We start from the raw sequence: 126,396 nt of genomic DNA, 5'->3' as shown, positions 1-126,396 counted from the left end.
ACCTGAACTATTGGCTTCTGATTTCCGCTGTCTGCCCGCTCCGTGGAGAGGGTGGATACAGCCTTGAGGACGCCTGGAAAACTGGGATATAGCCATAGCCATAGGCTGTATCCCAGTTTTCTAGGCAGTCCTCAGGCTGTATTCACCCTCTCCAAGGAGCGGGCAGACAGCGGGAATCAGAAGCCAATAGTTCAGGTTCATACGAACCCGAACCTCAGCCGGTTCGCTCATCCCTACTAATAACATAACATAATACAGCCAGTAGCAGTGTTCTCAGACATATAAATACCACTTGAAAAAGGCTACACTTTATGCCGAAATGTCGTACTGGTGTGTAATAAACTCTGAGGATTGCTTTGGAAGTGCTGTCTCTATTTGCTTATTTGGATATTCTAATACCAGCCTGGTCCAGTGTGGTGAGTCGTGCACTCACATTCTACTATATACTATTGTGCTGCTGAGAGACTTGGTTGTGGCTGTTTCCACGTTACTGATACCCCCCGAAAATCAATTTTAAAAACTTCCCACACTGTGAGTAAATTACCGTTATTCAGTCATGTGGGCGGTCCTCTGGCACCAAGTAGTCACAGATGGCGCAAATATAGGTGTGATTCTCTGTGTCAGAGCCCAGAGTGTCACAGAGGGGCCATGCCCTGTGCACTGACGTCATCACTGGACCCCTCCGTGACGCTGAGGGCTTAAGGCTCTCTTGATTTAATACACCATGGTGTATTTTTACATGGTCTGAATGGAAGCTCCTATAATTCCATTGTGAGTTGGTGGCAGTGGGTTTTCTGGAACCCTCAGTAGACAGATTTCCACCTTCCACAATTACTTTTACATCTAAGATCATCCACCCATTACATTACATGTAAATAACATTCATTGTGTTATCCTCATTTAAATAATAGACAAATTCAATTTCAGACCCCGACCATACGATAGAAACATGATTAACGTATCTACGGTAGGCCCTAATACATCTGACATACAGGTTGTTAACAGTGTAGATGTCGTTTTTCTCAAAATACGACAATAAATACACTTGCATAAACGCAGGAGACTTTACTAAATGAAGTGAAAGGTTCATCTTCCCTATCTCCAAAAAATTATTTTTTTACAATGTTTTCCTTTGCACATTTTTTTTCCTTGATTTTTGCATTGCTTGATAGTTCTTTATAATTTTGGTTGGATAGGTCAACCCCCCCCCCCGCGCTTTACACACTCCGTACCACCACGTTGTTGCCCCTAGCAACCAATCAGATTCCACCTTTCATTCCTCAGACTCGTTGGAAAATGAAAAAGGTGAAATCTGATTGGTTGCTAGGGGCAACTGAGCCAGTTTCACTTTACACCTTGTTTGATAGATCTCCCCCAATATAAATAAATATTATTATTATTATACTGTGTCCACCCCTTGTATCACGTTTTCTGTTCACACCATCTATAGGACAGGTTTCATGTAGTATTCTATTTTTCTCAACATACGTAATGGAACAGACAGAGGTTTTACCCGAACAAAGTGTAAAGCTCTTTAGGCTGCAATAAAGCATCTACAGATTCACAGCCCTACATTACCTTTTAGAGTTTGTTCCATCCCGAGTCTTTCCATTGTGTTTCTTTGTGATATAAATGTAATCATGTCATAAAAATCCCACGCAGCCCTCTCAGCACAATGATGTGTTTATACTAAATGGTAAGAAATGTACGGCGGCTTCTTTATCAATCTGAAAAAGGAGCTGTAAGGTTGAGTTCATGCATTATATTTGCGTCATGGTTTATATTCACTTTATTTTTCTTTTTTAGTGGATCACAGTGAGAAGTTTACAGCTTTCTTTAATCTTTCCTCTTATGTTTGAGAATTTTTCTGTATACAATTTAGCCAAAAGTTTGCCCTGACCATTGATGTAGCTAAAAACCTCTAGATTTCACGCCATGAGTTTTATGCAGGGGAGGGTGTGTGTATGTGTGTGTGTGTATGTGTGTGTGGGGGGGTTACTGCATATTGACTGTGGGCAATACCACGATACCATTCTCGCATAGTTGCACAATATGGTTATGTTCACACAACATTTTTTCAGTTCTGTTTAAAATGACGTCCGTCATTTTGAGTGTAAAATAACGGACGTCATTTAGCAGCCTGGCCTCCCCTTAGTGCAATGACTGGTGGCTGTACATTATTTTAGTTTGGGTTATTAATTTGCCTTTGGGTGCGGCTTAATTGAAAAGTCCATTGAATTTAATAGTAAAAATGGAGAAAGAACGGTGAGAAAAGAAAAACTGAACAACTAATAAAAAACGTCCGCTGTTTGCAAAAGACGTCTGAAAATAATGATCATGTTCATTATTTTGACGTCCGCGGTAAAAACGTCCATTGTTCAATACATTGTAAGCATTGGACTTTCCATTGACTTCAATGCACTGCCATTGCAGTAAGTTAAATTGCGTCAAAAACAGAAGTTTTTTAAATAGCAAAATCGTCCGCCTTTTCAATATTTTTGACGTTGTGTAAAAATAGCCTAGTGCTGATATTATAGCAACAGAGACAAACAATGGCCGATACCTGCAATATACTTATTGCCCCCCCTTGTCTTTCTAGTAAATGTCATGGCTGTCATACATTAACATCAGCATTTTGGCAGAAAATTTATCCGAGTTTTCTAATCTGGCAAAGTCACCCTCATGCAACTTTTGTTAAATGATCGATTAATGCGCTCAAGTTGTTTCTGTGTCTCAGATTCCATAATAAGAGGATAGAAAAAAGCATACCTATGGCCTTTCCCGATGGGACCCAGACAACAGTCGCCCCTCCTCGGCTTTCATTACACAGCGAAGGACATGAAATAGCTCCATTTTATAAGTGTCACGGCCGCGGCGGCGTCCCGTGCTCCGGGCCGCCGCCGCGACTCCCCACTGCCCCATGCAGCAGCCGGTGTCCGTAGGCAGGGACCCGGCGCTGCTGTCACTTCGGCCCCGGGGGGCGCCTTACCTCTCCACGCTCCTGTCCGTCACTGTGTCGGCCGGCGCGCGCGTCCCCGCCTCCTAGGGCGCGCGCGCGCCGGCTGTCTCAGATTTAAAGGGGCAGTGCTCTCCTAATTGGTCCATGTGCACAATCACTCCCTATAAATTCCAGCCCTGCCCCACTACAGGTGTTGGAGCCTCTACATGCTTCCCATAGCGTTTGGCCCAGCTCCCTGTTGTTCCTGATTCCTGTCCGCTACCTGGTCCCTAGTCCTTGTTCCTGGTTCCTGCTTCCCCGTTACTCTATTGCTCCTGTCTTCAGCCTGTCTCCTGCGGTCACGACTACAGACCTCTGCCACTACCATCTCCTGCCTACTGCTCCTGCCACGCCTCGCCTGCCATCACCAGCAACCAAGCCAGGGGTAGCGACCTGGGGGTCGCCTGCCGCAGCAAGTCCAACCCGCCTTGCGGCGGGCTCTGGTGAAAACCAGCGGCCCCTTAGACTCCGCTCCCTGGTGAGGTTAGTGCCATCGCTGGTGACGGTCCAGTGGATCCACTACTCCAGGCGTTACAGTAGGCTCCAACCATGGATCCCGGCGAGGTGCCTGATCTCCGTGACGTCGCCAGAGTGGTCGCGCAACAGGCTCAACAAATCCAGCAGCAGTCGCAGCAAATCCAGCAATTGACTGCCGCCCTACAGCAGCATGCTACAGCCCAGCGCTCACCACCACCAGCAGCCACCTCGAGACTTCGACTGGCCCTCCCGACTAAATATGGAGGCGATCCCAAGTTGTGCAGGGGATTCCTGGCTCAGTGCACCATGCATATTGAACTTTTAAGTAGTCAGTTTCCCACCGAGCGCTCTAAAGTGGCTTTCATCATCAGCCTATTGGAGGGTAGAGCTCTGGCCTGGGCTACGCCGCTGTGGGACCGAGATGACCCTGTTGCTGCCAATCTCCGAACCTTCCTGGCCGAGTTTCGCTCCGTCTTTGAGGAACCTGCCCGTGCTACTTCAGCTGAGACAGCTCTCCTCAACCTCTCTCAAGGGAGCTCCTCTGTTGGTGACTATGCCATCCAGTTCCGCACCCTGGCAGCTGAATTGGACTGGAACGAGGCCGCCCTATTAGCCACCTTCAAGAAGGGCCTTTCCACTCGAGTGAAAGATGTGCTCGCTGCCCGAGACCTTCCTACCTCCTTGAACGAACTCATTCTACTGGCTACCAGAGTCGACACCAGGTTTTCCGAGAGAGAGGAGGAGGTCCGACAAGAACGGCGTCTGAGTCTGCCCCGTCGCCATCCTCGGTTGGCACCGGTATTCCAAAATCCCGTTGCTCCTATGCCCCAGTCGTCTCCAGAAGTTCCTATGCAGGTGGATCGAGCTCGCTTGACGACTGAAGAAAGGGCCCGTCGACTAGAGCTGAATCTCTGCCTATACTGCGGTGGCGCTGATCACTTCCGGCAGAGATGTCCCCAACGTCCTCAGCGTCCGGGAAACGCTCGCACCTAGGTCCAGTGGGAGAGGTCTCCCTAGGTGTGAATGCCACCTCTCCAAGATTGACTATGCCAGTCTCCATCCAGACACCCTCAGGGCAAGTTCTCCAGACTACGGCCCTCATCGACTCTGGCGCTGCTGGCAGTTTCATTTCCGCTTCGTTGGTCCAAAGATGGCGGCTACCCGTGATACAGCTAGCCCAACCCCGGTCTATCTCTTCGATCACGGGCGAGATTCTTACCGAAGCTGTGCACTGCCAGACTGAACCCCTAGTCCTCCAGGTGGGCGCCTTACATCAGGAGAGGATTTCCTTCTACGTCTTGCGCCATTCCTCCTCCGCCATCTTGCTTGGTCTTCCTTGGCTGCAATTACATACCCCTAAGCTGGACTGGAGAACTGGGGAGGTTCTCAGCTGGGGCCAGGACTGTCCTAATAGGTGTCTGAGACCTCCTCAACCCAAGTGCTCCACGAGGTCACCTGCTAATGCCAAGCCTTTGTCTGGTCTACCGCACGAATACCAAGACTTTACTGATGTCTTCTCGGCCAAGGAGGCAGACTCCCTACCACCTCATCGGTCCTATGATTGCCCTATAGACCTTCTTCCTGGAACTTCTCCCCCACGTGGTCGAGTATACCCTCTCTCTGTGCCTGAGACGGAAGCCATGTCCTCCTACATCCGGGAGAACTTACAGAAGGGCTTCATCCGTAAATCCACGTCTCCCGCTGGCGCTGGATTTTTCTTTGTGCAGAAGAAGGACGGTTCCCTCCGCCCATGCATAGACTACCGGGGCTTAAATAAGGTGACTGTCAAGAACCGCTATCCTCTTCCGCTAATCCCAGAACTGTTCGACCGTCTCCGTGGAGCTAGGATCTTCTCCAAGTTGGATCTCAGGGGAGCGTATAACCTGATCCGTATTCGTGAAGGAGACGAATGGAAGACCGCGTTCAACACCAGAGATGGGCACTACGAATATCTGGTCATGCCATTCGGCCTATGCAACGCCCCAGCGGTCTTCCAGGAATTCGTGAATGATTTATTCCGCGATCTCCTCTACGTCTGCGTCATTGTCTATCTTGACGACATCCTGGTCTTCTCCCACGACCAGCAGACCCACGTGTCCCATGTACGACAGGTTCTACGCAGACTACGGGCCAACCGTTTGTATGCCAAGCTGGAGAAGTGCGTTTTCCATCAGCGCAGCCTGCCGTTTCTTGGATACATTGTCTCCGACCGGGGCCTACAGATGGATCCTGCCAAGCTCTCAGCTGTTCTCCAGTGGCCTCGTCCTGAGGGACTTAGAGCTATCCAACGATTCCTTGGATTTGCCAACTACTATCGGCAATTCATCCCTCACTTCTCTACCCTGGTTGCACCCATAGTGGCTCTCACAAAGAAGAGGGCGGATCCTAGACGCTGGCCTCCCGAGGCCGAACATGCCTTCAATAGCCTAAAGTCTGCCTTTGCCTCCGCTCCTGCTCTAGTCCGCCCGGATGTCTCCAAGCCGTTTTCTCTTGAAGTTGATGCTTCCTCTGTGGGCGCCGGAGCAGTCCTCTCGCAAAGGGACACATCAGGCAAGACCAGAACCTGCGGGTTCTTTTCTAAGACTTTTTCCCCTGCCGAGAGGAACTATACTATAGGAGATCGGGAACTCCTGGCTATTAAGCTGGCACTGGAGGAGTGGCGTCATCTCCTAGAGGGGGCTAAACATCCCGTTAACATCTACACGGACCACAAGAACCTCCTCTACCTCCAATCGGCTCAACGCCTCAATCCCCGGCAGGCCAGGTGGTCCCTCTTCTTCTCTCGGTTCAACTTCACCATTCATTTCCGTCCAGCCGAGAAGAATATCAAGGCCGATGCGTTATCCCGAGCATCCGATGTTATGGGGCAAGAGGAATCTCCTCGACACATAATACCTCCCGATCGCCTAGTACCAGTTGCCACTTCTACTCTGCAGCAGTTGCCTCCCGGTAAGACTTATGTGCGCCCCGCACTCCGTAAACGCATCTTGAAATGGGGTCATTCCTCTATGGTGGCCGGGCATCCGGGAGTTCTAAAGACCGGGCAACTGATCTCCCGCCACTACTGGTGGCCTAGCCTACTCCAGGATGTCAAAGACTTTGTGGCGTCCTGTACCATCTGTGCCAGAAACAAGTCCTCTCATCAAAGACCTGCCGGCCTACTTCAGCCCTTGCCAGTTCCAGACCGCCCCTGGTGTCATATAGGCATGGACTTTGTCACAGACTTACCTCCATCTGCGGGTAACACAGTCATCTGGGTTGTCACGGACCGCTTCTCCAAGATGTCCCACTTCGTGGCTCTTCCTGGATTACCATCATCCCCTCGCCTGGCCCAGCTGTTCTTTCAGCATATCTTCCGCCTCCATGGTCTTCCTCTTCATATAGTCTCTGACAGAGGCTCACAATTTGTCTCCAGATTCTGGCGTGCTCTCTGCTCTCTACTCCAAGTGAAGCTGGACTTCTCTTCGGCCTATCATCCCCAGACCAATGGGCAAGTGGAGAGGGTCAATCAGGTCCTTGGCAATTATCTTCGACATTTCGTCTCCGCTCGCCAGGACAACTGGTCCAGTCTGCTTCCTTGGGCAGAGTTTTCCTACAATCATCTGGACTCGAGCTCCACAGGCAAGTCACCCTTCTATGTGGTCTATGGACGTAACCCTCGTCCTCCTCTGCCTCTCTCTCCATCCTCTGAGGTCCCAGCCGTGGAGGAGTTGTTATCTGACCTGCAGTCAATCTGGGAACAGACTCGACAATCTCTGCTCAAGGCATCTGTCCGCATGAAGGACCAGGCGGATAAGAGAAGAAGACCCGCCATGAATTTTCTCCCTGGTGACAAAGTCTGGCTCTCGGCCAAATATGTCCGACTCAAGATTCCCAGCTACAAGTTGGGTCCTCGATTCCTCGGTCCTTTCTCGGTGCTAAAACGCCTCAACCCTGTCACCTACAAACTCCGCCTACCCCCTACGATGCGGATTCCAAACGCCTTCCATGTCTCCCTCTTAAAGCCAGTGGTCCTCAACCGGTTCTCCGATAAGGCTTCGCTCTCTGCTCCACAAGCCGTCTCTGATGACGTTTACATTGTCAAAGACATTCTGGCTATGAAAACTGTCAGAGGGAGACGATCCTTCCTAGTGGACTGGAAAGGATTTGGTCCTGAGGAGAGGTCCTGGGAACCCGAGGCTAACATCCTGGACCAAGACCTCATCAAGAGGTTCCTACAGGCCAGAAAGAGGGGGAGGCCAAAGGGGGGGGGTACTGTCACGGCCGCGGCGGCGTCCCGTGCTCCGGGCCGCCGCCGCGACTCCCCACTGCCCCATGCAGCAGCCGGTGTCCGTAGGCAGGGACCCGGCGCTGCTGTCACTTCGGCCCCGGGGGGCGCCTTACCTCTCCACGCTCCTGTCCGTCGCTGTGTCGGCCGGCGCGCGCGTCCCCGCCTCCTAGGGCGCGCGCGCGCCGGCTGTCTCAGATTTAAAGGGGCAGTGCTCTCCTAATTGGTCCATGTGCACAATCACTCCCTATAAATTCCAGCCCTGCCCCACTACAGGTGTTGGAGCCTCTACATGCTTCCCATAGCGTTTGGCCCAGCTCCCTGATGTTCCTGATTCCTGTCCGCTACCTGGTCCCTAGTCCTTGTTCCTGGTTCCTGCTTCCCCGTTACTCTATTGCTCCTGTCTTCAGCCTGTCTCCTGCGGTCACGACTACAGACCTCTGCCACTACCATCTCCTGCCTACTGCTCCTGCCACGCCTCGCCTGCCATCACCAGCAACCAAGCCAGGGGTAGCGACCTGGGGGTCGCCTGCCGCAGCAAGTCCAACCCGCCTTGCGGCGGGCTCTGGTGAAAACCAGCGGCCCCTTAGACTCCGCTCCCTGGTGAGGTTAGTGCCATCGCTGGTGACGGTCCAGTGGATCCACTACTCCAGGCGTTACAATAAGAAGATCATAATTTATTGTGAAAGAAAAGCATTCTGCGGCATGTAATGCACTCATTTACTTACAAAAACATTTCCTATCCTGTTCCTGTATTCTGTGTCATTATATATGCCGCAATGTTCTTCCACTAGGGTCAGTTCACTGCTGATCGAGCCAATGGGAAGAAGCCACTATGAGGGCACACTGTGCAATGTGCTCTCTAGGAGACCAAGCATGTCCACAGCAAATTATCAGCCAATTAAGGCGGCAATTAACCTCTAACCTATGGGACCCCCTGCTGGAGCCATTATTTATTCATCATGGAGAAGAAAGAATAGAGGTCAATGGATAGTTGCAATTACTGAAGTCTAAGTAGTAACTATTATTATTATAGTTTTTTTTAGGGCAGCATAGTTATAGAAGGACGTGTAAAACACAAGTATAACTATTAGTTTATTAGGAAACCTTTACCCATAGATTAGTCAACCCTGTCCCCAAATGATTCTTTCGGAGGAACGCGGAATACGCCGGCCCACAGAATGGTGTCTATGGAGCCGTGGGAAAGGCGTGCGGACATACTGCGGAATTCCGCGGAGTTTATCCGCGAGAATTCCTCAGTATGAACCCACCCTTATATAGCAGATCTGCAAGCTGTATAGGTGATTACAGTTACATCCAGTGATTTCAGGTGTCCTCTTCCGTTTTCTTCTCCATCTCACTTATGCTGCGTTTACACGGAGCAATAATTCGCCCAATCGAACCATTAACGATTTCAAAGTAACAATGTGTTTTTTTTATAACGATCAGCGTTTAGATGGAACAATGTATCGTTTGGAAAATTAGTTATTGCGATCGTTTTAAGATTTTCTTTCAAATCGTCTGCTTCCAGAAAGTGCCAGAGATTTGTAATTTACTTCTATTAAAATTATTGTCTTCCAGTACTTATCAGCTGCTGTATGTCCTGAAGGAAGTGGGGTATTCTAACACAGTGCTCTCTGCTGCCACCTCTGTCTGTGAAAGGAACTGTCCAGAGCAGTGGCGAATCCCTATACAAAACCTCTTGTGTAATGCATCCACTGTACCCTCATATAAAAATAATGCCCCTTTTGCTCTCATCTGTAATAAATCCCCCTCAGTCATGAAGTAATGGTTCCCCATACTGACATGAGGCCTCTTGTGCTTCCATACATTAATAATGCCCCCCTCTTTACCTTTATATAGTAATAATACTTCCCCTTGTCTCCATAGAGCAATCATACCCCACCTGCCTCCATATAATAATAATAATAATAATAATAATAATAATAATGATGATGCCCCAGTGTCTCATATAGTAATAATGCCCTCCTCTTCTCCAATACACAAACACTCCTGTGCCCTATTATACTATTAAAGCCCCATGTGTCACCATATGGTGATAATACCGCCTTGCCTTTGAATAGTAATAATGTCCCCTGCATCACCATATAGTAATAATGCCCCCTGTGTCACCATATAGTAATAATGCCCCCTGCGTCACCATATAGTAATAATGCCCCCCGCATCACCATATAGTAATAATGCCCCCTGTGTCACCATATGGTGATAATACCTCCTTGCCTTTGTGTAGTAATAATGCCCCCTGCATCACCATATAGTAATAATGCCCCCGTGTGGCTCTATACAATAACACTGCCATCTAAGCCCCCCATATAGTAATAATGGCCCCTGCGTCACCATATAGTAATAATGCCCCCTGCGTCACCATATAGTAATAATGCCCCCTGCATCACCATATAGTAATAATGCCCCTGTGTGGCTTTATACAATAACACTGCCATCTAAGCCCCCCATATAGTAATAATGCCCCCTGCATCACCATATAATAATAATGCCCCCTGCATCACCATATAGTAATAATGCCCCCTGCGTCACCATATAGTAATTATGCCCTCTGTGTCACCATATAGTAATAATGCTCCCCGCATCACTATATAGTAATAATTCCCCCTACATCACCATATAGTAATAATGCCCCCGTGCGGCTTTATACAATAACACTGCCCTCTAAGCCCCCATATAGTAATAATGCCCCCTGCATCACCATATAGTAATAATGCCCCCTGTGTCACCATATGGTGATAATACCTCCTTGCCTTTGTGTAGTAATAATGCCCCTTGCATCACCATATAGTAATAATGCCCCCATGTGTCTCTTTACAATTACACTGCCCTCTAAGCCCCCCATATAGTAATAATGGCCCCTGCATCACCATATAGTAATAATGCCCCCTGCGTAATCATATAGTAATAATGCCCCTGTGTGGCTCTATACAATAACACTGCCATCTAAGCCCCCCATATAGTAATAATGGCCCCTGCAACACCATATAGTAATAATGGCCCCCGCGTCACCATATAGTAATAATGCCCCCTGCATCACCATATAGTAATAATGCCCCTGTGTGGCTTTATACAATAACACTGCCATCTAAGCCCCCCATATAGTAATAATGCCCCCTGCATCACCATATAATAATAATGCCCCTGCATCACCATATAGTAATAATGCCCCCTGCGTCACCATATAGTAATAATGCCCTCTGTGTCACCATATAGTAATAATGCTCCCCGCATCACTATATAGTAATAATTCCCCCTGCATCACCATATAGTAATAATGCCCCCGTGCGGCTTTATACAATAACACTGCCCTCTAAGCCCCCATATAGTAATAATGCCCCCTGCATCACCATATAGTAATAATGCCCCCTGTGTCACCATATGGTGATAATACCTCCTTGCCTTTGTGTAGTAATAATGCCCCCTGCATCACCATATAGTAATAATGCCCCCGTGTGTCTCTTTACAATTACACTGCCCTCTAAGCCCCCCATATAGTAATAATGGCCCCTGCATCACCATATAGTAATAATGCCCCCTGCGTAATCATATAGTAATAATGCCCCCGTGTGGCTCTATACAATAACACTGCCCTCTAAGCCCCCCATATAATAATAATGCCCCCTGTGTCACCATATAGTAATAATGGCCCCATGTGCCTCTATACAATAACACTGCCCTCTAAGCCCCCCAAATAGTAATAATGCCCCCTGCGTCACCATATAGTAATAATAATGCCCCCTGCGTCACCATATAATAATAATAATGCCCCCGTGTGCCTCTATACAATAACACTGCCCTCTAAGCCCCCCATTTAGTAATAATGGCCCCATGTGCCTCAATACAATAATATTGCCCCCATATTGTGGTCCCCAGGATATGCAGCCTGTGACGGATCTGCAGAGCAGGGAACTTACAGTTCCCCTCTCTTTCAGTCTTCTTGACTCAATCTGCTTTCACTGGGCACTACTGAAGGTATATAAATCTCTAGTCCTAAATGTCTTGGATTCAGTGGTACTGTTCCCTACACCCGCCACTGAATCCCAAATGTACCTGTAAAGCTGATGAACCATTAGAACCTGGAAACCTGAAAAGATCAAGTCTCCCAGAGACCTCCTCAGTGCTTCCAGCAGGTGGCAGCATCTTTCAGTACCCACAAAGAGACACATTTCTGATCACAACGATCCCTGTATTTTCCAGCAGTTTTGTTCTTCTGTAGGCTTCTTCAGGATTCACCATAATGATCAACCCTCCACAGGATAGGTTCCTGATTGGTGGGGGTCTGACTGCCTGGGTTCCCACTGATCATAAGAATTGGGGGTGTCAGATATTCCCTTTTAAATACGCTTTACTGCTGGTGCACTGATAAGCCCTGACCTCTGCACGGAGCTCTGCACATTTTCCTTTCCTACTTGATTGCAGCTGGAGAACAGAGGTTATCAGTGCAGTGAAGCATAGATCTTTGTCTTCTGCTTGTTAACCCTTTTTTGTGTTGCAGCATGTAAGTAAACATTGGGTCACTTACACACTGCAGTACATAAGGGGTTAAGCAGAAGGACACACACTCTTACCTTCTCCCCCAGGCCCCCCCTTTTGCATGGGCCCCATAGCAACTGCCTACCCTGCCTCTATGGTAGCTACACCACTGGGCAAGACATAAAACCTGCCCTGGCCCATGGTGCAGGATGCTAGCCCACTTCGCTTATACAACACGTATTATTTTAAATGAGCGGCAATATTGTATAATCCGCTCTCTACCATAACACAGACTGTAAGTCAGGATCAGTGCAACAGAAAGAGAGGAAAAAGAAGTTATGTTCTATATCTTCTGTATATACTATGGGTATATATGTAGTGTATATACTATATGTACTGTATGTTCTATCTGTAGTGTATATACTTTATGTTCTATATAAACTATATGTAGTGTATATATTATATGTTCTATATAAACTATATGTAGTGTATATACTATATGTACTGTATGTTCTATCTGTAGTGTATATACTTTATGTTCTATATAAACTATATGTTGTGTATACACTATATGTACTGTATGTTCTATCTGTAGTGTATATACTATATGTACTGTATGTTCCATCTGTAGTGTATATACTATATGTTCTATATAAACGATATGTAGTGTATATACTATATGTACTGTATGTTCTATATGTAGTGTATATACTATATGTACTGTATGTTCTATATGTAGTGTATATACTTTATGTTCTATATAAACTATATATAGTGTATACACTATATGTACTGTATGTTCTATCTGTAGTGTATATACTATATGTTCTATATAAACGATATGTAGTGTATATACTATATGTACTGTATGTTCTATATGTAGTGTATATACTATATGTACTGTATGTTCTATATGTAGTGTATATACTTTATGTTCTATATAAACTATATATAGTGTATACACTATATGTACTGTATGTTCTATCTGTAGTGTATATACTATATGTTCTATATAAACGATATGTAGTGTATATACTATATGTACTGTATGTTCTATATGTAGTGTATATACTATATGTACTGTATGTTCTATATGTAGTGTATTACTTTATGTACTGTATGTTCTATATGTAGTGTATATACTATATGTACTGTATGTTCTATATGTAGTGTATATATTATATGTTCTATGTAAACTATATGTAGTGTATACACTATATACTATATACTATACTGTATACACTATGGGGGGAGATTTATCAAACATGATATAAAGTGAAACTGGCTCAGTTGCCCCTAGCAACCAATCAGATTCCACCTTTCATTTTCCAAAGAATCTGTGAGGAATGAAAGGTGGAATCTGATTGGTTGCCGGGGGCAACTGAGCCAGTTTCACTTTATATCATGTTTGATAAATCTCCCCCCATATGTTCTATATAAACTATATTTAGTCTATATATTAGTCAGCAGCAGCAGATTAGTCAGCAGCAGAGAGCAGGGAAGAAAGGATTACACAGCGGGAACTGTGGGAAAGCCGGTATTCAGAGGTCAGAGAGGTCAGTGCTGACCTCAGAGGAGATAGCCAGGTGATGTAGCTGTAAATTAACTCTTTGTTGTCCTGTTTTGGTGCCTATTGATTGGTCCTATTGATTTCTGCAAAAAAACCAAAACAAATTAAACAACAGTGACACTTTTAATATTGCAGCGGTAAAATCTAGAGCTTGGTCCATAGACAGCTGACCTGGGGGCAGGTCAGCTGTCTATGCACCATGTTGGTATCATGTTGCTATGGAGTGTACCCGACAGGTTTTTGGCTTCTCCTTTCTCCCCTCTGTCTATACTTCATTCCTGTTCAGGGCGCAGAATCGTCCTGAGGGAGTACTAGAGGCTATGGGTATATGGGTTATCCTTTGGCATTGTGCTAGGGGCTACTCTTATCTATGGTAAAAAGGACGTTTTATATATATATATATATATATATATATATATATATATATATATATATAATCTTCCCTGGGACGTTTCCCTGATGAACCTGTATTAATCTGACAGTGGAAACCCGTCGGATCCTCATTTTTGTGTGACTTTGCACCACTTTGAAATTCTAGCAATATACTGACATTGGTTCATTGTGATCTGGTGCAACTTGTTTTATGTCACAGTTGTTTCCTGTTATGCATCTATCTCTTTTACCCTCCCCCATCTTGTTGTTTTATCCCTCACGTTATAATAGGGAGGGGCCGTCTCTGAGGTTGGTGAACACCCCAAAATCCAGAAGAGGCAGGGGGTTAGGGTGGCATTTAACCTTCAATAATTTGGCATCAATTCATAGATCTGCCCAGTAATTGTAGGTGTGACTATAAAAATAGCTGTCAATCAATAGTAGGACCGCCCACTTGACCACTTAGCCAGGCTATGCAGATATTTGCATAAAAAAATTACAAGTTATCCTTGAACTTTCCCACCAAACTATCGATGAGTGTGTCCAGCTCTATAACATGCTGTCCACAGATTAGATTGCATTTACCATCTCACAGGTTGCCTCTAGATGTGTGACCTACTAACAATAGCGCCCCCACCAGGCTCCACTGAGGGTTCTAAGGTCACAGGGCAGGCGGATTACTGTATAAGCAGCGGTATACAGTATATATGAGGTTCGGTACCCTCCAGTATTGTATACCGAGAATATGACGTCATCGCGCCAAGCGGGCGTGGCCTAATCGAAGAGGGGGCGTGGCGATGTGGCGGGCCGCGCGTTCAGCGCCGTGCACGCGCTCTCCTTGTCAGCCAATAGGGGCGTGGTTTCGGGCCACAGCGTGGTCCAATGAGGGGGGCGAGGATGGTTGCGCGCGTGTCCGGCAGGCGCGCGGCCGCTGAGGAGGAGGCGGCAGGGGGAGCAGTACCGTACGTCAATACGGCCCGAGGAGCTCGCTGTGTGCGGTGTAGTCATAGCGGAATAGAGGATGACGGAGCTGAGGCACAGGGGGACCGGGGAGCACGAGCTGGAGGAGAAGGTAAATGGACGGGGGAGGCTGACGTGCAGCACTGTCACAGCATCCCTGTACGATGCGTTTTCTGTCACATGATGCGACTTTAAGAGACAAGACACTTTGTTTACCTCCCTGCAGCACTGTCTGGGCTCTGCTGCATCACTGTACCATAGCAGTGTATGGGGTCCTGCTGTGTGTCACTGCCTGACACCGGCCATTGCTGCTCCATAGAGGGCTATAGCTATAGGGTGAGGGGCTGGCCTGCAACCCACCTCCATGTCAGCTGGGGGGCCACCTTGCATGGGGAGTAATGGTATATCCCAGGGATGGGGAACCTTCAGCCCTACAGCTGTTGCAAAACTACAATTCCCATCATGCCTGGACAGCCAAAGCTTCGCTTTGGCTGTCCAGGCATGATGGGAATTGTAGTTTTGCAACAGCTGAAGATTCCCCATCATTGGTATATCCCAGTGGTCCCAAATCTGTGTCTCTGTACCCGTTCTCTAACCACAGCTCCCATTATGGCCGTCAGCTCGTATAAATAATGAAATATCCCATTGTTCCCTAGTGTTTGGCTCTCTAGCTGTTGCAGAAACTACAACTCCCAGAATGCCCTGACAGCTGATGCGATCAGGAGGGGATGGGATTTGTAGTTTCGCCATAGGTTGGGGGAACAATGTTATGAATACAGATAGGCAATCAAAGATAAATTACCTTAAAGTGTCACTGTCATATTTATTTATTTATTTTTTGCAGACATCAATAGCACAGGCGATTTTAAGAAACATTGTAATTGGGCTTATTAGGCAAATATGCCATTATCTGCATTCAATAAGACTTTCCCCAGCCCCCCCCCCTCTCTCATTCACTGCTCATTATCAGGAAATCTTGACTCTTTTACATCAGTCGAGCCCTGTGTAACCTATGGAGAGGGGAGGGGGAGGAGGGAGATTAGTTGTCAGCAGAGAACAAAGGATTACACAGTGGGAGCTGTATGAAAGACGATATTCAGAGGTCAGTGCTGACTTCAGAGGAGATAGCCCGGTGATGTAGCTGTAAATTAACTCTTTGTTGTCCTGTTTTGGTGCCTCATCTCCCTCAACCCTTCCCCTCTCCATAGAGAACAATAGAGTCGGGGGGGGGGGGGGGGGGGGGGGGAAACTGCTTTTTCATGATAAAAATCCATTTTTCGGCTTATAAACCCAATTACAAAGTTTCTCAAAATCACCTGTACTTTTGATTTCTGCAAAAAAAAACGACAGTGACACTTTAAAAAAATATTCTTTGTAATTGCTTTTTCTTGCTTTGTAGTTTTTATCGTTCATAAAATATGTGCAGACTCCTGCGTCCTGTGAAATCCATCAGAAGCTGCCTGATGGCTCAGTCTCCAGCCTTTATCTCTCCTCTCCTTAACAATCTTCTAACTTTACTTATGAATAGAGATGAGCGAACTGGGTTCGGGTTCGAGTCCATCCGAACCCGAACGTTTGGTATTTGATTAGCGGTGGCTGCTGAACTTGGATAAAGCTCTAAGGTTGTCTGGAAAACATGGATACAGCCAATGACTATATCCATGTTTTCCACATAGCCTTAGAGCTTTATCCAACTTAAGCAGCCCCCGCTAATCAAATGCTGAACGATAGAGTTCGGATGGACTCGAGCATGCTCCAGGTTCGCTTATCTCAAATTATGAACAAATAACTTTGCTCTGGCCTTGCAGAGTGACAGTCACTTTTTGGATGGATCATGGCCCTGTAACATGTATGAATAGGGCCATTCAAACTAATGGATCCGTAGCAGAACTAGGGACATGTGAATAAGGTCTTACTATTTGGTTTACTTTTTAGGTCTTTCACTGAGTATCATTGTGATGGTGTGTTTACACAGACAGATTTATTTATGTGACAGATATTTGAAGCCAAAGCCAGGAATGGATCTCAGGCTTTCCTTTATGACCTGTTTTCTGTTTATAGTCTTCCTGGCTTTGGCTTCAAAAATCTGTCAGATAAATCTCTGTATAAAGGTACCCTAAGACATAAGTGGCTTGATATTGCAATACGTTGCACATTTGTGTGCCAGAACCATTGTCCCTGTTTATAGTCTGTTCCTATAAAAACCTTTTTAGAATCAGGACACCAGCCCATCAGATTGCTTTTGCTGACAGACATCACCCTGAACCCCCATTTGTCTCTCCTCTGCTGAATGACTTTCTGAGCTGATTTATGACCAGAGCAAAGTTGGCCTTTATCTAATCAGAAATTAGCTTAGAAGATGGTTCAGGAAAGGAGGGGTAAAGGCTGGAGACTGAGCTGTTCGGCTGCTTCTGATAGATTTCACTGTGAACAGTACACACCAACATGGAGGCTACAGAAGGAAAGCTGTAGAGAGTTTTTAATTTCTACGGAGGAAATGACTCTGATCTTGAGAAAGAAGGCACTGCGATGCAAATTAAGTTCCGTGGCCTCGTCACAGACTGTTCCTGCACCTACTATGCTGGGGATCTGCAGCACAGGTCACTTCAAGTGTTTGAGGCTGGCTTCAGTTCCCTGCACAGTTGTGTCTCCCTATTCCACAGAACGAATAACGTCTGTCGGCTGATCGTTGCGTCATTTGTCTTTCAAACATGTTCAAAGACAAGGACTCATACAATTTATACATGTAGCTCTGTGGAATAGGAACAGCGGCAGCAGACCACTGCTGTATGCCTGGGCTGCCCGGAGGATCTAGTGATCACCCGTGCGGTCCCCCTGCCTGCTCACTGCCCCCCCCCCCCCGACTCACCGCTTGTAGAATGGTGGCGGCAGTGAGCGAGAAACGAGGAGCAAATGAGCGCTGATAGCACTCGTTTGCTCCTCTCAGTCGGCCCGTGGAATAGGGCCTTTAGGGGGTCCTGGTCACCCAGCAGTCCTCATTCTAAGGATCAGTGCAGGTCCCAGATGTCAGACCTCTACTGATCATAAAGTGGTACGCCATCACTGTGAGATCTGATTTCCCCTTTTGAGGGAATTTGTCAACTCTTTGTTATGTTCAGAGCTGCTAATAAAACAAACGATACCTGCCTTTTAGCTGACAGCTGTTTTGAAAAGTTATAAATTTGCGTTTTACTTCCATGTTCAAGTGCTGAAGAGATGGGGCTAAGCTGCAGCATGCATGCCTCCTCCCTCCCTCCCTTATCTGTATAATTAATGTATACGGCTCGGTGCTGAAAGCCAAGCCCTGTATATCAGTTATACAGAGCAGAGAGGGGTAGGGGAGGGAGGAGGCATGCATGCTGCTGCTCAGCACCACCTATATGACTCCTGAGCATAGCAGGAAACATGATTGTATAATTTTGACAACAGTCATCAGCTAAGAGACAGTTTTCATTAGTTTTATCCAATGTCAGCCATCGGCCCATGCCTGCAGCTCTGAGCATGTTATGGAGTTGACATATTCCCTGTAATTACTCTGATATATAGTTACAGAATACACTTCACTCACCAGGAGCCATGCCGCATTGTGTTGCTGAAGTAGTAGGCTCTAGTGTAGACTTTCATAGGAATTTAATGTCTGTCATTTCCCAATGACACACAGGTTATGCAACACTTCAAGCATTGTGCATGGCTCCTGTTATATACCCTTCTATAGGTAAACTCCTACAAAAGACGCCAAGAAGCGTTGTACTTATTCACTAGAGCCTTTTATGTTGAAGTGGTGCTTGTTTGGATAGCTGATTACCACGCCGGATGTTCATCGGCACAAAGGTCAAGGGGTCGTATCATTGTACCCCAAAGGTCGGGGCTCTCTGTTATACCATATAGACTCTGTGCACATGACGAGCCCCCGAGCCGTTTCCACATCTGCAGAAATCGGTCAGCCGAAAGATGCAATTCAGTGATTTTGTACAAGAGCCGGTCTACGTGATGGAGAGATCCAGAAGGAGCTGTAGCTGTCACAGCCCACACACCGCCTTCTGCCTTCAGATGTGGCTCTTACATCCTGTACTACAAGTCCCCGTGCCCTTTGGGGATATTATTTACACCATCATCATCTGCAAACATTGGGTGCTGCTGCTGGAGAAGCTGGCGGGATTTGTTGGTGTTCTTTTCTAGACAGCATTACTTGTTGATCCAGTTCCGTAATTTAGGCTAAATCTTAAAGGGATTTTCCGACTTGATGCATATGAAGCTCCATCACTGCATGGATATAAAGTTCCAGAACATTCTAGTATACTCATCACAGCAATATTAGTTTGTTCTCAGTAAATGAGACCTAAGGGTTATGTGGTCACAGGCTGCAACACTCACTAGCCATGACTTATGATTTGAAGCGTATCCACCTTAGGCAATGCTCTGTGAGCTAAGTAGATCAGTGAGATCTGTGCCTGGTAGGAGAGGATTCTGGCTGTGATGTGCATCACCTCCACATTCCTGCATGTTAAAGCCCTATAGCATCTCAACCAAGAATGGGAGCTGAAGGACCTGTAGGACCTTCTATGATGTCCCATGACCGTGAGAAGTGCTCACTGTAAGTAGGGATAATCTGCATTAAAATGTGTGTGTTTGTGTATGGTGATAGGTGGTGTATGTCTGTATATATTGATTTAGTAGCACTGTGAGTATGTTTATGTAACAGCTGTGTGTGTGTGTGTGTGTAGCAGAGCTATGTGTGTATGGTAATGTAGCTGAGATGTGTGTGTCTGTATATTGATGTAGTTGCCCTCTGTATCTGTGTGTTTTTTTTCCATGTAGCAGAGCTGTTTGTGTATGGTGATGTAGCAGAGATGTGAGTGTGTCTGTATATTGAAGTAGTTGCACTATATGTGTTTGGAGGTATGTTTATGACCTGTGTGAGGGTGTATTCTGAGGTAGTAGAGTTGGGTGTGGATTCTGAATGCTGCAGAGCTGTGTATGTAACAGTATAATGTACTATCATGGAGAGTGGCCCTGTCATTTCTGTGACCCATTCACTGCTTAAGACCATTAAGGAAGTTTAATTATGATTTTAATATATTATTTCCTGTTTTGAATTGTCTAAAATTGTGGTGTGTCTTATAATCGGGTCCGTCTTATAAAGCGAAAAGTACAGTACTTATCAGCAGAGATCAGGGCTGGTTAGAGTTGTAACTACTGAGTGTTCCCATTCACTTACAGCAAACAGTAGAATTGAAAGACATAGCTTTAGGGCAGAGGTCTCAAACTCGCGGCCCTCCAGCTGTTGCCAAACTACAATTCCCATCATGCCTGGACAGCCAAAGCTAAAGCTTTGGCTGTCCAGGCATGATGGGAATTGTAGTTTGGCAACAGCTGGAGGGCCGCGAGTTTGAGACCCATGCTTTAGAGTGTCTTCACACACACCGGATCCACAGCAGATTTGATGGTGCAGATTTGATGCTGTGTTCAGTTATTTAGTTCAAATCTGCTGCAAATCCGCTGCGATACGGGGTGTGTGAAGCTACCCTTATGACTATTTAGCTTTATGTTGATGAGCAAGGTTCTGCAGTATGTTTTCATTGTCTCTCTGTTACATAATGGTCGACAGTATAAAAACCAGGTGGTAAGTTACCACCTTCATTTTGGATGTTTTGTTGGATTATTCTAAAACAGTGATTCCCAACATGCTGGTGGTTGCAGCTTTGCTGCAGCTGAAGAGCCACAGGTTGGGAATCACCAATGTAAGGGGCCTATTCCACGCGAGCTATAATCGGCCCCATTCAGCCGATTATCGCTCGGTGGAATAGAGAGAACGATCAGCCGATGATCGTGTCATCGGCTGATTGTTCATTTAGGCTTACGGTGAAATAGCGGTGTGTGGGGGCGACCGACGATTCAAGCAGAGCAGCATACATTACCTGCAGGTCTTCTCCTCCGCTCCGTCTTCCTCCCCGGGTCCCGCTCGCAGCATCAGCTCCGGAGCGGCCTGACTAAGCTGTCAGATGCTCAGCCAATCACTGTCCGGGAACGCAGAGGAGAAGACCTGCAGGTAATGTATGCTGCAAGGACATCGCTAACTATGTCCCTGCAGCCCTCGCTCAACGATCATCGGGGCCGTGGAATAGGCCCAGTAAACGAGCGCCGATCTAGCAGATCGGCGCTTGTTTACATCGTTGCTCAGGCCCTGCTCCCCCATGGAATAGGGCCCTAAGGGTATGTTCATGAGTGACAGGTTTGTTGTAGAAAGTTCTCACTGTTATTCTTTCTTTCAAGGTTCTTGATCTCTTACTATTCACTTTGCCAGTGGAGCGTGTCCTTATACACTCGCACTCCTTGTCACTGTGCTTACACAGCGTGGAAAACACTCCCTACTGACAAAGGAATCGTAACACCCAGCTATGTACTGTCCTGTTCTATTCTGTCCTTTAAAGGGATTATCCAGTGCTACAAAAACATGGCCACTTTCTTTCAGAGACAACACGACTCTTGTCTCTAGTTCAGGTGCGGTTTTCAATTAAGCTCCATTCACTTCAATGGAACTGAGCAGCAAAACCTGCACCCAAACTGGAGACAAGAGTGGGTCTTTCTTTGGAAGAAAGTGGCCATGTTTTTTTAGTGCTGGATAACCCCTTTAAGTTCCCCTATTTCTCCCACCTCCATATAAACATACAAGTTTTTTGACATTGAGTTATTACTGTGTGTCTGCGGTCAGCCTATAGTGGAACCGTGCTCCGTCCTTGAAGCTGTATGGATGGAATTGGCTATTTACAACGCCGTTGCTTCCTCCTTATTGTGGTCACATAACCATGGTCAGCGGTGTGGGTATTACATGTGCTCCACACTATTAAAAGACATGTAATCTTTGTTTACAACCTTGAAAAACTAAGCAGGAAATTGCCTCTAAACTTCACCTTTAAGATCGTGTTTACTTTAGTGGTGTATGGACTATATAGTGTGATGTGTTTCGTGTGCCATAGTGCATGAGGCACCAAAGAATTGAAATATATCAGGATATTAATGTGGTTATCCCACGATTACAGCTTATCGGCTATCCACAGAATAGGTGTAAAATGGCAGATTGGTGGGAGTCTGACCCCTGGGACCCCCACTGGTCACAACACTCATCCATTAAAACACTGTAGGACTGCTGAGCATAACCTAAAGCTGTCTTCAGCAGGCATATACCCGACTTCTGTTCTGTTCAAGCAAGGGTATCAGGACCCTTATTCTCTTGATGTGGACTGTGTTTCCCCCTCCCCCCCCCCCCCACGCTAGACCCAGAAGTGTGGTGCATTCTACTCACTGCATCTTGTGTCGACCCCCGTACGCCATCTTGGGTCAATGACGTAGTCTTCGGGAGGCCGGCCGAACCGCTCCATCCATCCCTCATGCCGGCCCCCCTCTGCTGCGTCATCAGCAGCTCAGCCGCGATTGGTGAGCACAGGTGTCAAACTCAGGCCCTCCATCTGTTGCAAAACTACAATTCACATCATGCCTGGACAACCAAAGCTTTGGCTGTCCAGGCATGATGGCAATTGTTGCTTTGGAGCAGCTTTCACACCCCTGACATAGGGGATAAGTTGTGATCTTGAGATAACTCCTGTTGAGCAGTCAGATCCGTAAGCAATAAAAAGGGAAACTGATGTAAAACCTGTGCAGTATAGCTACTGAAATGGGCATAGAGAAGAATCCCTGAAGTGAGACGTATGCTGAGAAAAGAGAAGGCAGCGGCAGGTAAGGTGACATCTTGTAAGGATGGAAACTACTATTAGAAGACAGTATATCACAACACTGCAGGTATATTAGCACCTGTCCGCACAGTACTGGCTTTGTGTGATTGGGTAGCTAGAAGCCGCCTCTATAGTATGAGGTGACTTGTTGCTGGCAGATATAAAATACCTCGGCAAACCCTTCTAGCTACTCGAATGCGTTCTGCATCAGTCATGCTGTATAGAACTACCATATTGGATAAGACCACTAATGTGGTAGCCTTAACCCAAGTACAGTGGTATCATCTGGGCTGAGTTTCTGCACATTGTAGAGGTCAGTAAAGCGACCTCTGATTGCTGGCAGCATTGTATGTGTTGTTGTGTATGTGCAATCTATCAGGGTTTGTTAGCACTGTTGGAAGCTCTCTTAGGGTGGGTTCACACTACGGAATTCTCGCAGATAAACTCCGCGGAATTCCGTCGGCTGTCCGTGCGCCTTTCCGCCGGCTCCATAGACACTATTCTATGGGCCGGCGTATTCCGCGGCAGAAAGGCGTGCGGCTGTGCGCGCGAACAGCTGACGGAGTTCCGCGGATATTATCCGCGAGAATTCCGTAGTGTGAACCCACCCTTACTGTGGGTTCTGGATCATTGTGATATCATACTGACAAAATAGCTTTTATAATGCACTGCACTGTAACCTTTTCTGTCCACCTGTTGCAGAACCCCAACTTGTAGTAATTCTATGCCCATTTCAGGGCTACGTTAGAGTTGCAGTTTTGCACTTTGTTTTGCACTTACTAAAAAGGGTTGTCTGGTGAAAATGGATGATTTATCATGCTGTCAGGACTATGAGGAACATAACAGAGGTGTATACTTACCTGTCCCACTCCTCTGACAATTTCAAGGTTGCCTGCTGTCCTCTTCTTAAAGTGACTGTACCACCAGGCCCAGGCTGAAGCACTGGAGGCGGCTGACCCACCCTTAGTGGGAAGAAACTCCAGCCCCTCCATGACGTGACTCCATTAGAATCAATGGAACCCTATCATAGAGGGGCGGGGGTTTCCTCCCACTAAGGGTGGGTCGCCCGCCTCCAGTGCTTCAGCCTGGGCCTGGTGGTACAGTCACTTTAAGGAACTTGAACTTCCCCATGGTTCGATTCTGATTAGACAACCACAGTAACATTGTATATGTTGGCGCCTTTACCCAGGACTATGAGTAATCACTTTAGATAGTAGTCTGTGTCTCCTAATGCCTGGTTCTTATTCTACTACTGGTCTGTCTGGTGAATTGTCCCAGGATTAGGTATTAAATGTGTCTTAGATTGGGCAAGGTGTATAACATTTTGTGCCCTTGTCCTAGTGCCCCTTGGTGTTCTTTTCATTTTTGTTTTTCAGAACATCCGGTGAGAAGTGCCGGTGAGAAGAAGCCACTTCTAGTGCTTTGATTCATATTGTCTGGCTTATAAAATAGCAGAAATGATTGTTGTCCCAAACAAGAGGATCCAGAGCCACTGAGCATGTGTGACCACCAGCACTGACCCCATTAAGTGGACATTCTTAGAAGGAATGAAAAGAACACCAGGGGTGGTGCAGTTGGGTTTATTTTTATCATGTAAAAGAAGTTTGAAGCTCGCTCCCCCCCCCCCCCCATCTTACAGCTTTTCAGCTACATCACCAGGCTATCTCCTCTGACATCAGCACTGACCTCTCTGACCTCTGAATTTGAGCTTCCAGTGCTCCCTGTGGTGTAATCCTTTGTTCTCTGCTGCCGACTAATCTCCCTCCTCCCCCCTCCCCTATACATAGCACAGACAGGATCCGACTGATGTAGTAAAAGAGTCGAGATTTCCTGATTCTGAGCAGTGGATGACAGAAAGGAGAGGAGGGGGGACCTGGGAAAAGGCTTTTTAAATGCAGAGAATGGCAGATTTGCCTAATAAACCTAATTACAAAGTTTCTTAATTTTTTTTAACAGTGACACAGTGACAGCAATATCAGCTCATATTTTAAGTGATTTAAAATTGAAATTTCAAATCGTTTGAATGGTAAACAAACAAAATTGGAACAACTTTTAAGACTTGGCTTTGGGATGGGTATGGTTTTAGCATATTATTTAATTGTCGTCATGTGCCTCCCCCCTCCCCCTTTCGTTCTTCATTTTGTGCGGTTTCTTTGTTGATCTGGACTGACTTTATCATTGATTTTCTACAGAAACATTACATTCCTGTGATTGTATTATGATGCTGCGGGAAGTAACAGATTATAGCAATGCCGAGCGCATGAATTATTAGTTTACAGGCAACGCTTGCAACAGCTTTTCTTTTCCTTCCCTTATTGTCTCCTCACAGCAGTGATAGAACAATGGTGAATGATAAGAAACCACCTACTGCTACTAATAGCTCAGAAAACCTACGCTGCCTGTCCAGAGGGGCCATATGTACAAATCCATTAGGCGTTATGTATGTGACCAGATCAGATAGGTCTCCCTTATTACTTTCATTATATTGGGCTTACTGCTCCGGTCTCTGATATGTTGTTACTCATTACAATATACTATTGGGTAGATATAGGCCACATTTTACCTGACACTCCGATTGTAGAAGTCATCTATATTGTGTCTTAGGGGTATACTGGAAGCAGGGAATGGAAAGGGTACAGTGGGTGTATATCTGTCTAGCTTATGTAAACGGGATCTGTATACAAATATATGTACACTTTGTCTATAGTTACAAAATGTTAGAGGTACACTGACTGTTTTAAAGGGAACCTATCATGTTCATGCTGCTTGGATCAGGAGTCATCAGGGAGGTCCCTAGTGGCCTCTGTTTGGTATTGACCAAGAGCTCTCTTCCTGTACCCAGTCACAGCCGGTGGGGCTGAAAGAAGCTACCAGGGTCCACTCCAAAGACTCATGATTACATGAAAGCGAAGACTCGTTTCTTTTAAAGGGGTTATCCAGTGTTAGGAAAACATGGCCACTCACTTCAATGGAACAGAGTTGCAAAACCCCACTCAAACTGGAGACGAGTGGTGCTGTCCCTGGAAGAAAGTGGCCATGTTTTTCTAAAGCTGCTACAGCCGTGGCATCACTAAAGGAGCAAAGTTTAAGTAAATAGAGTATACTAAAGAACTATACAAATCTTTATGGCTATGGACACATTTGTACTTTTTCTTTTTCTTTTTTTTTTATGTTTTTATTTTAATGGTTGGTTTCCTAAATGCAAAATTAGGCAACATTCTCTATAACAGTCATCAAAAATGTCCTACCACTTTTCTTATGTAGAGTCTGTGCAACTTCCTTTACATAGCTGGCTGTTCAGCAGAATCGACCGTGCATGAGACAGCATGATTGTAGTAAATTTTTTTTTAATGTTTTCTTACCCCCTAAGGGTGTGTTCACATGTACAGGATCTGCAGCAGCTTTGAAGCTGCAGATTCAAAGCAAATCAGTTGTAGGCCATCAAATCTGCTGCAGATCCTGTATGTGTGAACGCACCCTCAGGGTACAAACACACACGGCATATACGCTGCGTATTTACTGCTGCAATACGCAGCAGATTAGATCTAAATAACTGAACACAGCATCAAATCTGCTGCGTATCTGCTGTGTGTGTTTGTACCCTAAGAATATATCTTGGGCACCCTTGAAGCAGGCAAAAAACAGGACAAATTGCAAAGAAAGCGATTTCTTTTTAGATTACAATTTGCTGCTTAAAACTTGATTCCCTTAGGGTGCGTTCACACCGAATTCGCAGCGAGAAATCCACTGCGGATCTTTTACGTGTGAATGCACCCTAAACGTACCACTGAGGTCTTATCCCCACATTCCGTGTGTGTGTGTATATATATATATATATATATATATATATATATATATATATATATATATAATTGTGTGTGTGTGTGTGTGTGTATGTATATATATATATATATATATATATATATATATATATATATATATATATATATATATATATATATACATATATATATATACATATACAGCTATGTCTGGCAAAGTTTTAAACTGTTTCAGAGCTCCCAGCATCATAATGATACACGATGCCTGAAGTTCTGGTAATCCTTTCCGTTGCACACCGTCCTTATTTACGGATTGTGCTTGGAACGTGGAAATAAGGCTTAACAGATTTAAAAAATATATTTTTTTACATTGGATTAAGGCGTTTCCCTATAATCTGCATTGGTCAGTGAGTTTTATCATCCTGCCTTCTTGCCTTGTAGGCTGCGGATACGTCATTCCCCGTGGATAGATCCTCCGGCTGTACCCTCGTGTTAGTTTCCATGGCAGAAGGGCAGATTAAGTCCTGTTCCTGCTATGTCTGTATGGGTGATGGCTGCAGGATGTCGGCCTTGTGTACATGACTAATAGACATCATTTGCTTCCCTATGTGCAGAGATTCATGAACTCTCTTCATGCTGTTTGCAAATCCATTTTCCACCGCGTAGTAAACACGTCCTAGACCGGTATTGTTTTGCATTTTCTCTTTGCCTACGACACGGATGGAAATATTAGGTCAGGGTTGTCGGAGGCGGCATATGTCAGTAACCTTTGCTTTAGCAGATTTGTACAGGAGCCTGTATGATCAGTGTTAAGTAACCTGTGACATTCCAGCTGTCATTGAGCGGAGCCTCATATGTTACATGCAGCCTGTTCTCCTCCATGCCCATAGTCACACGCAGCTCACAGAGCGGCACAAACACTTCTGATGCCTTTTTCCATTGTGAGGGTCTGACAGGACGAAGCTTCTGGCATTGGGTTGGCAGTATTTCTGCAAGCTATGTGATGTGCCTTCCTGACACAGCGGTCACCGGCCTGCTCACTTATTGTCTCATCGCTCCCGGGGTGAGCGTGCAGGGTCTGTTCTCTAGCTGATTCCATTTATTTTTAACCATTTTCCCTAAATGGTTCCTTGTGATTTTATGTAACGTTGTGGGAGGAGGCGGCAGCAGCGCACGGATGACACTGAGCAGGAGACCCAGGCAGTCTGCAGTGGGGAGGGGAAGAAGCGGGCTCTACGTTGGGGTGGAAATCAATATAACATGTTCTGTTTGCAAACAAGCCTGGAGCATGGGATATACAATGTCCCTAGTCAGTGACTGTAAATGTCTATATTACACTGGGTCCTGCTATCTCCTTGCGGTAATTGCATAACATGCAGTGGTAACCACAATTCTCTGATATTAAAGTCCTCGTCCAATCCTCAATAAAGTTGTATTGTCAGATTTTTTTGCATCCCTTTTTTTATTTTTATCTCTAAATTTTGGTTTTCATTTTCCGCACCGCAGCCGCAAATTTACATTTATTATGCATGTGAGAGCAAATCACTGAATCTATCAGCTGTAAATCAGGTTCCAAACTGCTGACACTGATATATATGAAATATTTTCTCTGGTGTCAAACTGGTTTTCCCAAGGTCCTTCTACAAGTTCTGAGGACCATAATGCCTTCCTCCTTCCTCCCCCTCCCATCCCTATGCCTGTTTGTTTGACTAACAGTCAGTGAATTTTTTGCGAACGATCAACGGCGATTTGAGAACTTGTTGAAAGATTAAAATGAACGATTTATCGCTCGCCGCTTGATCGTTCGCAGCGTTTACACGTACGATTATCGTTCAAATTCGATCGTTATGGTGCAAATTCGCACGATCGTTCCATGTAAACGCAGCATTATATAATTCAACTACTATTACCGCCTTTTAGTTCTTTTATATCTGAAAAATCCTCAAATCCATTCCTTCAGTCGAGTCATGTGATCTCATGGTGACCCCCTGGAAATTGCATTTGTCTGTGCTCTCAATGGGAATCACCTGAGGGAAGACGGAACTTTCCATTTGAGTTACTAATAGTGTTGAGCCGATCTGGCAAACTGTTTGGCAACATTGTCTGAACCCAAAAGCTCGGCATTTGATTCCCCACTTCTACAGAAGTTGGATGCTGCCCTAGGGAGTCTTAAAAAAAAATAAACATGGATACAGCCATAGGCTACTGTAGACGTGTTCAAACAACTAACTCTTATTATGAAATAAAGACATTGAATCTTCATCTAAAATTTGTGTAGATTTTCTATCATTTTATCAAAATGAGATGCAGATTTTTAAGCTAATGTTTAATAAGAAAAAGCCACGTCCCAACAATCCCAAAAGTGTAATATTCCTATGTGTTGTCTCTCAAGCATGGATCTCAGTGACCATGATGGTAAAGGCATACAACTGTGAAGCTGAGAGCGTATAGGTAGCCATATTTACCTACTACATATGGGTACATGTTGGGTGTTTAAGCAGGTGCTCTACTTCTCTATTAACAGCGAGACCTTACTTGTAATCTGCAATGTGGTGACAGCAGATGCTCCCTCCATTACCAGAATATTGATTTACCATGGAGACAGATAAGACAATGATTGCAGCCATTAGACATCCTTACGTTCTGTGCATACAAGGACAACTGCATCTGGTGGTCCTGGATTTCTTGAAGGGATTGGCAGCTCCTACACGCTTGCTGTTTGATGCCATAGAGTTGTGCTTCTGCTTCTATGAGTCCCGTTCATGCATTACTTGGTTGTTCGTTCATCGGAATGGCACATATATAATTCTACATGTGGAAAGTGTGCGGGCAGCTGCAGACATAATGCTGCGATGGTGATGAGCCATAATGGGTGTAACATAAGATTGCTGTGTATGTAGTATAAGGCTGGGATAAGAGGACTAGACAAGAGCAGAGTACTGATCACAGGAGCTGGGGTTGTGGGATTGTTTATGGGGTGGTATGTAGCTATTATATCGAGGGTAATAGTGATTTATGCTGCTATCTTTAGCTTCTGATCACTATTGTGCACGCCCCCACTTTCCGCTTCCCTGCTGCCGGCCATGACATATGATAACCAAGACACGGGAGGTTGTATAGGGAATTCTGCAAGCTGCCCCACTTGTCAGGTGGTTTGTTTCCTATTCTGAGTCCTACACAGCATTCACATTGCAGGAATAACCATCACTTCTACCATGCCCTGGCTGCTGGACGTGGACGCCTCTGCGGGAAGAAAGCGTCAGTGACATCCAGATACAAGACTCTGGTCATGATCTTCGGCAGGTGATGTTCCTGGTTGTGACTATATGTTTATACTTAGGACGGTAGCCGATACATCATCTCTAAGGACCGAATTACAACTTAGCACTTTGTACGTGACCTCTATAGTCTTATTATGGTTTGGCAGCTGGAGGAGCCATTAGGGCCGATCGCTGAGCCGTAATAAGTGGTTTCTTATTCCTGAGATGTGATCACCTGCTCTGCTTCCTGTAGACACAGTGTAATCTGCAGTAATTGCTGAAGAAAGCGCTCCTCCATCTCCTGGTACCCATCATAGGGCTTGTTAGGGAGCAGCGGTGCGGATTCAGAGGAGCACGTCCTGTATGGACATCTAGTGCACAAAGTTAACACTGTGCAGAGACCTCTGCTCTTTGGTGATGATCCCCTGTAATTGAGAGCTGTCAACTCGTCTGACATCTTTGGTATTTTAAAAAAAAGGGAAATGTATTAATAAATTGACAGTGGGCGTTTGTATTACCTTGTCAATGGGGTGTGTCCATGCCGACAGAACCCAGAGTGTCAGACTGTGGAGGATCACCATATGGTTATTGCTTGCTGTCACTTTATTCATACATTTACAGGAAGAATAACAGAGGAACAGCGCAGACTAAAGACCGAGTACTATATTTACTGAAGCAGAGATGTCAGGAGTGGTGGCAGGTCCTCTAAGTACCTCCATAGTGACCTTGATACTGCTCCATTGTTGCCTGATCAATTGTATTAAACCTGGCCATGCACATTATATAGCGGTTAGCTTGGTTTGCTGGCGGCTTTCTTACCCTGGCACACTGGGCTCAGCTGAAAATGCATGTGGTGTAGATGGGGAGAGGGGAGTAAGCTGCTGCCAGACACCTGGTTATCTCCCCTAAGGACAAACATATTGTACACAGTAAATTCCAACACGCTGATCCTTCTCTTCCCAATATCTGCCAACAGAAGAGACTCAGGAGGCCCCTATACACATCGAATGGATGGCCAGTCCTCTTAACATAGAGTTTTACACTTTTTCTCCCCCCCCTTTAGTTGTATACAGACATCTATTACTGTAATGCTGACCCATGAATCTATAGAGAAGCACCAAATGCATTTTATGTCAGGTTGATGTTCATAGATCTAGAAAACGGCAGCGTCAGTAAAGATCTATTCTGTGCGGCCCAATAGATTACAGGTAATGGTGCAGCATTGCTTACTGATGATAACATTATGTTTTATTTATCACCGTCTTCTTCTTGTCTACTTCCATTATTCCAGGCCCTGCAGCACTTCCCTATGAGGAAGCTGTAGCACTGTTCATCATGAACTTCATGGTCTATGAATAAGAGATCCTGACTCAGTTATTGTGGGTACACACCTTGGGCTGCCATCTGTCTGATGTTCCTCCTGACAGTGGACAGTAGTCTTGGCCAATAGATGTCTCACCTCTCTGCAGTCTGTTACCCACTGTCCATCATGGGAATCCTGTCTGTAGCAACAGGGAGTTTTAGGACAGAACATAGTAATTTAGGTGGGGGTTACTATGAATAGGAGCGAATGTAAGTGTCTGTGCTGTGTACCTGCAAACTGGGCCAATCTGGCAGCTGAAGATAATCCACACTGGTCCTGAAAGGTAAATCAAGGCTTTCCTCTAGTCCCTCACCAACCTTTAAGCTCAGGGCAGCTGGGCAGCTGTCTCTTGTGTAAGTAGTCTGCAGTTTGAGAAGCAGTTCATTGCGTATCTTAATCCCTTCCTTGCTGTGCTGCAGCTGTTTCTTTTATTTCTGCTCACACAGCACCTCACAAACCCAGTGCATCAGAAACCTCTTCTCCCTCACATGCTATCTAGTACTGTACTGTGTAAATCATTGTGCAGCTTATTGCAACATGTTCAGTTTAGTGCATTTTCACCAGCACAAGTCATAGCATAGCAGAGAGGAGTATGTGCTGTGATTGGCCAGAGAAGTAAGGGGAAGGAAGTCTTCTGTAAGTACTGCTTGGAAACTCTCTGCTCTGGCTCTGTTTCCTGAAATGAAGAGACTGAGATATAGCGGTGCACCATGAAAGAAATCCAACCGGATGGCAATCTGCCTCCATTGCAAGTCATTGGGGTTTCTGCAGCCTCAAGTGTCCCTGTCATTTCATTTTTTTTTTTATTTATTTATATTTTGCAGAAATCAATAGTCCAGGCGATTTTAAGAAACTTTGTAATTGGGTTTATAAGGCAAATATGCCATTATCTGCATTCACAAAGCCTTTTCCCAGGTCCTCCCCCCACCCTCCTCCCTCTCATTCACTGCTCTTTATCAGTAAATTGTGTCTTGTTGCATCAGACGTGCCCCTGTCTGTTCTATGGAGAGGGGAGGGGGAGGAGGAAGATTAGTCTGCAGCAGAGAACAAAGGATTACACAGCAGGACCTGTATGAAAGCCCGTATTCAGAGGTCAGTGCTGACTTCAGAGGCGATAGCCCGGTAATGTAGCTGTAAATTAACTCTTTGTTGTCCTGTTTTCGTGCCTCATCTCCCTCCGTCCCTCCCCTCTCCATAGAAAATCATAAAGACAGGGGGAGAGCTTCAAACTGCTTTTTCATGATAAAAATGCTTTTTTCGGCTAATAAACCCAATAACAAAGTTTCTTAAAATCGCCTGATTTCTGTAAAAAAAAAAATAATAATGTAAACGACAGTGACACTTTAAACCATATCTTTGGTCAGGTCCTACTTCGCCAAGTATCTCACCAATGTGGATGCTGAAATGTCATCTGCGGCTTGTAGGAAGCTGCGGAGATGTGACATAGAGGAGAACATCAGATCAAGAGGATTAATGCAGAGAGCGCAGGAGGGGGCTGACATCCGGGAGAGGTTGTCACAGTAACCTGGCAGGACTGGGGGACTTCCCCTGGAAACCAACACTGCAGGCTCTCATATAAACAAGGATAAAGCCAGTGCTGCTCCTGATGCCTGCATTGTATACCTGCTATAAGTGACACCTCTGTGCACCCCACAGCATATTCAGGAGGCAGGGACAGCTGGTAAACCTCTGGGAAAATTGTTCGAAAAGTGATTTTAATGTTTATTCCAAATATTCTATGATTTACAAGGCTCATCTGCCCACTATAGTAGTGCCAGAGAGGTGTATAAAGGCATTATACTGTCATCCCAATTCGCTCATTTTCCTTCCTCCATTCGTTCTTGTAATTTATTTATCTTGGGTTTCACTTGTCAAGGAAAATGTCAATATTTGAGATTCAGATTTTTGGGGGACTTAAGGCTTTAGGTTTCATGTTAATGCAAGAACGTAGAGCAGGGATAGGGAACCTTGGCTCTCCAGCTGTTTCAAAACTACAACTCCCATCATGCCTGGACAACCAAAGCTAAAGCTTTGGCTGTCCAGACATGATGGGAGTTGTAGTTTTGCAACAGCTGGAGAGCCAACGCTCCCTACCCCTGACCTAGAGATTCCCCATGTTGTAAGAAGATGAAGATTAATGTTTTGCAGCCCTAGTGCTCTATAGGACGGGATCGGGCAGAGCTCCGGACCTGTCAGTCTTTTTTTTTTTTTTTTTTTGGTGCTCTGGAACAACCTCACCAAAGGAAAACTATGCCAGATCACTGGACATATAGGATTGCAGCCTTGTATTGGCTCGTAAAGTGTCGGTGTTGTGTTTGATTGTTTCCATACCCATTGACTTACTACATTAGTCTGTATCCCCAGACTGTTGGGATATAAAATGCAGCTATAATACTGGCTTTGTCCTGTAAGAACTGAGATACATTGGATTGTTATTAGACGGTGAGTAGAGCACAATGCTGGTGTTGTGTCGCTCTGATCAGTCGCCTCCAGCCATCATCTGCCTCTTGTAATGACCATGTGACCTACATTTTGACCCTTCGGCCTCTTGAATGTTTTGGGTTCATTATCGCTTCCTTTGCTATTCATTGCTAAATCTCAGCAGAAAACAATTCATTGGTATCTAAGAAAAAACATAGGAGCTCCCTATTGATCTTGGCCGAAAAACATTCTTATAAACCAATTTTTCAGCTTTTTTTATTGTAGTTTAAGGGTCCATGTACAGTCTGTCTGTTTGTGACTTTGCAGCAATATCTGCTTGTTTTACCTACAGTTTTGCTGTGAATTCATTTGGGATTTAACCCTACGACATTACAAGGAGTGAAAATTATCACCACAAAGTAATCCTGTGTACTCTGGTATTCTGATCCTGCTGCCATTCTCTTTTATCTGTTCCTTGTGCCTTGCTAAGGGCCTTATTAAACAATAATTACACAATTATTACACAATAATCGTCCAAATCAGGCCAATTATTGCTCTGTGTAATGGTGGTTTTACACGGAACGATTATCGTTCGAATTTGCACGATGACGATCACATTTGAGTGATAATCCTTCCGTGTAAACGCAGCGAACGATCAAGCGACGAGCGAGAAATCATTCATTTTGATCTTTCAACATGTTCTCAAATCGTCGTTGGTCGTTCGCAAAAAAATCGCAGATCGTTCCTTGTAAACAGTCTTTCACCGATTTTAACCTATGTGTGAGATAGACTTAAGCAATCGCAAAACGATTTTTCTTTACGATATATCGTTCCGTCTAAACGCTGATCGTTATGAAAAACACATCGTTAATTTGAAATCGTTAATCGTGCGATCGTGCGAATTATCGCTCCGTGTAAAAGTACCATAACAGAGACAACAATCAGCTGATGGAATGATCATTGGCTGATCATTTCTTTAAGTCCAGACCTAAAATCATCAGGGGTCATTTATTTTTTACACCGTCACCAGCCATCAGCCGTGCATCACTATTACACGTGACGGTGTAAAAAAATAAATAAAGGAATAAATTCCAACATACCTCTCCGTGCTCTCTGGCGTCCTGCTAGCTTCGGCCCGCTGCTGGCACTGTGTGAAGTGACAGGCCATTTATCCAATCACCGCGGCAGTATAGTGGCACTGTCCTGGTGATTGGCTGAGCGGCCTGTGACTTCACACAGTGCCTGCAGCGGGCCAAAGCTAGCAGGACATCGGGGAGCATGGAAAAGTATATAGGAGGTGTTTTTTTTTTTTTTTTTATTTTATTACAGGGGCTTCACAGACATATCTAATGTTTGTGCAGCCATTGCTGCCCGATTATCGCATAGTTTATGGGCTCAGTAAGAGAGCCCCAATCTAGGAGATCGGTGCTCGCTTACAGAAAGTCATTGGGCCATGTAATAGGGCCCTAAGCCACCAAAGGTACAGTAGTATAAAGTATGTAAAAAAATGGGGGAAAAAATATTTATATTGTAGTATCAAGACTACGCAAGGTTAATTTGTTGTCTGTCACCATGGAGATACATTGTTAGGATACAAAACTATAGAAAGTTAAAATTATGATCTATTGCAAAGTTGCTTATTCCTTATTTCAGAAATGAGTATAGTAAATGTTCCTTTTTTTCTTATAGGAGAATGAACCTGAAGTCAAACTTGACGGGGAGACCGCGTCAGACAGCGACAGCAAAACAGACACTGGAGGAACCCAGACAGGAACCCCAACTGATGACACCCCAGAAGTCCTCAACCGGGCCCTGTCCAGTCTGTCCTCCAGGTGACATCTCTCTCTTGTAATGATCTATAGGCTGTATACTGCTCCTGGCTTTCCTAGCGTTGTCTGGTCTGCAGGAGTTAATGCACATTGTGATGAGCCCATCGGAGCTGTTGACTTGTGCTCATTGACTGACTGCACTGTAAGCAGATTACTCTGTAAACCTCAGCTGGCAGCACCACTAATGAATTGCTGCAATGCTGGAAATAGAGGATACTGTGCTCACTACAAATCTCCAATCCCCTCAGGTGGCTGCACAAAGGCAAATGGTTCAGTTCACTTGAAACTGTCAAACCCAGCTTTCCCAGTCTATTAACTATAGACACAATACCATGCTCTGTACTGTGGGTGTCCATGTTTATGTGGCAGCTAGAGTGACTGCAGCTTTGGTACTGAGCTCTTCCTGTTCATCAGGTTGAGATCAGTATCTTGTTGGGATCAGTGAAGCCCAAACAGCAAAACATTTTTTGTGGACCCTTCCATTACAGAGCTGTAACTACTAGAGATGAGCGAACCTGGAGCATGCTCGAGACCATCCGAACCTGAGCATTCGCCATTTAATTAGCGGTGGCTGCTGAAGTTGGATAAAGCCCTAAGGGTAAAACATGGATATAGTCATTGACTATATCCATGTTTTCCAGACAACCTTAGAGCTTTATCCAAGTTCAGCAGCCACCGCTAATTAAATGGCGAATGCTCAGGTTCGGATGGACTCGAGCATGCTCCAGGTTCGCTCATCTCTAGTAACTACAGTTTAGCGTGTAGCCTTGCTGAACAGCATCTAAGGGCACTTGTGCCAGTCCCTACCTTGTTTTTGTACATAGACATTGATATGCTAGTTAAAGGGTTTTTTCCAGGATTGCAGCCTAGCACATATCCATATGCTGGGGGATAAGCACCTGGTGGGAGTCTTAATGCTTGAGCCCCACCAGCAAGAGAATGGGGATGCTACATCTACCTGTGTGAATGGAGTGGTGTTTGCACATGCGTCAGTCACTCTATGGGACTGATGGAGACAGACGATTACAGCACATGGCTTCCCTTGGAGCAAGTTAATGTATCCGTGGCCAAACATGGGATCTGCCACTCCATTTCCTCGGGAGGGGTAGGACATCCACAGATCAGACATTTATTACGTAGTCTGTTTATTGCTTTAGAAAAATAACATTGGCACCGAATGGCGCACATTGTGTCAGTCTGTCAGCATCAGTGTATATAAAGAATGAGGGTGATTGTGCTGCTCACCTGAATTGGTTGCGCCACGAGCACGGCACCGCTGAATGCTTTGAATTAGCTGTCTGCTGTCCCCAGATCCAGAATGGTATGCAGAGTGTATTGATATGCTAGAGGTGCTAATGATGATGGGAGTAGTTGTACAAACAAGACAACTTTTATTAAGACTGGGATTACACGTTTCTCAGATCCATTCATCACCTAGTCTGTTTATAGGTGATATGTTTTAATCTTGGGATAAAGTTCCTAAGCAGATTGGAAATACTGAACCTGGTAGCAAGTGTCAAAAGACATTTCAGAAGTTTTGCTCAGTCAGGTTCTGGATGTTTAGGCCCCCACCAATCTCTAGAATGACCTGGGAGAATCGCTTGGGCGAGTACTTCTCTCCCTAGCTTGCAGCAGAAGACAGATTCTATAGTAAGTCTATAGAAACTGGTATCAAGTGTTAAACCATTACTGACACTTACAGCGTACCTGCTACAGACGTTTCTGCCACTGACTGGCTGAGTGGACTTCAAACATCACGTCTCAAGCCAGAGACCAGGAAGAGGCTGGGCAGCACGGACCGGAGCTCCCCCCCCCCCAAGCCCGGAGTACCCCCTTAAAAGAAATTTCGCAACTCTGCCTCTTTAACTTGTGGCATGTAAAAAATGTTATACCTTTCTCATTGTTAGTAATGGGCTGTCTGCTATACATGGACGTGTTGGGACTCTTTAGAGTTCCTCTCCACTTTGGCTTATGTGGCGTTACTTTCCCCAGTAGGGTATGTAAACCAGACCCCACCGCTCCAGACCAGTCCAGTATTCTAATATCACTAAGCATTTCCTGTAGCAGACGCTGCCATCTAACTCATTTACAGACATTATTGGGCTAATCTGAACAATTGTGGCGCTGAAATGTGAGAGATTGCCTACTTTGTCATAAGGCGCCATGTTTAATGCGATCGTATAACAGAGTGACCCAGGGGCAGTTACCCAATACAGCTTTATCAGTACTACGGGCCGAGCTGCCATCAGGTACCATAGTGCATCCAGCCCGTCTCCTCATAACTATTCATGTCTGGTAACAGAAGAGCAGGCCGGGTGAGGACCCTGCAGGCCCAAGTCTTCATTTCCTTAGCAACACAGCGGCAGACGCTTGCCAAGGAGATGGGCTTTTCCTCTCTGTAACAATAAGTAAATTAGATTCTTCCCTTTCAGGGTAAAGGCTTTAGGTCAGGAAATGGAAATGGCTTTAAATAGATTGTAAGAAGGGGGGGGGGGGGCTGGGATAGCTGGACGTGTCGGCTGCCGCAGTTTATGTAGCTGTATAATCCTCATCAAACAGGGATTTCCTGAGGGAGTCCTGCAAGAAGAAATAATAAAACAGCAAGTTTATTAAACTGCGGCGTCATAAATCTGTCATACGTCTGCAATGCGGATCCCTTTTTATATACAGCCGCTGCTTTTGTGTGGTATATGTATGTATATAATGTGTGTATAGAGAGGGAAACACCTGCAGAAGATCTATGGGGGAGCTGGAAGTGAGCAAATACAGCTCTGCTACAACGCCTTGTTACTAGTGCCACTAACCCCCAATGATCATAACTTCTGACGTCTAACTATGACTAAACTTTAGGTAACCTTAAATTCCTAAAATGCAGAGTACTTGAACACAATGTGTGTCTTATTGTCTTCCATGGGAAAATGCGTTGTACATCATATTTTATATTATTATATTAACTCCAAATTAACTGGTGTCAGAAAGTTAAACAATTTTGCAATTTACTTCTATTTAAAAATTACAAGTCTTCCAATACTTAGCAGCTGCCGTGTGTCCTGCAGGAAGTGGTGTATTCTTCCCAGTCTGACACAGTGCTCTCTGCTGCCACCCCTGTCCATGTCAGGAACTGTCCTAAACAGTAGCAAATCCCCATAGAAAACCTCTACTGCTCTAGACAGTTCCTGACATGGACAGAGGTGGCAGACTGATAATAATACACCACTTCATGCAGGACATACAGCAGCTGATAAGTACTGGAAGGCTTGATATTTTTACATAGTAGGAAATAACAAATCTATATAACTTTCTGACACCAGTTGATTTTAAAGATTATTTTTATTTATTGACTTTTTTGCTCAATTACCCCTTTAAGTGGTTGACTGGGTGTTTACAGTGATGTCTTCTGTCTTTCATGTAGGTGGAAGAACTGGTGGGTCCGAGGCATCCTCACCCTGGCTATGATTGCTTTCTTCTTCTTCATCATCTACCTGGGACCTATAGTGCTCATGATGATTGTAAGTGTCTCCTGGGGACTTCTGGTTATGTGTGAGAATAAAGTGATTTATAACCTGTGTATTGTTCTTCCTACAGGTGATGTGTGTGCAGATTAAGTGTTTCCAAGAGATCATCATGATCGGCTACAATGTCTACCATTCCTATGATCTGCCTTGGTTTCGGACTCTTAGCTGGTAAGCGACTATTTTGCCTCTTTGAGTAGCCTCATTATATGGAGGTTATCCACACCTGAACCTGTGACCAAAACGACGTCACGTCATGTAAAATCCACATCAGAAATGTGAAGGTTTCTGATATAGATTCAGAGGCTAAATAGTCTTTCCTTGATGACCTGTTCCCTGTTTATAGTCTGTTCCTGGCTTTGGCTTAAAAAATCTGTCAGATAAATCTCTCAGGGTAAACGCGCCATTAGAGGAGTGATCAGCTGTTAGAGACGTCATTGGCTTCTGATTTCCAAGGACAAAAAGACAATCAAAAGGGGTATTCCTCTGATATCCCGTATCCTCCAAAAATTCTAGAATGAGACCCCTGTCTCTTGTTAGGATGGAGCAGCAGGTCGCATGGCTACATCATAGAACAAGTAAAGACATTATGGTATTGTGTCTTGTTTTATGGTATTGTGTCTTGTTTTATGGTATTGTGTCTTGTTTTATGGTATTGTGTCTTGTTTTATGGTATTGTGTCTTCTTATTTGCAGGTATTTCTTGTTATGTGTCAACTACTTCTTTTACGGAGAGACGGTCACTGACTACTTCTTCACACTGGTCCAAAGAGAGGAGCCGCTAAGAATCCTCAGCAAATATCATCGCTTCATTTCATTTGCTCTTTATCTCATTGGTAGGAAGTTTTCTTTTATATTTTGTAATTTACGTATCTATCTTGTTTACATAGAACAGTTGTCTCCAAACTGCGGCTCTATGTTTTTTGCTAAACTACAAGCCAGCTCTCCAGGCATGCTGGGAGTTGTAGTTTTGCAGCAGCTGAAGCACACTGATCTAGAACATATCCGTTACGTGTATGCACAGGCATTGTGACATAATGGTTCTCTATAGTATTTTACCATGGTCTGGCGAGGGTGGGGCTTTGGTCAGATAGGGTGAAGTTATGGAGGTTGTTGGCGTTTAGTGCATACTGTATCAGTTAATAATAATAATGTTTATTATGTAAATGCAGGCAAAGTATTGTGCCCCTCTGCGAACCCCCCCCCCCCATACCCCTAGTATTGTAGTAAACTCCTCATGATGCCATTAGCAGTGCAGTTAACCCCCCCCCCATGATTCCCTTAGCAGTGTAGTTAACTCCCGCTCCAATTATGACCCCCCCCCTCATGACATCATTGCCTCCAGCAGGCAGGAGGGGATTTGCGCCACTCAAGCGTACAGGAGCAAGAAGTCCCTGCTTCTGTATGTACATTCCATAATTACCTTTGGACTCTGTTCCTGTACAATAGACAATGGTGATGCATACATTGTACACATCAACAAACACTTTACATTCTTCGCACCCCTAAGAATTATGCAGTGGTTCTGCGGACCGACACCAAAGTGCCCATTGCCCAGTCCGCGGACCGGTGGTTGGGGACCACTACTCTAGAGTCCATTTGCCTTACATTAAAGTTGTAACTAGCATGATAAAGCTGATTTTATAATGATCCCAACTTTAATAAGCAGCATCTTAGTTTTCTTGTATGCACCTTACCAGCTGCATATTGTTCAGGAATCTGTAAAAGTAACCATGTATTTCCTTATCTGCAGGTTTCTGTATGTTTGTGCTGAGCCTGGTGAAGAAGCATTACCGTCTGCAATTTTACATGGTAAATCATGACAATATTTCACGGTTTTATGCAACAGTAACCAAAGTTGTGATCCAGATAGACATCAAAAAGAGGCGTTTGTAAGTTGTACACATCCAGAGTGAGGGAAGAATCTGTTATAACGATGCTATTTATACAGACCCCTCAGAGGGTGCAGGATTGCTGTCTGCTCAGTGATCAGAAGTAATATGAGATTAAGAGCATAAATGTGACTGTCACACTACAACCACTGCCGGTGATTAGAGATGCCTCTGCTCTTCAGTCATTGCTGACCGTGGTCTGATGAAGAGGATGTATATCAGTATATTCTATCTGACTCTTAGATCTGCCTTCTTTTCTTGTTTTCCTAGTTTGGCTGGACCCATGTCACCCTCCTGATCGTTGTCACACAGTCTCACTTAATAATTCACAACTTGTTTGAAGGCATGATCTGGTGAGTTCTCCTTCCTCTGCTCTGTCTCGCTGACCTCTTCGTGGACCACAATAATGTACACATTAGAGTTGAGCAAAGCTGACCCGAATCTAATGACTCATTTAGACTTTTAAAAAATAGATTTGCTTTCCAAGGATTCAGATTCCCCAGAGAAGTCTAGAATGTGACTCTGGATGCTCATTCCAGCGACATTCACAAGACTAACTGATGGACGATTTATTAGTTTTAGGTTCGATAGAGTTGATTTAATCTACAGTTCTATCAGGAATCTTGCTTATTCATTGGTAAGAAACCGTATTAGTATGACTCCCCAAAGGACAATTCTAATGGGGAACTGCAGCGTCTTAATGGAATATTTTCGAGGTCTATATATCAGTTAGGACAACGCTGCAGTTTCTTGCACGGCTGCTACTAAAAGTACATTGATTGTATTGAAGAGGCTGCAGCACAGCCAGAAGGGCTGCTCGGTGCTCGACCCCCACCAATCTGATTGTAAGAGGCCAGATAACCACTCTAATGTCCATTGCAGTTGTCTGTGAAAGTACAAGTTTTGCATGCATAGTGTTTTACATAGGCAAAGTAGCTGAGCAGCCACTATACAGATTTATATTGCTCACTTTAACCATCTTCTTGCCATAAAATAGAGGGTTGCCTCCTGCTTCCTACCCTTTATAAAAGGGAAGCTATCAGCAGGTTAGACACATAGTCAAAGTAAGAAATGTACCTCCATTCTCAGTGCTCCGTGCACTATAGAGACATATCAGCAGGTTAGAGTTAGATGCTCTTTAACCAAAAGTGAGAACGACTGCTCTAGGGGACACGGTGTAACCATGTATTACATATGATCCCATTCATGTAATAGGGAATCTGCACTATATCCAGAGTCATCCAGGGATTCCAGGACATTCCTACCTAATCCCTGCAGGCTCATGCAATTCTCTGATGCAATACTTCTGCCCAATATGGTGATACGATTTTGTAATATTTTGGAAAACCTTCAGTTTGAGCTCTTGGGATTTATCCATCTCTATTTTTAGAGTTCATATTCTTATTATAATCTATGCAGTGAGAAAAAAACCCTCCAGGACTGGCATATAGGGAGTAATAGTAGTAACTAGGCACATAAGCGGACCCTATCATTACTGACCTCCCCCCTCATCCGGATCATGTTATCTCCCGGCTGTCTCTTGTTCGTGCACCTCATTTCTTTTGGATGATAAGCCTAGTTGAGCCTGGCTTACGGTTTTATTGTCCTCCCTTTATACTGACATGTTTGGCACTGTAGAAATAAAGCTCTGCAGTATCTGGATACGACGCAGTTATTTGCTGTGATATTTCTAATTCTGACACCGTTTAGCATATAGTTCAGCATTGTTTGTTTTCTATAGTAACTTCTTAAAATAAAACAGTAAGTAGACTCACATAATCCTATGTAAAATCTCAGATACCATGATCACAATTGTGAAGATAACAAGGTGTAGATTTGTTCAGCAATTCCCGTGCTTCATAGTAAATCCGTCCGGAGAAAAGGGGACAGAGCTTTATTTAAGACTGGTTTATGAGTACGCCACTTTTGATAAATGTCTTCCAGTATCTGTAAAGTTAGGTTTGGTTTGTAATAGAACCACTATGCTGCGCTGGATCTGTCGCACAATAGACACCAGCAGAACCCGGGAGACGACTTTCACAGGTAATGGGCTCCATTGGGTTCTGGTAAGGTTTTTGTTGTTTTCAAGAAAAAGTAGAATTAGCAATGGAGAAGCCTCCTTCTTGGTAGATGCGATAGGACATAAAGCTAGTGTTTGTTGCTGAGATTATTTTCACAGTATTAAGCTAATAGATGGGGGTATGGCCTCCAGTGGATAGGAGAGAACTGCAAGCTTGTTATACCCCTGTAACGGTAATGTTCTATCTCCTTTATATCTCCAGCTGCCTTATCTATAACATGTTCTTTCTTTTCCTTCAGGTTCATAGTACCCATCTCCTGTGTGATCTGTAATGACATCATGGCATACATGTTTGGATTCTTTTTTGGTCGAACTCCACTCATTAAGGTGAGTTAAAGGGGTTTTCCAACGAAAAACACTCATCCTGTTTCCAGGATAGATGAGGGGAGTCTGATTGGTGGTCCGCTTGTTGGGACCCTTAATGATTATGAGAATGGGGACTCAGGCTCCCCCATTGAAATAGAGCTACAGTCATACATATGTGATGCTACATCTTCAACTCTATGGGCTAAATAAGGGTAGTGGGGTGCTGTACACCTCTCATCTTTCTTTGTTAAGCCCATAAAGTCAAATAAAGCAGCATTGAACTTTCCTTTCTTCATTCAAATGTGAAGTGGGATCGGAAGCTTCTCCTATGATTGGTAGTGGTCCCAGCAGATGACCCCCCTGCCAATCAAACTTATCACCTATTCTGTAAACAGGTGACCCTGATTTCTGAGTTAAAAAGGTGGGGGGGGGGGAGAATCTTGATACACAGAACAGTCGCTGGTAACTGTGATCTACACTGATGTCACTGCAGAGCCACATGATAATGGAAGGCTTACACATCTCTGATACAGTGGTGCTTTTCACGTTACTCCAGGACCAGACCATCTCCCTTTGCTAGCTATTTATGATGTAACTCATGTATAGAAAAAATATTACTGCCATTTGAAGCACCGGGGCCAGCTTTTTTATCCTGACTTTGGTTCTGTCTGTGTTCTCACCAGCTGTCACCCAAGAAGACGTGGGAAGGATTTATTGGAGGATTCTTCTCTACGGTAGTGTTTGGGATATTGGTAAGTATTTGGCTTTTGCCACATTCTGCTGTACTTAACCCCTGTCCAGGTGTGTGTGTGTGTGTGTATATATGTATAATATAAATTTTCATGAATGGAATCCAGTATCCTCATTGTTATAACCAGTTTTTATTCCCTGTAGCTGTCTTACGTCATGGCCGGCTACAGTTACTTTGTGTGCCCGGTGGAGTTCAACAATGACACCAACAGGTTTATGGTGGACTGTGAACCATCCGATCTCTTCCAGTTACAAGAATATCACATCCCCGCAGTGCTGCAATCTATCATTGGCTGGGTAAGGACTGTAGATCCCAAGGATAGTATTACACCCAATATATAGATACACGTAGCTATATTTATATAGATGAATGACTAGATGAAAGATTAGTAATATATGTAGTTTACTTTTACCAATCAGTAATGATGTATTCATCAGGAATATGTTGTGAGAAATATTATTATGAATGAAAGTAGTCAGCAGTACTAGTAATACAGGCAACACGGCTTCATATTCTGCATTGCTTTGTATATTTTTAGTCTTGGCCGTCACGGTTGTAGTACAGGGGCCATCTAGTGGTCATTTTGCAGATTACATGTACAGCTTTTACAGGCTCTGCCAAGTCCACCTGAAGGTCTCAGGTGTTTTTAGGTCTGGTACATACATTCTGTGTTACACAACAAGCATTTTTGTCAACTTTTTCTCTTAATATTTTTGTAGCATTACTGTTATACCTTTCACTATGGTTCTAGATTATGTTCATATGAGTGACATTTTACCTGCAGCTTTGTATGGATTCTGCAGTTAAATCCAACAATCCATGTCCTATGCACATCAGTAGGGTTTCTGCTGGCCTGTTCATATCCAGCAAGCAATTTCCAAGAAGGATCTTTGTGATGGGAATATTAAAGGTTATTCCCATTAAATCACCTATAGCACAGCCTTGGATATCTGGTGTGGAAATATGACTTGAATTTTAAGTCTGACATACCAATATATTAGTTTACCTAAGTCGCATTCTTAGTCCTATACTAAAATGTTCTTCGTAAAGGCTATAGAACATGATATCTTTGCTAGAACTGAATGTGAAGTACACCCTCTTACCTAGTTAGGCAGGACAGATGTAGCTTTAAAACATCATATTTTCTACTGCTGTAACTCGGCATGACTATAGTGTTCTCATTCTATAACAAATGGCTTGTTCCTTTCTGACATTACCAGTACTACTCAATGTATCTGGTGGATGAAATGTTCTGGCATTGTACAGGAGATCTGGTCAGTCATATAGGACTGCTTACTTTCCTAAGAAACAGCAGCTAAGTTTCACTGACCTCATAGTAAGTGATGGCAAAGACAAGGTTTGGATAGAAAAGAAGGTTCTGATTCCCAGGGAAGGTGGTAGACCCTGATGTCTTGGGTTATTTTCACACTGGTATTATCGACAGTCCATCTGGATTATTGTTATATGGCTAAAATACAAATGGCCTAGCTGTCACTGCTGTTATATGTGTGATCAATGTAAATACTTGTGGATAAACCTTAGAGTGATTCATCTTTTATTAGCTAAAAAATCCATCAACTATGATCACCTAACGTCTCGTGATGTTATTGTGTCTTGGTGCAGAAGACCGTCTGGATGTATCCCTTCCAAATACACAGCATTGCTCTGTCCACCTTTGCATCCCTCATCGGTCCATTTGGAGGATTCTTTGCCAGCGGGTTTAAGAGAGCGTTTAAGATCAAAGTAGGTATTGTGGTTTTGATAGACGGACATCTTATGAGGGTGTATGCTGGAAGCAGTACACGGCTGTGATCCTGTGTCCTGTTTTATATTCTGTTTTTCTTCAATTATTAAATTTCACTTGTTCAAACTTTTTATCCTGTAACGTCTCACTGAAGCTTTTTTCCTTCTGCTTTTCCATGTTCATGCTGCCACAATTTCTAATATTCTTCTCTTTCTGCAGGATTTTGCCGACACAATCCCAGGTCACGGAGGCATCATGGATAGGTTTGACTGTCAATATTTGATGGCCACATTTGTGAACGTGTATATAGCCAGCTTTATCAGGTTAGTTAGCAGTGGTTACCTTCAGCCTGTACCTATTGGAAACTTCAACTCCTGTTTGTAGTAAAACCAACTTTACAATTCATCTTTGGTAAAGATTAATGTTTTGTTTTTTTTTGTAATGCAGAACTTTACGTCTCTATGGTTACAGACTACAAACAAACACTGTGTAGTCTGATTCTCTAGTCACACTCCTTTCTATTTATCCCTTAATTCTTCTTCACACACAAATGGAACAGGGAGGCTCAGAGTAGTATACATTTGTATTCCTGTTGTCTCCATCAATGACAACAGTAAAAAAGAAATAATAGATTTACATCTGTCATAGTTACTCAGAATTTCCTCTGCTGCAGGTGTTGCTGTGTCATAGTCAACGATGTGACAGATTCCCAAATGTAGAAGCAGCTGCTTCTGAACTTTAGAGACACATTGCTCAGTATGAGAACCACGCTTACAGAATTATAATGATAGTGGTTCTGTTACCTGACATACTATAGGGTCGTACTGTTACATGACAGTCTGACCCAATATGATCGCATTATGTATAAATGATGAAAAGCTGTAACAGATTAGGCAGGAAATAAGACTAGGGCTTCACAACAGATTGCAATATCACTCTGCTAAATCGGAACTAATGATAGACAATGTGGTGATTTTGCAATCTGCAAGTTTACATGACCCAACACAACAGTCAGCAGGAATCCAAACCTGCTCCATTTCATTGAGCCCCAAAATACAGGATCGCAATCTTAGTCTTGTTGTGAAAGTTTCCAAGTAAGCCCAGCCTTAAAGGATTATTTGGGTTAGGTAACATCCCCGTTGATTCATGCCCTTTCCCGGAGACTAATAATTAATTCCACACTCATTATTACCTTTTCAGTCTCCTTCCCCCAGTTCTGAGCTGCTGCTTTCTGCTGAAGACACAGAAAACTGTATGTTATCTGCCCCCCCCCCCCCCCCCCCCCCAACACTTCTAATGTAAACTGCATCCCAGGACGGCTCTCACTGCACTCTGTAATGCTGAGAGGGTTAATCACAGTGAGGTCACCAGTAACTTGACAAACGGCCAGGGATGCTGTTTACATGAGAAATCTTGGAAGGGAGGGGGGAGGAGGGAGTTCAGAGCAGAAACAGTGTGAACAGATCACACACAGTTTTCTGTGTTTTCCACAAAAAGCAGCAGCAGCAGCTCGGAACTGGGTTATGGAGACTGAAAAGATAATAACAAGTATGGAATGAATTGTTAGTCTTCAGGAGGGAAGGCTGATTCGCCATGCATTTAACATAACCGGAATATCCATTTAAAGGGGCTGTCCCAAGATTGAAAGTTGGTCCTTATCCAAAAAATTAATCTTTAGCAGCAGCACACGTGCACGACCACCACTCTATATACTTTCTAAAGGTTAGTAGTGATTGTTTGAGTTCTAATGGAGACCCCCAGTTAGCTAGTTATCCCTTTAACTGTACATAAAATTTTGAAATCACAGCTGGACACCCATAGGTAACTTGTGTTACTAATCTTTCTTTTTCCTTTACAGGGGACCCAACCCAAGTAAACTAATCCAGCAATTTTTAACTTTACGTCCTGACCAACAAATTCACATCTTCAACACACTGAAATCACACCTAACGGAGAGGGGGATGCTGGGGAACGGAGAGGGTGTGTAAAATAGCACTACGTCCAGTCAGGGCACAACACCTCCACCTGGCGCTTGTGGGTTCACTGTCCAACAATGCTGTTCCAGCCCTTCCCAGAGAGGACTCATTAACCCCTATGCTGCTGGAGAAAGTTCCAGATCCCCCCCTCCCTCCTCCTTTTGTAAACATTTTGTGCAATGTCATATTTTGGCTGTATAATTTTTTTGTTCTTTGTTCACATCTTTATGTTTACATATAATTTCTAAAGACAAAGCCTGTTACCCACCCAGCCGGGTCCTCAGAAAGGGGGGGCGTCTGCAGAACGTGGCGTCTCCCGAAAGGCAGGCGGGATATCGAAGGTTTGGAAAGTGGAGTAAAGAAAAACACAAATAGCTCTTGGAATCTATATAGAACACAGTAAAATGTTACATCGTCTGATGACTTCAAAGGGGTTTTCCTATACAAGACTCTTTTTTTTTTTTTTTTTTTTTTTTTTTCTTCTTCCCCCTCTCCTATCGGCAAGAAGGCATGCATGGGCGTCTTACCTATGGTACCACGCAAATGGGGGGTCTGGCATGTTATTGGACATGTGCCTTGCCATTTCATTCATCTCTATGAGCTGAATGAAGCTTTATGGTTAGGTGATTTGTGTCTTTATAGGAAGGCCATAACATCACTTCTGTTGTATTCAGCTTTTACCAAGTACAATGGAACTTGTTGCTTTACTTACCCGGCATTCACATTTTTCTCTTTAATCTGTTGCCATCCCCTTATGTTGTAAATGAGTCGGCAACATATATGTAAGAATCCCCTCCATGCATGCGTTGTTGATCATACGCCTTTGCAGCCAGTTTACAATATTACCTAGCTGTCATGAAAATCACTTTCTTCATATTGTCCCACCACCACCTTACACCAGTCTATAGTCCCAATCTTCCATTTGTGGCCTATAGACTGCCATATAGAGGTGCGTATGTGTGCAACATAACCTAACTTGCAGATTTTCAGCAACATAGGGATTTGCTTTTTATGCATTTCCCAAATACGATCTGGCAGGAATCTGTAATCCATAAGTGCTGTGTGCAGATCTGCTGAAAGCTCGCTCTATAATAACCCGGTGAATTGCACAGCTGGGAGTCGCTATGATGGGGAGCGGCATTTGGTAAAAGCAGCAGGGGATTCAGATAGAAATCAATAAGATGAAGTCATCCCGGGGTCGAACTCAATTTTTTCTTTGCTCCACTTTCTTTAATGCCACTAAAGCCGGAACGGTCATATTGTGTTTTTAGTATTCTCGGCACAAACACTATGTCGTGATGGTCACTGCTTACACTGTTTTAACCTTTATGTATATTAGCATTTTATACGTGTTACATCTGGTTTAGGTTGTGTTTTAAAATTTTATGTTTCGTGATGAAGGAATGGTATTTAGAATAAGTACTCTGAGATGTTAAAGCGTCACACCCGGTCTGCTTGTTTACGAGGCTCTGGTTGTGCATTGTATACATGCTATGACCTATGCGCCTTGTGCACCAAGTGAGCTACCATCTGGTTTGCAAGGACTTCTGTATACATACACAACGGTTATCACTTTTTTTTTTTTGTTAAGCAATCTAGTTCCCTAAACATTTTTATTGCACAATTTCCCTAATGTCTTATGTATACAAGTTTTTAAAGGGGGATTATAAAATAAGCTTGATATATATATTTATTATATATAATTTTTTTTTTTAAAGGGGGTGTATAAGATGAGAAACCCTTTCTGATTTTTCATGACCATGGTTTGGTATTGCCTCCCTATGACCTACTTTTTTTTTGTACTTTATTATGGGGGGGTGCCATCTTGCCTGATCAGTTTTTAACAAGGTTTATGCCATACAGCAAGCCTCATGGACATAGACAACAATGGGGAGGACCTGTGTCATTGACATTAATGGGAAACATTACTGGACATACTCTGTGACCTTTTAAAGTGGTCATTCTACTGGGAGGGGGGAGGCTAAGCAAAGAGCATCATCTATTGAAATCCCTACTGGTGTCACTTTATACTGTATAATGCTTTACAGCAGCCTCCTGCTTAGAACAGGAAGTCTCAGCTAGTAGTAAAAATTAAAACTGCAAGATTTCAGGATTATTTTGAAATAGAGTTTATTGGAATAGTTCAATGGAATTGGGGTGGTGAAGGAGGCTTTTTTTAAGGTTGGGTGAAAAGGGCTCAACTGCAAAACCAGACATAGCCAATGGCCAAGGTTAGTGCTGTTTATATGAGAAAGCAGAAAAGGTTTTCTGATATCATACATCATATATCCCATAGCTTATGTTGCACCAGTCACCTGCAAACAATGGTTTTGCAATCAGCATAGCACAATCTAGTCTTGGATTATTCTCCTTTAAAGTGTAACTATAGTTTTCTTTTTTTAAAGCCATAAATAGAAGTTCTGATTAAAATCTTTATAAAATCTTATTACCGACAGGTATCAGACACCTCCTCTTCTTCTCCTACCTGCCTTCTGTACTGATTAATTACTCTCTAAGAACAGATCAATTTTTCTGTAAGCACTGATATGTTCTGTCTTTAGAGAGGCAGAGATGAATTATAGATTTGGTGGGAAATCAGGTTACAGCCCATACAGGTGTAAGGAGAGAAAAGGAGCAGTACCCTACCCAGCACCCTGCTGATACTTCTAGTATCTCACCACAGTCCTGAATTCACAGCTTACTCTGCTTAGTACTGCTCTATAATGTCCTTTATGCTGCTATCCATGCATTCTTTCAGAGAGATATAGGGCAGCTGTTTCCTCCTTTTTCTAGTTTACGCCTACTCTGGAGCTGAGCTCAGGGAAAACTGACCAGATTTGGAGCTTGTGTAGGGGAAAACTGGTGAAAAATACCAATACATATACAAATTATATAATGGCCAGAAGTAGTGATCCTCCCCCTTATGCAGCTTGTACCCGATACAATGGTTATACTTTTTTTGGTGTCTCTCGGCTTCATGGACCCCAGTGTGAAAGAAAATTTGATGCTTTTATATATGTTTATGCATAAAGTTGTCCTATAGACATTGTAATGCACAATATAACTTACATTGCCTCTTCTATAGTTTGTTCCCTCTGTGCTGATGACCAAACCTGGTTGGGAATATGGGGACAGCACATTTTCTGTATGTATATACGTCCCTAAGGATCTTCCCTACCTCCCTGGTTGATGTGTACAGTACACGCGTCTGAACCATGTTGGAGTATTAGGGTAAGAGCGGAGATACGTAATATTATGTCACCTGCTTATATTATAAATAGAATTATAAACAAAATGTGTGAATTTTAACCAATGAGACCTGCGATAGTTCTCACATATGGAGAACTTGCCAAAAATCAAGATCAGGAGTTTTTAACTGCGTTTGTCTTTCTTCACATTGATACTGTGTTATGTTTTATATTACTCTGTACTGTGGAATATATCTGGTTGGATTGTTTACGCTTTATTATAAGGCTAGTGGTTTTCCTACTAAGGGTATGTTCATACTGAGGAATAGGTGAGGAATTTCCCATGAAATCCACGCTTAATATAATGCATATTCCACTTGAAATTCCGCCTGTAAAAAATGTACTGAGCAATGTCCTACTGTGTTCAGTGGCAGTGGTAAACACGGCAGAATTTAAGCACGTAATGTTCTAGCGAGGTCCGCTTTCTGCCCAAAGAATTGGCATGTCAATTCTTTGGATGGATACCCATATCCATCCAAAGAAGTCAATGGGGGTTTGAATTTCCGCTTTCCGCCTGTATGCCACCGAATATGTGTTGCAGACATCTTTTGCGACATTGACCAGGTCTCCTCCCACATTCCGCTGACAGTTCTGTGTGGAATTCCACGACAACTCGAGGAAAATTTTCCTCTTCAATTCCTCACCTATTCTTTGCCTATTGCTCAGTGTGAACATACCCTCATAGTGTAGAGTAGGTGTCCGATCTGACTGATCATAAGAGTAGGTTCCTTGTGCCCTCTAATTGAAGGGAGAAGTAATTGGGTACCGTGCACTGCTACATTAAGTCTATGGGACTGATAAACATGGCCTACACTGGTTAGTCCCACGGGGACCCCCTTCTGATGATTAGCGGAGCCCTCAGTGATCAGACCCCTATCTTGTGATAGCTGATATGTTTCAAGGTAAAGCAATTTAGTTTTTTTTTGCCTTAATATAATTTTGCCGGGCCCTTCTAAAAGCCTTTTATTTACAGTGGACCTAGTTATTGTTAAGGTCCCCACACGTCTGACCGATGTGTGTGAGGGCATCCCAACATGATCGTCATGGGACACAATGGATTTCAATTGCTCAACTCTTTTGCTTTCCAAGAGATAAGCCGCCACCTGAGGTGGCTGGCAGCATCTTGCCTCTCTTTTTTTCTATTCACCACACATGGACAGTTGGCTAAATGAATGTGTATGGGCCCTAACTCTGCTGCTGGGTGGTGACAGCCCCTCTGTTCTCTCTTTAAGTTATTATGACACATTCAGGTGTCCAGCAAGGCTTGGCAGTGCCCAATAGAAATGAATCCTGGAATCTGTGTTACTCTCTAATAAATCCATTGGGTAGCTTCAGTTTTCAGTGGAGTTCTCTTTAAATTGTTATATACCAAACACATCCTCCTGAACATACAGGTGTGTACTTTATCTGCCCTCATTGTCAGATTTCAGTACAGTGATCTTTATGGCATTGAACAGAAAATCTTACAAATTTAGTTTTGTCAGAAATATGTTAAGAAGACCTGATAAACTCCCGAAACTCTGCCCCCCCCAGCGCACTTTAGGCTCAGGGTTCCTTCATTTGTCAGTATTCTTGATCAGTGTTTTTTTTTTTCCATAAAGTTTTGCCAAAGATGGAAACGGATATAAACATAGAAAACTAGGAACAATCTTTCTCTCCTTGCCCTATGACGACACCCCTGGAGAGGTCCACCTCAAACTCCCATTGGACAGGAAACGGGATCCCTGGATCTTCAAAAGGAAGCGAACACCCCTCCACACCAGTTTCTGTTTCCTGTCCCGATGGGAGGGGGGTTATCCCACCTCCCTGGATTTGCAAGAAGGTGGACTGGGGCAACCGGCTGTAGCCTAGTGCTTGCCGGAAAAATCTTTTATTGGGAAAGGTTTTTTGTGGGCATAGATTGCTTAAAAAAAAATAAACATAGGCCACTGAGCACTAGAAATGAGCAAGCCTCACATGCTCGGGTTCATCCAAACCTGAGGGTGCATTATTTGAGCACTGGTGGATGCAGCCCTAGGGAGTTTCGGAAAATGGCATCCAACTTCTGCCAAAGGTTATCAAATGCTGAGAGTTTGGGTTCGGATTGAACTTGAACATACTGCTCATCTCTACTGGTTACCAGGAATGCTGATCCAGCCTGGTAATGGTTCTGTACACAAGTGTCAATCACCGAGATCAGTGGTCGTTTACAGAGACAGCCTGAATCCCTTTTCCCTGGGAAAGGTCTCATCACAGCATAGATTTCTTTTCCTAGGGGAAAAGACCTGCACAATCCTATATGAACTACTGTGCAGACTTTCTGCAAAATACCGTCATGTCATGGGAAGAGAAGAAGTGCCATCTCTTCCTGATGCAGAATATATGTGGATTCTGCTTGGGGAAGTCGGGACTTATTAGATTATCTCCACTGGATGGCACTAACCCGCATCCAAAATGAGGAATTTCTTACAATTTGTATTCTCATCAGGGGCAGCTATACTCATCCTTATTGGACCCCATCTACATTGGAGTCATTTCCTAACAAAAAATGACAATAAATACATCTTAAAAGGGGTTATCCAGTGCTTCAAAAACATGGCCACTTTCTTTCAGAGACAGCACCGCTCTTGTCTCTAGTTCAGGTGCGGTTTGCAATAAAGCTCCATTCTCTTCAATGGAACTGAGCAGCAAAACCCCGCCCAAGCTTGAGACAAGAGTGGGGCTGTCTCTGGAAGAAAGTAGTCATGTTTTTGTAGCGCTGGATTACCCCTTTAAGTGATAATTGGCTATATATAAAATGTGTGCTTATTGCACATGCTGCACATGTAATCATAATTTTACATTCCAGCTGTTGCCAAAATTTTTTTTTTTTTTTTTAAATTTGAGAATAAGGAGGATAATGAGTTTAGGAAGACTGGGTGCACCCCCTACAGTCTGACACAGTTATTACATATAATTCTGCCATACACATTAGAGTTGAGCAAACCTCAGTCATGGACGAACCAGTGGCGTTTGAATAGCTGTGGTGCTGAGGTTGGATGCAGCCCTAGGGAGTCTGGGAAAACATGGATAAAGCCTATGGCAGTATCCATGTTTTTTAGCCACATACTCTGATTCGCTCACCTCCTAATACATGAAAGTGTTGCTGTGAATATGTTGTGCCTCTGGCTGGAGTACTTTGTACTCCTTGTAATTTGACATCTATTTTGTGAAAACTGACCTTTTAACTGTCTGGTTAGCTTTTTTGTTACTACTGTGAATACAGTTAATATATCAGTATTTCCTATGATAACCAGGCCCGAGGGTTTTGCTGCTATGATGCTGTCTTCTTTCTGAGCGTTATCCTGGCAGGGAACGCTTCCTTTCCTGAAATGTGACTGTCTCCAGAGTGTTTTATGTTTGACCACTTGATTTATAGGGACAGATTATATATTATATAGTTGTTTGCTTTTGTTGTACAGATCCATGTGCATAAGCTATATGCAGAATTACTCTACAAGGCCTCGTTCACGAAAGTTGGTTTTGTTGTTGCAGTTTCATGGCATTACCTTCATCCTCTGTGCCGTTTCCATGCAGTTTTAATGTGGTGCTCTGTCCGGTAAGGCCATTAGGATTATTAGGACATATCTTCATCCTCAGCACCCTGTGCACTATAGGGCGCTATCATCAGGTTAGATTTACCTAACCTGCTGATAGTTCCCCTTGAAGTCTTCAAGGGGTAATTCTGCTTTTAAAAGAGAAACTTATTGTATAATGTATAATAAAGAGTTCTTGAAAGTTTACTTGATATTTCAAAATCTCTGCTTATTGTCTTTGAATTGAATTTCAGAAGATCTGCCCTGGTCATGTGATGGCCGCATGGCTCTGATAACTATAATGTGACGGATCTTGCGGCACTGAGATCATCATGTGACCAGGAAAGTAAACCGTGAAAGGGTTTTATTCAGTGGAGAGATCTTAAAGTGGTTATCCAGGTTCCGTGGCCACTCTTGTCCTCAGTTCGAATGTGGGGTTTGCAGCTCATTTCTATTGAAGTGAATAAAGGTGTACTGTAATACCACACACAACCTGAGGACAGGGGTGGCGCTGTGTTTTATTTTTATTTTTTAGAAAGTAGCTGTACTTTTTCCTGGATAACCCCTGTAACTTCTAGGAATTAGGAAGTTGTACCAGAAATTTGTATAGCTCTATATTATATGAAGAAAACCATTTTATTAGCTAAAAACTCCTTTATTATGACTTTTTTTTTAAAAGTTATTTTGCGATTAATGCTTCTATGGGATCTCCGATAACTTGGTGGATCTTTGCATAGACTGGCACGCTGCTTTTTAATAAAGTTAATATTTTGGGATTTCCCAGGAGCTGACGACTCTGCTTCTATTGAATTGCCCTTGGCCAAGGGTATATAACAAGAAATATTAGTATTATTTCTTACAGCCTATGGCCATGTTCACACGCTGTAAGAACTTCGGCCATTGTGTGACACAGCCGCTGTTTGCAGTGTTAAACAATGGCCGATGTCTCAGATGTTCACCCGGCGGATACTGCAGTATCGCCCGGGTGAACATCATTTCATTTTAATTTGAATGCGGGCACATTCAGGTGTGCCTGCACTCCAATTAGCCATAGAGCACAATGTAAAGTACGGGCGAGAACCATACTTTACATTTTGTGCACAGGCTATGTTGTTCACTGAATAGCCGCTGCACAAAATAGACATGTCAGTTTTTCTGTGGCAGCAGAGAACAACGGCCGCAGTGTATAGAGAGTGAATACACTGCCGGCGCTGTTCGATACACACCAATTCAAACAGCTGTCAATAAACAACGGCCGTTTATTGCAAAAATACGCCGTGTGAACATGTCCTATGGCTGTTTCCTATTTTCCAGGCAGTCCTCTGGCTGCATCCACCTTCTTCAGTCAGCAGGATTCAAAGGCCATCGTTTGTGTTTGTGCGAACCCGAACTTTCGGCAAGTTCTCTCATCATGATGTAATATGGTCTCTACCTTCTGTATTGGAATCAATGAGGATATTGTGACTTAAAGCAGATTTAGTTGTTTTTTTTTTTAATTGGCTATGCCTGCATTTTATGATGGAAATGGCAAAAATATCCATTGAAGCATCAGATCAGTCAATGTCATAGTGTATTTTGTATTCAGTTTTGTTTCTTTGATCAGGTATATGTGCATTTATAAATTGGGTGAATGAGCTTCTATATAGTCTTTCACCCAATGTATAAAAATAACATGAAATACATATGTGGAATATATTTGTTTTAAGTTTTGTATACATTGTATTTGGTTTTGGTCAATTTTCTTTATACAAGTTGTCTGTTTATTTTTTCACTTTCTTTAAATGATTACCTTTTTTTGGCTTTTTTTTCCCTGTAATTTTGCTAAAAAATGGAACAAGTACCTACAGGTGAATTGTAGACCTACGCACATCCATTTAACCATGCCGCCTATTGAAAAAAAAATAAAAAATTCTCTAAAGAAGGAAATGTGAAATAATGCAGATCAGTCATTTGAAGTGTGAATGAGGCCCTAGTGGTTTTATAGCGGGCTGGTTAGTGACTTTCACAGGAGGGAGCCACGTGCTGCATTATAGCAGGAAGTATTCCCTGTTCATTGTAAGGCCAGGTTAACAGCCTATAGTTTTGGTGCAATTATTTTTTTTTTTATTCAAACCCAGGAACTAAATATAAAAAAGAGAAGTGTAATTAAAATTGCTTTGGATTTATTTCCAGTTTTGACTGAAATGTGAGAAATATTTGACCTCAACATGCTCCTGCCATAGTTCTCCTTCTGGGCAAAGACATCCACAGGTTCTCTTGTCACCTGGGGGGAACTATGCTTGTATTTACATGCCTTATTTGTGTGCGTTTGTTGCAAACTTTTTCGCTTGCACGCCACTATTTTATCAAGACTCCTTAAAGGGGTACTTCAGAGGAAAATGTTTTTCAGTACTTATCAGCTGCTGTATGTCCTGCAGGAAGTGATGTATTCTTTCCAGTCTGATACAGTGCTCTCTGCTGCCAGCTGTTGCCTGTATCAGGAATTGACTAGAGCAGTAGCAAATCACCATTTAAAACCTTGGGATAATTCCTGCCACGGACAAAGGTGGCAGCAGAGAGCATCACATCAGACTGAAAGGAATTCACCACTTCCTGCAGGACATACAGCAGCTGATAAGTACTGGAAGAATTGAGATTTTCAATAAGACATCATTTACATATCCTTAAAACGTTCTGACACCAGTTGATTTGAAACCTTTTTTTCCCTTTAGAGTACCACTTTAATTTTGTTTTGACTTTTGCTGTTGTAGCTAATTTATTAAAGGCAACAATTTAAAATTCTTGCAGTTTTTTTTTTTTTTGCCAGCCTGGACCACACTTTAAAACTTACTTACATCTAAGCTACTTATAACTGTGTGCCATTGTGACTACTTTAGCACAGATACACCTGGCTATGACCAGAAAAACAGGGTGAACATTTTGTTCAAATACACAATGATAAATACCCCCCTCTGATTTTAAATTCTGATGACTACATATAAGAGACCCTAAAAGGTTGAGAAGAACAAGTCTATAGGGTACTACTTGCACTGAGAGGTTTATTTGCATTTGACTTACCTTTTGTTTCTGCCGCTGCTCAGCACCTATTAAATGTGTGGTAGTCACAAATTCCCTTTAAAGAGATTGTCAGTAGCTTTTTGCTGTCCTCTCCAAGAGTAGAATAAACTAGTGACCACTGAACAGAATGATTTATCACTTACATTGTTCTGTGCAGCTGATTCGGAGATATCCTCCTGAATAACGTGAACAATAAGTATCTATCCATTATGTGTGTGAGCACAGTAGTCCTGAATATTCATGAGACGCAGAAAACTCCGCCCACCAGCTGCTGATTGGCATTTATCTATCCATGCGGCATATAGTCAGTCCTGTGTCAATCAGCAGCTGGAGGGCGTGGGAAGGGGTGTGGCAAGAATCCTATTCTCCTGCATATTAGGAGAACAGCTGAACAGAATTATGTAAGTAATACACTGATCTGTTCAGCATTTCTGTCACTAGTTTTTGCTGCCTTCATTTAAGGCAACATAAACCTAGTGACAGATTACTGTAAAATTTGTTTTTAATAATGGTTATATATTTCAAGTGAGTTTTAGTTCTTTTATTTTTTATTTTTATCGACTGCTGCCCCGTGCAGCACTACATTGTATGTCTATTTCTGTCTATGTATTTTCTTTAGCTTCTGTTTAATACCCAACCGATCCTGAAATGTGGCGAACCCATATACTGATTTATCTTCTAACTTGAAGCTTTTTATAATGTTTATTAGTGTGGGAGCACAAATAATCATGTACTGTATGTGGTATTACAATGTGTCCCCTTTCCCCGGCAGATCTCTGTATTACAATCACTATTGGCCAAAGTGGTTTTGTAGTTGCTGTATACACCTGCTCCATGCAGCAGCTTTAGCCGGTAATTTATTAGCACTCATATAGTTTTACCATATTATGTGATAGGACATTAAAATGCCAATGAAAGAACCCATTGGTGGTCCCCTCATAGTGATTGGGTTCAAGAAATGGACTTTTCCATGTATCGGGTGGTACGGTATGCTGTAAGTCACATTATGAGGAAATCTTATAGAACAGTAGAGTCTGGGAATCTATAAGAAGTGCGGAGCTGACCGTGTGTTGGAATTGGCACACTTAGAAATATATTCTAGATTTGTATTCTCTTGCAGTGCCGGCCTCTCTCCGTGCAGCCTCCTAGTGTTTAGCAATACGAGGTGTTTCTTCTTTGAACAGAATGTTCCTATGTGAATATAATGTATGTTTATTCTATTTATATACTTATGCAACTGAGAAATAAATGTCTACAACAAAAGACCCTAGTTGTCGGAGTCTTTCTTTCATAGTGGGATTCCAGCCTGATGTGGAATAACGTGGTTAAACTTGCAGCCTTCACAAAGATTCTTTCATTAAGATCTTTGAACGCTGCCTCTATGGATGTGTTCTTAAAGGGACTCTTGTCAGTAGGTTTATGCTTCTGTATGTAAGGGGAGTGTAAAGTAGTGACTGAGAAGCTGAGCCGAATGATGTATCACTTACATTCTGTGCTGTATATCCTCCTGAATATTAAAGTGATGCTGTCACCCCCATTTTGTACTATGACTTATCTACACAGATGTAAAGGGTAAAACTAGCAGTTTTCATACCTTATTTTATATCATGCGTCATGGTGCTTGTTCCAGCAAAAAGTGATCTTTTATCAACTGCGCATTGTGCTATTTGGGCGGGTCTTCATGGACGAAGCGCCACTTAGCACCGCCCACTGTGCCACCACACTTTTTGCTGCAACAAGCACCATGACGTATGATATAAACTAAGGTATGAAAACTGCTAAATTTACCTTTTTACACCTGTGTACAGAAGTCATACTACAAAAAGTGACAGTGTCACTTTAAGGACTCTTAAGCACCGCACACTAGTCCTTCTCCATTTATGTACATGTGCTCAGTAGTTCTCCATATTCATGAGCACCAGCTCCCTCTGCCTACCAGCCACTGATTGGTATTTTTCTATACTGTGTATAGGCAGACAGCTGTCAATCAGCAGCCGGAAGGTGGAGGGAGTGGTGTGGCATGAAACAAATTCCCCTACATATCAGTAATGCATTGTTCCGTTAAGCATTTCTGTCACTAGTCTATGCTACCCTCATTTAAGGTAGCATAGTGACACATTCCCTTTAATGTGATGATGGAAATTGCAGTTTTGCAACAGCTAGAGGGCTGCAAGTTTGACACCTGTGCTATAGACTCTCATAGAGACCTGTCAACCATGTATGTTTCAATGACTTTTCTTATGGGCCTAAAATATGATAACTTCCTGAAAATGTCAACTTATTCAATTTACATCAATAAATTGATAAGAGTTAAAGGCACTTAACATCCCTGCAGTCACCATCTGCCTCAGGAGTTTTATTAGACATCTGACTCATTCCAATAATTGCTTCTTGCCAAAATATCCCGGGTGTGAGCCAGCGGGAAGCTCCGCGCACATCGGGTGTAATTACTGCATTTCTATTATCCTCCTTTTTTTCCCTTTTGACATTCAGCCCACACGTTTGGATCTATTTTAGGAGACACAAAATATGAAGCTATCGGCATAAGCCCATGAATGCAATGACGCTGTTATCTTGTTATCCCGATTAGACTGTAGGAAGATGAAAAAGGTCGCAAATTAAATTTCTGATACCATAGACAGTGTCTGTAAAAGGGTCCACAACTCCCATGGGTTATTTATATGGTGACAGCCGGTCCTGGGTACAAATGCTACCACAACAACCTGGCTATACCATCCGGTAGAGTTGATTATTTTAAAGTGATATATGTATATATTTTCTTAACATTTTTGATTCCCAGAATGGTAGTGTTCTTAAAGCCATGATTTTATACACCTTAGTGAATGTTAAAGGGGTCATCCAGGCTTTATAAAAACATGGTTGTTTCTTTGACAAACGGCACCACCCCTGTCCTCAGTTTGGGTTTTGCAGATAGTTCCAAATAAATGGAGGTGAATTGTAATAATCAGGGGTGGTGCTGCTAATGCAAGAAAGAAGCTCCTAATCATCACCTGTCTGAACACTGCACATGTGCTGGATCGTTAAGGCACCTGTGCAGTGTTCAGAGAAGTGATGAATAGGAGAAATCCTGCCTGGGGCATTCCTAATGGTGACGAGGGTGGGGAGGAGGGACAGAGGGGAATCGCAGGCCTAGGGCATGGGTACCCTAGGCCACTACAATTTGACACAGGACTGCAGGTTTAAAAGTTGTTTTTTTAGGACAATAACTGCATCACCTGCTGAACAGACCCCAGGACAGATCTTGGATTAAAAGCAGTCAGATTGTGGGTACAGAGTGGCTTTATTAGAATGACTAGCTCTATAAACAACTGTACTCATTGACTGACAGCAAGCATATATCTTGCAAATTATGCAAAATTGCAACATAAAGAATGTAAAAAAAAATAAAAAAAAGTTCTATGCATTGTTATAAGGATTAAGCTATTTATGTAAGCATGTGACTAGGTGTTATGAGTTTGCCTTTACTATAAGTCACAATTGTCAAACTTCCGGCCCTCCAGCTGTGGCAAAAATACAATTCCTATAATGCCTGGACAGACAATGCTTGATGGGAATTGTAACTACATTGCCACTTCATTAGCACAGCGATTTTATTTTATTTTTTTTTTTTTTGTGGCACAGATCGTGGCCCTATACACACATATGGACATGAGAACAGAGCCATTGAATAATATTGGTCCTATGTTTTATCCGCAATTGCAGACAGAACAAAAGATGTGTGAATAAGACCTTCCAGGGCTTCAGGATGAGCCTAGAGACTGCACAGCCCTGCTCCCTGCAGTGGGTAATACTGTTATTTCTGGGAGCACAGAGAGTATCTGGGATCCCACACTCCACAACCGTTACAAACTACTACACCCAGCCCCCCCTCAGGTTCTTCCCTCTGCTGTACTTTTTCTGAGTTGCTGCATCCCTGTATCAGCAAACTGTCTGTGATTTTAATGGTATACCTGAATCATGGGGAGCGGCTGTATCCCCGAGCATAGGTCTCTTTATTTTATTGATGAACATTTGCAGAGATATGAACAGTGTCCAGGGATTGTATCTTTAAGCTTAAGATAAAAATGTGTTTGCTTTAATAAGTCTTCCCTTTCCTTTATGCGGTTATTTTTAGTTACTTCCTCCCTGACTTACAGCAATACTGAAATACACTTCCCAAAAGTCATTGTTTTTCTTTAAAAAAAAATAATTTTCTTTTCCATTGTTGAATGTAAATAATAAATGCATGATTGTGGTATTCAGACATTACAATGGGCTTATCATACATACATAGACATACATGTACTTTTTGTTTGTGTGTGTGTATGTATGTATATATATATATAAATATATATATAGCCTGTGTGACACCCGGCACCCCCCTTCTGATTAGAGATGAGCGAACCTGAACTCTCGGCTTCTGATTCCCACTGTCTGCCCGCTCCGTGGAGAGGGTGGATACAGCCGGAGGACCGCCTGGAAAACTGGGACACAGCCTATGGCTATGGCTGTATCCCAGTTTTCCAGGCGGTCCTTAAGGTTGTATCCACCCTCTCCACGGAGCGGGCAGACAGCGGGAATCAGAAGCCGAGAGTTCAGGTTCATACGAACCTCGGCCGGTTCGCTCATCTCTCCTTCTGATAAGCTTTTCCAGTGCTTGTAGTACTCTGAGAACTAGGAAGCAGTCTGCTCCACACTCTGTGTAGTGGCGGCACCAGGTTACTGCAGCTTCAGCTTCTGTTTACTGCAATAGGAGCTGAGGCTGCAGTAACCCGGTGTCAGCACCTTGCTGATCTACTGTTGATAGCCTCTTCTGTGGATAGGCTATAATTCACAGAAAACCTCTTTAGTTCATAAGCCTAAATGTAATATGTGTTAATCCTACTGTTCTCAGACTAAACTTAGTACATATAGAATAGCAGCATATAAGTATAAAGATACAGTGCAAGAACATTACATGATTTAAAAGCATCATTTAAAATTGTAAACAGTTAGATAAGATACATGCTGAATCACAACTCTGCACAAAAAGTTGTTCTATCCTTGTTATTACCTTCCCCCAGTTCTGAGCTGCTGCTTTCAGCTGAAGACGCAGAAAACTATGTGTACGCTTTCCTCTCCTTTTTCCCGATTCGCCCCCTTTCCTTCTGAGACTGCTAATGTGAACAGTGTCCCTAGCCAGCTGATTCTGCATTCTGTAATGACTGGAGGATTAATCTGAGGTCATGTTGCTGGTGGCCTCACATGTTTAGCTGTCTCAGAAGTAATGACATGTATAGAACGAGTTGTTAGTCAATGGGGGGGGGGGGGGGGGGGGGGGGGGGATTCGCACATCCGAACTTTTAGTTTGCCCATCTCTAGTGTGGAAAGGATGAGTATTGGTAACTGGCTACATTCACTGCACTGGACATTGCAGCATTTTCTTTCTGCAGCTAGGGGGCAGTACAATATAATACAAGCCACAGCTTCTGCTGCACATCTTTTTTCACTTGTTCCTCTACCAATATGCAGCTTGTATGGCACTCTTGTTCCCCACAATGCTGCATCTAGTTTTTGGTGCTCTTTGAAACATCAGATTATAACTGCAGGTTCTATCATTTCAGGGATTCTTTTCACTGCCTCTCACATCTGAGTATCATGTAACCTATCAGACAGGATTCCACAAGCTTTAGTTGCCTTTTTGAGAAGTGCTTATAAAATGCCCACAACTTCCTCAAGTGCTGCACTGTGCTCCGACAGACCGGAGAGTCTGCTTTTCTTTTATTCTTCTCCGAAACAATGATGAAAAAGAGATCAGGGGACGTTTATATGAGATCTCCGACCTCCTACCCGTGACCACCCAGGAAACAACCTACTGTCATTTCACAGGGTTATACCTGCTAAGTGGAGCAGCGGAAAGAGGAAGACAGTTCAGTTACATATAACACATGGGTTTACATGGTGGATACGGGTCCTGAGAAGAAAATAACTGGACGTATTTGCACAAGGAGCGCCCTCCATCATTCTTTACCATGTCGCTGAAACTACCAAAGAACTGGGAATTCAGCCTGAAATCTGATTTTGGACGAATGGGTAAAGAACAATTATTATTTTACCATATGCTTGTATGTGTATTGATATCATATGTTGTATGTGTATATACATAAATGTAGCAGAGCTGAACTTGTAATTTCATGTTGAGTTGTCGCCTTTGGATAACCCTTGTTTATATGGATCAGTAGAGAGGGCATCCCAATTGATCAGTGCAGAGGATGGCTGGCATCGGCATCACAATCTGCTTGTCCTTGAGGGATGTTGCTGAGTAAAGAGGGCTGGTGGTCAAGTTGGACAACACCTTTAGTGGAGTATTTTTAGCACACTGGTAAGTTGAGAGGGTTACCACACTAAAGACCCCCATAGTGACCCCATTAGGGCACTAAAAGGAAGTGGAAGTAGAACCCACTGCTGGTCACTGAACAAAAACTATTTTTGCTGAATTGGCTCAGTGATTGATTAGCAAAGTCACAATCCTTAGAAGCCGACTGAACGGACTGATGGCATCAATGTAATAACTAAGATAACTGCTTGGAAGGGGCATTCCTATATTGTAATCCGTCCTTCCTGGCTCTATCAGGTAGTGTTGACCTGTCAAACTGTTTGGGTTCAGCAACGTTCTCCAAACCTGAACTTTTGGCGTTTGATTCCCCGCGGCTGCAGAAGTAGGTACAGACTATGGCTGTATCCATGTTTTCCAGGACTCCCTAGAGCTGCAACCACCTTCTGCCACCTTGGTTTGCAATTGTTTATCGTTAGTCGTCCGTGTACTAGGACCCTTAGACAGATCACCTCAACACTACTTTCAGGCCAGTTAGCGGTTGTCTAAAGTGGTTGCCAATTTTCATAACTCCCAGTGAGTTTAATGGGAGCTGCACAAATGGCATAGCCCCGCGAGCTATTTTGTTTAGAGTTATGTAAACAATGGAGCTCATGGGGCTATGCACAACTTCCATCAAAATCCATAGAAGTTACGCAAATAGAATAACTTTACTGCTTCGGCTGCAAACAGGCTGTAGGGGGCCGGGAGGAAAAGATTGCGAGATGGGGGATCTCATTTTAAGTTAAAGGGGTTATCCAGCAATACAAAAACATGACCACTTTCTTCCAGAGACAGCATTGCTGTTGTCTCCAGTTTGGGTGTAGGTTTTGCAACTCGGTTCCATTGAAGTAAATGGAGCTTAATTGCAAACCACATCTGAACTGGGGACAAGAGTGGGGCTGTCTCTGGAAGAAAGTGGCCATGTTTTTGTAGCGCTGGATAACCCCTTTAAAGTAGGAACATTTTTTTCAGTCCTATGTTGTTTAGCCAACAGTTATCCCTAACCTCCTCCCCATGCTAATGAATGTTCGGCACAGCTGAATTTTCCAGTGTTCCCTATGGGGAGGGGTAAGCTGCTGCAAGACTATTCTGGCGATGTCCTATAACACTGAGAACAAAGGGCTCACGCAGTGAAAATCCATTACACCTAACCCCCATCTCCACCAACATCATCTGTTGGCGGAGGCTCGGGAGGCCTCATATATGTAAAACTGACAGCTGAACCCTCTGCCAGCAGTGGGTTAGGCTGACTTTAGCATAAAATGTATGTTATTTAACATACTTTGGTGTCTGTCATTGCAATGATGTCCTTTAGTACATTATTTAAGTTTATGTTGAATAATGGCTGCGTTCAACAACCTTTTGGGTGTCGCTATTTATAAAGGGGAGCTATCACCGGACAGTAGTGCGGACAGGGTGCTGAGGATGAAGGTATGTATGTTACCTTCATCCTCTGTGCCATTACAGTGCTGTTCATTTTAAAGGTCCATTAAATTTTGGTGAAAGGACTGAGTGAACAATTTAACATAATGTCCGTTTGCTAAATTAATTTGACGGCCGCTGCGAACAACGGTTCCATGTCAATGAAAATGTCAATGAAAATCACACAACCGTTATTTTACTAAAAAAAGAGGCTGCGTTCCTCTTCTCCAGGCTGCGGGATTCAAATGCCGAGAGGTTGGGATTGTGTGAACCTTAGCTTACTGCAAGTTTGCCCATCTCTAATAGCAATAGATGATTAAGTAGTTACCCTTGTAATAGTGTCTCTTGGGCAGTCCTGGCAGGGCTAATAGTTGATGCACGTTTCTCATGGGCAGGGGTAAAGACATGGGCCTTTAGGAATGATGGAAGATTGAAAGGGATATACTATTAAAGGAAGAAGTTTCTTGGTGTATGATCCCAAAACCTATACATTTATGATCTCTTTATAGTGATTTATTTTCTGTGATGTTAAAGTGACAATGGCTGTTTGACCCCAATTTGTGCTTAAAGTGTCACTGTCATTTAAATTTTTTTGAAGAAATAAATAGTACAGTCAATTTTAAGAAACTTTGTAGTTGGGTTTTGTAGGCAAATATGGCACTATCTAGCTGACTTTCCCCAGGTCCCCCCCCCCTCTCATTCACTGCTCATTATCAGGAAATCTCGACTCTTTTACATAAGTCGAGCCCTGTGTAACCTATGGAGGGGGGAGGAGGGAGATTAGTCTCCAGCAGAGAGCAAACGATTACACAACAGGATCTGCATGAAAGCCAGTATTCAGAAGTCAGAGAGGTCAGTGTTGACTGTTAGAGGAGATAGCCTAGTGATGTAGTTGTAAATTAACTCTTTGTTGTTTTGGTGCCTCATTTCCCTCCACCCCTCAACTCTCTATAGAGAACAATGAAGATGGGGGGAGAGCTTTAAACTGCTTTTTCATGATAAAAATGCATTTTTCGGCTAATAAACCCAATTTCAAAGTTTCTTAAAATCCCCTGTACTATTGATTTCTGCAAAAAAAAAAAAAAAAAAGTGACACTTTAAAACTATCCATTCCAAAGGCAGAAGGTAACATCCATACAAAGTTTCTTCATCCTAGGACAGCAGGATCACTGTGCATGTTCCAAATTGTGTGGAGAGGGTAATGCACATGTAGTGGTCCATCAGGGATAAGAAAAAGGATTGGGGCTAAGCCATGATGGCACCCACCTTTTGTCTGGCCCAAATGCTTGTGTGTTGTAAGTATATATTGCTGTGTAGTTTTTACAACACTTTTTAGCAGCATTACATCCATTAAGCAGTATAGCTATGATGCAATTGTTGTGGTCAGTTTCAGGTCACTGTTGTCACACCTATGTCACCCTTAAAGGGTGTTTCTGGAGAATTTTTTTGGTTTAACTGTTCTTAGGCCCCCTCACTCCTCCACCACTGTGATCTCTGTGTCGGTTCTCCTCTGTGCTGCAACCCTCTCAGCCAATCAAATGGGAGCCTGATCATTGCTGCAGCCCTTTAAATCAACATACTACTGAAAAATTCTATTTTAAAATCCCTAAAAAACACACTGCATAATATATATATATATATATATATATATATATATATATATATATATATATATATATATGCCCGTTTAAAGCTAAATTAAGCGATGGGTCCAGATGGCGTCCATCCCAGGGTTCTTAAGGAACTCAGATCTGTGATTGCTGCCCCCCTGACAGATCTGTATACCAATCCCTGCTAAAAGGAGATGTCCCCGGTGATTGGAGAACAGCCAATGTTATACCAATCCACAAGAAGGGGAATAGAGAAGAGCCCAGTAACTACAGGCCAGTGAGCTTAACATCTGTAGTAGTGAAAGTGATGGAAACTCTTCTAAAAAGGAAGATAATGGATTACCTAAGAATCAACAATTTGATGGATCCAAACCAGCATGGCTTTACTGAGGGCCGATCATGTCAGACTAATCTCATTGATTTCTTTGATTATGCCACAAAAGTGCTGGATGAAGGTGGTGCTGTGGATATCGCCTATCTGGACTTCAGCAAAGCTTTTGACACAGTTCCCCATAAAGAGCTGATAGAGAAGTTGGAGAAAACTGGACTTAATCCCTGGATAGTTCAGTGGATTTGGGGTTGGCTGAAGCATAGATATCAGAGGGTTGTTGGTAATGGTGGATATTCCAAGTAGAGACTGGTTACAAGTGGTGTGCCACAAGGGTCTGTTCTGGGTCCTATTCTTTTTATTATGTTTGTAAGTGACATAGGAGAAGGGTTGGTTGGTAAAGTTTGTCTGTTTGCTGACGACACAAAAGTGTGCAATATGGTGTGTTCACACCTACAGGATCTGCAGCTAATTTTCTGCAGCAGATTTCATTTAAATAACTGAACACAGCATCAAATCTCCTGCAGATCTGCTGCAGGTCCTGTAGGTGTGAACGCACCCATAGGGTTGATATTCCTGGAGGTGTCAGTAATATGGGAAATAATTTAGCTGTGCTAGATACAGTACAGTAAGTGGTCCAAACAGTGGAAATTGAAGTTCAACGTTTCCAAATGTAAAATAATGCACTTTGGGAGGAGGAATCCTCTATCCGAGTATCACATCGGCAGTACTGTGTTGGAAAAGACTTCAGAAGAGAAGGATTTAGGGGTGATTTCTGCCAGCCTTAAAATGAGCCACCAGTGCAACCAGGCGGTGGGGAAAGCAAATCGTATGCTGGGGTGTATAGCTAGAGGTATAACCAGTAGGAAGAAGGAGATTGTGATCCCGCTGTATAGAGCTCTGGTGAGGCCACATCTGGAATACTGTGTCCAGTTCTGGAGACCTCAGCTAAAAAAGGACATTGATAAAATAAAACGGGTTCAAAGACGGGCTTCAAAATGGTGGAGGGTGTGAGGCATAAACCATATCAGGAAAGACTTAAGGATTTGGATCTGTATAGTCTGGAGGAAAGAAGGGAAAGGGGACATGATTGAAACCTTTAAGTATGTTAAAGGACTAAATAAGGTTCAGGAGGGAAGTGTTTTTAATAAAAAAAAAAAACAGCTCAAAAACAAGAGGACACAGTGAGAAGTTAGTTGGGGGAGAGATCAGAAGCAATGTGAGAAAATATTATTTTACTAAAAGAGTAGTAGATACTTGGAACAAACTTCCAGCAGAGGTGGTTGGTAAATCTACAATAACAGAATTTAAACACGCCTGGGATAAACATACATCTATCCTAAGATAATAAAAATACTAAAAGAGCAGACTAGATGGACCCAGTGGTCTTTTTCTGCCGACAATATTCTATGTTTCTATGTTTATATATATATATGTATATATATAAAAATTTTTACAATTTTTTTTTTTTACAATGAAGCATTTGGTGCCAGTAAATATGCCATCATGTGATACTTTTATCATATACCCTGACTTTAGGCTTATGATATATGAGGCGTCATGTTCAGCAGCGGTTGCTTTGCACACGCCTGTTCCTTCTTGAGTTTGTACATTAACCTCAGACAGAACAGGATGTGGATTGATAACGTAATGCATGAGAAGCCAAACCTACAATACATGAGAAACAAGACCTCGGCAGCAAATTAGTCAAATATACTAAATTTCTCGAAATAACATTTATAGCGAATAAAGGAGTTTATAAGAAACTAAAGTAGAAAGAATGTATATGCTTACAGTGGGCTGCAACATTGTAGTATGAGAACAACATTGCACGAAATAAAGCGACATGATTTCCTGGGTGGTTGGTGTCCTAGATTTAATGACATGTAAAATCTGCTGCGGCATCTGGTTAGAGGAGCCGCTGAATCAGAAAGTCATTCTACAGAAAATTCAGAAATGAAACCGAATATGTATACCTATATGGCCGCAAAAAAAGTACAGTGTGTACCCCTGTTACTGCAGGGGTGTCTCACCATTACTCAGGGTTTAATATTAGACAGGGGGGAAGCTGGGAAGACACAGAGGACAGGCTTACAGAATCACAGGATATATTTAGGGAACCAAAAATATCAAATAGTGACTATGGTTTCTTGGTTAGGTCAAGGTGGGTCATTGCTAAATACAGATTGTGTTCTACTTCCACACAAAAAGGAAACTGAACCAGAAGGTAAAGCACCGGCTAAGATATTTTATTGCTTCTACTGAGTGATGTCCTGCTAACATCCAATGCAATGATTATGCCAGATCTAGGCCATGGCAGTTTTTACTTATACCCCTGATGATGCTGGTCAGATGTAGTTCTTCAGCAGAAACACGTAGGGTAAAAAACAGTGTTTTTTTGTGTGGACAGGAATGGTATTGTTGAAGGATGGTGGACCTACGGCCCTCCAGCTGTTGGAAAACTAAAAATTCCCTTCATACCTATAGAGCCAAAGCTTTGGCTGTCCAGATAAGTAATGGTGTGTCTCTTGAGGGAATCAGCTGATTTTGTTAGAGGAAGCTGCCATCAGATGCTCAGTGTGGTCATTTGAAATGAATGACTGTCCATGAGGCACATGGAGAACTGATAGCAGTGTCAGACTGGGTTACCTGGGGCCCATCAGAAGAAATTATACTTAAGGGCCCACCAATAAAGAACCAGTGAGAAATGACATTCTTGTATTACTCCAAATTCTGATCTGGGTCCCACTGGACCACCTCCGGTCCTCTGGTGGGCCAGTCCAACACTGACTGATACTGATTTACTACTCTCTACTTTAGGATATAGCCCCAATATACTTTAATATGCCCCAATAGGTCTAAAGGGGTTTTAAATAATTGGATGCAATATGCTTGGAACTGCTGCATTTCCTAATTAAATTAGATTTAAAGGGGTAGTGCGGCGGTAAAGAATTATTCACAGAATAACACACATTACAAAGTTATACAACTTTGTAATGTATGTTATGTCTGTGAATGGCCCCCTTCCCCGTGTCCCACCACCCCCACCCGTGTACCCGCAAGTGTGTGGTGCATTATACATACCTGTCACGTGCCGACTCCTCTCCGATCTTCAGTTAGTGAAGCCATCTTCGGACGGCCGGGCCGAATCCCTCAGACCGTCCTGAGTGCCGGCTGCCCTCTGCCGCATCATCATCATCATCATCATCAGCACAGTTATGCTCAGCCAATCGCGGCTGAGCAGCCGATGACGCGGCAGAGGGCGGCTGGCACCCAGGACGGTCGGAGGGATTCGGCCCGGCCGTCCGAAGATGACTTCACTGACTGAAGGTATGTATAGCGCACCACGCTTCCGGGTACACAGGTGGGGGGTGGTGGGACACGGGGAAGGGGGCCATTCACATACATAACATACATTACAAAGTTGTATAACTTTGTAATGTGTGTTATTCTGTGAATAATTCTTTTCCACCGCACTACCCCTTTAAAAATGACACAAACATCCACTATTAAATTACAGTTTTTCCTACAGTTACTAATGGGAGCACACTGAATATTGAGTTATCATTGAGTTTCATTACACCTGTATAAACCATTATGCAGTGAGCGTCCCCTGGGGGCAGCTGCAGGCAGATAGAATCTTATTTACCTGTTTACCTGGTTGGTTGTATAAGGGGAGGAAAGTCATCTGATACTCTGTATCTGAGCCTGTACTATAATTTTTTTTTTTTAAGATTGTGTAAAATAATATTATAGACACACTATCCAGCCTCAGACCTCTACCTGTAACTTGTATGCCAACATAAACTCAAAGAAAGATTAGGTGTTGCAGAGTAAATATCCTAGAACTCAATGGATATTAGTTACCCATAGCCCTAGACCATCATGGATAATGGAAAGCAATTGTAACTTTTTTTTTTTTTAATCACTGTAAACTAGGGATGGTCCGAACCGAGTTCGGTTCGGGTTCGTTCGAACCCAAACCCTCGGTAATGATCCCTGCTGTCTGCCCGCTCAGTGGAGCGGGCGGATCCAGCGGGAGGACTGCCTGGAAAACTGGGATACAGCCATAGCCATAGGCTGTATCCCAGTTTTCCAGGCATTACTCCCGCTGTATCCACCCGCTCCACGGAACGGGCAGACAGCGGGAATCTGCTGCCGAGCGTTCGGGTTCATACGAACCCGGACCTCGGCAGGTTCGGACCATCCCTACTGTAAACAACCAGAAAACCACTGTATAGAAAAAAGTGCATTTGAAAAAGATGGCAAAGGAAGTACTATGTGCATTATATATATTCTTAAATACATACTTTATGTGACTGCAATTACTTCACCACTTATATACATACATATCAACGCCTGGAATTGTGTTTCTTTTTAGTTATTTTAGAGGTATTAATGGTGTAATAAGAGCTACAGACAATTACAGGTAATAAATGCTTAAATGGCACTTTTACATCTGTATATATGAGAGGGAAGACATACTGATAGTGCCCTGTGTCACTGAGACTTATCTCAGAAAGATTGTACTCACATGGTTTCTTCTTTTCTCACATTTGACAGTGAGATAAACCTTTACAGTGACATATGGTGATAACATGCATACTGTATATCATATCTTGATCAATGTTGTACTTACATGGGCGCTGGCCTTTCAAACAATTTCCAACTTCCATTTGATAGCCAATATGATTTCTAACGTATTAGGTAAAACACAAAAAATGACCCCTTACAATAAAAACTGATCTAAATTCCTGGCCACTAGATGTCTCATCTCTCTGCAATCAGCTGCCCCATGCCCGTTGTCAAGAGAAATCTGTCTTTAGTAACGGATAGACAAGAACAAATTACAGGAAGTGGGGGTGGGATTAGCTTGTGCTAGAGAGAGAGAGGGTGAGGCTCCTGGGCTGTGTACCTGCAAGCTGAGTCAGTCTGTCTGCTGAAGGAGATCTATGCTATTCCTCAAAGGTAAATCAAGACTTTCCTCTATAAAAAAAGAAAAATAATAAACAATAAATGTTCCTCTCCTTGTGCTTTGTAGTGCCGCTCCAGGGTCCTGCAGCTCTGATAGCTACAATGTCACATCCCCGGCTGAGTGATTGCCTGTTAAGCCAATCAGTGACGAGACAATCGCTCAGCTGGGTTGTGATGTTGCTGCTAGATGAGCCAGGTACGTGATGTACCTGGTCTCCAGCAGATGATGATAGCTGCTGTGAACGGGACCCAGGAGTGGCGCAACGGAGACATAGAGAGGGGTGAGTTCACTTGTTCATTATTTTCTCCCATCTTACTGCCTGCCTGATGATTTTAGGGACTTCCTCTTTAAGGGGGTACTCCGGTGAAAAACTTTTTTCCAAGTCAACTGATGCCATTACTTCTATTTAAAAATCTCAAGTCTTCTGGTACTTATCAGCTGCTGTATGCTCTACAGGAAGTGTCCAATGCAGGAGAGGTTTTGTATGAGGATTTGCCACTCGCTCTCGGCAGTTCCTGTCATGGAAAAAGATGGCAGCCGAGAGAACTGTGTCAGACTGGAAAGAATACACCACTTCCTGCGGGACACACAGCTGCTGATAAGTACTGGAAGACTTGAGATTTTAATGTAAGCGCTGTGAAATCTGTTGGTGCTAAGCGAATAAATATTATTATTATTATTATTATTATTATTATTATTATTATTAATTTGTAGGTTACAAATATGTAAAACTTCCTGCACCAGTAGATTTAAAAACATTTATTTTTCACTGGAGTCCCCCTGTTGCCTGCTAAAGTAGTACATTTCTGACAACCAAGAGACGGTGTAATAGCATGCTGAGGAAATACGGATAGGACGTGCAGGGGGTATGGCTTTCCAAAGGCCCAGGAGGGCCCGAGGGGCCCATAAAGTTTTTTTCAATTTTTATCTCCAAATGAGGATTTCAGTCATATAAATTATTAGTTTGGGTCCCCATTACAAAATTGGGACCTGGCATCTTTGCACCATTGTTGTGTGTGTGTGAGTCAGACCCTGACATCTTTGTGAGGTAAAATCTGATCTCCAGAAAATTCTACTATTTATTTCTATGGGCCTGCTTTGAGGAAGCCACCCCTAGCAACCAATCAGATTCCAGCTCCCTTTGAAATTGAAAGTAGTTATTACTATTGTTTGCTAAGGCTTCGGTATACCGTCCCAACTACCGTTATTGTGTGTGGAAGGGGGTGTGGTCAGACACTGACATCATCCTTGTGAGGTAAAATCTGATCTCCAGAACATTCTACCATTTATTTCTATGGGTCTGTTCACCTCATGAGCTCCCGCCAGGCCTGTCTGTCATATCTGTGATTGTTATGCTTTGGATCTGCACACTCATGTCTTTATAGCTCTGGTCGAGGCCAATTCCCTTCACTTCGCTAGTCTGCCCCTTCACCTATGAGCTGATTTAAAATGCGTCAAATATATCATAGTGTCACATGATGTATGATAAATTTAGGACGTCATTTTGCCCTGTGAACTTATATACCATCAAATGCATAATCTTTTTTTTTTTTGCTTAAAAAAAATAAAAAATCACCATTAATAAATATACATAAAACCATTAATGACCAGGAAAAATAGTACAAATTGCTTTAAAATAAAGGCATAAGACCAATAATACCCCCCCCCCCCCCATAAAGTTTGAATGGAGTGTAAAATCCCGCTATACAGTATTTTGTCTTTTGTATATTTCTAAAGATACAGCGGAGATACAGCCATGAGCTCTGGGGTCCTGGTAAAAAATGTTTACCTGGCTCATTGCATGATATTTCTCTATACATAGGAGTACATAGAGACGGCCCTCGAGACGCTGGGGGATTTCTGGAGACTTCATCAAGATTATAAAAAAAGACAAAACATTCAATTCATCTGCAAGGGGAAATTCTGGAGTTCCACTATAAAACAGGAAATGTCAAAATAATTTACATTACTCATCAGAAACAACAATGTGAGAAGTACAGTAGTATAGAAAGAGAACCTGCACAGTCCCAATGATCATATACACCGTACACACTGAGGACAGTGCCACAATAGGGAAAAGGAGCACCAGTGCATGAAGAATACTAAACTACCCCAACCATTCTTCCAGCTTCTGCTTCACACAGGGTAGATGTGGTGCAGATTGTTATAATGTGATGCAGAAAGTGGCAGATTTTACCATCATGGAGGGGGACAACTCTTCTATTGCCACTGCTTCAAAGTTTACTATATCATTATTGATTTAGTAAATAAACATTTATAAAATAGGAACGGAACTGAACAACCAACTAATGCATTTCAGACCATAACACAGCCTTAAAGGGAACTAATCAGCCCAATCGGGGTGATATGGTTCCCTGAACCACTGTATACAGCTCCTGCAGCAGCCATGGCACGTACCGTCCGCAGCTGCAGCAGGAGCTGTATAACTGAAAAATAGCACTTTAATCCCCTGGGCGCATGACAGGCAGAGGCGGGGGAGGTAGTCATCTTGGCGGCCTGCCGCCTGTGTCTAGTCACTGCCCTCTGTCTTTCAGCGTGCTCCGAGGGGATGAATGACAGGCAGAGAGGTCTGTTACTGGCCTCTCTGCCTGTCAATCATCCCTCCGAGCGCGCTGACAGGCAGAAAGCGGTGACTAGACACAGACGGGGAGCCGCCCAGATGACTACCTCCCCGCCTCTGCCTGTCACGCGCCCAGGGGATTAAAGTGCTATTTTTCGGTTATACAGCTGCAGCTGCCGTCGGTATGTGCCATGGTTGCTGCAGGAGCTGTATACAGTGGTTCAGGGAACCATATCAATTTATAATGGCCATAGTGATTTTTAACTTGGAACAAATCAGTGACGATTTATAAAGTGCCAGCTCCCTTCTGGGAGATATTTTTGACAACTGCTGCCGTGTATCAGGATGAAGTATGGTGTGGCACATTGTGGTGGACTTCTGCAGACCACTTATAGACTTTACCTCTTCCCCTCATATAGTAAAATGTTAAAAATATAATTCCTACAGACTAATAGAGTAACTTTAGACGCCAGTATGTAAAGCTTTCAGTATAGATTGGGGTGGGGCAGGGAGAAGGAACAGGGAAATAAAAAGGTGGCAGCAATGAGATCATACAGGGATGTATAAAGAAATTATACGTCTCCATAGCAAAATGTCCAATGATTTTAGAACCTTTACTGAAAAACATCATTGTATCTGTATAGAGGAGCGCTCTTTTTCTGGCTTTGTGTGACTGAAATGCTGGCTCTATACAACCACCAGGGGGAGATAACTGTATAAGGATTTACACTACTCATTGAGAGTTACATGCAGTGAGCGCCCTCTAATGGTGACTGCAGGTAGTTTTGACAATGTGACTGAAATATCACCGCCCTGATATGGTGGTTTTGGTGGTTTCCTAACAGGAGCCACCCCTTGGCTGGGTCCTTCCTGGAGGGATATCTGGCTAGTCCTGTGTTTCGAGGCTCTGCAGGCTCTTCTTTTGCATCTTCATGTTCCCTAGGGGGCAATGCACCTAGGACTTCACTGCATTGAGAGCTTTTATTAACAGCCGTTGTCGTTTGGCTGGTCTTCCTGAGATCAGCGATCTGTTTCTCTTACAGTGTATTGCAGGACTGGGTCACGGACCCCCTGATGCGGCGGGCCCCATAGCAGCTGCTATGGCTGTTACTGTGGTAGTTACCCCCCTGTATACATTCTTCTGTGTAGTATCACAACTTGGCTTCATTTACTTTAATGACACTGAGAGGAGCGTGGCTAAACGCTATAATCCCCTATCTGTACACATGACCAAGATGGTCCATAGACTTACATTATAAGTCATATCAGTCATGTGGTTTAGAGTTAAAAGAGAATGCGCTTAGTACAAACTTCTATTGTCCCATTCAAGCAATCTATTGATATGCTTAAAGTTTTTTTTTTTTTTTTTTTTCAACCAGCATCCCCATAGAATCAACTGTTCTGCACAGCCGCTGTTCTGGATGTAAATGCAGTGTATGGAGCCAAAGCTCTGTACATTGTGTAGTGATGGTGCTAGGTTACTGCAGTGCAGCCCCCATTCACTTCAAGATGTCAGTGCCTTGTTGATCAGCTATTAAGGACCAATAACAATCAATGGGAAAAATTTAAAATTCTGTTCAGCCGGGGTAGTATAGAGGATGCTGGGGTAGCTATTGCATCAGCTATTACACATTGTGCCATATTTCTTGCACCTCTATTTTATAGGCCATATAAATCCAAGCCACACTTGGATAATAATAATAATAATAATAATAATGATAATAGAAGCAACTGAATATTCTTTACAATTTTTCTTTGAGAGAACACACAATATATCAATCTATAAATATAATGGAATGTGAGAATGACTGAAGAGGAAATACAAGGGAAATGTCTCCCCCTGCTGTCTGTAATAATGAATGACAATATGAAGTAACCTTCAGCAATACTGTAATAAGAGGTGTGTGTATACCACATAAATAGACTGGCTGCTATATGACCTTTAAAGAAAGAAGGTCCCAATCCGATCTGGTCTAATCTTTTTTATTTATTTATTTTTTGGCTATAAAAACTTACACAGAATTCCCTTCTGTAGAGGATCTGTGTTGTTAGCAAATGAGGGAATGGGATATAAGCTCAAAGATTTTGAAGATGCATAAGGGATAAAACACCATGGCAAACACTAATATGATCTTTTCTACCCCCTGTACAAGGGTTAGGATGGGCAAGACAAATCACTTGCAGTGGGTAAGAGGGGCATTATCAATGTGAAAGGGGGTAAAGGGCATAAACAATGTAAAGGAGTCACTTTTTCTTTAGGAGGGGGCTATAACTTTGGGGAAGACACTAAGAGGGAGAGCACTATTGCTAGGTAGGAGCAATATGAGAAAGGCTACACTGTTACTGAAGGGATAGCACTAGGGTGGCCGGTTTCAGTTTTTTTTCTGTGTGGACACAAATGGGAGCACTGTAATGGTATAGGGCAATATAACCACCTGTAATGGAGGTCTGTACATTACCTACACTGTAATCACTTTACCTACACTGTAATAACTTATTAGGAGGTGCCTCCATAGTTGTAGACATACATTATTCTCAGATATCAGATGTACCCTTATCTTCTCATCCCCTGGGAACCTCTAGCTGGGAATTCTTGCCCGTAACCTTCGTGGACTCTGGATCCAACTCCTTGGTGGTTTTACTGTAGGAAGAAGAGACCGCCTAGGGAATCTCACCTTTCTCACCACCTATTACTTGAAGGAATGAACCCAGACAGGGCTAGAGTCCTATTTTCAGATGTCCTGTAGCAGTTACATTAATTTAGCAGTGCTTTTCATATTGTAACTATAGATTGGGTTAAGGCTATACCTAAGAAGGTAATTTTTCTGGTTTTAATGGAATATTGGCAATTGGATGCCTCCTTGACTGAACTTTACTAGGGTTGTGCAAACTTGCCAACTGTTCAGGTTCAGCCAAACCGGAACGCTCGGCATTTGACTCTAGGGAGTCATGAAAAACATGGATACAGCCATAGGTCATAGGTTCCTTAGGGCTGCATCCAGCTTCTCCATCCATAGACCAACATACAGATGTAACTAGGAGATTTGGTAACAATAAAAAGGTCTATGGTTTGTAGATAAACCCATACTTTAATAGGAACCATGCCTGTTTCCTGGAAAGTCCCTTTAACCCTTTAAAGAGATAACTCTCTATCTCGGAGTAATCCAGGTTGTCAGATCATGTGCCTGTGCTGAAAGCTGCAGAATGATGAAACTTCTGCACAACTATTTCCTGTTGCTCTGGTTAATAAAGAGGCAGAGTTGCTAAGTAGAAGTAACCACAAACAACTTTGTTCAGAAACTTTACGCTGCAAGGCTCATAGATTAACAGCTGGGAATAGTCCGATCAGTGTTACCCCTGCTCCATAATACTGGGGGCGTAAAAAGAGAAAAACACCACAAAAACCAATGTAAAGCATGAGGGTGTGGCTAGGTTCAGGATGGAAAGTTACAGATGGACATTAGATATCAAAAACTTTTCCTGTATATCTAAAATAATACAAACATTGTGCAGGGACTGTACCAGAAGACATTGATTACAGTTACAGTCCTTTTAACACACAAGGCCACCAACCACAGGACCAGCCCATCCTTGCCCTCCCTTTAGTCCTAAGGGGACCTCCCTGCTATAGCGGGTGATGTTCCTCTCCCTATTTAGATAGTTCTTGACCTGGAGTTTCTCACTTTCCCTCCACATATCACTAGCGAGAGGGTAACTCCATCTCCTACTGTTCTTTTCTTGCACCACTGAAACCCCTTTCTAGTCGGGGATCACTGCCCTACACTGATCGTGCTGGTATATGCAGAATGGAGGCTTCCTCTATTCCTGCAAATCACCCATGGCTGGTTAGAATGAATGTAGGTGGAGGAGTCCCTCTCCTCCTGCACCCTGTCACTTTATCCAGGGGGTCGCTGATGCGGTCGGTGTACCAGGAATCACTGGCTACTCCTATTTACTGCAGCAGTAGCCACTACAGACCATGCACATCCCAAGCAGAAGGTATGGAGAGCACTGGGGAGTGCAGAAGGTCCCCCCCCCCCACTGCAATCTCTTACTTGTTAGTTGGAATACCCCTTTTAGAGCCATTTATCTTTTATTTGTCTGATGACAGAGCCATATGGGGGCTTGTTTTTTGTGGGACCAGTTGTAATTTTGAACGACATCTCTCATTATACCATGTATTTCGGAAACAAAGAATTGTGGTATACTTGGTTGAAGAAGACGACTGCAGCACTAAGATACAGTCTAAGGCTATGTTCACACAACGTGAACACCCGGCCGTTCTGTGACCCCGGCCGGGTCACGGAGCGGCCGGTCTCAGTCCGGATCATCCCGGCCAGTACTTAAGTACCAGCCGGGTGATCTTTCCGGCCGCGGAGCTCTGATGCAAGCGCATCAGCGCGCGCCCGCATCAGAGCTTCCCATATCCTTCAGTGAAGCAAGCGGCCGGAGCCGTTCGCTTCACTGTGTGAACTGACAGGGCTTTCTGCGGCCGGAATTCACTGAATTCCGGCCGCAGAAAACTGACATGTCAGTTTTTTCCGGTGCCGCATGGGATCCCGGCCGGAGCGCATACGATGTGTGTACTATCCGGCCGGGATCCCATTGAAAATAAGGCTATGTTCCACCCCTCAAAACTACGTCCATAGTTCTGCGGCAAGAACTACGGCCATAGTTTTACGTAGTGTGAACATAGCCTAATAGGGCAAGGAGTTCAGGAAGAATTCCAGGGAGAAGATGGGCCCACTGTTACACTGACATAGGATGCAATTGCCAAGATGTCTTACCACTCTACACTGTAGGCCAGTTCGAGTCTGAGCAGCAGCAAAAGGTAATGCTGTAATGTAATATAGAAGATGATCTTCTAACAAGGGCCCTTATTCATGAGGCCAGGTAAGCACCTTTGTTCAGGTAGTATTTATCCCTCAGGGGTTGGCAAATGACCAAAAAATGCCAATCCTGCATACTTTCTTATATTGCAATTTTACTAAACCACATTAAGGAACATGACCTTTAGTGACATTGGGGAAAATTTACTATCATTGCGCCCCTGGCGTACACCGACCGCCTTCCCCTGATGGGTGGACAGAGGGGGCTCGGGGAGGAGGGACGAAGCTCCAGTAGGAGGCGATACACGTGGGGTATCTACAGCCACAAGTGGGTGACAACTTAATATCTTCCTCCACAGGTTTGACCAGCCGAGCATATTTGTACACGTATACTATGGCATACAATAGGGCTTGTTGGTAGGCTGATTTCCCACATTTATGCCAGGTTCACACTACGTAAGTCACAGAACGGCCGGTGTCAGTGAAGTTTATCCCGGCCGCTACCGCAGTATCGGCCATGATTAATTAAAAACATAAGTTGTGTTAACATAGCCTTACCCAGTAAGTGGGGCTGACTTCTTTAAAGTTTGCCACGTTTTTTTCCTGCGATTTGCAGTCTTTTAAATGTTTTTAGCTATTCTTTTTGTTCCTGTATATTATATGTACGATTATTTGTTTGTTCTGATCACTCTGATTGAGGGTGCGTTTACACAGACAGATTTATCCGACAGATTTTGGAAGCCAAAGCCAGGAATGGATTTGAAAAGAGGATAGATCTCAGTCTTTCCTTTATGACCTGATCTCTGTTTATAGTCTGTTCCTGGCTTTGGCTTCAAAGATCTGTCAGATAAATCTGTCTGTGTAAACGCAACATTAGCTATAACAATGACTTTTTATAGAATGACATTGTAGTGTGCAACTTCTTATGACACGCAGCTTTCTTCTTTCCTTGTTGCTTAATCTTTTGTGTGTGTTGAGTTGCACCTGATCTTTATGCATGTAAGAATTAGTTTGCACAAAGGAGATTACTTGTGAAGCAACATCACAGCCACATTGAGCTGTACATTGTGTGGCTGGATGGGCTACGCGTGGGTGAATGGGCACTGTGGTTGTCACACATACATATCACTGTAAAAAGTGAAAACTAAATATATAAATGTACTGCACATACATACAAGGAATAGAGACAGGTCCATTATATTGTAGTTTTAGCCAGTGGCTCTGTAATGGTTGTCATTACAGTATATTGGCTATAAAATTGAAGATCCAGTGTGAAAAGCACCATCTACTGTATATAACTATACAATGGCCAATAGTGGTCGTCCCTTGCCCTAGACTCCTGAGTAGTATAAGGGAAAGGAAACACAGTTGTTTCGTCTCTCTCTCTCTCTCTTTCTAATCTCTCTATATAGATAGATAGATAGATAGATAGATAGATAGATAGGTTCAAAAAATGCGGCAGCACTCTGGCAGCTCCAAGTCAAAGTGAATTTATTAACACTCCATGCAAAATACAGCAACGTTTCTGACTGCACACCGCAGTCTTTTTTCAAGCATAAGTGAACACACTACCATTGCTGGTCTAAATACGTGATACAAATCATGTGACCACACTTAATCAATTGTGAACAGGTGATACGATTGACATAGCATATATGTCAAAATAATATAGGAAGGATAATCTCCTAAAAAGAGTAACATCAAGTACTATCATATGATGAAAGTGTAATCATATGATAGTACTTGATGTTACTCTTTTTAGGAGAATATCCTTCCTATATTATTTTGACATATATGCTGTTATGTCAGTCGTATCACCTGTTCACAATTGATTAAGTGTGGTCACATGATTTGTATCACGTATTTAGACCAGCAATGGTAGTGTGTTCACTTATGCTTGAAAAAAGACTGCGGTGTGCAGTCAGAAACGTTGCTGTATTTTGCATGGAGTGTTAATAAATTCACTTTGACTTGGAGCTGCCAGAGTGCTGCCGCATTTTTTTAACCTATCTATCTATCTATCTATCTATCTATCTATCTATATAGAGAGATTAGAAAGAGAGAGAGAGAGACGAAACAACTGTGTTTCCTTTCCCTTATACTACTCAGGAGTCTAGGGCAAGGGACGACCACTATTGGCCATTGTATAGTTATATACAGTAGATGGTGCTACTGTAGATTCACTTTGACTTGAAGCTGCCGGAGTGCTGCCGCATTTTTTGAACTTATATTGGAGTACACCTGGATCGGGGTACGCGGTGTACACCCACTTTACATTGATTTTTAACGAGTGCTGCAGATTTTTTGCTACTATCTAGATAGATAGATAGATAGATAGATAGATAGATAGATAGATAGATAGATAGGTAGCAGATAATCCATGGCATTCCAATGTCAGGTTCAAACAGCCAAACTCTATTTTATGAAAACATAGTGCATACCATCAAAAGCTTTGATTTATACGTTTGATGTCATGCACTATGTTTAATTTAAAAAAATTTGGCTGTTTAAACCTGATGTTGGAGTGCCATGGATTATCGGCTACGTATTCAAATTTGGCCACTGGTCCAGGCCAGGATCTGCAGGCACCAGAGACTTACCAAGGCAGTGCTGCTTTATCTCTGTTTTCTAGATAAATAGATAGGAGATAGATAGATAGATAGATAGATAGATAGATAGATAGGAGATAGATAGAAGATAGATAGATAGGAGATAGATAGATAGATAGATAGATAGGAGATAGATAGATAGATAGGAGATAGATAGGAGATAGATAGATAGATAGATAGGAGATACTGTAGATAGATATTTTGTTTACAGTGTACAGCACAAACAGATTAATCCAGCAATGGGCAGATACTACAAGAGGAGGCGGATACTTGGCTCTGAGGTCCAATGCATGCTGGGAGATGTAGTTTTCTGCCTTGTGCCATCCAGGGGCGGTCTTGGCATTTCTGGGGCCCCAAGCGAAGTTATGTCTGGGCCCCCCCCCCTCTACACGCACTCCACAACAATAGACCGCTGTGTGCTGCCCCCAGTAGTGTATACCCCTTGTGCGCAGCCGCCACTAGTATATACCCCTTGTGTGCTTCCCCTTAATAGTATATACCCCTTGTGTTCTTCCCCCAGTAGTGTAAAGACGCCTGTGTTTTCCCCTAGTTATATATAGCCCCCCCCGTGTGCTCCCCCAAAAGTATATAGACCCCCTGTGTGTCCCAGTTGTATATAAACCCCCTGTGTGCTGCCATACTTGGATACAGACCTCCTGTGTGCTCCCCCAGTTGTATATAGACCCCATTCTGCTGCCCCAAGTAGTATATAGACCCCCTGTGTGCTGACCCAAGTAGTATATAGACCCCTCTGTTAAGCTCCAGTAGTCTTTAGCCCCTGTGTGCTTCCCCAGTTATATATAGCCCCCCTGTGTCTTCCCTGTTATATAGCCCCACTGTGTGCCCCCCCATTTATATAGACCCCCCACTGTGCGCTCCCCCAGTTACACAGGCCCCTGTGTGCTCCCCCTCCCATATAGTATATAACACAATAAAACAAACACTTATACTCACCTGGGTCCGGGTGTCTCCTCTTCTCTTCACTCTTGTGGCTGCAGGAAGGGTTTTCCCTGCGGTCACAAGAGGCCGCGCTCCCCTTGTCCTGGCGACGATGCTCCAGTGATGTCACTGGAGCACCGACACCACAAGGACAGAGCGGCCACTTGTGACCGCAGGGAAAACACTTCCTGCGGACACAAGAGTGACTGACAGGAAGGGAGCCAATGGCTCCCGCTCTGTCAGTGCTGCTGCTGCATGTAACTGTGAGCGCTCATTAGGAGTGCTCATAGTTACAGTTCAGATCACAGCAGCGAGCGGGGCAGCGGCCCTGTCTAGCGGTCTTGAGCACAAGAGAAGAGCGGGGCGTGGGGGCCCCCTGGATGTTGGGGGCCCCAAGCGATTGCTTGGGGTGCTTGGTGCCAAAGACTGCTACTGGTGCCATCTTGGATATAGATCGGCTTTTAGAAAACCTTGTAACTCAGGAACAACGGCAGGTAGAAAGATCGGAGATAGCTCAAAATACTCAGGGGGCATTTAATCTTTTAGCTCTTGGGTGGAATACCCTTTCAAGCTCTGTAGGGACACAACCCCAACAAGAAACACCAAGTAAATTTTTTCCTTATTATACCAAAGGAACCATGTTATGCAGAGTTCCAAGAAAAGGTCTCTGGAAATATTATGCTATGGGTAATACAGTTAACTTACTACAACAGACATGCCAAGAGAGCTGAAACATCCTTATTATGAGACTACACTAAATTTCTAGTTTCAACCTCAAAAGATAAGTATCTGCACGAGGAAGGTGTCTCACACATTCAGATGCAAGTGCATAAAACCTGCTAAAGATTAGTGTCACCATAAAACACACTCTTTATAGGCTGTAGTGCTCAGACCTACAAAGGTGTCACAGAAGAGATCAAATTAGACATTTCAATCTTTAAAGGGGTACTCCAGCGATTTTTTTTTCTCTCTCAAATTAACTGGTATCAGAAAGTGCCATAGATTTGTAATTTACTTTTATTAAACAATCGTCCAGTACTTATCAGCTGCCGTATGTCCTGTTGGAAGTGGTGTATTCTTTCCAGTCTGACACCCTCTGTCCATATAACTGTCCAGAGCAGTGGCAAATCCCCATAGAAAATCTCTACTGCTTTGGACAGCTCCTGACATGGACAGGGGTGGCAGCAGAGAGCACTGTGTCAGACTGGAAAGAATACACCACTCCCTGCAGGACATACAGCAGCTGACAAGTACTGGAAGACTTGAGATTTTTCAATAGAAGTAAATGAGAAATTTCTGGCATTTCCTAGCACCAGTTAATTTGAAAGAATTTTTTTTTTGCTGGAGTACCCCTTTTAGTACTCCTTATTATTCACGTCGATGAATTGCCAATATGAATGCTAAAAAGCCAGTTTCTTAATTCCTTTTTACACCTTTTTTTCACTAAAATCTGGTATTTGTACTTTTATTGGTTTCCTCTTTTGATTTAATAGTAGAGATGAGCAAACTTGTTGAAAATTCGGGTTCGCACGAACACCATAGGCTGTATCCAGACAGTACTTGGCTGCATCCACCTTCTCCAGGCAGCGGAATTCAAATGCTGATCATTCGGGTTTGTGCGAACCGGAAGTTTTGGCAAGTTTGCCCATCTCTATAAGTGTAACTGCTTCACTAAAGCCACTAATTCTAAGGTTAATAAAGACATAAAGACTCAGATCTACTACTGCTACTATACTCCCAGCTTAAACCATTGATAACTATTGCCATGAACTTCCTAGTCTGAGTCTTAGATTTCTTTATACGTAAATGGCTATAAGTTTAGTGTGTCCCACTCGCACCCTATGGCTATTTTCACACAACATATATTTTCGCAAAACCGCGGCCGTTGTATAGCGGTCATGATTATTACGAAAATATACGTTACCTCAATGACTATGAGATCCCGGCTGGAGCGTATACACATAGTATACTCTCCAGCCGAGATCCCTGGTGGCGCCGCAAGAAACTGACATGTCAGTTTTCTGCAGCCTTTATTCATGAATAGCGGCCACAGAAAACCCTGTCAGCGCACACTATGGAGCAAGCAGCCGTGCTGTGGGGAGTTCTGATGCGGGCGCGCACAGGTGCGCCCGCATCAGAACTCAGCGGGGCTAAAGATCATCCAGACAAGTCACGGAACGGCCTTTCTCTTACATAGTGTGAACATAGCTGTTACTGTATTTTAAAGCAAATCTATGAAACCATATGCTGCTAGTAGTTTTTATACTCACTAATCGGCGCCGTGCTGACCCCGTTCTATAGATATCGTTGCTTTTCTGCATATGTTAATTAGCATGTCTGGCGCACTGGAGGCAGGCCCAGCGCACCAATATCTCCTTCTTTCCCTGTCTCTCCTCTCATGAATAGTAAACATACACAACAGCCAAGGAAAGAAATATCGGTGCGCTGAGCCCGCCTTTAGTGCACCTGACATCCATTGAAAAATGGACCAACCCACTAGGATCTATGCGCTGGCATTGACCAGATTATATAAAAAGTTTTTTTCTATTGGCGAAGTTGTACTTTCGTTTTAACTCAATGGTCCCACTGTACCTCTCCCACAGTTTCTATAGATGGTACAAGTAACAATGCTACAGACTAGCATTGTATAATGTAACACGTAGTCATTAGAACTGTCGCTGCTTCTCTAGGTTCTGACGTGACATCACTTTGGATCACTAGTGCTTCCTTTCCTCAATATTTTAATGAGAAATCCCCTCTCAGCCAACTGAAAACCTTGACAAGGTTTATGTATTGGTTCCCCAGTCCACCCCCCCCTCACCCCATTTTGACATGAAGACTCTAGCGCTTTCACTTGCATGCACCTTTCTTCCGATCCTTTGATCACAGGATCAGCGTGACCTGTTAGTGGGTGCAGATATACCCCAACACCTTCTCATCCTTAGGGCATCCAGTAAATCCTAACAATAAACTATCTGCCTGGTGACAGAAAGCTGTTAACAATTCTCACTTCATGTTTCATTCTGAAATGTTACGACAATCAGATGCTATTAATAAACGCTCTGCTGAATGCCAAGGTACATGCTGCGAAATAGTAACTGCTCCAAATGTAGAGAGTTCAGTGGTCAGGAATATCAGCAGCAATTGAACAGTTTGTATGTTTGGGCTGTCTCCTTGGGCACTTGGCCGTAAATCAACTATCCACCTTCTTGATTAAGGACCATTATAGCTACCGATTGTGGGAGTCCTGTCCTCCATGCTTATATCCTCTTCTTTTATCTCTGTTATTCAGTTATGAAAAGCTTTGGCATATTGAATTAGAATTTTTACCGATCAATACAAGATCATCTTTGTTTTAGATCATTACTGAGAAAGCCAAGTTCTAAAGAAAGTCATAAGCCAAGGATAGAAATACTGTTTATGTCATCAGGTTTAACATCTTGACTCACATAAGAGATACATGGTGAGATGATCTTGGGTGGAGTACAGTCCAATGAAGGTCAGCGTAGAGGTTTTGCACTTGGAATGGTATACATAACTGTGTACACCACTGAGCGCTAAAAGGGAGTTATCAGTAACCAATGACAGGAAACTGCCACCAGGGTAGATAGAAAGAGGCAGATGACAAGGATGCATAAAACCGCTGGTCAGTCTTGTGTACATTACTTACACCAGCATAGAAAAGGGATTCTTTACTGTTAGAGCAGTGAAACTATGGAACGTTCTGTTAGAGCTGTTATACTGTTATGATTTATCCAGGGATTTATTCATAAAGGGATTATCTAGGCTTAGAAAAACGTGGCTGATTTTTTTTATAGAAATGGCACCTCTCTTTTCCGAAGTTTGGCTGTGGTTTTCCCTCTTAGTTTAATTGAAGTAAATAAAGGGGAAATGCAAAGCCACACACAACCACCTGAGGACAGGGGTGGTGCTGTTTTTGCTAATTCTTGATAACCTCTTTAAAGAGGATGTACCATCAGGTACACTCTCTTTAAAATCACACATGAATCAAACGGCGCCAACACGGGATTGATTAGAATCAATGGAGCCGCGTCATGGAAGGGCAGGGCTTTCCACCTACTGGGGGCGGGCCGGCTGACCCGCCTCTAGTGCTTCACCCCCGGCCCGGTAACCATGAATAGAATGGCGCCCTACGCAGGAACCGGCGCAGTTAAAAAAAAAGGACCGCGGCACCAGCTTCCCCGTGCTGGCGCCATTCGACTCATGTTTGATTTTATTGTGATGGTACGTTCTCTTTAATACACTTGTCATATAGAAGAAATAGTGGCACTCACCAGGATAAATTGCAAATCAAACAAACTTTATTCCAGATCTGGCAACTAGGATGTGGATCAATGGGCGACGATCGTTTCGCATGCTCACGTGATGCACGCTTCCTCTCGGCCTCGTGATTTGGAGTTGAGCACCACCAAGGCATTGCAATATAATAGCCTCCTCCGGCAATCCATACCATTATAATTGCCTGAAAGCCACAGCCGGTAGTGCCGAGACCTTTCTTATTGCACACATTTTCTTTAAGTTACCATCTATTGTTTTCTGCCTCATTATCTTATTTATTACTAGGTAAAAAAGGAGATACGAGAGAGCACTCACCATCTTCTTTATTCAGTCCATGTAGTCCATTATTCAGTTCATTTTTTACACCTTTCATGAATCCTAATGGCAGACGACGGCACACACGCTACCACCCTGCCTGCCAAGGGTGCTGCTATGAGGATTCATGAAATGTTTTAAATGGAATGAAAGAGAAGATTTTATGGTGAGTGCAGTCTCATATCTCCTTTTTTACATCCTTCTTCCCATACCTCTTTACCCTCGGAAAAAATTCCAACGTACACCGTAATGCCAGCCACTCTATCTTACTATTGTGGAATTATTTATTATTATATAATATTCGATCCTATCTGGACAATCTCTTCTTGGAATGAAGTCACTCTTGTGATCAGCACAAAGCCCGCTCCTCTGAACCCCAGCAGGAAATCGGCAGGAAAAAGTTCATTTCCCTCTCAGTGACACCAGGTGAAATAAATGGGCGACCATTGTTATGATCAAGTGTACCAAAGCAGGAGTCATTTTAAATACTCTCATTTAGATCCCATGCAATGGACATTCTTGATGGACCATGTGCAGTAACCTGGGGTTGCTAGGTGTTAGATGTGCCAACTAGGCCCTTGTCACGGTGGTCAGAAGTGGTGCTTAAAGTGTCACTGTCGTTAAAATTTTTATTGCAGAAATCAATAGTTCAGGCGATTTTAAGAAACTTTGTAATTGGGTTTATTAGCCGAAAAATGAATTTTTATCATGAAAAAGCAGTTTGAAGCTCTCCCCCCTGTCTTCATGGTTTTCCTATGGAGAGAGAAAGTAAAAGAAGCAAAACAGGACAACAAAGAGTTAATTTACATTCACATCCCGGGCTCTCTCCTTTGACAGGCACCATGGACCTCTCTGACCTCTAATTAGGGCTCTAAATAGCTCCCCCGCTGAGCAATCCTTTGTTCTGGCTCTCAGCTGCCTGCTAATCTCGCTCCTTCCCCCTCCCCCCTCCCCTCTTCATAGACCAGACAGATCCGACTGATGGAAAAACAGTTGAGATTTTCTGATTCTGAGCAGTGGATGACAGAAAGGAGAGGAGGGGGGACCTGGGAAAAGGCTTTTTACATGCAGATTATGGCAGATTTGGCTAATAAACCCAATTACAAAGTTTCTTAAAATCGCCTGGACTATTGATTTCTGCAAAACAATTTTAACTACAGTGACTCTTTAAACAGTTTTCTGAGAGAATCTTCAGTGCAATACAAAATAGTACTTTTCGCAGTAAGGTGCAATGCATATAGATATCAACAATAGTCTTTCTCCTTGTGGACAACAAAAAATACTCAGGCTGGGTATTGAGGTATATAAGTGTAGATAAAACAGCCTCTGTCTACTTAGGTACTTACCAGGTTAGATTAAGGTTTTGTTTGGCCTTTACTTGAGGTAGGCCCGGGGGCTACCAAGGGGTCTGCCTAATTATTATTAGTACTCTGTCAGGGTGACTTGGGTTTGTAGAAATCTTTATAAAAGATACTCATACAGTTGAGAAGATACCAGCTCTCGCCAGAAAAATCACGGTGAGCCTGTTATGGTAGCATAAGCCCCAGGCTTGCACAACTGGGTGTAGCTAGCCACTGAAGGTTCCCTGAGATGGCCAAGCAAAGATCCATGGAATACTTTGGCTTGGTCACACTTTGCTCCACTGCAGATGAACATCTGTGTTTCTGTAACGTACTGACTTGAACACGGGTATTCCCCCACAGATGTAGGCAAGGTGTCCCTATATGGCAGTTACGCCACCTTTTGCTTTAACACTGCATATTACTTGTAAAGTCACTTAAGGAAAATACTGGATCTATCATAAAGTTCCTGTCAGGGGACCTGGCCTCCCGACCAGGCCCTGGACTAAGCTTCTGCAGGAACAACTCTCTGTACACACTTTCTCTGACAACTGACTTTGGACTCCCTAAGTCCTTCAGGGAGTTTTTATAGTTGTGGATGGGACTTGTCTCCCATTGGTGGGGAAGCTTCTGGAACAAACTGTATCCTAGTGTTTGATAGGTGCAAATGTTGTGTGGTATCCAGCTTAATGTTTGGACAATAGTAATCAGAAGTAAGTGAAACATTAGCCCTTGTGATACCTCCAGCTGTGCAGTAAATAGAAAGTGAGACACCAAGTGGCAAAAGAGTATAAAGCAACCCTAAGTCCAGAGCATAGATATATATATGGCTCACAGTAACATAGATACATATTTTGTAAGGCTAAAAAAAGAGATCCATTTCAACCATAAGAGTACTTGTCAGGAGCCGGCCATCATGCCTGGCTCCCTGTCAATGCTGTCCCTGGCAATAGGCCCGGCCAGATGCAGGGAGCCTGCTGGCAGTGTCCCTAGCTACCAGCCATCCGGGTTGCTAGGGGCATAGCGGCGTACTTTGATCTTAGCACGGCTGGGGCTTCACTGCCCTCAGCTGAGTGGCACAGGTGCATAGAATTGTTTATCATTGACTGGCGGCTGGCACCGCCAGTCAGCTTGTAGTGTGGGGTTTGGGGCAGAAGTCTCAGCACCAATCGTGTCCTGAGGCTTCCTTCATATATATACTTCCCTATGTGTCCTCTTTGCCTGCAATAAAGCCTCAGTTTCTGAGTGACTCTAGACCTAGAATTTGTATTCTGATTATATTCCTTGCTTTCTGATTTCTGGCTTTTGGACTGTTTTCTTGACTACGATTTTGTACTACGCTGACCGTTTGTTGCCAACCTTGCTATTCTGACCACAAGTTTTGTGTTTGTCTGTGTTATCCGCGTTTTGTGTCACACCTGTACAGACCAGGGACTGTCGACCAGTTATCCACTGCCATTTAGGGCAGTTAAGGTAATCAGGCAGGGACTGTGGGGCGGATGTCAGTGCTAGAGCATTACCTGTCTCGTGTCCTCCAGTCCCCAAGTCCTGACAGTACTCCTTCAAACTTTGATTTTTTTTTTTTTTTTATGGTTTTGTCCTTTAGTAAACGAATATAAGTTCAGCTGAATTCTGAATAAATGTTTGTTCACAAAACTATTTATAAGTGTATGAAGCAATTTCCACAGTTTGGGGGAAAACAGGTTTATCTGCGTAAACATGACGGTCATGTAAGCACTGAAATGTTATTGCTTAGACTCCTGTAGAGTGGACTTATTTTTATCTGCCCTTCTACTCACTAAAAAACACTCCTACGCACTAGAGGAAGTATATTTTGAAACGTTCTTTTTGGCCACTTCCTTAAAGATTGTAAAGCCAGAAGCCAGCTGTTAATTCGACCCAAGTTCCTGTGATATCACAGTCCCCGTTCACTGCAACATGGTGACAGGACTATGTTAGTGTGTATTCTTAGAAGCACATAGTACCTCCAGTGGTCACCAACTATTCCATTATTCCTTCCTACAGTGCGCTCTGTCAGCATGATGACGGGTGACCATGCTTTGCCTTCTGCACGGTTACACAACTCTTTGGAGAAGCCGGTGAAATGCGGATGGTTAAAGAAGCAGCAAAAGTCATTTGTGAAGAACTGGCAGCAAAGGTACTTTGTACTGAAGGGACAGTATCTGTTCTTTTACAAAGATGAAGATGACAGCAAACCGCAGGTAAGAATCTATCTATCTATCTATCTATCTATCTTTATTGTGATCATAATTTTTAATTGCTATTGCTATTCAACAACATATTAAGACCAACTGAACAAGTTGTTTTAGCATTTATCACTATTCTAAGGCTATGTTCACACACAGTAATATAAAAGTAAATACGGCTATACTGACAATATAATAACGCATTACTTTGAAGTCAATAGAAAATTGTCTGACAATGCACAAACCGTATAGAATAATGTCCACATTGATTATGGACATCCAAGTAATGAATATGCTCATTATGTACCACCTGCTTTTGCACAAAAATGTACTTTTTTCCCACCTGTTCACAAAATTCTGTCTGTATTTTGCTTTAATTTTACTTTGTATGATCCAAGCCTAAGGGTGGCTTTGCATGTGGTGCAACATATGGATTTAAATGCACATTTTCAATGAAAATGGTGGAATCCTGAGCAAATCTGCATCCAAATCTGCTTGTAAGACATAACATTTCATCAATATCAAACTTAAAAAAAACTAATTTTCATGGTGGCTTAGTTGTTTGTTGATGATCTTGACACTATTGCCAGGCTGAGAGCTGGCCATGTTGACCTCTTTATGGGGTATACACGTGGCTTCTGTGTGGACAATGGAAAGGGGGCCCCAAATCTGATTAGACCTATTCATATTTAAAGTATGTTGAGAAACTGGGGTGGTTTTTCAAATCTCGACTAAAATTATTCACAAAAGGGGTGGGGGAAAAAATCATTACATTGATCATAGGTAAAACAGAGAAAAATTGCAAGTAAGTATGAAAAAAGAGCTAGGGCCCTCTTACCTTTTACTTCCTTTTTTCCACTCATGGTGGCACATTTTATAATACTGTCATATTGCTAAGTTTATACCAGTGTACAACGTGATGTTTATCATATTCCTGAAGACGATGAATGTCTATTGAAGGCAGGACCATATCTGCCATGAGGCAAGATGAGTATCTCTCTTCAGGTGGCAGTTTGTAGAGTTCCTAAGAGGTGTTATGTTATGTGGAAGCGCCGCAAGTCATACTGTCTAGCAGCTTCTGCCACACAACACTCCCCCTGTCTCCCTCTTATTCTGTACCATTGGTTTTATTGACTCCATGGCTGCCAAATGACAGCTAGACTCACATGTTACATGCAAGCCAGTGGTGAGGACTGGGAATGCAGAAATGATCTACTGTATTATGAAAATATTATATTGGGATTTCAATCAACAAGTTGCAAGTTATATTGAATCTTACAATGATATATATCAATCTGCTAAATTCTTCCTTCTCTATAACATCATGGTGATAGATTAGATAGCATTGTCTTAGTGGCAGCAGAAAAGCTAGAAGGGGCCATTATTGTGACATATAATTTGATGCACATTAACACACTACACTAAGCTACATCTTGAGAAATGCTGCCATTTTTAATGAAAATTTTTGGAAATCAGTTTTGTGGATGGTAACAGACTATAGGTAACAAAGGTATTAGAAATAATTCTGTAGCAAAGAGAGTAGAATCCCGGCACTGCTCATGCCGCTACCATAAGGCAAAGTGAGCAATTAGCTAGATTCACTGCAGCCGCAAATGGATATACCGGTTAACAAGTTAGTGTTGCTCTGTTCCAATTCAGTAGGCTTCAATTCACATTAGTGCAGAAAAAAAGAGAGATGAACGGCACTCACCAATGACTTTTGTGGTTATTTTTTGTGTGCATCGCTCGACACCGGTAACATGCTGTATAAGACAAAGAGCAACAGGGGTGCTCCACTAGGCTACGGCCGTTTCACGCTGACACGCTTCCCCTGGCCAATGGAGAGTTCATCTCTCTTTTTTTCTGCACTAATGTGTATTAGAAATAATATTGGGAGATCTTGCTAGAAAACTGGTATTTTTGGCTTAAATCTGCTCTTTGGTTTCTTCATCAAAGTCAAACTGATGGTCCCAGTGAGCAAGGATTCTTGCCTTGTCCCTGGCATGCGTGCCAGGTTTATCATAATTTACACCCTCTCGCAAGCATAAATTATGATACTTCTGTGGCCCGGAGTTGTTAGGTGATGACGGCAGTGGGAAAGGTGGTGTTTTTGGATGTGCACTTGTCACGGCGGCCAGGAGTGGTGATACCCACCCCAGGACACACTGGCACTGGGCTTTGTAAGGGGAACAGAAATGTGTGGGTGCAGGTGTGGCGGAGAGGAATGAGCACAGGATCCAGCACTTAACCAAGACCAACTTTCACTAATCTTTAGTGCAATACAGTTAAGACTTACGAAAGGTGAAAAGTGCGCCAAAAATAATCTCAAATGTACAATGCCCTTCCTCTTGCTGAACAGTACAGAGTATTTAGCTTGGGTGCTTGAAGTATAGATAGTAGGTTAAGCAGAATAGCTGAGTTCAGTTGGTAAGGAAGTGTGGCTGAGTTGAGTAGGTTAGGGGGCTGTCTTGGGGACCTTGCCTAGGTAGTACAGTACTCTGCCACGATGTTGTGTAGTAACTTTGTGTAGAAGAAGAAGAAGAAGACTTGTGTACTCACGGTTGAGGATAAGAAGTGAAGAAGAAGATTGCCTTTCGCCAAACAAGTCCAGCAATTGTCAGGTTTGGTAGTATGACCCCCAGGCTTAAAAAATTGGGTGAAGCTAATCTCTTAAGATTACCTGAGTGGGCCGAGCAAGATCTAGTGGAGTACTTCAGCTTATGCTATTTGCCCCACTGCAGATTAATCCTGGCTATGGATTGTCCTGACTAGTTTTGATCACTGGCATAGGCAAGGTTGAAACCAGGTGACAGTTACCCTACCTTTTGGTTTAGCACTGCATAGTTTATAGAGGAAAGTCTCTCATAAATAAAATCTGTAAGCTGTGGCTCCTGATAAGGGCCCTAACCCTGGGCCAGGCTTGGTTAAAGGCTTCAGTAGAATCTCTGTCTTTGTGTCTCTTTCTCTTCATCATCTACTAAAGAAGACCCTCCCACCATGAACAAACTCTCTGAATAGGGTTGACTGGGACTAGGGACTAGAAAGGATAGGGTGCAAGAGTGTCATAGGTGAAGTCAGTGTGAGCAACCAAGACAGTGAATGGACAGAACAACAACAGCGAAGCAGACAAGTTAACCCTTTCCCTTCCTTCAGCTGTGCACAAAGACAGGGGAGAGTGAGACACCAAGTGGCCATAGTGTGGACAGACACTCATTTTCCCAGAGTGTGACACCTGACAAAGGTACCTTTGGACAAGTGGAATATGAACTGGCACACCTGTACTTGGACCCTACTGTACAAATCTACACCTGCTTCTGAGCAACGCAATGCCTGCATCAGGCCCCAGGGTGGCCGGCTTTACTATGGCGGCCAGGGAAAAGGGGGCAAAACTTTATTTAAGACTGGCATACGAGTACACCAGTCTTAATAAATGTTCCCCAAAGAGCCAGTTTTCACCCATTCTTTGTATGTACAAAGTACAAGGAACATAGGGGGCACTACTGAATGAAAGTTGGGGGAAAGTGAAAATAATGTTATGAGGCAATGTTATGAGCCTGTATGAATGGTGCGAACACTTAAAACCATGGCTGGGAGTCAGAGATATCCCTTTGCAGAAAACTGATGCAGCATGAGCAAGGTCATGGGGATGAGAGTGAGAGGTTTGGATTATGGGCAATATTGGTCTTAGATGATTGGAAGAAACTAAAGTACAGATAGGATGGTGGACAGAGATAAGAGCGGAAATGAGGGGAGGTGTGGCACTGTGGAAAGCTTTGTGGGTGACAGTAATGGGCACAACTCCTATTCTGAGCTGAATGGGTTACCAGTGCAGTGACTGGCACAGGGTGGAGGCATTGGTGTTTTCACGGTACAGGAAGATGAGCTTGGCTGCTGCATATAGGTGTACTTGGGAGATTCGTGTGAACCCTAACCTTCAACAAATTCCTGATCTGTATTCAAGACGAGAATGAGTCAGGGTAACAGGAACAGATTTAGCTCTTTTCCTGTGGAGCGACAGATCTAGAATCTCATATCCAACCCATATCGTGTCTGTGGTACATTATAATACCGGGGTCTTATATGTGTGTTTTCAAAATTTCACTTCCTTCCTTCAGATAAACTTCATTTGTATATGGTTTTGACGGCAAGTAATGCATGAGCAAATGTTCATATTATTGTTCTACATCTATAACAGTGTTCACCAGTTAGGTACATACATTACTATATTATAAGTTATAGTCCAGGTGCAGTGATGTTCTCCTGAATTGTACGCTATCCTTTGTCTCCCTAAACTCTGTTTTGTCTTTTATCCTCTGAAGGGTTTCCTGTTTTTATTAAGAAGCACAGTGAGCGAGGTCTCCTGCAGCCCGGACGATGCTGGAAAATTTATCTTTGAGGTCATACCAGGTATGTTATAGTCTGAATTACAGCTGGACTCTAAGCATTGAAGTCAATAGACTTGTAAAAATATGTTAAAGTCTTAAAAATAACTTGTTCACAGGCCATCCTTCCATCTCAGGAGCTCCACAATGCTTCCTACAATCCACAACTAGGAACTAGGAAACACTGTTGGCATATTACTGACCACTGCACAGCATGTTGCCAACATTTGAATTTTTTCAGGGATGCTTTAGTGTTGACAATAGGAGGTGTAGAATTTTACAGTTAAACAACACAAAAGGAGAATTACACATCCAAATATAAGTATATTACACACCCTAGTATCAGGTCCCCAGTATATTACACACCCCAGTGTCAGATCCCCAGTAAATTACACACCCCACCTTAAGGCAGCATACAGGATGTGGCCCAGAGATAGCACTCTACTGAATGGCTGTATATACTGGTAGTTTGTGCCCATTTGATGCAGCTGCAGCCCTATATCATCATACCACTACCCCCTCCATCCTCCTGCCCTTCCATTATCATACTACTACCACCTTCATCCTCCTGTCCCTCTATCATCATACTACTACCTTCTTCATCCTCCTGCCTCTCCATTATCATACTACTACCCTTTGATCATCCTCCTCCCCAACATCATCATACTACCACCCCCATCCTCCTTCTCCTCCATTATCATACTACTACCCCTTCATCCTCCTGCTCCTGCATCATCACACTACTACCTCCTTTATTCTCCTACCCCTCCATCATCATACTACTACCCCTTTCATCATCATTATCATCATCATACTACTATCCCCTTCATTCTCCTGCCCCTCCATCATCATACTACCATCCCTTTCATCATCATACTACTTCCCCCTTCATCTTCTTACTCCGCCATCATCATACTACTACTACCCCCTTCATCATACTCCTGCCCCTTCATCATCATACCAATACCCCCTTTATCTGTAACTAAAACAAAAAAAGCTACAGTTTATACTCACCTTTATGGTTCCTCTAGCCCCCCAGTGACTCCTCTCCCTGCTCTGCATGAGTGACTTCACTAGCGCTGGTTGCCTAGAGGAGAGAGCAGCCCCTTGTGACTGGAGGCAGATACAAGAGATACTGTCACAGTGGGAGCTTATGGTTCCCTGCTGTGTCAGTACACTGTTAGCTATAAGCACTAGTGATGAGCGAATGAGTGATGAGTGAAGGCCCAGCAGTAGTCAACATGGATGGCAGTAAAGGCCCAGCAGTAGCCAACATAGAGGCAAGGGCAGCACGGTGGCTCAGTGGTTATCACTGTAGCCTTGCAGCACTGGAGTCCTGGGTTCAAATACGACCAAGGACAACATCTGCAAAGAGTTTGTATGTTCTCTCCGTCTTTCCGTGGGTTTCCTCCCGGTACTCCGGTTTCCTCCCACACCCAAAAACATACAGATAGGTGAAGCGCTGCAGAATCTGTGTGCGCTATACAAATAAAATATTTGTGGCAGGGAATGGGCAGACAAAACCAATAATCCACTCTTAAGGAGAAATATATTGCCGCAACCTTTGGACAATTTCCAGATTTGTGTATCACTGAGCTTCATCTTTCCAGAATGAGCAAAACACTGTGCAGTCTTTGTTACGATTTTGTAATAAATTTGTAATAAATGTGCTCAGACTCAGGGAAGGGTCCAGAAAAGAGTTCCTGGGAGCATGGTGGTGGTGGATCTGTATCCCTTCTTTCCCTGGAGGGGCCAGGCTGTGGGGAAGGAGGCTGAACTGCTGGATCAAGGGTTCCACTCCCTTGGGTAGCGTAGGTGGACTGCGTGGAAGACTGGGTGGTGGATAAGTTACTGGACACATTATGCCCTATCCACGTGATCATCTGTTCACACTGCTGCAGTTTCAATATCGGTCTAGCATGAGACCCCGTGAGTCTGTGGGATACAATCCAGTAGTGGCTGCACCTATACACACTCCGTGACACCACCTTTACTCTGTGCAAGCAGTTGTGAACTCAGATAGACCTTGCGTATAAAATACAGAAATCAGGAAAAATACTTGGGGTCCCACTAGTTTGGGGGGTCTGTGGGATACAATCCAGTAGTGGCTGCACCTATACACACTCTGTGATACCCCCTTCCAATGAGCAGTGAAGTACTATGCAGGTGTACTACAAATCCCAGCAATACAATGAAGTACCCACTAGTTTTGGGGGGCTGTGCGATACAATCTGGTAGTGGCTGGACCTATACACACTCTGGATACCCCCTTCCAATGAGCAGTGAAGTTCTATGCAGGTGTACTACAAATCCCAGCAATACAATGTAGTACAGCAGCACCACCAGCCCCAAAATCAAAAAAGAGTACACTGAGCACTTCTTAGGGGGTCTGTATGCAACACCTAAAGCCCCCTTTCTGCCAGCAGCCGATCACCACAGTGTGCTGCTGAAATCGTGGTAGCAGCACTGCAAGTCCCAGCCAGCAGTCTGTAGTAATACTATTAAAAAACGATTTGAAGCCCTGAAAAGGGCTGTTTGTTTATATTACTAGTATTCCCTGCCTACTGGAACGCTAAATCCTACACTGACATTCTCCCTGAGAAGCAGCAGCTCTGTCCCTGATCTCTCACAGCATGCGTCTGAAGCGAGCACTGCCGGCTGCGCTTTTTATATGGCAGGGTCATCTGATCTGGCCAACCAATCGCTGCTATCGACATGTATGGGTCCCACGTCATCGCAGGATGTACCAAAGAGTCTCCTGCATGTTTATTGGCTGAGAAATAGCGCCAAAACTTACAGGGAAAGAATGATGCGATTTTCTCGAGTATTGCGAGATGCTCGTCCGAGTAACGAGTACCATCGAATACCCTAATACTCGATCGAGTACCAAGCTGGGACAAGCATGCTCGCTCATCACTAATAAGCACTCATTAGTGCTTATAGCTAAAGGCATGGAGGGCAGCGAGGGTGGGGGGGGCTTCATGGTGCATACCTTGGACATAGTTTTGCTGGGACTGTTAGGAACTATGGTACAGTGATAGAGTAATGTACACACAATCTTCTTTGTATCCATTTATTATAGCCAGTAGAGATGAGCGCACCTCGAGCATGCTCGAGTCCATCTGAACCCGATCTTTCGGCATGTGATTAGCGGTGGCTGCTGAAGTTGGATAAAGCCCTAAGGCTATGTACAAAACATGGACATAGTCATTGGCTGTATCCATGCTTTCCAGACAACCTTAGAGCTTTATCCAACTTCAGCAGCCCCAGCTAATCAAATGCTCGAGGTTCGCTCATCTCTAATAGCCAGTCCATATTGTACTGCACCAGAGTGTATCCTTACTCAGAGCCAGGGCTCACATATCAAACTATCTGTGCCACTCTTGGTGCCTGGAAAAGCTGGATCCAGTCCTGTGAAACTTCTCTCAGTTTCCCAGGACTGGATCTAGCTTTTTCAGGCACCATGACTCTTCTATGACTGTGGATTAAAGTACAAGAAATGAAATTGTGCAGCATCCCCTCCACTGACAACTAAGGCAAAGGTAACCTGCTAACTAGTGAGCTGCCACTTATTGCATGTTGTCAGCCGGGTCCGGGTGCTGACAGATTCCATGTAATATTAGCCCAGGAAAGTCCATAGTAGAGTATAGGGTCCATCCTGTATCTGAGGTCACCTTAGTGTGATGGGATGGTAAACACAATTTGATGCCTTTGTTTCTGTATTTTCTATAGCAGTATTGCAATTCTAAATCTTTATATTAACCATATGTCTAGGTGTTTGCACTTTTCTGCTTTTACATCACAGGGAAACATCAAAAGTTTTGACTTTTTAAATTTGGATTTATTATAAGTTCTCCATAAATACTGCAGGGGGGGGGTTTGACACCAATACAATAATGTGTGAACATGGAGCTGCTACATATTCATGCTTCCCTTGTTGGGCATCATGTCTTCTGCTATTTCTCACTGTGTGACTTCCTCTTTCTGTAGCTTTTTTTCTGGTCTCATCATACACACAAAACCGATGGTGTAAATGGGGTTTCCAAATCTAGCTGGCTGGTAGTTTTTTTTAGCAAAGTCTAGCAAAGGTTTATATCACAAATACCTTATCAAATCTGCGCCACTGTTTCTGCTTAAAGCGACTCTGTACCCACAATCTGTCCCCCCAAACCGCTTGTACCTTCGGATAGCTGCTTTTAATCCAAGATCTGTCCTGGGGTCCGTTTGGCAGGTGATGCAGTTATTGTCCTAAAAAACAACTTTTAAACTTGCAGCCCTGTGCTCAACGGCCGTGGCTTGGAGTATCTGTGCCCTAACTTTGCACCACCCCACCGTCCCTCCTCCCCACCCTCTTCACCATTTTTCCTATTCCTCTGTAGTGAAAACTACACAGGTGCCTTAACGATACAGCTCATGTGGCGTGCTGACACAAGTGATGAATAGTAGAAAATCTGCCTGGGGCAGTTTCTCAATAGGCCCTTCCTTCCATAATCAAGATATCTGAGTTTATAGTTTGACAATTCAATTAAAAGTCAGATGGGTGTGCATATCAGGTCATGGGTGGGATTATACAGTCCTTTACCTGATATTTACTCTCATTATTAAAATTAAAGCGAATGTACCAGCAGTACATTCACTTTAATTTTTCCCATGGATAGAATGGCGCCACTGCGGCGAAGGTGGTGCAGCAGTCCTTTTTTTTCTTTTTTTTTTTTAAACCCTGGCCCGGTTTCCCCGTACAGTGCTGTTGTAATCCCGGGTACTGGCCCAGGCTAAAACACTAGAGAGAGGCTGGCCCACCCCCCTGTCCCTCTATAAACCAAAATATCTTAGGAATAGAAGGGCATAAAATAAAAGTGTAAAAAAAAATTAGTAACCAGGACACTTTAACCTATTTATTTGTAGTAACATCATCATTTTTGGGTTGGCTACAGGTTCATATTAAGGATATACATACAAAGTAGGAAAACTTTTAGCCAATTCAAATAATTCCAATTCCAATAGGTTGAGCAGTTAATTGTCTATACCTTACTATTGGCATACTTGGTGTTGAACATAATAGATCTAATAATAATAATTTTAATAATAATTTTTATTTATATAGCGCCAACAGATTCCGCAGCACTTTACAATTCTGGGGGTACATACATAGACAGAAATCAGACATTACAGAGATATACATATAATTATCCATACATGAGGAGTGAGACCCCTGCTTGCATGCATGAGCTTACACACTATCGGGAAGGGGGTTTGAGACAGTATGGCAGAGGGGCAAAGTGCATCATTGTTCTTATGGTCCGGCCATCTATATAAATAAGGCAGTGCAAGTAAGGGTGGGTGAACCTGTCACCAGCCAATGCCTGCATGCTACAGATCTAAGTGCTTAAATGCTTGGGGTGTGTGTGTGTGTGCGGAGGTGTGTGTGTGTGTGTGGGGGGGGGGGGGAGGTTTAGGGTAGCAGTCAAAATTAGGGAGCCTGGTAAGCCTGCTTGAACAGATGAGTTTTGAGATTTGTCTATTATCAAGACAGACTTAAAAAATGAAATCCATGTAGTCTGAAAAAAAGAAGAGAAAGGATTCAAAACATTTATACATGTTAAAGGATTTAATGACGTTCATGGAAATGTGTTTTTAATAGGAAAGTGAACGTGGGCACAGTCTGAGGTTAGGTGAGGACTGAGGTTCTTCTTCTGCTGACAATCTTCTCTGTTTGTGTTATACAATGGGATGTTTTATATCAGTGAAATCAATAAGATGGTGGATTGAGAACACTAAAGTGATAGATGACAGCCAATGTTATCTGCCAAATCTATTTTTCATCAATCATCCGTTCTACCTCGATGCCTTGTGATCTACTGAGCAGTGGTAACACTTTTCTTATCTGCTGAGCATTGGATGGATGTCTTTTTGCCTATTGTCAGTGCACATGGTGCTCGACTGATATAATAAAATGACTGTAAATAATTCAACGATCCTGGGTAGGATATTCATTATGCAGTGTCTAATGTAAAGCTCTGGATTTACCTCCTGTTACTTTACTTGGTACAACATCACCTGAATGACATTTATTTTTTGGTCTCCTGATCATCCCCTGGGATTTCTAAGCCTGAACGCTGATCTTGCTCTAACTCTTTATAAATGGTAATAATTGTCTTAGGTTAAGAAAGTGAAGATGAAAAGGGCACATTTTTGGCAAAGATGCCAAGCATACTGAGCTTTGTCAGGACAGGCTGCATTCACTAAGGGAAGGAGACCTATTGGGCAATGCTTTGTCCTTCCCTGTGGAGTAATTATATGTTTTCATAGTTCAAAGAAGGTTAAATCTTGTTATTTTGGTAAAATAATGACTATGATAACTGTGTGAATGCCAACTATTTCTGCACTGAACATGCAAGTGGACCTTCTGCGCTAGAGCAACTATTTCAACCAGTTATCATATTCAATAGAGAAACTTTTTATAAGTGTAGTTCAGCAGGCTCGCCAAACTTTGGCCTAAACCAAACCTTGAACGAATTGCACTATAACAACTAGACTGATTGCAGCTACTATAGTGGGACTATTAGGTATTTTTTGCAGTGATTGTACACCAGTGATCCATACACTGTCCACCTTTTCTTCTGCCAGACACAGTTTTAGTACAGGCCACCTGACGTAACTCACTGGGTTAACTTCACCTGGAAGAGCTGTGGACAGTGTGTACTGACACACAAAGTGACAGGACAGGACCATTTCACAGCTACACATCTTATACTACTACCCTCACACTATTCTCTATCCTCTATCCACTATCCTAATACATAATCAACCTTCTATAACCCTCTCAAACCCTGCCTCTACCTCTCTGTCTAGCCAGTATGTGTTCATTTCACTGTACAGGAGCTGACTTGCTCCAAAATATATAGTGAATTGCGCAACTGCAAAGGATTATGGATAACCCTGGATCTGATACAAAGATTTTCCGATCAGGCAGCATATAGATTTACTTCACTGCCCTAGCCATGTATCTAAATGCTCTGGTAAAAAAAGAGTAGGTAGCCGGGCACCATACTCACATGCCCTATGTTCCCAGTAAGATGACAAGCCCATGTTGCCAGATTTACTGTTTATGACCCAAAGAAAAATGGATGACAACCCCTGTGGAAGCTGCAATGGTAGTCATATTGTTAAGATATACCAGAAATCAATATAATGGACTCATTAAAGGGATTGTCATACCACAGCAACCTCTGTTCACATACCCTATTAAAACCTATGGATGTGCAATAGGAATTAGACCCGAATTGTACTTTTGCTTTTCCAGCCATATTGTAGGCATCACCTTGATAAGATGTGGTAGAGATATCATTATTGGATTTATGGGTGGTGGTGACTATGTGCCATTATAGCTGAAAGCATGCAGAATTTTTGGTTATATGTCTTCTTTATGGACCAATTTGTGATGTAACGTCAAGTGAATATTTAGATGTTGATTATTCGCATTTATATTCTCTAGAGCAGACCAAACCCGCACAAGATGGCTGCATCCTTCTGGCAAATTCTCAAACAGAAATGGAAGAATGGGTGAAAGCTATCAAAAGAGCAGCGGGGTTCCCATCAGGAGGTAACAAAGCAACATAAAATATCAAAACAATGAACTTAAATGTAAAGTTTGGGTTCGTGCTGAATTGAACTTTAATGAGTTGCTCATTATACTTACATGTCCACACTCCCCCGGTGTCATCCTTCTTCAGTGCGCTCCTGTACCATCGTCTTCTCTGGTGAAGGCCAACTGAAAGGCTGACTGGGATGGGACAGCTCTGCCACCTGTGATTGGCTGAGCGGTCTGTCACTCTTGTCTCAATCACAGGTCACAGTGCTGTCCCATCCCAGTCAGCCTGTGATTGCTTGAGTTAGCTTTCACTCCTCTCAGCCAATCACAGGCTGACTGAGACAGGACAGCAATGCGGACTGTGATTGGCCGAGCGGGCTGCCACTCTAGAGACAGGAGCTGTCCCGTCCCAGTCAGCCTGTGATTGGCTGAGCGGGCCCTCACTTGAGATGAAGATGAGATAGGACTAGAGAGCTACAAGAAGACACCGGGGGAGCATGGACAGGTAAGAACAAATCCCGAACCTGTCCGAACTTTGAAAAAGTTGAGTGCTGAACTGAACTTTTTGCAAAGTTTTGAACGAATCTGAGTTCAGGAGGCTCTGTTCTCTCATCTCTAATACTGATACATTGTTTCTTAAATCATAACCATTGTAAATATAGTAAGTAAATTAGAGTTCATCTGCCTGTATGTTATTCAATAGTTGTTAATAAGAGATGTCTCTGGGAAGCACTATGTTCAGCACTATATTGGGTATTTTGGAAGGATAACAGATTCACAGTAAGCTTCACTTGAGAACCTGCATAGACATGGCTGTGTCATAGACATCATTCATCAAATTCATAGACAAAATTCATCAAACTAATAAAATGATAGGAAGCATAATACAATACAAATTCATAGCACACTTTATTCCTCCCAGGACATGGGAATGCCTTCTGCATGGAGAAATTGGCTGCAGCAATGAGTCTATCTGATGCCTGCCACTATAAATGGACTCCTCCTAGTACATTGAGAACAGTTTGTGTTTGTCATTGGCACAGTGTCTTGACAGTTCAGACAATAGTATCTAGTCATGCCTTTCCAATAAATATATAGAACCAACGTCAATAAAAAATAAGATGTAAAACATCTCCTTACAAAACCTTGCCCTACGTCAATTAATTATATGCTGTAATAGGTTATATTATGATCGTTCCTGTTGCTGGGTAAGAATGAGTTAACAATTAGAAGGTAATAGCGAGGTTTCGCAGGGAGGGGACAGAAATTCTGGTTTATACAATATTCTTTAAAACAAAGGCAGCCCTTTGTAAGAGAGGCAGGTATGAGCAGGCCCAACCCAAGATCCACAGCACGGCTAGAAGGAAGAAGGAAAGAAGCCTCTCGGTGACAGACCCCTGGGGATCAAGTAACAGCGGAGATTGGTCTCCTTGTCTTAGGATGTCTCAGTGTTATAGGACATTAGGGTGGGATTCCACCTGCATCCCGACTCTGAAGATGAGACTGGTATCCCTGGCTGACAGGAGGAGGATTGTTAAGCAGCAAAGAGGTAGAGATGACGTGTATTTAGCCAATAATGCCAGCAGGTTGATGTTCCCTAATGTACGGCACAATAGACCTTAGGAAGAAACCAACATGGTTCGCCATTGTTCTAACAATAATTTCATATAGAAAAACTGCTATCCAAATTTCTTACTTTCTGAATGTAAAGTATCTTCTCAGCATCTTTGGACCATGAACAATATACATGGACACATTCAGATAAAAAAAATTTATGCAATGTGCTTTAAATACTTTTGATCAGTTAACCTTTTTTTTATTGATTTAAAATTTAAATTTTTTATCATTTAAATTTTTAATGCATGACATGTATCTGTCGATCTGATGGGTGGCCACGAACTTTTGGCTGGGAGACACGTTCATATTTTTATATATGAAAGTTAAATATATATTATATATATTTTTTATATATCATTTTATTTTTATTTTTTTTATTGTACACTGTATTGTATGTTTTGTTAAGCAATGGATCTTTGCATATAGTGTTGGCTAAGTTGGTAATTGAGGATGGTTTGTTATTGATTGATCTCTACTTTCTATTGTTTGTATTTGCAGCCGTATTTGGCCAGCGCCTGGCAGACACCATAGCATATGAGAGGAAATTTGGAAGACACATGGTTCCCATATTAATGGAAAAGTGCGCAGACTTTATCCTTGAGAAGGGGCTGAATGAAGAGGGGATATTCCGACTTCCCGGACAGGACAATTTGGTGAAGCAGCTGAAGGAAGCATTTGATGCTGGAGAGAGGCCATCTTTTAGCAGGTACATTACACATTGGACACTAAGGGGGACATGAGCCCCACGCCATGGAGAGGGGGCAGATTATCATGCCTGCACCAGACGCAGAGCTGGACGGATTTACTAAGAGGTGTGGGCTCTTAGGAAATCTGTCTGGGAAACTGAGGGTGGGTACTTGTACGCCAGTCTTGATTAATGTCCCTCTAACTGCTTGTTATATTTCTATATTCTAAAAGCAAAATAAATCTTTCCCAGGAAGCCTCTAGTGCCACCTATTGGCTAAATCTCTGTCGCAAAAATCAGTCCCTTATAAAAGCCAGTATACATGACATCTTACGCTACCAGCCAAAACCTTACTTACTGAAGATGATCAGCAACACTAAAACAGTGCTGTCTACAAATAAGTCTAGCTTGGCTGATAATCTGAGCGTATTTCAAAGCTTCCCTAAGTGGCAGTCATTGACTTACAGGATAGTCACCTGTAGGTGGCACTGGAGAGACAGTTTTCAGCCTTCTTAAGGAAGAGATATTTCGCATACTCTTTCCCAGGATGCATTGCCCTAAAGACTCCCACCGTCTGCAAGGAGAATATTTTATTTGCATAGATGTTACTTTAGTAAATTGAATTCACAGCAATCTCTGAAAAAAAATTCTGACCCAGGCCATGAAAAAAAGTATATTGTATCACCCATGGGATATTGAGTTATCTATTTGTCTTTCTCAGGGACACTGATGTCCACACGGTGGCATCACTGTTTAAACTCTACCTGCGGGAGCTACCTGAACCTGTTTTTCCGTGGTCCCAGTATGAGGATTGCCTAGCATGTGAAAATACAATGAACATTGATGAGGAGAAGGTAAGTCGTGCTGAAATTATATTGTTGTCTAAACAGCTAGAGACTGAAAAAATGAAAGTCGACCAGGATATGAAACATAGGTAGGTACTTGCATAAGAAAAATTTTATATTGCCATAGTGCCATTTGTAATACTTGTTTTTTTTATTTATTTTATATGTATCTTAAAGGGTACCTATCATTTTATCAAACTTATTACATGTCATAGCAGCATGTCAGAGGTTTGTATTGGTGGGGGTCCCGGTGCTGAGACCCCCTGCCAATCTGTAGAACAAAGAGGCAGATGCTATACTTCAAAGGGGTATTTTGAATAAAGTTAAATGCTATACACAGGATAGCTGTCTGACTGAGCAGGGTCTCCTGTTAGAAGTGAGCGGTGGTCTGCTGCTGATGTTCCTATTACATGGAGCCATGGTCAGCAGACTGTCACTATCATGATCAGAATTTTAGAACATACATGTCGGCTATTACATGAAACGATTATCGTCCGAAACAGCCGGTAATTGGCCAAGTATGGACGATAATTTTTTCGTGTAATAGGACCCTAAGCAATTTTGCATTTGCATGGCTTTACTTTTGCATTCTCTATCACCTAATAAAAGTTTACAGATACAGGTTTGAGATGTGTAATAATGTTTTCTGGTCTTGTTTCCAGGGCCATGAAGAACTCACGAAACAGATAAAGCTTCTTCCTAAAGAAAATTACAACCTCCTCAGCTTTATATGCAGGTATATCCTTTTCTTCAGAACTGCAATTATCCGTCATTCCTATCAGCCTCCCACAACCCATGTGATTTACATGATGCTTTGTGTGTGTGGATTGTTACTCAACAACTTGTGTGTGCACACATCTGAGGTTACACAATCACCTCTATGCACACAACCACTATGTTACAAAACTGCTATGCACCCACATTATTTGACCTCCATTGGTGTCAATGATGCCGTACTTCAACTGCACATGAAGAACGCACCTATATTATTCATAGATACCATCAATTTTCACATTCAGCCATGGTTTATCTGTAAATATGGCAATGCTTCACTACCTTGTACCACCAGTAACTATACACAAAGAGTGTGCTTGCAAGTACAATCCAACTTGAAGCCAATGTTGGCTGCTTCACTTATACGAGCATCATGGCCTCTTAAAACTGTTGAACCCAAGGATAGGCCATTATTTTTTTAGGCTTGATAACACCTTTAATGCATTTAGCTGTAATTCATTCTATACATTTATGATGGTTACATATTTTCTCTTCATTATTCCAGGTTTCTTTATGAAGTACAGAAGAACGCCAGTGTAAATAAGATGAGTGTAGATAATCTAGCCATGGTGATAGGAGTCAATCTTCTGAGGCCAAAAGTAGAAGACCCAGTGGCTCTTATGAGAGGTAATAATACATATTTGTCTACATACTATATTGGTCTGAAATATAACTTCAACTCAATGCACTCAGATACAGTCATCTCTTTAATAGACTGAGGTTTTTCTATAGTGTGCAAAAAAGTCCCCAGTACAAAACTACTTTGCAGAACAAATCAATCTCATATTGATCAGATTTCATTGCAGGTAGTGTTGGCCGAGTTGTTAAGTGAAATATGGATTGAAAGGATTTTGCAGGACTTTAATATTGATGACCTATACTTCGGATAAGCCACTAATATGAGATTAGAAGTTACCCCCCCCCCCCCTCAGTGATCAGCTGAAGAAGCAATAAAGTACATCAAAACACATAAGCCGTGCAACCAAAATGTGTAACAAGTGTAAACAGTACCCTAAAGTGACAGTGCCAGTTCAAAAGGACAATCAATATTATCCAAACACACTAATATACAAAATAAAAAAAGAAAATGCCTCTAAAGAATCATGAAGTTTCAAGGTCAGGTCTTGTATGGCAATATTGTTCAGGTCTGGTATGGCTGTGACGCCCTGTGATTTTGCTTCTCACACTGCTGAACACTACTAGTACTGCATACACTGAGGTATTATGGATTTGTGAAGGGTAACTCTCAAAGGAGAGTCCTTATTCAGCTATTCCCTCTCCTGTCTTGCCAGTTTTTCCTGCCAAATTATGAACAGGTTCTTTAGCGTTGTATTGCCTTTTCAGCTTGGATTGAAGACAATCTTGGGTAAAAACTCCTAGACCCAGCACAGTGTCATGATTACCAAGTTCTTGACCCATATCTGTGCAGGTAGCGACTGAAATAGAATTTCTTGAGGGGGCTTTTTTAATTTTATTTTCTTTAGCATGGATGTCTTTGTTTTCTTGCTTCTACTGGAAACTAGAACCAACTAAGCCTAAGGTTTTTCACATGGCCTAATGTGCCACTGGTGTTGCTAGTTTATACACCACTTGCAAAAGCTTGTACTGTAAGTAAAGTGGTAATGAAGTTATACCTACGTTTTGCCACTAGACGTCGCTAATATTTGTATATGCACTTGTATATTGCACAGCTGTAGTGAATAAGGGGTTATTGATTGTTGGTAATCTTCACACCAATAAGAGCTCTTTTCTGTTCTCCACCTTTCTCTATTTTCCTTTCTTTCTCTGCACTTTCTTCTCCACCACTCACAGGAGGTATTACACACCCTGTAACAACAAGGTCTGGGGCTTGTGTCACCCTAGAAGGACAGGTCATCCGACACTATGGGGCAACAGGTGGTACAGCGACAACAAAGGTTGAAACACGGGCACCAGTAGTCTTCTATTTTAAAGTTTTCTTCAGTATTCTACTTCTTCTTCTAATTGGTTGGAACTCTCAGCACAAACTCCTCTCTACTACTCTAAACTCACTCTACATCTGAGCACGCAACCAAGTCAGCACAGTTCTTCTGTTCTAAAAGCTCTTAATGCAGATCGTGTCTAGTCAAGTCACATGTCTATTATCAGGTACTGTATTAAGTTTTCCCGAAGTAAAGAAGATTTTATTTATGGTAACAGCACCTACACAGTCATTACACCTTCCTTGGGTCATCTCTGCTTTCTGTAGGTGGTGGTACCGTTAGTCAGGGTTGTTCACAGCTCCACTTCGGACCACCGTGATAAGTACCCAAGGGACCCTCTCACAGCTCGGCAGGTCACCGACCACAGGGAAAGGGTATAGCCAGCCTTCCAAAAATAAAAGCAGGTGTGCCTCCATACCTGTGTGCCCAACCGGCACTGGCGTCACAACAACCTACCATTCGGCTGAGCTATACTTCGACCAACCACCACAGTAGTGGCGTCACACAATACCATCTAGCAAGTGACCGGTTGACCAGAGGGCTACACTACACTAACAAACAAGAGTAGATGTTCGCAATACAGAGCAATGTCTTGCACATCCATAACACCTCGGTGAATGGAGTACTAATGGTGTCTAGCAATGTGACAAGCAAAATTACTGAAATTTCTCAGCCACGTGACAACTTTATATAGATACTAGATGGGATATGGCGTCTGCATAAGAATGACCTGTAAGAATAGGAGTCATGATAAAAGTTATTAATTAGTAGATTGGTATTTTTATTTTTTATAAAGTAATTACTTTTCCCAAAAAATATCTGTATCTTTGGAATTAATATTTTGTCACTTTACCCCTTAGGTGCACCACAGATCCAGAAACTAATGACTGTGATGATCAGCCGCCATGAGAAATTCTTTCCTAAATCCAATGACCAGCCCGTGGAAGCCAAGACACAGAAAAATGATCTAAAGAAAGTGCAGGTTCCACGCAGTTCGGTTGGCTGGGACACAGCTGAAGATAGTAGCTCACCTCCGGGAGATTCATCTAAAACACATATGGTAAGATGGCAATGATCCGAACTAGATGGTTGTTCCTTGTATGAAAGGGAGTCTCCATTGAAACAAGGGCAGCCTCAAAAATTAGAGGCTTCAGTACAAAACCAGTACAAGACCAGCAGTAGTTCTTAATTATGATGTTGAATAGCTTACTTCAGTATATGCAATCTAATAGACAACAGGATATTGCTTTTAGGGGGAAAAACTGCAAGTTGCATATATAGCATGTCCACCCTGCACTTGTTTATTTTATTTTTTTTCCCCTCCAGAAATACTCAGGTGATTCGCGTGGTTCCTCGATCTCAGATGATAGCATGTCTCTTACGGATGACTACAGCTTTGGATTAGTGGACAACGCGGAAACATGGAAAGCTATCCCCAGAAAGAGAACTCAGACTATGCCTATCACAACTTGTCCTATAGCGAAAAATTCAGATGACAACACTGCCAGTACCTTTAAAGAAGAAATATTCAGTGGGGATTTTTGGGCATCTCCCAGTGGGAGAAAGTCTTATTTTTCTGCATCCGCTGCGCACAAGAGGTCTTTGTCTGAAGAACTCTCACAACATCGTACCTCAACTTATGATAATGTTCCTTGCATCCAGGAAGGCGGCGGAGATAGTTCCGGAGCATTTGATACATGTACTGTGAACAGGGAAGACCAACAGAGCCCAAGCCACCTTAGAAATGGGGTCACCTGTCTTGCTGCTGAAGGTAAAGATGGCTACAGCTGTGAGAGGTTGGCCGATTCTGTAGAAGAAATGAGAATTCACAACAAGAAACTTGAGGACCGCATCAAAAGGTAAATTACATTATTATTATTGCAAGTAAATGGCTGAAAAAATATCTAAAATGTAGTCAGCTCCACAGACTCACTGTGTGCACGCCATCAATGACATTGAGAGCTTGTTTTTTCACTGTCATAGATGGTGCATATTCAGTGAGTCTGCAAGTTTTGTCACAGCAAAATCTGGTCTGAACAGGGGTAGTCTTCTCAATGTAAATGCTGAAATGCTAGTGGTTGAAGACTTTATGATGTTTCCATATGCTACCCTTACACAGAAGAGAGAATACTGCTCCCCTATAATTCTATAGTATACCCTAAGCGGCAGCAGCAGCTTAGAAGACATTATAGAGCAGTACTGAGAAGTCTAAGCTGTGAATCAAGCCTAGGGTACGATTTAATACTCACTATAATCTAGCAGCATATAACCAGATGACTCTTTCTTTGTACAAGAGGGACTAAGGCTACAGAGCATGTGTGACCACAAGCACTGGACGTTCCTGAGAGGAAATGTAGAACAGAGTTGGGTGTCATGAAAAAAATATATACCGTAACTACAATATTTAGATAAAGGAAAATATTTAACAATTCCAATTAAAAAATGTATTGTTTTTACCAGATGTACCTGAAAATGTATGCTTTAACCTAATAAATCCTCTGGGATTTCTCAATGACATATTCTAGAAGTGTTGAGCCAGATAAAATTTCCGTGTTTTTCCCCCCTAGCCTAGAGAAAGAAAATTATGACGTTTGGAAGAAAGTGGTGCAATTCAGTGAGGACTTGGAAAAAGAAAGAAACCAGCGGAAGGCGCTGGAAATTACATTGCAAAATATGGAGCGTTCACGAGATGATGCAGAAAAGAGGAACAAACATCTGGAGCAGGAAATCCAAGGATTCGTGAGAGCCATGAGTCAAGCGGGAAACAAGCCGCAATAACTACAATATTGCCAGGATATAGACTTTACAATGACTTGTACTCTGGTGGTATCACCAAGCTGTTGACCATAACCTTGGGATAAGGAGGGACGTGGATGAAAGACTGGATGGTAGCCATAAAGCCTGTGTTCTAGTCTGACTCAAACTTAAAGGGGTTGTCCAGCGAAAAACTTTTTCCTTCAAAACAACTGGTGTCAGAAAGTTATGTAGATTTGTAATTTATTTCTATTAAGAAATCTCAAGTCCATACTTATTAGCTACTATATGTCATGCAGGAATTGTTGTTTTATTTTCAGTCTGACACAGTGCTCTCTGCTGACATCTCTGGCCGATACAGGAACTGTCCGGAGCATGAGAGATTTTCTATGGGGATTCATAGAAAACAGAGACAGAGTTCCTGTCTCGGCCAGAGATGTCAGCAAAGAGCACTGTGTCAGACTGAAAATAAAACAACATTTCCTGCACGACATACAGCAGCTAATAAGTATTGGAAGACTAGAGATTTTTTAATAGAAGTAAACTACAAATCTACATAAATTTCTGATATCAGTTGGTTTGAAAGAAAAAGATGGGGAGAATAGCCTTTGTACAGTCCGCTGCCAACCATCACTGTCATGCTTAGAAGTAAACTTTTATATATATATATTTTTATATTAAAGATAAGCCTGTATTAAAAATTATTTAACACCAACCAGACTATAATACTTTATTTCAAGTATTCTAAGGCTGGCAATGGGTTGTTCACACTGTGTTTTTGCAGTCTGTTTAGCATATCTGTTTTTAAATTGTTACTTTTAATGGACACAAAAACATGGTTGTCCATGTCAAAAATGTGGCTAAAAAAACTAAAACCTTATCCGTTTTGATCCTTTTTTTTTTAATAATGGAAGTCATTATGGATCCAAACGGATTGCACACATTTGCATTCATTTTTTTAATCCATTGTCCCCCCACATAAAACGTATATGTAAATGGACTGCAAAAACGCACTGTGAACCCACAACTAGAGATGAGCGAACCTCAAACATGCTCGAGTCGATCCGAACCCAAACGTTCGGTATTTGATTAGCTGGGGCTGCTGAACTTGGATAAAGCTCTAAGGTTTTCTGGAAAACATGGATACAGCCAATGACTATATCCATGATTTCCACATAGCCTTAGGCCTTTATCCAACTTCAGCAGCCACCGCTAATCAAATGCCGAAAGTTCGGGTTCGGATTGACTCGATTCCCTAAATGAGCGCTTAAGCGATTTATCTGTAGGTGTAAAAGGACTCTTAGAGATGTATGGCTTCTCCCGGTGTAACAGGCCAGAGTAAACCCCCAGCCCAGACTATACCCGGGGTTAAAATGGCTTAGGCTAGATTATACCCCGGGTATATTTTGGCCTAGGCTATTTTATACCCCGGGGTATATTTCGGCCTAGGCCAATTCATACCCCCTCAGGCCATTTTATACCCCCATGGAATCAGTAGCATTGAGTGATATACACAAGAAATACTTAATTTTTTTTTACATTTTATTGGGGATTCGGCTTTGTCTGCTGAGTTAAAGGAGAAGTCCGGCCAAAATAATTTTTTTATATGTTATTAATTATGGAAAGTTAGACACATTTCTAATATACACTAATTATGGGAAATGCACATAAAGTGCTATTTCCCTCAATTTAGTAGATCAGGCAGGCTTCAGTTTTTCTAAAAACCAGTGACGTCACAAACCGAACCAGAGCAGGGCTGGGTGTAATTCCTATGAAGCGTCCAGTAGGGGCGCAGTGTATGGAGAAATGACATTGTAAGAATAACCATCACAAGTGCCAGCAGCCCCATCCACGGCACATAAGATGGGGCTGATGGCACTTGTGGTGCAGCTGCCCCCGTGCCAGCAGCCCCTCAGTGAACACCCCCACCACCTAAAGACCCCCAAACTACTCCTATCAGAAGTGCCATCAGCCCCGTCCACGGCGCTTAGGACGGGACTGGTGGCACTTGTATTGCGGCTTTCCCCTGTCTCCCCCCCCCCCCCCGGACAGCAGACCCCAGACCAGCCGCCCACCCCCCCTAAAACCCACAAACTTCACTATTCAGGAGTGCCAGCGCTCGCCCCCTCTTTCACTCAAAGCAGCACACTGAGCACGGCGGGATTCCGTGGTGGAGCGATTCGCCGCGGAATTCCGACATTCTTGCTCAGTGTGAACGGGGCCATAGTGGACATTTATCATTGGTTTTTTTTTGGCTAATAAGGAGATTTTGTGCACTTTGTAAATACCTGTCCAAGACTTATTTAGGGTTTTGCGCTATTTTACATCAGTTTTCATTGCCTGCACCTTTTTCAATGTATGCAAGGGGGAGGGGGGTTGTTCTATTAACTAGTTTTCATTATATTTGTCAAGTGCAAATTTTAATTTTTTTTGTGCAAAATCCTACCCTAGCATAGCTTTGTAGCCAAACTGTTTTAGACTGGGTTCACACTGTGTCATTGCAGTCCATTCCCCCCCCCCCACATTAGTTTTTTGCAAAATGGATAAGAAAAAAGGCAGCGTTTGTGTGCCTCCATTTTGATCAGTTTTTCCATTAATTCGTTTTTCCATTCCATAATAAAAAAAAACGGATAAAAATGCATCCTTTTTTTTTAGCGTATACAAATACTGTGGTTGACCGCATTTTTGTGTACATTAAAAAAAAGCTGCGTTTTGATCTGTTTTTCAATCCGTTTTTTTTTTTTTGTTGCAAAAAAGGATGAAAAAAAACGGACTGCAAAAAACGCATAAATAGTGCAATAAATTTTGCAAGATGTATCAAGGCACTTGCGTCTAATGATGATTTTTGCGCAACAACTGTAAAATTGTGCACAGCCCATAAAAAATTTAAGAGGAAGCAGCTGTGTGTCCGAGTATGATAAAAAAAAAAAATCTGTGCACTTTTTAACAAATTAGAGATAAAGTGAAAAAAACTGTGACGTGATAACATTATGACCTGGAGGGATATATTCTGGCCTGGGCTATGTTACACCCCCTGGTATAGAATATATCCCCTGGGGTATACTGTAGCCTGGGCCAGAACTGAGAAAACCAGTGACATGATAACTTGGAGGGATATAGTCTGGCGGGGTATATTGTGGCCTGGGCTAGACTCTCCCCAGGTTTATAGTATGGCCTAGGCTATATTACACCCCTGGGTATGAAAATATATGCCCTGGGGTATAATGTTGCCTGGGCCAGGGGTGAGAAAACCAGTAAAGTAATAACATTATGGCCCAGAGAGATATAGCATGGCCTAGGCTATGTTACAACCCGGGGTATAGTTTGGCATAGGCTATTTTACACACCAGGTAGCGTTTGGCCTAGGCTATTTTATACCCCGGGGTATATTCTGGCCTGGAGGGGTATAGTTTGGCCTAGGCTATTTTATACCCGGGGTGTACTCTGACCTAGGCCATTTTATACCCGGGTATAATCTGGACGGGGGTTAAACTGGCCTGCTACACCGGCTCATTCTCCTGATTGGTCGCTGTCTAAACACGCAGAACCAGACCAATAAAAACTTTTCATGGGTCAAAAGTTTTTTCTAGTGAAAGTGGCTTTTTTGCACAGAGAATGAACCCTGTTACAGCGTCCTGTTGCAGTCGCTTATTTTCTACAGAATGAGTTAGCCAATAGTCGTGTTTTGTAACATCCTGCGTGTCACCTCTTTGTAACACCATAAGCTAGCACAAGGCCGAAAGATAAAATAACCTGCAACGTATGGAATAAGTAACAGTACAAAATATATAGCTTATTTTATATAATACTACTACTAATAATAATAATAATAGAAATATCAGATTTTTTGCAGACTACACAACCCATTGCAGCCAGAAGGTGGCGCCACATGATCATGTACTTTGCTTTAGAAACAATAAATAATCCTGTCGCATCCAGTTGTAATTATTTCCAATTGCAGGTGTGCACTTGGTATTGAAGGTGTGAGAACTTGGTATGTGTACAGAACATTATAGGATGTGGGAAGTATAAATACAGATATGTTAGGCTTATAGGGAAGGTGTACGACATAGCACATTGGGGAGTAATATAGAGTACAATAAACAAGGACAATATCCATAGAATAATATAGATGTCGCTGTGTAGATCACCTCCCAGCATCTGCCCTGTCCTCTGTGACAAGTTTTAATTCTGTAAATGAATCTCAGGAAAATATTGCATATGTTGTGAATTTTGCTAATAATTTTAAAGGGGTACTCTGTCGACCTTTGCCTGCCCCCCCCCTTGCCTACTGATGACACAGCCCAAGTAGGTATTAAGAAATAATAAATAAAAAAAAACAACTTAAAGGGGTACTCCAGTAAAATCTTTTTCTTTAAATCAACTGGAGTCAGAAAGTTTTATAGATTTGTAACTTACTTCTTTTTAAAAATGTTCAAGTCTTCCAGTATTCAGGAACTGTCCAGAGCAGGAGAGGTTTTCTATGGGGATTTGCTGCTGCTCTGGACAGTTCCTGATATGGACAGAGGTGGCAGCAGAGAGCGCTGTGTCAGACTGGAGAGAATACACCACTTCCTGCAGGACATCCAGCAGCTGGAAGACTGGAGATTTTAAAATAGAAGTAAATTACAAATCTGTATAACTTTCTGAAACCAGTTGATGTGACATTTTTTGCCAGAGTACCCCTTTAACTTTGTAACGGCCGATAATCATCCTGTGTAACAGAAGGCAACGATCAGCCGACATTGTTGCGTCTCTTTTCTTTCAAACATGTTGAAAGACAAACGACTCATACAGCAACGATCTGCTGCTGTCGCTCCGTGGAATAGGAAGAGCGGCAGCAGACTGCTGCTATATGCTATGGGCTGCCCGGATGATCTAGCGATCACCCTGGCATCCCCCCCGCACCTCCCTGCGGCCTCCCCCCCGCGCCTCCCCCGGGCTCACCCGCTTGCTGCTGCCGCGTGGAATAGCGGCAGCAGCGAGCGGGGAAGGAGCAGGAAGCAGGAGCAGGAAAACATGGATACAGCCGTAATACCATAGGCTGTATTCATGTTTTCTTGAACCTTCTAGGGCTACATCAAACTTCTTCAGCCGTCGGTATTGAAATACTGAACAATCAGACTTGAATTGTGCTCATCTCTACTCATCAGTGTGTTTTGCCAGAAAACCCTTTAATAATTGAAGTTTAATGGGAATATTAGAAACATAGGCTAAATGTGGGGTTTCCCTTTAAATCCTTCCAAATGGTCTTCAATGTATATTTTCAAAAGAATTCTGATTATTTAGAAAGATAAACTCATTCATTTTTCTCAGCAGTGAAATACCTTTGAACTCTTGTGGGATTTTGTTGTTTGGGATGAGAGCTGGAACATTACATCTCCGGCATTAAAACTGTCACTAATTTTAGCTAATTATGTAAACATACATGTCCCATGAAAACTGACCCATCAAGAGAGGAAGCTGCTTTGGTAAGAAAAATCTTGGATTCCAGACAGCACTTTACTATTTCGGGGTCATTTGAATAGACGTTTCCTGTGATAAGTGCGCTGTATAACATTACTTCATTACTTTGTATGACCACATACTAGGAGTTAGTAAAATCCTTGCAGAGCTGTAGTGTGGCCCCTTCTCCTCTATGTAGACACACAATACAAAGGGATTTTTTGTCAGATTCTTTTTAATTGAACTAGACAGCGCCATACATTGTGTAGTGGCCATGCTGGGTACTGCAGCTCAAACCATTCACTTTATCACATAAATAGTGGCGTTATATGTTTCATATAAATAGTGGTGCTATGTTGTAACTATAAAGTGACTAATATGAGGGGTTATAATACAAAGTTTTAGAGATGAGACAACACGTTCAAATATAGGCAACATTATTTCAATGTCCAATAACTGCACAATTTTGCTGCATGATGATAAGAATATGCCCCCGCCCCCTTTAGAGATGTGGAATGGCCAGTAGTGAGTGGACGGCTTTAGTCATCTTCTTCCAGACAACCCCTTTAAATTCTCCTATTTTATACACCAGTTGGCTACCAAGTATTTCTAGGCACACAACTCTTAGTAAAACCAAATTTTTTTTTATACTTTACTCAACTTACTTTTTTTATACTGTATTTAGAGATGAGTGAACCTCGAGCATGCTTGAATCGATCCGAACCCGAACTTTCGGCATTTGATTAGCGGTGGCTGCTGAAGTTGGATAAAGCCCTAAGGCTATGTGGAAATCATGGATATAGTCATTGGCTGTATCCACGTTTTCCAGACAACCTTAGAGCTTTATCCAAGTTCAGCAGCCCCAGCTAATCAAATACCGAACGTTCAGGTTCGGATTGACTCGAACCCGAACCCGGTTCGCTCATCTCTAACTGTATTCAATGTCAAGTGCTACTTTTCACATACGTTCCGTGCGTTCCAAATTCTAATTATATTTCATGAAATTTATAATTCAAGAGGAAAATCTAGGGATCCCCTTTTTCTATGTATATTGGTGTAGTACCAACCATGACAGGTAGGTGGCATTGTTAGACTTTGCTCAAGAATGTAAAACAGTATAAAGCATAGGTACACTGTAGTCTTAAAATTTTCCAAAACACAAAAAACTGGTTGGTTTGTTTCCTAGTAACTAATTTGAGATGTAAAAAAATTATTAGATTAAACTAATGGCCACTGTGGGAACTGGCATTTTAACCCACCCTGATATCACTAATGGAAGCAAGGAAATATTAGCTGGATGATGAAGACGAATAACCTTATATGTGTAGAGATTTAGATTTGTAATGATTTATTTTTAAATAAATGGTATATTTACTAGCTTGCTCAGTGCAGATGACAGCATACTCCAAGGGACTTGGGATTCTGGGCATGGAATTAGGCACTCTTGGATTCAGGGGTTGGAGTGTTATAGGCTTCCCCATGGATAGGTCCCCTAAGGAGATTCATGTGGTTTTGAGCTGGAAAATGGTGCTGTTATACGTCTAACTGGATCATGACTCTATTCTTATACATATTCATATGTATTTTTTCATTTTCATTCTTGCTTTGTAAGACTCAGTATGTCAATGAAAGGCAATTTAAGGCTAGCACTGAACATTAGAGAATAACAATAATGTGATCATGTTCGGTTTAAACCATGCCATATGTATGCTTGATGCTGTGACCACAATGCCACTTCATTATGTGTCGAAATAGTGGATAGGGACAGTGTATGTCAATGTTCATAAGCCAGGTTTTCTAACTAATAAAAGGGGATACTACTGATAGTAAATCTGGTTTGAGGGCAGTGTAAAAGGCCTTTAAATTTCACATATATAACCATGTAAAAATAAAAGGGGTCATCCAGTGTTAGAAAAACTTAGCCCCCCCTGTCCTCCGTTTTTGTAAGGTATTGAATCTAACTTCCTCTGAAGTGATTGGAACAAAGTTTTAATACTGCACATAACCAGTGTGGTGCTGTTCTTGAATGAAAGCGGCTATGTTGTGGTAATACCGGATAATTCATTTAGGTGATTACAGTGCAATTACATTTAGTGACTCACAGGATGGCATCTTCTCAATTAGAGTCACTAACATTTCCTATTCATCTCTATCTCACCTGGCCATCATATAGACATCTCCTGGTGATACCATTTTAGGCTCCTGGCACCAGAGCCATCCAAATCTCTATGCAAAGTTCCCATTGGTATTGCTCAATACAGTAACTGTGCCCACTTTGTGCTCCATGCAATATTTATGCCCAATTTGGACCTTCAGATAGTATTCTGGTCCCCTCTATGCCCTTCCATAATAAGAAGGCCCCCATCTGTACCCTCATATAGTAGTTAAGTATTCTCTGTGCATCCATCTAGTTGCTAATCCACCTCTGTGCCTCCATATAATAGTTAGGCCTTTCTGTCTCTATATAGTAGTTAGACCCTTCTGTATCAACCATAAAGTAATTAGACCCCTATGTGTCCCCATATAGTATTTAGGCCTCCTCTATAAAGATCCATATAGTAGTTAGGTCTCTCTCTGTGCATCCATATAGTACTTAGGCCACACTTTGCCTCCATATAGTACAGATGCCCCCATATAGCATTTCACCCCCTCTGTGCCTCCATATAGTATAAGCACTCTCTAGACCCTGGAAGGTAGGCATCCCTCTTATCGACCCCAGTAGATAGTAGATAGTAATTCCCATGTCAACATCCCTTTAGTAGGCATCTCCCTGTTAAATCCCCTAGTAGTTCGGGCCCAACCCCCCGTTGACTGTATCGCCCAAATTAGGCACCCCATGTAGGTAATCCCCTTGTTAGTTAGCTAGTGTTCCCACCCCAGTAGATAGCATCCCATCCTCATTAGGCATCCCCCTCCCAGTAGTTAGCATGTCCCCTATCTTGTCCCAGTAGTTTGTCCCTCAACCCATGTAGGCATCAGTCTCTGTAGATAACAAATTAGTACTAGTAACGTTACTTGTGTGCTTGAGAACTGAGTGAGAGAGAGGCCTATTGTGGCCAGAGGCATAATGCTGCCTGTGGCCACAAAAGTGATTGGCAGGACATGAAACCAATGGCTCCTTGCTTTGTCAATGACAGCACCAGTTAAAGGGCAAAGCGCAGCACCTGGTAGCATCAAACAGAATCCATAGTTACTGGTGCAACCCTGCATATTGGAGTTGGCTGTGGCCACACACAGTGGTGTGTAGGATAGCCAATAGCTAGGGTAAAAAAAAGTTGTACCGCTTTTGTAGAGGAAAAAGTTATCCGTCTATTTGCAAACAGTTCTGTGGCAAGAGGGTATCCTCTTTACATGCTGCAACTCAAGCTGCAAAGAATTACAGCAAATAGTTTGATGTATCTGTAACTTCTTGCCCAGACAGTTATATAAATGTCATAGAGACCAGACGGTTTGAGCGCTGTTTGCCCATTGCTTTGCTGGCATGGATCTCAAAGAAAAACTTAGAAGGCCTTTAAAGAAAATAAAAACAGCCTATATGTCTATTCTATTGTTACACGAAGGGAAGAACCAGACAGATGCAGCTTCTAGTTCACCAAACATCTGGGAGAAATTTTTTTCAGAAGATGAAAAACACAGGACTAGTGTTGAGCGGACGTGCTGCACTGTTGGGGTCAGGCGATGTTCTCCAAACCTAATTGCTCGGCATTTAACTCACACGGATGCCGCCATAGGGAGCTCTGTAAAACATGGATATAGCCATAGGCCATAGGGTCTGTCCATGTTGTCCTGATAGCCATAGGGCGCACCCAACCTTTCCAGAAGCCGAGAGGCGTGTAGCAGCGGCTCTGAGTATGATATAGAGTTCACCTTCTCCTGGTATTAAATTGGTGACAGCCTACTTATGCTTTACACTATGTTTCTTTTAATTTATTAACTATATTGTATGTGTTTAGTCTAGATATCAAAGTGATATAATAAGACTCATGGGCTGAAGACAATCGGGGAGATTTATCAAACATGGTGTTAAGTGAAAATGGCTCAGTTGCCCCTAGCAACCAATCAGATTTCACCTTTCATTCCTCGCAGACTCTTTGGGAAATGAAAGGTGGAATCTGATTGGTTGCTAGGGGCAACTGAGCCAGTTTCACTTTACACCATGTTTGATAATGGAATTTTTTTGACACGTCTCTATACATTAAAGAGACAGAAATTGAACATATATTCATTCTTTTTATCAAAGGGAAAACTATAATAGTGATCCCATGTACAGTATAATGTTTTTAAAGAATGATTAGACAAAATGAATGTTGATAAAGCAGCTGGACCACATGGCTTATATCAGCAAGTCCTCCGAGACCTGACCTTAATTATTTCCAAACCATTATCTCCTACAGTCTCTGCATACCGATACAGGAATTGTTAAAGAAACAAATGTGAATTTTCTGCTGGTAACTCCAGACCAAATCACTATCAAGTCTCATCAAACAATAATTTACATACAGGTTGCATCTTACCAAGCCGATTAATATGTCTGAACTATTTTGTATTTTATAGTTAAAGGTATTAATGGGTATTCTGCCCATCAATTTTTAAAAATAAACATTTTTTCGCCTTTACAGGGGTTGAGTCGTATGTAAAGCCTCACTTATGGAGCAAGGCCATAATTACAACTAGGGATGGTCCGAACCGAGTTCGGTTCGGGTTTGTACAAACCCGAACTCTCGGTAATGATTCCCGCTGTCTGCCCGCTCCGTGCGTGCGGATCCAGCGGGAGCCATAGGCTGTATCCCAGTTTTCCAGGCGGTCCTCCCGCTGTATCCGCCCGCTACACGGAGCGGGCAGACAGCCGGAATCTGATGCCGAGCATTCGGGTTCATACGAACTTGTACCGTCAGATAGCTGCTTTTAGTCCAAGTCCTGCGCTCCGTTTGGCAGGTGATGCAGTTATTGTGCTCAAAAACTACTTTTAAACTTGCAGCCCCCTGTCCTATGGGAGTATCTGTGCCCTAACTTTGCACTACCCCTCCATCCCTCCTCCCCACCCTCTTTATCATTAGGAATGCCACTGGAACATTTTCTCCATGCTGAACATTGCACAGGTCCTTAACGATCCAGCCTCTCACAGCTGTCGAATAGAAGGCAATCTGCCTGGAGCATTCCTAATGATGAGGAGGGTGGGGAGGAGGCACAAAGAGGTTGTGCCACCCTAATGCACACAATGTAGGCCACTCCCGTAGGGCACGGGGCTGTCAGTTTAAAAGTTTTTTTTTAGCACAATAACTGCATCACCTGCCAAACGAACCGCAGGACAGATCTTGGATTAAAAGCAGCTATCTGAAGGTACAAGTGTTTTGGGGGGGTCAGATTGTGGGTACAGAGTCGCTTTAAATTATTGGCTTATCCTAAGAAGAGGTTATCAGTATCTGACTAGTGGGAGTCAGACTCCTGGTACATCTGCCAATTAGCTGTTAAAGTGCCACTTTCGTATGGAAAAACTTTTGACATTTCATAGTGTGGTGTCCCACCATGGGTGTTTCTAGTCTAAACACCCCTCACAAAAGCCTGTAACTCGAAGTAGAGTGGTAATGAAGTCATGTATAAGTTTTACCACTAGATGTCAGTATTATTTCTCTTTGCTTTCTCTTCTATACCACTTACAGGAGCTGTTACACACCCTGTAGAAAGTTGTCACATGGGGAGGGGAAGTGTAGTCGCACACTTAGTCAGTATTAGCCAAGTTTCTGTGGAGAGAGGACACAAGAAAAGACGGTCCCTGCTGTAGTCCAGCTGGGCACTGGCTCTGTCAGGTCCTCTACCCAGTCCAGTGTAGTCTAGTCTGGAGTGTGATAGTCGACAGACGTAAGGAAGACATAGAGACTCTTTTCCTTAAAGCAACACTTCTACCTCTAATGCAGTGCTAAACACCAACAGAGAGGACAAGTCAGGGATCACCCCAACCCACGCCGTGAACATCTCTAAAAGTGCAGGACAGTATCCTACATCAGAGAAACTGATCCAGATAGAGCAAAGAAGCCAAGAGCCTACGTACTCTATCTCGCAACGCAGGTGACACTGGGACACCTCGAACACTTCGCTCAACTCAGGTAACTAGGACTGGGGCTTGTGTCACCCTAGAAGGACAGGTCACTGTAGGGCAACAGGTGGTTACAACAACAAAGATTGAAACACGGGCACAAGTATTATTATTATTTCAAGTATTCTCAAGTATCCTTCTTCTCCCTCTAAAGTTCTTGCAGAGCACAGTACTAAATTGGGTTGGGACTCTCAGGACAAACTCCTCTCCACTACTCTGAACTTTCATGACCTACTCTTCTCCACTGCTCCTAACTCATGCTATTCTTCTCTGCACGTAACCAAGTCAGCACTGCTACTCTACATTCACTACTGCCACAGTTCTCGGTGCAGATCTAGTCCAGTCAAGTCTAAAGTATTGTCTACTTGTATGCCAACGTATTCGTCAGTAAAACAACAAGTTTATTTATTTTAACGGGACTCAGTGGTTATTGCAACAGCACCTGCACAGCAACTACACCGTCCTTGGGTCATCTCCCTTTTCTGTGGGTGGCGGTACCGATAGTCTGGGTGGGTCATAAATCGCCTCCGTACCACCGTGACAAGCGCCCAAGGGACCTATCACAACCCGGCAGGTCACCGACCATGGGAGAAATCAATGGGCAATAATTTTATTTACGATTGCGGATCCACAATCACAGACAACTTTGCAGGACATTTGAATAAGGTCTAAGTCTTCACTTTGAACATAAACAAGGGTTGCATAAAATTTCTATAACACCCGTACTTCTGCATATTTACGTTAAACTCTTCCTGACACACTTACTGTTGCTCGTAACTCACTTTTTTTTTATTAGTCCCCTAGCTTATATCACTATCGATAAACTTTGTTGTTCGAAAACTCTGTTTGTCCTAGTGATGTCATGTCGGACCTGATAGGGTCAGAAAAGGAATTAATTATGGTAGAATCGTCTGTGAGCTAAATTGCTGAGTTGATGGCTGTCGCGATCTAATGTTTCCTTGGATCACATCTCAGTGAGCAGAAATGGGCTGTGATTGAAAGTCAAAGCTTAAAGGAGAAGTCCAGTGAAATTTTTTATTAAAGTATTGTATTGCCCCCCAAATGTTATACAAATCCCCAATATACACTTATTACGGGAAATGCTTATAAAGAGCTTTTTTTTCCCGTTCACTTACTACTGCATCAAGGCTTCACTTCCTGGATAACATGGTGATGTCACTTCCTGAAAAACATGGTGATATCACGACCCGACTCCCAGAGCTGTGGCTGTTAAAGAGGATGATGACAGGGGGACACTGAGGGACACAGGGCAACGGAGGGACACTGAGCATCCTTCTGCCATCATCCTCTCCAGCAGCCACAGCCCGCACAGCTCTGGGAGTCGGGTCGTGACATCACCACGTTATCCAGGAAGTGACATCACCATGTTATCCAGGAAGTGACATCACCATGTTATCTAGGAAGTGAAGCCTTGATGCAGTAGTAAGTGAAAGGAAAAAAGTGCTGAAGGGTACAAACCCACTTGACGTATTTGCTGCGTGAATCAGTCTTAAAAATAAGCAGGCAAAACGCAGGTTGGCTTTATACGATTGTTCTGCGTTAAAATACGCAATTGCGTATTTTTGAAGCGTGAAGCTTGTTGTTAGCAAAGCATCAGTTGTTAACAACCTGTGCGAAAAACGCATGTAGCTTCACACTTCAAAAATACGCAATTGCGTATTTTAACAACTGATGCTTTGCTAACAACAAGCTTCACGCTTCAAAAATACGCAATTGCGTATTTTAACGCAGAACAATCGTATAAAGCCAACCTGCGTTTTGCCTGCTTATTTTTAAGACTGATTCACGCAGCAAATACGTCAAGTGGGTTTGTACCCTTATAAGCCTTTTTTTCTGCGATAAGTGTATATAAGTAATTTGTATAACTTTTGGGGGGCAATACAATACTTTAATAAACATTTTCACCAGACTTCTCCTTTAATACTAGAGACAGAAGAATACTTTGTCAAAATGCTTCCAGCATTACTATCAATGACAGGCTCCCTGTTTTTTTTTAATGTTCTTCAAATGGTAAAAAAGGCTGGCGCCACATCCCTGTGTGCTATGTGTATGGAAAATTGGCAGATCACCCAAGTCACATTCAGGGTAAAGCAGGCATCGGTAATTACAACCAAGGACCAAATCACCTATCATACGCTAAATATTTAATTGTGAACAGTGTGCAGAGATGGTGTACAGAGAGTAGAGGGCACCATAGCAAAAATGTTTTCTCCATGTCTTCTCTATAATTCCTTTGTCCATTTTCCTTTGTGGGGAGGGGACAGGAGAGAACAGTGCCACCAACCTGGCCGTGGCCACTTCTCCTCCAGGGCTCAGAACCAATGTCATGCTCTGCCCCTATGGTACATAGGCCATTGATAGAGAAGTCACTGTGCCCATCACAAAGTTCTGTGCTGTAATGAAGGCTTTACAGATAGCAGGCATGATGCCATCCACAGACGAGAACTCCTTCCTGCAGCTAAGCCTCGTCCTTCTCTTAGCATGCTGGGTGTTCTATGAGGTTGCGTAACACTGGAAGAAACTGTTTATATTGTTTCTCTGTCCGCAGCATGACATGGATCTCATTAGTGTAAATTTTCATACAATATTCTACAAATCTATTCTCTCAGGACATCACTGGATACTGTGGTTATGTGCAATCAACAAGCATCTGAGGTCACTTCTAAGGAACACAGCAGATTTTAGGATAACTCTATGTATTTCTTGTAACCCACACGTTAGTTTGTCTTCAGGAACCCTCATTTCTTGGTTGCTATGTATTTCCTCTTAC

At 42.9% G+C, this 126,396-nt stretch overlaps 2 protein-coding genes across 3 annotated transcripts; both read left to right on the top strand.

Annotated features, from left to right (window-relative positions):
- Positions 1-15,112: 15,112 nt before the first annotated feature.
- CDS2 (CDP-diacylglycerol synthase 2) lies at positions 15,113-51,900 on the top strand. The gene is made up of 13 exons (XM_069943136.1): positions 15,113-15,256; positions 35,390-35,532; positions 38,942-39,038; positions 39,115-39,212; positions 39,737-39,876; positions 40,794-40,852; positions 41,203-41,285; positions 43,252-43,339; positions 44,002-44,070; positions 44,213-44,365; positions 45,693-45,812; positions 46,033-46,136; positions 47,672-51,900. The coding sequence occupies exons 1-13, from the start codon at positions 15,206-15,208 to the stop codon at positions 47,799-47,801; spliced, it is 1,335 nt and encodes a 444-aa protein (XP_069799237.1). The 5' UTR covers positions 15,113-15,205; the 3' UTR covers positions 47,802-51,900.
- Positions 51,901-63,439: 11,539 nt separating this feature from the next.
- On the top strand, positions 63,440-112,328 carry ARHGAP25 (Rho GTPase activating protein 25). 2 transcript variants are annotated; one of them, XM_069943044.1, is made up of 11 exons: positions 63,440-63,720; positions 91,276-91,472; positions 95,777-95,864; positions 103,335-103,442; positions 105,546-105,753; positions 106,454-106,586; positions 107,240-107,313; positions 107,857-107,978; positions 110,173-110,372; positions 110,639-111,171; positions 111,880-112,328. In XM_069943044.1, the coding sequence occupies exons 1-11, from the start codon at positions 63,660-63,662 to the stop codon at positions 112,088-112,090; spliced, it is 1,935 nt and encodes a 644-aa protein (XP_069799145.1). In that variant the 5' UTR covers positions 63,440-63,659; the 3' UTR covers positions 112,091-112,328. The 2 variants fall into 2 exon arrangements, with proteins under 2 accessions (XP_069799145.1, XP_069799137.1); XM_069943036.1 differs by lacking the exons at positions 63,440-63,720; positions 111,880-112,328 and adding an exon at positions 91,142-91,191 and having other exon boundaries at positions 110,639-111,301.
- Positions 112,329-126,396: the final 14,068 nt, after the last annotated feature.

The sequence above is a fragment of the Dendropsophus ebraccatus genome, chromosome 1 (genome assembly GCF_027789765.1).
Source record: "Dendropsophus ebraccatus isolate aDenEbr1 chromosome 1, aDenEbr1.pat, whole genome shotgun sequence".
In the NCBI taxonomy this organism is placed as follows: Eukaryota; Metazoa; Chordata; class Amphibia; order Anura; family Hylidae; genus Dendropsophus; species Dendropsophus ebraccatus.
This window is presented reverse-complemented; position numbering and strand designations above follow the sequence as displayed.

What these genes read in the sequence shown, in the direction of transcription:
- ARHGAP25 (XM_069943044.1), top strand. Translation starts at nt 63,660, where the DNA reads ATGTCGCTGAAACTACCAAAGAACTGGGAATTCAGCCTGAAATCTGAT. An exon ending in CCCAGTGGCTCTTATGAGAG is followed by an intron (nt 107,979 to 110,172) that starts GTAATAATACAT and finishes TTTACCCCTTAG; the next exon opens with GTGCACCACAGATCCAGAAA. An exon ending in ATTCATCTAAAACACATATG is followed by an intron (nt 110,373 to 110,638) that starts GTAAGATGGCAA and finishes TTTCCCCTCCAG; the next exon opens with AAATACTCAGGTGATTCGCG.
- CDS2 (XM_069943136.1), top strand. Translation starts at nt 15,206, where the DNA reads ATGACGGAGCTGAGGCACAGGGGGACCGGGGAGCACGAGCTGGAGGAG. An exon ending in ACCGTCTGCAATTTTACATG is followed by an intron (nt 40,853 to 41,202) that starts GTAAATCATGAC and finishes TTGTTTTCCTAG; the next exon opens with TTTGGCTGGACCCATGTCAC. An exon ending in TTGTTTGAAGGCATGATCTG is followed by an intron (nt 41,286 to 43,251) that starts GTGAGTTCTCCT and finishes CTTTTCCTTCAG; the next exon opens with GTTCATAGTACCCATCTCCT.